Genomic DNA, 144,179 nt, shown 5'->3' on the forward strand with positions numbered 1-144,179 from the left:
ATTAAAAGATAGATCAAAACTTTAATTAACATTTCATGAAAAATTTACACAGATAGCAAATAAGCAAATAATATCATCCTTCACGTCATGTTGTACCAGAAAAGTGCAAATACAACAACAATGGGAAACCGTTACCTTTGTACTAGAATGGCCAAAAGCCAAAACAGTGATAACAACAAATATCAGAGAGAGTATGCGGCCATAGAAACCCTGATTTGTTGCTGGTGTGAATGTAAAATTATATACCACTTTGGAAGATATTTTGACAGATATTCTAAGAAAAGCACTAAGCATGAATTATCGATATGCTCCAGAATCAACAATCTTTGGTACTTATTCAAAGACGCTAAAAATACACGGGCACATAGAGTCATCCGTGGAAGGTGTTTATAGGAGACCCCCTTATAACTGGTGAAACACGGAAGCAGGTCAAGATGTTCTTCACTGAACCGTGACCTATCTCACGTAGAATAGTTCAGGGCTAAAAGGTTATGAACCATAAAAGCCATAGATAAACTCGCATGTGTTCTACTCAGTGGAAGAAGTCTCCATAAAAAGGCTCCATATTGTTGAATCTAATCCAGTGGAATTCTGCAAAGAAAACTCACGGAAACACTGAAAAGACCAGTGTTTGCCATGGCCTGCAGCTGGGGCTTGGATGAATAGAGAAAGCATAAAGGAGTTTTAGGTCCTGAGAACACTCGGAGTGACAACATAATGAATTCACATCAACACACATTTGTCCAGATCTGCTGGACTGGCACACACAGGGCGACCCCTCCTGCGAGCTTCTCACTCTGACAGGGCCAGGATGTATGTCCTCATGCCCTGCAACAAAGGCTCCACTCTGGTAGCAACCCAGGAGACTGCAATTGTGCTGGGCAGGGGCTCCGTGGGGGAATCTTTGTAGCTTTCCTTTATTTTTTTCCTCTGAATTTAAGACTTTAAAAAATTCTTTACAAGTAAAACAGTTGATTGGAAGGAAATGTATTATATAGCAATGATCTACAATGCTAATTGTTCATTCTGCTTGATATTTACCAATCTAAACGCATTTGCAATTATGTTCAGAAGAAATGATCAGTCTCTCTGCAGCAAAATTATGAGCTTTCACACTTTTAAAAAGCATTGTGGTTTGATGAAGGAGGAGCATGGAGAACCAGAACTAATCATCAGCAAGCTGTTTGAATATTTGAAAACAGAAATCAGTGTTTCCAACCTGATTGTGTCTCAAATTCTCCCATGGCAGTTGATGAGCATTGAGTTGCATTTAAAAGATTTTGGTCAGCTTAGGTATGCATGATTTCATCAGACAGATGTGTAATAACAGATAACAGGTTTACTAGGTTTAAATGCTTATTAACGCTTCTAACAGAGTTATTTTTCTTATCCCTTTACTCTTAATTTTGTAATTAATTGTTAAGTAATTTTTAAAACTGCAAAAATGTCCACTCTTTCCAGATAACTATTGTCAGAACCTGCTTTTACCCTGTAGCGAGGGTGAAGATGGCCCTTTTAATAATTTTTGAACATAATTATTCAAGCAATAGAGAATAAAAGTTTGGTTCTCCCTATAATCCTTTAGTTACTAATAATATCTTCTATGAATAAAAGATATGAGGACTGTCTTGCACAAGTTTGCAGTGGAGCTCACTGGAATGGAAGAAATAAACAAGCAAAGATCATTGAAGGGATCACACTACCTAAGTACCCATGAGCCTGGATTTTGAAAGCATGAGACTGTTTAAGATTCAATCAATCCCAGGTACTGGGGTAGGAAGTAGAGAGGAAAACCTGCTCAGTCCCCAAGTACAAGTGGTATTCAGTGTTCAGTCCAGATGAGCCCGAGAGGAGGAGGATGAGAAGGAGCAAGAGAGGAGGGGAGGGGGAGGAGGGATGGGGGAGGGGAGGGACAGGGGGAGGGGGAAGGTGGAGACGGAGGCCAGGTGAAGGAGAAGGAGGAAGTTCCTATAGTGCATACCCAGGGTCCTTAGAGAAATATGACTGGAGAACTGCTTTCAGGAGCAGAATCCAGCAGGGAGGGAGGTTTGCCAAGGAATCCCTTGGCTTGAGGTTCCATAGTTCCAGGAGATTTGGCATCAGCTCACTTCACCCTGCAATGAAACCTCATTTGGGGCCCATAATTATGAGTTTGGATTCCTGGGCTCTAGAGGAGCCTGATGTGTCTGCTTGTTTACAAACACTACCCAGGGACGGCGCTGGGAGCTTTTGGCTGTGCCTGGCTTGGATTCTGGCTTGTCTACTGTAGAATGAGTCAAATATCTGAGTGAGCCCTCTAGATGCCCCCCTAGTCCCCAGTGCACTCCTAGAGGGAGGGGGGGGGGACTTTGGAAAGCTCACGATATTGTGGCAGCGCTAGAGCTAAGTGTGATGCCCCGACCTGAAGAACAGGTCACTGGGCAAGACCCAGTGGGTGGACTCCCTCCCAGCCTTGCCCCACTGAGCCTTGGGCTCCTCCAGGGCACACAGGTGCTTGGAGCCAGCTGAGGCAAAATGAAACTGCTCTTCTTTAAGCCCATTCTCTGTCCCTCCCCTCCCCCAGCCCATCCTCCACATGCAGCTGAAATGTGAGGGTAAATGGAGACAGGATGCTCCCTGGGTCTCAGGGACCACCTTGTTCAGTTGCTTCCCATTGCTCACAAGCCAGTGTGCATCCCACACAGCCAAGCGCTCACCCTTAAAGAGCTCCCTGGGGACCCACTGTCCCCAACTCGGTGGTTTCTAAGCACAACAGCTTCACTTTGCTTCATGTCCTTGTCCCTGGCCCTAGAGCCACCATTTTGCTTGTCTCTCAGCATGGAATGAGGCTGTGTTTTTTTATTCCTTTTAAACATTCCTTGTCTTCTTTTTGTATTTTGCCTGTTTAATTCTGTGCGCTTCCTTTTAAAAGTGACTTTATATTTACAGTGCAACTTTTGAAACCTATTGGTTAACAACAGCCATGAACTGCTTGCATTCATGGTGTGAGACCTCAGGCTGCAGATGCAGGCTGAACACCACCACGCGGGCAGCACAGCCAGTGCACCTTTGACCCAGGAAGCCATCGGTCATCACTCAGTGACCCTTCCCTGCTCCTCTCCAGGACTTTAATACATTGGGTTTTATTAGCGAAGACATCTTTAAAAGTGCAGGACAAACCTCAAAACTATACAGATCAGTGAACTGCCACGAAGGGACCAGGCCACAGAGCCACCTCTCAGGCCAAAAGAGGGGACATTTATGAGGATACCCTGGCCTCTTCCTCTCCATGTCTCCTGCCTTCCCCCCTGGGGTAACCCTGCCTTTCCTTTCTCACCAGTGCCATAGAATCCCACAACAGAAGCTCTGATATCTGTGTTCCTCCAGGAGTGGAACTGCAGGTTCAGAAGACTTGCACTGCAATGCTACCATGTCATCTGTTCATTTAGGCTTCTATGTCTTCATGGGTTAGTTCTGTGCCTGCTTAATCCAGAAGAGAACTCTTAGGCAATCCTGCCTCAGACAGCTGCAACTCTCCCTGAATCCTGCTTATTTTCTTCTCCGCATTGGCAACTGGCTTGCAAGGGTTTCATTTTCTTCCTGGTCATCTTGCTGGCCTGCTGATTGTCTGTCTCCTTCAATGTTGTGTTCTGTGAACATACGCCCTAACTCTCTGGCTTCTTGGCCTGCTGCATCCTGGAAACTCAGCCTGGTGCTAGAAAAACATAAGGCACTCAAAGAATTCTTGAATGAGTACATGTGCTCCGTTTTCAGCCTTGAATTTTAATGTGATATATGTATTTGCAGCTGCTAAGCAAAAGCAGTGTGGTACCTGGTTGCATATGATTTCAGAAAATGAATTCCGCTATCCAATTGTGTAGATTACAAAGTCAATTTCCTTTGCCGGGCAGAAGAAAAATTCCTTTGTTTTTTCTGTCAAAAATGACTGAAATACATTAGTTAGGTCTGTGTTTTCTCCCCTTTTTTCAAATAAGAATGAAAATCCTCCTCTGTTGATTTCTGACTTCATTCCTCAGTTTTCATTTCTCATTGACAGAGAGGATTCTAAACTAAATGGGTTTGCTTTGTATTCCTAGTCTAGAAGGAAGGCTGAGAAACAACATAGAAATAAATAAAAAGTACAAGGAAAGAAGAAACACACACACACACACACACACACACACAGAGAGAGAGAGAGAGAGAGAGAGAGAGAGAGGAAACAATAGGTGTCCAGCATGAGAAACACAGGAACCATAAAGGACGGTGAGAATAGAGGCCATGAGCAGCCTGATCTCTCCCCAGGAGCAAGCACTTAAAATGAAAACCTACTTTTCTCCCCCTTATTGTAATTCTGTGTGTTCATTTACCTCCTGCCTGCAGTCGCAAGCACAGACAGAACCATAAAGTAAGTGATTTAACACAAAGCCACTTTCGTTCCTTCTAAAATGCAAACATAAGGAAAGTGTAATAAACATTTCCTAAATTATGTGTGAATGTGTAAAAAATAGCGTGTAAGTACCTCGGCGTCTGTAGGAAGGTTCTACATATGTTTCCATTCCACAAACTAAAAAGTCTTGATCTACCTTCTTTTAGGAACCCACAAGATTAGTGTAAATAAGGTGACAGGAAATTAGAACAAAGGCTTTATAAAATAAAATAACCCCAAACATGTATATATATATTATATATAACTTCTGGTGAAAGCTTTATTCTACTTTGGTTCATTTTTTTAAAACGTTTTGGTGCATCATACGTCCTTATAGAGCTTTGAAAATAATAGATATGAAAGCTTTTTCTCGTGAATTATAATTAATAAATTTGGACTTGGGCTTCATGGTTGTGATTTTACAAACCCTAGAGGAGAGAAGTTCGTGCAGCTGAAGCTGAGCATCAGTACTGTGATAACAAACAGGTTCCTGTGTGTTGTCCATGGGAGACAGGAAACATTTAACACATTTTTGTCTCATGCAATTATTATGAGAATGTTTGAGTGACATCAAAACATAGAGGACTTTCCCAGGGTCAGGTTTACAAGCAAATGACATAAACAGGAACCAGCTTATGTTTTGCATCCCTCCTTACATTTCCCCAAATCTCAGGTCTCCCATAGAGAAAGGCTAACTGCCTGCATTAGGAGGTGAGTCTTTGGGTGGTAACTGAGTTATGATGACAGAGAGGCTTGAAACCCTCTCTCCTTTCCTTAGCTGAGATCACAACAGGAAGACGACCCTGTGAACCAGGAAGCAGTTCCCCATCAGACTAGTGTGCTGCTGGCACCTTGACCTTAGACTTCCAGCCTGCAGTGCTGTGAGCAATGAAGAGTATGAGGGACACCAGTTCAGGTCCTCTGTCACGGATGGACGATTTCTCCTCCTTGACACCTGGGACCACATGCAGCCTTCCTCATTCTCCACCTCTAAATACTTTAACATCTCAGTTATGTCTTCTTTTGGACAATATTGCAGGTGTGTTGGCCACCTGGTCTCACTTGGAATAAACACTCCACTTTCATAGCAGATAGGTCTTAGAATTTCAGTCTTAATTCTGATGGCCTCTGACATTTTTTGTAAGAGTCAAACTTTGTTACTTAAAATTTTGTGTATTAGGACAATAATACATGGAAATTAAAGATAATTTAGAAACAATGTAAATTGGATTGAAAATAAAAATAAGCACGTATTCCTTACACAAATACAACATTTGAAGACTGTGTAATATTTGAACATATTTTTCCCTTGATCAATTTTACCTTCATAATTATATTTTTTCTTAGACTTTGGATAAAGGTATTGACTCCTATCTGACAAAGAATTTTTTCCACAGAATTTCTTGTTTTGCAATGCAAAATATTCATTTATCCATAATGAGGAATTAATTTAATCAGATATATAAAACATCAAACTTCTAACTTCATTGAAGTATGTATGTTAGATGGAGCTCAATGAAATGATTAAATTTTGAATGTTATTAAGAATGTTGGAAGTCCTGGAAGACAGTCCAAAGATTTTCATCTATATTTCTCGTGTTTTTAACTGCTTGCCCTTCCCCTGTCATTTGTAAGGTTAGATTTTTTATCCTCTTCTTGTTTCACTTAAAATGTGTAGCTTTGATGTGATTTTTCTCATCCAAATATCTTCCCCTTTTGAAATATTTTACAAAAATTCACTTGTCCAAATATAACATTCTCAGATCACCATACTTTTATAACTGGACTGCAATTCTGTACTCGATTTCTGGCATGTAGTTTAGAACAAATACAATCTTGCTTTATAAATTATAAGATTCTCTCCTTTCATATTTGTATACAGTCTTATTTGTTCTTTTTAATTAAAATTGTATCGAGTAGTTTGATTTTCCAAAAATTGTTAAGAACATTCAAAATGCTTATATCAGGATTTTGTTTTTTAAAACCACTGATTTACTTCCATGATTGTTCTGCTGTCTGTAATTGTCTACAATCCACTCCATTCACAAAGAATATTAATCACACGTGTACTTCTGAATCAGTTTCAGGGATAATTTTCTCTTTCTCAATCTTCAATTCTGTGAGCTCCCTGATTACTGTGACATGAAATTCATGATCCAATCACTGCTATTTTTTGTCTAATTGGGAAGCTTTTAAAGCACTGGCCTTTATTTCACACAACTGTCCTGTAGCGGAAGCAGAAAACATGATTTTAATTTGGAAAGAATTTCAAGTCTTACATTTCCTGGCAAATCCTGGTGCCAAGCAAGGCTCCAAGCACAGCGTGGATGGGTGTGAGTGGAATGGTTGGCAAACTCTGCCCATGTTGTCCAGCCTAGGACCACAGGTGACAGCAAAATCAGTAGGTAATTAGACAGCATGATGGATATTAACAAGTAGAAGCCAGCACGAATGACAGCAGGAAATGTTACGGGAAAGCTGGACATTTCTGCTGAAAGTCACAGAGTGACTTTTGAGATGGATGGGAAGAAAGCATCTAGAACATTTTAGGCAGGAAAGCCAAGGCTCGTAAGTCTGTTTAAGGAACAGAAAGAAAAGAAAGCAAGGATCACCACCACGCTTGGAGGAAGTGGGAGAATTTCGGGTGAGGGCAGACCCTGTGGCGACAGGTACACCATTGTGTGAATTTCAGAGGTGTCAGGAGGTTTTCCCAAGTACGGTGGTCCACCTCTGCATTGACTGAAGGTGGCGGGAATCGTGGTGGATTCCCACACTGAAAAGATCACCATAGCTAATGTGCTATTAATAAATATAAGGTATAAAGCGGCGTCACTACAGCCAGAGTTTTGCAGGAGACGATGGTGCATTTGTCCAGGTTGACACTTGAGGGTGAGGTGGGAGGTGACACAATGCAGCTGGTAGACCCTGGGGATGGCCAATGGCGAGTTAGCACATGAAGGGAGGGTCCGAAACCTACACCTGGTAAAACAGCCCATATAAGGCCATCAGTTTGGGAGGATCAGCTCAGATGGGATGAAATCTCAGGCTGAACTGAACAAAAGGAAGGGAAAGAAGCCTGGAGCTGTCCAGCAGGCGGAGGCCCGGGATAAGAGGAAGCAGAACAGGACTAAGGAGCAGTCAGAGGTGAAGAGGGAAACCAGACAGCGAGTTGTCCTGGACCTAAGTGAATGACTTCCTGCTCTGTGCCCTGAAAACTCAGGAGTCCTTCACTGAGGGACAAGTTGGGGGAGAATGCCTGGGCAGAGATTCTCAGCCGTCCCAGATGCAGTGCTGAGAGGGTGTGCAGTTTTCTTAGTGCTCTAGCTTTTCTGGGAAGATGGGAGAGTGAGATTGGGAGAAGAGGTGTTGGAGGCTTCAGAAGAGAAGAGTAAACATCAAGCAGCCTAAGAGTGAGGGACGGACATGGAGACCACTGCGAGCCCAGGGAGGTTGGAAGACTGTATTTTAAACTTCAGTGGGGAGCAGGCAGTGTGTTTTCTGCAGCATGGAATGCTTGGCATTTAGCTGTGTGGGTCTCATCAAAGTCCCAGCTGATGACTGGCATTTGAAGAGAGTGGGGGGGGGGCAGAAGGGGACTGGGGGGGTGAGAGGGGAAGGAGGCAGTCTGGAAAATTGAAAACTAAGACCAGGTAGGAAGAAGCAGAAGCAATAATTTAGCTCTACAATTAAAGAAAAAAATTGATATAACAGTAAAACATAAAATAAATGAGAATCTATAAAACCAAGATGTATATATTTAAGTATCTGAACAAACTCTTTTTTTTTTTTTTTTTTTTTTGTTTTTTGTTTGTTTTTTTCCTTTTTATCGGTACCGGGGATTGAACTCATGACTGCCTGCTTGCAAGGCAGGAGCTTATGCTGCTGAGCTAAATCCCCAGCCCCTAAACAAACTCTTGAAATTATTTTTCATATTATTTCAATTTAATAAAGTATAGATTTCTCTGTGTGGTATTCTGTTTGAGGGTTTTACTTTCTGATAAATATACTACAATTTGAAATAAAATAAAAAGTTGTTTTTTTTTTTCTTTTTTTAAGATGGGTCTATTGCAGTTAACCTAAAATTTCCTTTTCCTTTTTTTTTTTTTTTTTTTTTTTTTCATTTTGAAAGTAGGTAAAATCAAACTAATGTTCCAGAAGTTGAGGAATATTTGCTTTTTTTAAAGGAATGGTTTTAAGGCCTGCCTCTCATCCCGGTTTTGGATGTTTTTCAAAAGCAGTAAGTATTGCCCTTCAGTTTTTACACAGTGCTCAGAGCTGACCCCAGGTGATGGACCAACACAGCCCCAGGAAGGACAGATTGTTGCAAGGCACTTGATCCCCAGGGAATTCGCCCTGGGGAGCGGCTCCTCCTCCCATCTCTGTTCACTGTGGTGCAGTATCCTAAGCTCTGAAGTCTGTGACTGGGCAGTGAAAGTTCCCTGGAAGCTTTGCCTTTGAATGATGCACCTACCTTTCCTTTTCTGCTTCCCTCCCTCCCCTCCACCTCCTCCCTCACTTCCCCCTTCCTCCTTTCCACCTTCTCTCCTTTCATCCTTCCTTCTTTTCCTTCCTTTTTTTCTTCATCTTTGTAGCAAGGAGTCAGTCTTAGAGTCTTGAACATGCTAAGCAAACCCTCTAAAACTGAGCTAAACCCTCTAGGCCTAATTTTAATTTTTTAAAAGATCTAATTTACTTTAGGAAAAATGTATGGATTCCATCGTATCCCTGGATAAGTGTTTCTGGATAGTGAAAAATCCCAAGCTCCTGCGCCTGTGGACCCTAAGAACCCTGTTTTGGCTTCTCAAGAGTGGACAAAGCCCTCACAGGCAGAGAGCAAGTTCACGGCACCCCGCCCTCAGCTCCAGTCTGCCCATGAGTCTCTCTCCAGTGCTTTCTGAGGTCCCCCAGATGGCACTGAGACTTGTGTCACCATACTTCCTGCTCAAAAAGCACATATGCCATCGAATACCACTCCAGACATCTTAGTGAACGTCATCATGAACATCTTTCCTCTAAGAAATTAAATTTCTTAAAACAAAAACAAAACAAAACAAAACAAAACAAAAGCTCACTATGCTCAAGACCACACTGGAGGCCCGTGAACTTGCCTTCTACACGCCGTACGAACCTGATGCTCACTGATGTGACATTGCATTGAGGGTGTTGCACAAGGAGGGAGGTCATGCGTTTCAGGCCAGCTGAGGCTCTCTCCCTGGTTGCCTGCTGTGCTGGGCACATGTTACAGAGTCAATTTCGTAATTGGTCACATATTGGTAGAGAATAATCAGGAGATAAAACTGTCACTTCTGCAGGGACCCACTGGTGTGGTATTTCCATGTATTTTAGCATTCTTTCTATGTTAGGTATATTTTCAGCAATACGCAGCTAGATAAAAACTCTTTATGACCATGTCAAGTGGATAATACATAGAATTAAATCTAAGTAAATGAACATCAATGAATTGTAGGGCACCCAGGTCAATACTGTATCCCCATTTAAAACAGAGAAGTTTTTAACCTCATCTATGTTAGATTATTTCTCCTTAATTTTAAGTCCATTTTAAGTCCAGTCTTCTGTAAAGATGAATAACACCCTAAAAGTAGAGATCTACGTACTTGCCTGAGTAGCCATCAATGCATAAAAATCTGAAACTTATTTGGGCAGGGGGTAAATTATTTATTTACTTCATACCATAACTTTGCTTTTTCAACTTGCTGGAAGACACCCTTCTCCCGCCCCATATTCTGTGTCTTTTATCATCCGGTTCAGAAAAAGTCCCTTTCTGAACACAGTCAGTGGCTTTTTGCTCCAATCACCCATCCTATCTTAGTCTGCAGCGGGGGCAGAAGATTTACTGGGGTGTCCAAGAACACACTATTCCATCTGTAAGCAGCTCAGACTGTGGAAAAGTGAAATTAAGGCCAAATCCACATAATTCTCTGTTTCCAGAGTGCAATAGATGACACTTTGAAACCACAAAGGAGGCACCCACTGTGATTTGCAGGTCTTCCCTGTGGTTACATCTACGGGTGCTGAATCTCCTGTCATTGCAGTGGCCAAAAGGTTCTCTCAGAGTACCGGTATCATATAAAGAAATTTCTGTTTCTTTACTAATTCCAATTAAGCCCTCAAGAGTCTCTGTCTTTTCTAGTTGAAAATTCCTGACGCGATACTGTGACAGCAGCAGTGACTGAGCTGGCCAAGTGAAATGCAGAGACCTCGCGCCCGCTCCATCTCCCCGGTAACACCGTCTCCCGCGGTTCTCAGCATACCGCAATTACTCCTCGTCAGGGACAACACCTCGCTTACTAATGATGCTCAGAGTGGAAGAGTAAGTGGTATTTACTCACAATTTCAATCTATTTTTCCTTGTGTAACACACTCAGGCTGCCAGCCTATTTGAAAAGGGTTTTATCTTTACCTCTGTTGATTTGAGATCCTGCACTAACTTGCTAAGTCCTTAACTTTCCAGAAAATTCTCATTTGTCACCTGGAGTCTTCTCCTTGCTGTGTTGTGATCTTTTGCGCTTGAACAAATGCGTGCACTGCAGTGACCCTCATGTGCTCTGCACAGGCCGCGGGCCTGTTTCTCTCCTAATCACAGACATTTAGCTCCCAGCCACGAATCGCAGCCAGAGAGGGTCTCAATGTTCAGTTATGAGTAGTGGCTTAGTAGAAATTGAGATTAAGTTACTAAATTTTGACAGAAGTGCTGAAGGTGTTTTGCTTACAAGGTCGTTCCGTCTGAGTGCTGGCGCTAAGTGCAGGTTGCAAATGAGAAAAGAGCTGCTCAAGGAAATGTAATTTGAAATCTATCAGATATATGAAGCTGAAAAATAGAATTACACAATGGGATTACAGATCAAGACTGAGCACAAGCATGAAAGGAGGCACCCTTACCTGCTTGCTAAAAAATGGTAAAAATTACTTGTTAAAAATAGGCCTGCATCGTGTAAATTAGCCACAAATAAAATGACACCAGTGGAGCATGTGTATGTGTATACCTGTGTATGTGCGCATGTGTATATACGTGCATGTGTATATGTGTGCATGTGTGTATGTATATGCGTGTACAGATATGTACATATTGAAAGGCTGATTTGTTTCATTGGAATTCTTTGCCACATTTGGAAGTTGCTGATCATCTGTGGGTGAGGATCTGTGACAACTGCAGTGTCAGCTTGAACAAAAGCTCCAAGCAGATCAGTTTAGCAAGGTTTGAGGGTGTCTAAATGATGGACTTAATGAAGAGGGGAGACCTCCCCAGGTTGTGGGCTCACCTACAGACTGTAGCCCTGATGGAATACAAGAGAAAGAGGAGGAAGGCAGCCCTGTGCATCTTCCACGGAGCTCCCATCTCTGCCATCCTGTTTGGACATCTGTCTCTGGGCTTCCTGCTCACACCCAGTTCTGTGTTGGATCCGTTACACTAGCGAACTCTAACTGACACTTCCACTGTCTTGAAGTGAGAGATGAGCTTGTGAAAACTACACATATGTATTAATTTCCTATTCCTAATGTGCCTATGTGAAGATACATCCCTGCCTGTGTTATGCATAGATTAGATGCATAGATCCAGTTGGACGGCCTATTACAGAATCACCTTGTGTTTACCCTCATGGACCCATAAAACTTACTCAGAGAAGGCTCAGTAAGTGAAGTTCATCTCCACTTTTGGTTGGCTCTTGTTTACACGGTTGAGGTCTCCTGGTGTTTGAAGACTTGCGAAGCCCTGTTGTTCCAGGCCCCATAACAGCAGGCATCAGGGAGATTGTGCGTGGGGCACTCTGACTGCGACCTGGAAATTTTCCAGATTGCTTCTGAGGGCAGAGGATGGTATTCAAAGCTGATGAGATGATTGCAGATCTCACACAGCATAGATGTACAAGCCACTGAATTAACTTTTTAACTTCCACATTACAATCATGGCTACATAAAGTAAGTAGGCTAAAGAAAAAAAAATGTGTGAACTATTTTGAGTAGTATGTTTTAATGTCCCACTAAAAATGCAATTAGATATCTGAATGTCTAATTAGATATCTGAATGAAAACGTGGCCATCTATGGTAAAATATGAAGTAAAAGAAAAGGAAATGAAAACACTAAATAAAACCTAACTTACAGACTTTGGGCAGTTTACATTTAGACATGGGGTAGGAGGAGCAAGGCAAAGATATTAAAATTCTAGAGGCGAACATTTTGTCTCCAGCAATCACAAACTCTCTGATCTTGGTGCAGTAGTTTATCCTTTCCTTATCCTCAAAGTGGAATTTTAATGGTACCTACTGTATAGTACATGAGTAAGGAGCACATTATCTGATTTATGCAAAATCCTTCCAAAGTTAGCTGGCACTCACTCCAGACAGCATAATTTGTCATGCCCTTACCTACACCAAGACCACTCCACAAGTTTAGAAATCCAGCCACCAGTGATCACTGGCAGTCCCCACCCTGTAAAACCAGCAGAAAATATTTCAAAGTTCCCTCTGAAGGGGAAATAAATAACAATGATATAAAGTTTACGAAGCATTGATTTATCCTCCCTGTACTCAGAGCCTATTAACAGTTACTGTGGGAGTTTAAAAAGCTTTTATCTTGTAAAATTCTATCATTCTAGGGTGAATTATGCATTTCCAAATCCTTGGAAAAATTGAAGACATTTGGATCTAAAGAAAATAGTCACTGTGTCAACAGTATAATAGCTGACCTTTCTGTACAGGAGAAAAAATTTATACTATGATGATTCAGAATGAACACTGAAAGCATAGATATTTGAAAAGATTAACAACCCTTAAGAAGTCCATTCCAGCTGAGGCTGCTGAACATATTAGAATATGTCAAAGTATGATGAATTCTCTGGGCACCAGAAACAGACGGGGGCGTCCTTCGATTAGCAAGGCAGGGTGTTGGAGTTGTATTTTCATGAAAGGTATTGAGGAAAAATTTATGTTGGTTTTCTTACAGAAAAATTATTAGGTGAATCTAATTTGATTTGGCGCATGGCTAGTTGCTATACTTGGTCAACAGTAGCTCCAAATAGATGGGATACGTAAAGAAGTCTGACACACACCAAGAATTTGTTCTTAATTTTTGTGTCACTATGTATTGTTTAAGACTTGAATAACATGATCTGGTTTGATTCACTGAGATGATGCTATGCTTTATATCTGACTGACTGCCCCTCAAAGCCTCATGTGCTCAAAGTGGCACTTTTCAGAGGGCACGATCCTGAGGGTGTGATAGACATCAGTGGATTCGCCCTTTGATGCGCTGAAAGTTGAAGCCTGGCTAGAGAAGTTGGTGATAGGGTGAGGACTAGCAGGGCCTCCCGCCCTCTCTCCTCCTTTGTCTCTCTACTCTCTGCTGCCCAGTCCTGAACTGCTTTTCCTCTTCGTCACCCCTCTGCCATGCCACGCTGCTTTGAAGCCAGCTGACTACACCCTGAAACTTCTACAAACTATGAACCAACATAAACCTCTCTTCCTTTATGTTGGGAGTGTCAGAAATTGCGTCCTGATAAAAACAAGTCCATTAAGACAGATGACAGTAGCAAAAATGACAAGAGAGGAAATAGTAAAACACTCAGAAGTTATTACTCATTTGTGTTGCTGTTAACAGAACACCCAGATTCAGTGATTTATACAGAAATATCATGCATGTTACATAGCTCTGAAAGATGAAAAATCAAAGAACAATGGATTTAAAAATATTTGAATTTCTGACTTATAGGCACCACTCTGGTGACATAAATTCACTAGCAAGAAAGAGTTCACCTGCCACAGGTCCTAGCACCTACTACCTTTGTGACCAGACAGGTGGACGCAGCCTCATCCAAAATCCAGCCTCCTTGCATCCTGAACAAAGAGCTGAGCAGGAGACACAGATGCAACAAGAAAGACAAACTTGTTAGAGAAAAACACAGTTTTTAGAGCTGGATCCAGGCTAAGGAAACTCACCAGAGTTTGGCCCAGCATAGTCCTCAGGACTCTAGGCTATGTGGTATTTATTTGGCTCCATTCGGAGCCCAGGAGTCCAGGGTGGGCCTTATAGGACTCTGGCCAATTAACTGAAAGTCTGCTCCCTCACATCCAGAAAGGCTATTTTTGACTTTGTGTGCAGTGTCAATCATGATGAGCAGGGTGCTACCTTCTGTCTCTCAGAACCACTTACAGGCCCTGGTCCTGGGACCCAGGTCAGAGTAGAGGGTGTGGAGACAAGCGTGAGGTCACAGCAGGATGTCCATGTGCGAGCAGGACACTGTCTGGGTCTCCATGAGCCCAGGAGCAGCCTGTCTGCTGGGTCTCAGCACTCCCTCGCCATCTGTCTCCCACCTCAGCGTCACCTGGAAGGTTACAGCTTCTGTGTAAGATTTTGGAAACAAAAACTTTCAAATCATAACACTAATACAGATGGCAAAGACTAATGGGGAAGGACAGGGAGACATTGCTGACAGCAGTAACCTTCTCATTCCGAGGCAGCCTATGCCCAGGAACTGGGACCGCCAGCAGCGGCCAGTGAGAACTGTCTCTCACCTTGCTCATCAGCACGTTGGAGAATCGATTCCTGTGAGGGCCCCGCACACAGTCACAAGTCCTGTGGCCACTCAGTGCCTGCCACCTTTAATCCGCAGGAGGTTTCTGCTGTGGGCTGGTGCTGGCACTCACAATGCAGCCTCTTCCTCCGTGTCTGCATTTCGGTTAGCTCTTGTGTTCACCTTGTTTTCAGGTTATGGAAGGAGAAAGAAAACTGATTTACTGCAGCATCTATTTTGCTCCACAGGTGACTCAGGGGTATTCCTGTCACTGTACTTGCAGTTCACTGGTGCTAAGTGGTTGGAAAAGAAATCAAGAAAAGAGGGAAATCATGGAAGAAACAGATGAGGAGGAACTCAAAGTGTGGGAACAACTAAAAACTTATGTTCGGATGCTGAATTTGGAACTTGTCATGGCATCCATGGGCTGGTGCTTGATGGTTTGAATTTTGTCTGTGACACTGTGGAGAAAAAAGAGACAGAGAGAGAGAGAGAGAGACAGAGAGAGAGAGAGAGAGAGAGAGAGAGAGAGAGAGAGAGAGAGGGAGAGACTGAGGACTGACCGTGCTTTGTTCATAATAGTAAACACTCTTGCAACTCTTACAGGAAAAGCTAAGCACTGATAAGCTTACGTGATTAAAGAAGAGAACATTTTAGTTTCCAGGCAGGAACTGTTCAGGTAAAAACTGTTCGTGTTTCCGGAAAATCGCTGTTACCTCTCATGACTGCTAACAACTCTTTAAGTTTCTCTGTTTGTTTGTTTGCTTGTTTGTTTCAGATAAGCTCTTCTGGGAAAAAACACAAAGACAAAGCCCTGGCTTAAGCCAGTGAACACTGCTCAGCTGCTCCTCTAGACCACCATCCACACACTGCACTCATTATGATCTCCTCACAGTGCTGGGCTTGGACCCTGAGGTGCTGCTGTCTGTGGCCTGGAAGCATGATGCTCATGACACTCATGGGTGTTGGGAGGCATCTCTGCTGCGGGTGGTCAACTTTCTGTATTCTTTTATCCCCTTCTTCTGGGTATTGGCTTTGTTCTCACCAAGAAGAAAACCCACTGAATCTTGTTACAAAAGACACAAGAAGGATCAGAATCTGCAATGACAAGCAGAAGAACTATCCAATACACAATCTCACAACATTTGTTGCTTGATTTCTTTTTTTTTAAATTCCATTTTAAAGAGAATAAAACAAAAGAGGGCAGAACAAAGCAAATCAGAACAGAACAATGTAAGCAACACAACACTTCACAATAAGACAACTGGATATTAACAGTAGCAACTCTAATGTGTCTTTCTTTGAAATCATAGATTCACATACAATAGTATTAAACATAACAAAATGGTATAAAATCTCAGAAAAGTGAAAGTTTTACAGGGCATTTAGAACCAAATAACAGAAAACAAACAATGGCTACTATATTACCTCATTTTCCATAAAAAATTTGTTATACTATCATACATACTAAAATCCAATAAGACACAGCATGATAGGACCAATGGAAACAGAAGAACAGAAGCATGGTAAGACTTCAAAGCAAGATGATACTAAATCAGCAATGGCTGCCATAATGTCTTGTTTTCTTCAAAGTACCTGTTCCTACCATCACACATAATGAAATCAAACAAAACAGAATAAAATCATTCCAGCTAATGGATGAAAACTTTGTAAGGCTTCAAAAAAATGTAGTGGGGAACCATGATTACCATAAAATCTTATGTACTCTTACCATTTCTTACACTAAGGACACTACATTTATACATGTGAGTTTGATTTATTTTGCTTATGAGTATGGGCTCAAGTTGCATCCATTTATTTATAAATATCTCAACGTGATCATTCTTTATAGCTGAGTAGTATTCCATTGTATAAAAATACCACATCTTTTTCATCCATTCCTCAGCTGATGGACACTTGGGTTGTTTTCAAAATTTGTCTATTACAAATTGTGCTTCTATAAACATGGGTGCACATATATCACCGTGGTATGATGTTTTCAGTTTATCTGGGAATATGCCTACAAGTGGAATAGCTGGGTTAAATGGAACTTCCAATCCCAGCTTTTTGAGAAATCTCCAGACTGACCTCCACAGTGGTTGCACCAGTCTATGCTCTCACCAACAGTGCAGGAGATTTCCTTTTTCCACACAGCCTCTCCAGCATTGTTGCTGGTAGTTTTCTTGATCCTGGCCCATTCTTTCTGGAGTGAGATGGAATCTCAGTGCTGTTTTAATTTGCATTTCCCTAAAGACTAATGATGCCGAACATTTTTTTCATGTATTTATTTGCCAATTTTATTTCTTCATCTGAGAATTATGTATTCATTTCAGATGCCCATTTATGGATTGGGTCTTTGAATTTTGGGAGTCTGCTTTTTTTAAATTCTTAATATATTCTAGAGAGAAGTCCTTTGTCTGAAGGACAGTTCACTAAGATTTTTTTCCCAGTTTGTGGGTTTTCTTTTCACTATGCTGGATATTTCCTTTGACATGCAGAAACTCTTTAATAAGATATGACCCAAGTTACTGATTCTGGGAAGTATTTCCCATCCAATTTAATTTTTGTTCACGAATTCTCTACCTACCCCTATGTCTTCAAGATTTTTACCTACTTTGTCTTCAAATAGATTTAGTGTTTCTGTTTTAATATTTAGATCTTTGATCCATTTAGACTTTAGTTTAGTACATGGTGATAGGCATAGGTCTAGTTTTAGTTTTCGGCATATGAAGAGCCAATTTTTCCAGAACCATTTATTAAAGAGACTATCTCTTTTCTAGTGAACATGTTTGGCCCTTTTATCAAAGCAAAGGTGACTGAGTGTATTTGTAGTTGTAGTTGGATCTTCTGATCTATTCCACTAATCTTCAGATCTGTTTTTATTCCAGTACCACAATGATTTTATTACAGTAGCTTTATAGTATAACTTCAAATCAGGGATTTGCTATTGTAGGTCTTTTCTGGATCCAGATGAATTTTAGGAGTGATTTCTCTAGATCTGTGAGGTATGTTAGTGGTGTTTTGATTGGGATTGCATTGAATCTATATAACAATTTTGGGAGAATTGTCATTTTCACAATATTTATTCTTCTTATCCATGAACAAGGGATGTCTTTCCATTTTCTGTGGTCCTCTTTGACTTCTTTTATCAGGGCACTATAATTTTCCCTGAATAGATCTTTTGCTTCTTTAGTTACATTGATTCCTAAGTATTTCATTTTTTTGGATGCTATTGTGAAGGGTTTGGTGCTCTTACTTCTCTCACACTGATTTTGTTTTTAGTGTATAGGAATGCTACTGATTTTTGAATATTGACTTTATATCCACCTACAGTACTGAACTTATTTATTATTATATTTAGGAGTCTTTCAATGGAATTTGGGGGGTCTTTTACATAGAGTACCATGTCATCTTCAAATAATGATAATTTATCTTGCTGTTTTCCTATCTTACTCCTTTTATTTCTCTCTCTTATCTAATTGCTTTGGCTAGTATTTCTAGTACTATATTGAATAGGAGCAGTGATAATGGATATCATCATCTTGTGCCTGATTTTAAGGTAAAGGCTTTCAGTTTTTGTCCATTTAATATGATGCTGGCTGTTGATTTGTCATAGATGGGTTTTATCATGTTGAGGTAAAGACAATCTATTCCAATTCTCTGTAAGGTTCTTATCATGAATGAGTGTTGGAACTTATCAAAAGCTTTTTCTGCAGCTATAGAAATGATCATGTGATTCTTATTTTTGGCTCTGTTGACATCATGGATTACATTTATTGATTTGCATATGTTGAACCATCTCTGCGTGCCTGGGGTGAATCCTACTTGGTCATGGTGTATAATCTTCTTGATGATTTGCTGCATCCTCTTTGCCAACATTTTATTGAGAAATTTTCAACTATGTTTATTAGAGAGATTGGCCTGTATGTCTCATTTTTAGTTGGGTCTTTCTCAGGTTTTGATACTACGTAATATTTGCTTCCAGGAATGACTTAGGAAGATTTGCTTCCCTTTCAGTTCATTGAACACTTTGAGGAGTGTCAGCATTAAGTCTTCTTTGTAGTTCTTGTAGAATTCCGCAGTGAATCCCTTGGGCCTTCACTCTTCTTTGTTGATAAGTATTTAATTATATTTCCAATTTCATTAATAGACTTAGCAGTTTTACATCTTCTTGACCCAACTTTGGTATATCATATGTTTCTAACAATCTACCATTTCTTGTGTGTTATTAAACCTCTGAGAGTAGAGGTTTTTGAAATCAGTGTTGATGATCTTCTGTATTTTCACAGTCTGTAGTGATTTCAACCTTTTTATACCTTATTGCATGAATTTATGTTTTTCTTTCCTTTTGAAAATAAAGTTAGCTAGGAATTTATCAATTTTATTTATTCTTTCAAAGAACCCACTCTTTGATTCATTGATTGTTTGTATTGTTTTCTTAATCTCTGCTGCATTAATTTCTGCTCTGATCTTTATAACAACATTTAACAGTAATAGCCATTAATGTTAATGGCCTTCTGCTGACTTTGGGCTTGACTTGCTCTTCTTTTTCTAGATGCTAGAGCCGTGGTATCAGATTGTTTATTTGTGTTCATTCTGTTTTCTTCATATGGGAATTCACTGCAAAAACTTTCCTCTTAGGACTGCTTTCATCATATCCCGCAGATTTTGGTAAGTTGTATTTGTATGTTTGCTTGTAGATACTCTAGTTTTTCTTTAATTTCCTCTGTGGCCCACTGACTGCTCTAGAGTATATTGTTCAATTTCCATGTGTTTCTGGGGGTTTTGCAATTTCTTTTATCATTAATTTTTAGTTTCATGGTGCTATGATCTGATAACATGTATCGGATAATTTCAATTCTTTTGCATTTACTTAAGTATGTTCTGTGGGATACTATATGGTTTATTTTACAGCATATCTCATGTACTACTGAGAAGAATGTATATTCTGATGTTGTTGAATGGAATACTCTGTATATGTCTATCAAGTCCATTTATTCACAGGTGTGATTTAGGTCTGTTATTTCTTTGCTGATTTTTTGTCTGGTTGATCTATCTCTTTGTGTCAATTGTTTGTTAACATTTCCTGTTATAATGGTGGTATTGATTATTTGATGTTTCATTTCTGTTAATACTTACTTTGTATATCTGGGTGCTCTGGAATTTGGTGAATATATATTTAAGATTGTTGTCTCTTGCTCTTGAATTTTCCCATACCTAGTATGTAATGATCTTCTTTATCATTTCGGTTCATTCTTGTTTGAAGTTCACCTTGTCTGCCAACAGAATAACTACCCCTACTTTTTTGTGGGCAGGGCAGGTTCCTGTTGCATGAAATATTGTTTTCCATCCTTTGACTTTCAGTCTATGGGTTTCCTTTTGGGTTAGATGGATTTCTTGTGAACAGCATATGGTTGAATGTTGTTTCTTGATTCATTCTGCAATTCTGTTTATTTTAATTGGTGAATTGAGGCCACTTACATTAATAGTTATAATGGATATATATTGGTTTATTTCTGACATGTTATCTTTCTGCTGTTGTATCTTTACTTTTCCACTCTGTTTCATTTTCTGCCTTGCTTAATAGTGTTTCCCTATGTGTATCTAGAATGTTTTTCAGTCTTCTTTGCAGGGTTGTTTTGGTGATCAAGTTCTTCAGTTGTTATTTGTCATGGAAGTATCTTATTTCTTCATTCATTTTGAAGGACATTTTTTCAGGATACATCAGTCTGAGGTGGAAGTCGTTTTCTTTTAGGATTTGAAATACTTCACTCCATGCTCTTCTTGACTTCATTGTTTGTGTTGAGAAGTCTGCTGTGCTTCTGATATGTTTTCCTTTATAGGCAATCTGTCAATTCCCTTAGCAGATTTAATATTCTGTTCTTATGTTGAATTTTTGGAATATTGATTATTGTATGTCTGGGTGTATTTTTATTTTGATTATGGCTATTTGGAGTTCTATATGCTTCACTAATCCATATGTCAGTTTCCATTCTCATGTCTGGGAAATTTTCAGCTATTACTTTTGTAAATAGCCTCTTGATATCATTTGTGTTGTCACCTTCTTTTTCATTTATCCCTATCAATCTTATGTTGTTTTTCTTTGCATCATTTTGCAAATATTGAATTGTTATTTTTTGATTGCTTGTTATTTTTAAAAGATCTCTCCTTTCCTGTTCACTAGCTGCAATTTTGTCTTCAAGGTCTGAAATTCTATCTTCACTTTCACTGAGGCAGTTTTAACAACTTTCAGTGGAATTTTTTATTTCCTGTATATCTCTTGAATCTGCTTCATGCATTCTGTTTGTTTCTCATATTGTTCATTCAGGATTTCCATCTTTTTGCACTGTTCCTCTAATTTTTTAACTGTGTCTTCTTTAGATGTATTCAGCATTTCTTTCATTAATTTTATCATGTCTTCTTTTACCTAGGACATTATTTCTGATTTGAGTTCTTTTCTAGCTTCCAGGAATTGTTTCTTTATTTCAGCTGATATCATTTCAGGCATCTCAGGAGTATGGCTTATATTTTCTTGTATGTACATGGCTCCTAGGTTCTGTTGGGATAGGTTGAAGGTTTGAGATTGCATTTTGATCTTTCATTTTGTCATTTTCCTATATTTTTACATTGCCAGCAATGTTCCCAAGCGTCTCCCAGATGTTTTGGAAATTACCTAGTGCACCCTTGTCTCCTGAGACTGAATGGAGGTTGCTGATTTTGGCCCAGCCAGGCCCATAGGACCTCCCATGCCACCTCTGATGTTTCAGAAAGATGGGCAGGCTCCTAACTGTTGGGGGCAATGGACCAAAATTCTCCCCAACCTAGAGCTGGTACACTGGAACTCACCTCTTGTGCTCTCAGCTCCACAGATTGAAAGAAGTTCACTAGGTGTGGTTCAGTCAGGCTCATGGGATCTCCCAAGCTTTGTTGCTTGTTTTCTTGATAATGTCCACTATTTCTGAAGGAAGAAGGAATCCCAGGGTTGTTTTATGTTGCATTTCTCTAGTGAGTAGAGATGCCTGAAAATTTTTCATGTATTCTTTTGTTCATTTGTACTTTTGCAGAGAAATATTGATTCAAATTATTTGCTTATTTTTCGACTGGGCATTTTAACTTGGGGGGTTCTAGTTCTTTGAGTGCTTTATAGTTTCTGGATGTTAGCTGTCCCCCTGAGGAATGTCTCAATGTTTAATTTTTCATTCTGTATGTTGTCTCCTCAAGTTGCTAGTTGTCTTTGCTGTGCAGAAGCTTTTGAACTTGATGTGACCCCATTTGTTGATTTTCCATGCTACTCTTGTGCAACTGAGGGCTGTTCAGGAAGTCTTTTCCTATTTCTGCATCTTCAAGAGTTGCACCTGTTTTGTCTTCTACCAGATTGTTCTGTTTTGATATTTAGATTTTTGATCAACTTTTATTTTAGTTTAGCACATGGTGAGAGATGATGAGAGATACAAGTCTAGATTCAAACTGCAAATGGATAGCCAGTTTCTCCAGCAGCATTTATTAAAGAGGAAATCTTTCCCCCAGTGTACATTTTCGACCCCTTTGTCAGGTCAGAGATTTGAGTGTCATTAGGGTTGTTTCTATATCCTCTGTTCTCTTCGATAGATCCACCTGTCTGCTTTTGTGTCAGTACCATGCTAAGTTTAGCCACCAATGTGAAATAAGTGACTGCAATAAAATCTGTGTGGGTAACTCATAATGCTTGGTTTGACAAGTAGGAAATCATGTGAAATTGGGGTGGATGTGACAGTTGCAATGGATTGGCTTGGGGTCTGTCCAGGGGATTAATATTATACCACCCATGGAATGCATGGGTGGGTCTAAAGGTGAGATTTGGGATGTATATAGGGTCTTTTACGACTTCCTTTTTGCTACTGCTCCCATGCTGTTCCTGGCCACCTTGAACAACCATCTTTGCCCTGCCAATGGCCCTTAACTATGCTGTTCCTTCGTTGGAGCCAGGGAACCATGGACTGAATCCCCTGAAATAGTGAGCTAGTAAACCTCTTCTTCTCATGTTGCAGCTGTTTGATGTTGTGTCCCAGCCATGAGAAAACTCAAGTAAAGATACATTACAAGTGGTAAAAAAAAAAAAACATGGACAATTATTACTTGAAACATTAATGTATGACTGAATAATTTTTAAAGTATATGACATGTTCCAGTAACATTCTGTGCATAACAGAATGCTGCGCAGGGGTCCTTTTCTCTGCTGATTACTCCACACAGAAGAGGTGAAGGCTGGATTGCTAGGATTGTGCTTATTAGCACCCCAAAACTTCTGTGCTCTCCAAACGCTCCAGTTCTATGCTGAAGACTCTCAGTACAGTTGTGTAATCTACATTGGGATGAACCAAATGAAATGGTATTTATATGAGTTGTTGTAGGCAGAAAGAAGATGAGTGCACATAGCTTAGTTATCTCTGCCCTGTGGACACTAAGAAGGTAACTTTAAATGATCGTGCTTCCAGATTTGGAGACAGAAATCTAATGGAAACTGCTGCGTTCTGAATGTTTGGATCTCCTTACATCCACATGTCAGAACTCTGCAACTGTGGCTGTGGAATGAAGGTCTGGCCTTTTGAGGTGGTGGCTAGGAGTGGTCCCTTAAAAAATGACCTTGCAGAAGAGACAACAGGCCTTAGTCCCTCTTGTGTGGAGTTATCATAAGAGAAAATGAGCCCTGTAGCCAGTATTCTGGCAAGGGGACCTTGGCAGTAGCCCAGAGCAATCTCTGGTTTGTCTGTTGTCTATTCATTTTTAAAAAGCTTACCTTTTTTGGACATTTGGAATTCTTCATAAATTTCATGAATTAACAGCAAGCTCCCAGAAAAGTTAAGCGTCCAAAGTAGAAAGACAAATTTATGGTTCAGTTTATCAAAGCTATTGTATTTAGCCATTGCATGTATTTGACTTATCCTGCTGCCTGTTCTCCAGCTCCTTTCTGAGTGGGTGGTGTGTTGGGGTTACTCTCAGTGTTTTTAGTCCTTCACTGATGAATGGTGGGACCTGTGGTCTGTCTAGGAATGTTTATGAAATATCTCAAATCTAAGACTACTCCGGCATTGATCTTGGGGAGAAGGCTCGGGCTGGATTTGTATAGAAATAGCCCAAGGAGATTAACCCTCCACTTCAAATGGCAGCCACACTGTTTATGATCTCCTTTACATAATCCCCAGCTCTAAATTCATATATATGGACACGTGGGCATGTTATTTATTTAATTTCTCCCAGGAGTAATCCCAGGGATGGAGCAGTGATTGAAATTCTGTGCAGAATCAAAAGGAATTCCAAGACTTTGAATAACTAAACATACACTTATGTATTCTAATTCATGAGAGTTGCCTGCTCTTTGAACTAAGTATAAAAATCTAGCTTCAGATTTTCCCCCAGAATTCTGAAGGTGTCACTCAATTGTATTGTTTGCTATTTTCCTTTCCTTTCACATGATTTTTTTCCCTGAGGCAAGGTCTCAATGTGCTGTCCTCGAACTCACTGTGATCTTCCTGCTCTACCTCCCGAGAGCTGAGATTCCAGGCTCAGTGTTTTCTTTCATTGTCTGCTAAGCCTGGAATGTCTCTTCATATTTATGAAGTGCTAAGGTCAGTAAACTATGATCCCTAAGCTGAATTTACCTTGCCATATTTTGTGTAAATCTTTCTGTTTTCAGTTTCATAACTTTTGTTGTTATTTTGGGGGGTGATTTTTTTTTTTTTTTTTTTTTTTGGCATACCCAGACACATTCATTTTTCCCATTTTCTATGTCAGATTTCTTGTACAACAGTAAATTTGAGTGGGAGTTGGAAAAGAAACCTTAGACATGAAAATATTTACTTTTTGGATCTTTGTTAAAACTTTGTAAGCCTTGGCATTAGAAAAACTGCCAGCTTTCAAAGTCCTTCCGAGTGGATCTTGCCTATTTTCCAGCAGTTTTCTATATCTCTAGTGGAATTTCTGTCCCTGAGATATGCACACAGAAAGAGAGCTGCCTGCGGAATGTACACTGTGCTTTTAGAAGCACGAAGCCCAGATGCCAAAACTTAGCTCTGGTTGCTAAACTAAAATGTTCTGTTAAAACTTATAAACACCAGTAAGCCCTGCCAGTGGAAAAACCCAAGCAGCCTCTCTTCCTATATTCATGTTGCCCTGCTAATTGACATTTGTATCTGGGAATATCTGATTACTCTATTTCCAGAAAATATGGCTGCTAAGTTCAACTTACACAATTTAGCCTTCATGTGTTTTTTGGGGGAAAGGTGCTTCACTGTGGCCCTTCATTAAAAGTGGGAACATGGAGAGTAACAATGGCACCACTAGTTAATGCTTTTAAAATCTATCTAGTGTTCCATTGGCTCATTCTTCCTTTGTGTTGACCTCAGTACTGGAACCCTAATAACACCTAATCTGGAAGAAGCATCTTAATGAGTGGAACCAAGATCCGTGGATTTTCCTCTCCACATTTATAACCCAGTGTCACCCTGCTTCCCTCTCCACAGTATCTCAGAATCAGTGTTACCTCCAATGTCCACTTCCTCTTTTTAAGCCCTTCTTACAGAGACTTCTTTCTTGTCATATTCTTTTTGCTAAGCCAGCAACAACTTCTCAGCTGAGACTTCTAAAGGGATTTGACTGCCAAATGATGCACTTTGAAAACAAAAATAAGTGGAACTTTCACTAAGAATAAACACTTCAGATTATCTCTGCAATTATGAATTCCCTTCATTTTGCATAAAATTTAAGTCATCTTTATTTGAACCAATTAACCAGTGCTTTCAGTACCATCTGTATTGTGTCAGTTCCTGCAGGCACACAGGAAGTCTGGTTCCTGGAAGTCTGTTTCCTTGGGTCTGGAGCTAGTGAGTCTGGCTTTGGTGCTTGGGGTAAGTTCCTCAAAATGCCAGATCTCAGCATTCCCTCCTGCAATATCAATACCCACTTTATATGATCACTTAGAGTATGAAATGAGATTTAACAGAACCTATTATTTCAAGCCCATATATTGAGCCCAGCACTAGTAAGAACTGAGGATTTGGTATTATTTGATACTGAGGATAATGATGATCATCATGTTGAAATGATAGTTTAATATAATCCCATCCTTACCCACTCTGATGACATGTGTCAGTCTATACTCTGTCTATTGAAGTTTGAGCACATGCAGCAGGACACAGGTGAATGCATCCGTGGTCATGTCTGTCTTTCAGACAAGTGAAGCCACAATGCTCTGATATCAAGGCAGTTAAACGAGCAGTCTTCTTGCAGGTGCTCAAGAATAACCCCAGGAAAATGGCAAGAAGACAGCAGGTGTTCTGTTATCATGGATGAAAAGGGACCATCAGTATCAAACACCCTGGGAACATGCACAGCTAGCAGTAAGCATCCAGTGATAAACGGAAGTGTTTAAAGCTGCAACAAAATTCCAAGTATGTATTTTAAATCATTATTTATTCATAAAACCTGGGTGGTAAAATTATCATCACAATATTTTTCTAAGTACATATTTTAGTACCACAAAGGCAGTAATTATATAGCACAACTGATTTCTATCATTTATTTCCCCCAAAATATTTTTGAACACATATCTGTATTGAAAGAAAATGGTGAGGAAGGGGAGAAGGGACTGGGAAGTGTCAGACTAGGGAAAAATCAGCTTTCAATTGGGATCCAACCTGGTTGAATTTTATGTTCACATCCTGGAGTTCTATGAGGCTCTGTCTTTGCTGGGTTGGGCTCTCAAGGTGACAGGGAATGGCTCCATTATGGCATGTATCACTCACATAGCTAATATTTCCAAACTGTGCTTTGATCATTCACAATCCTAAGACCACAAGTGTCCAGTCTCATACACTTGAGACTATTTCTTAGGTATTTCCACTGCATCGTGGGAGAACATTTAAACTCATCTTCCTCGAGGGCAGTAAGCCTGGCTTCATGTAACCCCACTTCCTATAACATAAATTCTATGTTTTACAACTGCATCTGGATTAGTTTAATGTACCCTTAATAAAGTATATTTGAATCATGCATTAATTTATGTAATTTAAAATTCAAACTATCACATAAAGGTGCTACCATTCTATAACTATGTGTATGTCTGTAAGTAAGAGCAAAGCCATGTGTCTTCTTCACAAAGTACTCACCATGGGTCGTCACAGAGCTGCAGGCCCTTGTCATTAACTAAAAAGTGTAACTGTGTAACTCTTACAGTCATAGACACCTTCATTCTTATTGCCCAGGTACATTAACAATAATACTACTTCAGCAGAGAATAGGTACTGCATTTGTACACATAGAATAAATACATTATGAAACTATACTTTCATTTAAAAGCTGGCTCTTTGCTGGATGTGGTGCTGCATGCCTGTAATCCTAGCTAATCTGAACGGTGAAGCAGGATCACAAGTTTGGGACCAGCCCTGGCAATTTAAGAGGACTCTGTCATAAATTCTTTTTTTTTTTTCTTTTTTTTTTTAAGGTTTTAATGTATGATGTTCTTTATTTACAACTTTATTGGCAAAAAAGAAGAGGGAAAACACAGGGCACTGTAGCTGATCCCGTTGGGTTCATGTTCCATTTTAAATGTCCATCAAGTTGTCCAAAGATACCCAACACTGAATGTGCATGTGCAGTTTCCTTTCTACAGCACAGTGCTCACATCTAGGCAGTCTTTAAACCATATAAATACAAAGGAAAGAAAATCACTCTTTGAAAACTGCATCAAATTAAGGGTCTTTAAGTGTAGACTTACGTTGTTGGTAGTAACACATGCCCAATGGAAACCGAAAGCTGGAAAAGCAGTTACACTTCCTATTGAGAGGACAGGTACAACAATCATTTTCTGCAATGACCTTTATATTTCAATATTTCATGAACTACTATGAACTTACTATGAGATGGAGCCAAAGTCAGAGGAGAAGATGCAGGGAGGGTGAACACTCCTGTGTCAGAGGAGAGCAAACCCTCTAGAATCATGAGAAACGAACATCCTGTTGATTCTAGGTGAAAAATGAGTGCAGTCAATTTCAGCTCCAGCGGAGCCGACTCATCTCTTCCTTGACGAGTCTGGTGTCATTCTTCTAGATCGATTGTGTTCAGCTCTTCTTCCAGTTCACCCAGATCCTCCCCGGTGAAAAGGTTCTGGTCCACAGGACCGGCTCGAGGGCTCCGTTTTCTGGTCCGCCCACTTCACTGCCCTCCTCCAAGTCACTGCCTTCTCCATTTTCAGCTCCACCTCCAGAAGCTTCGCTGAGTTTGTTTTCGTCCTTATCTGGAGCGTATGTGCTGAATCTTTCGAGACTGGCTACAGTAACGCCTGTCTCATCTACATGTCTTGGATGTACAGGCTTAGGTCTGTCTTTTACGCTCATGGAATCATCAACCTCGTCGGCCTCCTCGTCGTGGTCACTGACCAGTTCAGGGCGGAATCCAAACACCTCTCGGCCACTGATCACCAGCGCCTTTCCCGCTTTGAAGTCAGCTTTCCTTCTTTCCATGTCTTGTTCAAGTTTGTCAATCTTTTCTCGTCTTTTCCGTTTCTTCCACGCAAGAAAAGACTCTAGAGTGATTTTGGTAACATTCGGGCCCAGAGCAGAACGCTTTCTTTCAATGAGATCTTTTAACGAAATTTCATCTACTTTCTCTTCTTTCTTTTTATCTTTTTTCAACACAAATCCAGGAGGAAGTGCATGCCGATACATACAATTATCACCCCCTCCAGGGCACACCCAAAACCAGCCATACTTGTTATTTTCAATAGCTTCAAGGAATGCTTGCAGACTATTTGAGTTTTTGTTTTTTTCTTTCCTGCCTCACCGTGCTTCTTGTTCACTACCTCTTCGAGCTGTTTCTCATCCCAATTATCCATTGTATCTTTTTCAAGTTCTTCATCTCTTGCATCAATGTAAACACTTCGTTTTTCACATTTTCTCTCCAAAGTCAGGTCGTGGGAAAACTTGCACTTGTCACCCTTCCTGCACTGGCCCTGCTTGAAGAAGGCACACACCACGGACTTGGGGTCTGCACCTTTACTTATTTTTTGAGCTGCGACAACAGGTTTGAGGAGCTCATTTAGCTCCTGCAATTCTTTCTTCTTGTCATCTTTCTTCAATTTCTTTTCAGCTTCACTTTGTGCTACCTGACATGGATTTTGTTGACCAAATTTAACTTGATGAGTGACAGCCTTGATAAACTTCTGTTGCTTTGCTCCTTTCTTGTTCTTTAGACCAAAAGTTTTGTCCTCAATAATCTTCTCCTTCTTTTTTGCTCCGCCTTTTTGCTGCCCCCCGCCTGAGCCTGTTTCTTGGGGGGCACTGCGGAGAGAGGTGGCACCGGCCAGACTTGAGGACAGGTGGATGCTGAAGGGAAATTTGGCACCTCAACAGGAAGAAGATGGGACCCTCTGTCATAAATTCAGAAAAAAGTCTGGGTCCACAGCTGTGTGATAGGGCACCTGTCTAACATGGGTGGCACCCTGAATTCAATCCCCAACAACACCCAAAAAAAGTAACAAAATAAAAACAAAGACCTTATTTTTTAGGTAAGAGGATAAAAAAGATAAAAGAAATTTATTAAGACATAATGTGATGGAGACGAACACAGGGAAACCAATCAGTTCCCGAAGTTGGTGGAATAGTTTTGTGTGGTTACAATTACAGAACAAAGGGAATGGGTAGAAGGACCCTCTCCCCCTGAGCCTAGGCATCCGAGAGTTGTGGACTGAGTAGCTGTGATATGACAGAAATAGAAATCCCATTATATTTCTAAGTTAATATCTTCAGCACAGTGCAGTTATCACTATAATTATCCAGGCTATACTTAGCAGTTTTATATCATTTTTAATTTGATCATTTTCTAAATTAAAAGTTGATACATTTTTTCCAAGTAAGCAGAATGAAATCTTTAAAACCGTTTCTAGCTATACTTTAAAAATCTCATTAAATATTTTGTTTGACTAATGCTCTTTCATCGTACAATGAGATACAGTATATTTTATATTGTACCTCGTTGCATGTGGTTGGTACACCCACCTGACACACTTTAAATGTTTTTAATGCCCCTTCCATTTGCATAAAATCTTACCTTATACAGGAATTGTTTCTGATTGGGCGTGGTGAGAGGACAGCCCTGGAGAGTCAGTGTCACTGTGAGGAGAAAGGTTACAGTTCCCAAATGAAAGGAATGTATTCCTGCCCAGCCAGTAGGGCATGGAGGAGATGCGACACTGCACAGGAGAGATGGGAGCTGGGGAAACTGGATATGAGAGTGCATCGTGGCTTCTCCAGAAAAATAAATATGTGTTGCTTTTGATATTCTTATAGATTTAAAACTTATATTTACATTTCTTATCTTTTTACATACAGGCTGTTTTAGTCAGGTGTTGTGCAGAGAATAATTAGAGTCAGGGCACAGAATTTATAATATTGTTTTATGATGGTCACCCAGAGTTAAATACAAACAAGTGTAGGAAATCTGTCTACCACACTCAGAATATTCAGCCAAGGGCTTGGATCCCACAGCAGTGTCCTGTATGAGTCCAGATAAGACCTAGAGCTGATGACAATGCCTCCCACAAATCCAACTGCATGTCTAGAGCCCATGAGAAGGACTCACACCAGTCTGTTTTATGAATCCACACTGAGAAGGACCAAAGGTCAGCAGTGGAAGCTAGAAAGTCTATACCAGCAGGGTAAAAGGGGCTGTGCTGGTAGGCTGAGGGTTCTATACTGTGGCCAAGAAGTCAGGCTCAAAATAAGAACCAGGGCTGCTCTGAAAAGTACCACAGCCACCCACAGGAACACAGAGGTCCGGAGCTCCTCTCTTGACGATGGTTGAACTCACACTATGGAAGCTAGCCATGATGAACTCCAGGAGAAACAACAGCTCAGAACAGCAACACTTAAAGAGAAATCACAATGCCCAGGTCTTCTTCTCCACATCTCTATTTATGTTGGCAAATTTCTTCAGGCAGAACATCCATGCTCAGCACCATGCTGAGTTAGTCCAGCGGTGTTAAGTTGACCATCAGTTGTTAATCCATAAAACAATTAGACAAGACCTAATAATCTTCTTGATACACAGGTGGTTTAGGAAATGTTAACCCTGTATCTTTATGTGATAAAAGGGTTCTCACAGACCTCCATATAGGAGGGACAGAAAAGAGGGCTGTGCATTTATTTTTACAGAGCACTGGCTGAATATGAGGGTTTCTATATGGATCACGTCGGTACATCTTATTTGAGTGTTATGTTTATAAAAAGAACAGTTCAGAATGGGCTTGAGGTCATTGTTATCTATTTCTGCTTATACATCCTTTGAAATAGTAAGTTAACACAAAAACTCTTCTGGTTCAGTTGCCTGTTTGTCAATGGATCTGTTGATTTTTTTAACCCTCTTTATCGGACCCCAACAATTAGACAAGGACTCTGAAAACAATTCTAAGATCCTAAGTATAAAATGATCTATTTAAAATTAATAAATTACAGTCATAATAACTATTGCAAACACATTTTCTATAGAAAAAACTTGTTTACAGATTTATTATGTAAGATTTATCTTAATATCTTAATAAATTTAACAAGCCTTTGTGGATTTTTGGAAATTTTTCTCTAATACACTGTTTAAAACAATGTAAATTAGTGATAACCAGAAAATCAAATTTCAAACTCTCTTTTATTTTATGAGTTTTAAACATCTGTAAACTTTTCTCAATGCACAATGTTTACTCTTTTAAACAGCTACTGGTATTTGTTTTTAAGAACATAATTTAGGCTTGATATATATGTATATATATCTTTATAAATGTGTTAAAATATAATCTAGGTGAAACTGAAAATTGTGAAAATCAGTATTTCTATGACAATGAAGTCAGGCAGATCTTATTACATTCATGAGATAATTGAATTTGAACCTTTAAACAATCGAGAGTATGGTAAACACGTGGATGCATATTTCAAATTGGTGCCAAGTTCCAAGAAGTAAGTAGATGTAAACATTTGGAGAGAGGTCACCAGACAAAGATAATGTTATATTGGCAGAACAAAATTCAAAAATGTGTCATGGTCAATAAGAAAATACATAAACTATTCACTTATATATTTTGGAGAAAACCTTGCTTCACACAAACAACTTTCACCCTATTCTATCCAGAAAATGAGAGGCTTTTTGCTGGAAGTAGAATGATTCTCAATTCTACAAACCCCACACCAAGCAGTCACTTTCCTAGTGAGAGGCTGGTGAGGGGACCAGACCGAGAAGCACCCCGTGATTCTGGGTTTAGGTTAGACCTGTGTCTGGTGTCTGACTAGCAGCATCTTTGTTTCTGGCTTGTCAGCTTCCCCAGGGCACAGGTGGGACAGCAGAGTGATAGGATGCAGAGCGGCCAGGATGAACTTTCCCCAGCTGGGATGGCCTGCGGTGCCCACTGTGCTGTGCACACTGATTCAGGGAGCTCACACGGATCCCTTCTGACCCTGCAGCCAGAGCCAGGCCAACTGCTTGGTTTCCACAGTGGAAATTGTTGGACTTTTTGGAGGTAACAGCACATGTCACTTCGGGTCTCCCTTTTAAAAGTGTGGCCTCCTCCCTCCAACGCTAACCCACAGTTAGTGCACAGAGGTTCATCAAATGCCACCCTGAGCACTCCTCCCAGTACAGGATACCAAGGCATCTGGCCTGGCACAGGGCTGTGCTGGGGTGAGGCCTCTGCCCTGCCTCCAGGGAGCAGGGACTGTTCCTGAGACAGCTGGTTTCCAGTCCTTCCTGAGAGCCACTGAGTTTTGATGAGTTCTGTTTTTACTCCCGTTTTAACTTGTATGCTATGGCTTCCACGTTCCTTCCATGTCCACAGAGGGTGAGTCTCATTTGCTGGTGGCCAGTGTCTGTGAAGAGCTTCAGAGATGAGCTCCAGGGGGCTTCTGTCTGGCCATACCATGAGTGGACAGCACAGCACTGCTGTGTCCCTGAACAGACACTGCACTCCGCTTGGTCACTGCAGCACCAGCTTCCAACTCCTTTGTCCTGTGCTCTAGTCATGCATCTTACTGAGGATGTTTCTGACGTGATGAGGGTGCTCTTGTGTTTTATCTACACAATAGAATATAATTCAGCCATAAAAGTCATAAAATCCTGTCCACTATAGCAGCATGAGTGCAACTGAAAGAAGCTTCACATTATGTGAAGTGACATAGGTCAGATCCACAAAGACGATGTTTCCCGACCTCATGGATGGAAGCCAAGAAAGGTGATCATAGAGGAGAGAGAAGAGGGGTTACTGCACATGGAGAGTGGGTGTGGGAGAGTGTACAGCTACCAAGGCATAGCGAGCTGGGCGGAATCAGTCCTCACGCTCAGTAACACAGGAGGATGATTCACAAGAGCTTAATGTAAGACTTGCAAATACTAGCAGCAGGAGTCAGTAGGCTCCAAACACAAAGAAAGGTTGAACCTTGACTGAGAGGGAAAGGCTAACACTGATTTGATCATTATGCACTGCGCACATACACTGTGTTACTGCATCATAAAGTACAAACAAGTACAGCTAGTACCTCAATTCAAAATGAATTAAGCAAAACAAATACATGTGCATCATCTGAGCATCTTTGGCCTATCTCACTTACCTGGATTCCCAGAAATCCTCAGAGTCCACAGTGCCTGGCATGGAGACCAGGAAAGCATAGATTAAGGAAATGTGTATCTCCTGAAGTTTGACTTGCGGGCTCAGTTAATGACACGGTCTAGGCTCACATCAGAGCCATGAGATCTTGAGTTCAAAATGGGTAAGAGTGTCACTGTACCCTTAGGGTTGCTTATATTACTTAGTGTCTGGAGGTGGGCCAGACAAGGAGGACACCTGTGCTGAGCTGTCTACAGCATCCTCAGGGTAGACACCCAGGAACCACATTGTCTGCAGACAACATGGGCACAGTGTTGTCACTGCAAGTCCACACCTTACCCACAGGTTCTCTCTCAGTGCAGTTTTGCCTGTGGGGTACAAACATACAATAGCACGTGTGCACCATCATCCATTGCGTAAGTGCTCATGCATGCTGTTGTCAGATATATAATTGCCTGTGTGCATTACGGTGTTACACAGCAGTTTCACCACTCTAAAACCTTCAGTGCACGCCTCTTCATTCACAAAGAACCATTTTCTAAAATATATCCACTAAATGAAGCAACAGGTTTTAAAGCCACATTCACATATAAACATATATGAACATTCACGATGTGTATATTTAAAAATTTATTACATTAAAGAGACGTTCCATCAAATTCCCATCAAGATGTCCCCCTCACTCTGAACACACTCAACCCATAGCCCTTCCCTCTTTCTGAAGCAGCTCTGGAGTCCTCTTTCACAGAGGTCTTTAACTGTAGTGTCCTGGAACCGTCATTGTTCTGAATTTATTCAAACCATTTCTTTTCACGGTCATTTTGGCTTCAGGGAAGAGTCAGAAGTCACACAGTGTCAGATCCAGCAAATAAGGTGGATAAGCACACAGCATGGTGTCTTTATGAGCTGCTTTTTCAGTGGGAGGCACTGGCAGGAGCATTCACTCCATTTCTGATCACACTTCATCAAGACATCAGGAAAGTACACTTGCAGAGCTGCTTTGGAAAGTGAGGACAAGCCCGGACACTGTGTCTGCAGTGAGAGCGAAGATGGTGAGTGGATAAAGGTCTCTGTGCCTCTTACTGTAACAAATTCCTAAAACATAAACATTCACGCCATGTTCTGATCACACCTGCTATGAATGGCATTGTTAACCTTTTACTTTCAAAAATGCACATTTCTAGAGAGGAAAAAACAAAGTGTTTCAAATGGTGGTCACATTCCTATTTCAATCTATCTCCAGAGGTTAATGCTGCACACAGATTTCTTTTTGGTCAACATTTTTTTTTACTTCCCTTATTTTATTTCTCAAGGGAGGAAATTAAGAATTGCTATGAGGTGAGGGTATGATAACTAGTTTTAAATGTAGTAATCATTTGACAACATTTATACATTTCAAAATAAAATGTTGTAAAACTTATACGTATAGGACTTTGTCAATTACATTCACATATAACTCGTATGACCCAAAATAAATTATCTAGATTAGTACATCATTCTTTTTGTTTTTCAAAACTAAGAAATCAGAAAAAATCCATAATAAAATTATTGGCTAAACTATATAGTAACACATGCATATTTTACAGAATACTAAACAGAAAATATTACATTTGAAGTGTTAAGCCGGGCGTTTCAGAGAGGTAATTTCAGATGGTAAATACCAGGAGGGAAACTCACGTTTAAGAACCAGGGTGTTTCTCTATACCGTGTCCTGTTCTCAGCACTTCACAGCAGGACATCAGAGTGTACATGGCTGCGTCTTCCATGTCAGTGGACGCAGAGGTCAGCTCATGCACTCTCAGCACCAGGTCCACTCGGGGTGTGCATCGTCACTCCCTGCACTAGTTTTTTAATCAGAATCCAAGAGGAACTGCATCACTTTGGTGCCTCTTGCGTGATAACACATTCAGGTACCAATTCCTGTGGCCACAGACCGCTGGGTCAGGTAAGAGCTTCTCTCGCAGGACCTTAGCAACAATCACTCAACTTGCTCACCTTGACCAGTGCCCAGTTTCTGTTCCTGAGGGGGCTGCAAACCCTGGGGATGCTGAGGTATCTGTGCCTCCATGTGGAAGCTTATTTTGAATCTTAGTCCGTAATTCCTAAGCCATAGCCCTTGATGAAAACAACTTTAATTTTTAGGTTTACGTTTAAATCCAAGGAAAACACCAACAAGCAGATGCAACTTGTGCCACCATGAAGGCCAGAACAAATAAAATCTCTCTGTCTCAGTGAAAATGTATTTGACAGTTTTAATGTAAGAACTGGACAGATTTTGATAGAGTTTTCTGCTGTCTCCTCTTCTCTGAGATTGCTTTTATTTGTATTAAACATTCATTTCCCCCTTGTTCCTCTGTATTTTAATGCATTTCTTTATCTGTAAAGCGCAAGCTTGTAATGACCGAAAGCAATGTAACTCCTGTAATTTCCAGTTTCCCTGAGGTATGTTGTCAAGGCTGAGATTTATTAAAGGACAATAAGGTAGATTTTAGACTGAAAACAAAAATTTTGTATGAGAAGTTTTCTGTCCTTACCTGCAAAAGTACACTAACATGTTTTGAGAACAAAATTATGTATTGTGGATCAAATAAATGATAGAGTATGAAATATTATAAATCAGAATTGATGCATGTGTTATTAGAAAGCATTTCACTTATAAATTTATATGACGAGTAAATGACCTACTCTCTGGCCAATTTTGCATCAGTCCTGTGCGGGGGAGTTAACTGACCTTCATTTCTACCAATGAGCTTGGCTTTTCCCACCACAAACCCTCCGTGCTTCGTCCTTTTGTCTCGTTACTGATTTCCTTTTTCCTGCCACTTAGAAATACTTTCTTCATCTTCATGTGTGATGTAAACTATTGGTTCTCTGACTCATCCTTCCCTACTTTCATCTGCTATGCACATCCTTCTTCATAACTTGCTGATTTGTTAGATCACCTAATCAACGAAGGTTTTCTTATCTTGATTGTAAGCTGTGTGCTTTCTACACACAATTTTTCCCTCAGAATCCAAAGGTCAACAAACTTTAAAATGGGTGAATAGATGATAAAGCATCCATCATTGCTAGGTCTCTGTAATTTGATGCAGGTAGACTTACAGTTCCTGCTTAGGTATTTGGCCAGCTTTTTAAAATCTGTGAATAGCATGCCAGAGATTGAAACTGGACTCAGGCCTATCACCATGCACTAAACTAAAGTCAAAATGGATCAAGGACCTAAACATTAAAATGGTAAAACTAAACCTACTGGAGGACAAGTTAGATAGAAGAAATCTTGGAGACCTAGGAGTAGGCAGAGAATTCATGAACAAAACACAAACTACATAGAAACACTTTGAAGACAGTAACTTGGATCCCATATTATTGAAAGAGTTTTGCACTTCAAAATAAATCACCAACAGAGTGAAAAGAAAGCCCACAGAATGGGAAAGAATTTTAGCAGGCAACCTCTCAGACAAAGGACTTATATCCAGAACATATTGAAAAACACCAAGCCTCCCACAATCAAAGATCCTCTCCAGAAATGGGCATCTGAGATGAACACACATTTCTCAGATGAAGATATCCAAATGGAAAATAAATAAATGAAGAAATGTTTACCATCACTGGTCATTCAAGACATACAAATTAAAACAGCATTGAGATTTCATCTCACTCCAGAAAGAATAGCTACCATCAAGAAATCAACTGATAACAAATGTTGGGGAGGCTGCAGGGAAAAAGGAGCACTGCTCCACTGTTGGTGGGAGTGTAGACTGGTGCAGCCACTGTGGAAATCAATATGGAGATTTCTCAGAAGACTAGGATTGGAAATGCCATTCAACCCAGCTAGTCCCCACCTGGGTATTTTCCCAGAAAAACTGAAAAGTTCATGTCACAATGACATATGTGCACCCATGTTCATAATAGCTCAATTTGTAATAGCTAAATCTTGGAAACAACCAAAATGCTCATCAACCACAGAGTGGACAAAAAAGATGTGGTGTTTTTATACAATGGGATATTTTTCATCTATAAAAAAGGATGATCTTGAGTTTATAGGTAAGTGGAGGCAACTTGAAACTATCCTCATAAGTGAAATAAATAAGAATCATATTTATAAATATCCCATTGTGTCTCTAGTGTATAACTGCTGCCAAAATGTATTCTTGTTATTGTAAAAAGAGAGGGAAAGCAAGTGCTCTAAAGGATATAACTGCATGAATGTTTCAGTGTGTAGGGTTGATAACCATATTACTAAGTTTTGTTAGATCGTACAACAAAACGGTTTGCTCTCTCACTGTTTGTCCACTTTTTATGTTTTAATTTTATAACTTGAACCACTATTTCTAAGAGGACAATATGTAATTTGTCAATTAGTGATTTCTTAGTGTTTATTTTTTTTAAAATTCTGTATTATTTCTACCCTTTTTTCTATTTTGCATTTTTTCCCTTTAAATAAAAAAAAAAAATCTGTGAATAGGCCTCATACTGAACACCTCTATCTCCCTGATTTCCTTATACTTTTGAAAATTAGGACAAGAAGACACTTAAAGTATAGGAACAACAGTTGCATGTCAAAGCTATTTTTTAAACTATTACTTTGTATTTGGATTTGCATTGAAAATGACCCCTCAAAGCCTCAAGTGCTCATAGGCGGGGCTTTTGGAAGGTAACCGAACATGCGGAACACTTCCTGGCCTGCTGCTGGGAGGTGGCATCCAGGTGGGAAAAGTTGGCCCTTGGAGACAGAACCAGGAAGGACAAATCTCCCCACAGCTATGTGATTTGTTCTCTGCTCCCTGGCAGTGATGCAAGCAGCTCTCCTCCCCCAGGCCGTTCCATGATGCTGTTTCTAACTTACAGCCCTTTTAGCATGAGCTGAAACTTCCGAAATGTGAATCAAAGTAAATCTCTCCTTTCTTAAATGGTAGGTATCAAGTATTGGGTTCCAGCCAGGGGACAGTGACTAAGATACCTTCCTTCCTAATGTCCTATAAATTTGTTGAGTTCAGAGGCATTGCCACAAAATAATGATCTTCTGTGATCCTCTTCCAAGCCTACCTCAAGGTGCATGACAGAACCTCTTTTTAGTTGTGGTCCCATGCAGTGGCCCATCCACTTCCTTCTGAGTCCAGGTAAGATGGCCCTGGACCATGTGCTGCCTGTACCATGGGAGCACAGAGACCCACATGTCCCTAATAGCAGGCACATAGCTTCTTCCACAAAAGGAGCCTGGCTCCCACAGCACTTCCCATTCCATGAGGTTTGGCTGACCAAGATCTCAGGAGCCTGGATTGCAGGGGGCTGAATGGTCTACTGGGATCACACAGCACTTCCCCCAAACTCACTGTCTCCGGGCTTTTCTGGCACAGTGCTTTCCTGCGCTCAGATTGCTGAGAACCAAAGGCCTCAGGAGCTCTTTGGGGATTTCTTTGGAGGCTCCCACTGAGGGAGGAGTTCTTTGTGTATAAACATGCAAACACTGGCTAGCTTCTTGATATCCTGTTGGAATTCACATGAAAATGTGGCATAAGAAATTCCTTTTAAATGACCTTTGACACTCATTTTTGTGTACAACTGTATACACAAACATATACACAAAAAATTAGAATTTTTATGTTTTGAAGCTTAGGTGCAGCATGATTCTGTCATTTTTTAGAAAAGAAGTATAATCTTGAGAAGTGCTTTGAAATTATTTAAATTTTGATCAATGAAAAGTAATTATTTTTACTCATAGTTTTGGATTTAAGGAATCTTAAATCTTTTAGCTACACTAAGAGGGGAAACAGCTACAGAATTCATGTAAAAAGGCCTTTATAGAAGTGTTCTTAGTCTAAAAGAAAGGGTCACCTTCCAAAATATGAAGAGGAAGTCTGCTCCATCATCCCTAAATTTTTAAACATATATAAATTCAATATCTTATTTTCAACTATATTATCAAAGGAATAATAAATAATAGCTCTTTTTAAAAATTCCATAATAACTTGAAGGAATCTGGACTATTAAGTGCTTTTAAACTATCAGTAGCTGAGGATATAGCTCGAGGCCTGGAATACAGCTCAGCCGCAAAAGTGCCCGCCTGTGGCAAGTGCAAGGTTATGAGGTTGATCCTGGATACAAAAAAAGCCCCCCCAAATTATTGGCCGTTGAGAACTGTGACCTCTGGTTACCTGTATTCTGGAAAGCACATGGTAAATGCTCTGTTCATTAAGCCAGATTAATCCCATCAGATTTCAAGATGATGAAAGACATTCTGAATTTTGACAAAAGAGTATTTCCATGAATGTCCTCATTAGGTGTAGTCACTGTGAATGAAATCAAAAAACAAAAACAAAAACAAGATAAGTGGACCATTTTTCACTCCTCCTCCCTATTTATGAGTCTTCTTTTGAGAAATGTTTATTCATGTCCTAAGGTCATTTAAAAATGATCTGATCATTTATTCTCTTTCTTGCAAGGTGCTTGAGTTCTTTAGGAATTTTGAATATTAACAGTTTGCTTTGTATAGTTTTAAATTTTTCTCCCTTTCTTCGTTACTTTGCTGACTGTCTCTTTTGCTGTGTATGGTTATTCTAGTTTGGCAAAGTCTGCCTGGAATACTTTTACTTTTGCTGCATGTCTGTTGATGTTGTATCCAAAAATATCATTGCTCAGATCAAGGTAATATTACTTGTTCCCATGGTTTTCTTGGGAACTCATAAGATTTAAGGTTCAAAGGTTAAATTTTAATTCATACCCACTTGATTTTTGTGTATGACACGATTTAAGATGCTGTTTTCATTCTGCTGTACACACATATACAGTGTCCTAAACATCATTTATTGCTCAACAGCACTAATCAGCAGGAAAATACAAATCAGATCCACAAGGATGTATCACTTCCTACCTGTTAAGATGGCTAACAACAAAGAGAACTCAAGTGTTGGTGGAGAGATGGAGAATAGAGCACCCTTGTTAACTGTTGGTGGAAGTGTGAAATGCTTCAGTGGTTATGGAAAACATCTAGAAGTTCCTCAAAGTCTGAAATGTAGAGCTGCCCTATGAGTTGGAAACTTCACAGCTGCGTATGGAGGTAGAGGGAATGGATCAGGCTGTGGTCCAGATGCCAGCCAGCCCTTCCCTTTTTAATGCAGAGCTGCTCACAAAGCTGTGATGTGCAATTGTTTTAAGTCTGTCCTGAGATGGCAATAAATGACACACAGAGCGGCGAGCGCTGCATGTGCCGGCACAGATGTAGAATTTCATCGTCAAACTCACAAAAGCAGAGGGTAGAAAGGGGTGGGCAGGGTTCGGAGGGCAAATGCAGGGGGGATGTTGCTCCAAGGCACAGGATCTGTTTATGCAGGATGAATGCGCTCCAGAGAGCTGACGCACAGCAAGATGACGCAACCAAGATGCCACACTCCATGCCTGCCATGCAGTATAGATCTTAAATGCTTCCTATAGCCCACTCGATTAATTACCTGAAGGATGCACAAGCATGGTAATTAGCCTGGTGATGGTATTCATTTCACAATGCATAAGAACATCAAAAGGTCACCTGTATACTTCAAACCAGTTCAGTCTTCATCAGTTATATCTTATTGAAGTTGAAAAAGTCTGTTAAAAAAAGGATATTCAAGTTTATTTTCATTACTTTGCTTCTCTCCCTTGAACAATTTGGCCTATGAATAGTATCTATGTTTTTCAAGGTAGAATATTGGGAACAAATCTGTAATTAATATCACCATTACCAGCCCTCTAGAGGTCTTGCAATGGAATCAAGACTGGTCCTTTCAAACTATAAAAAGTGACTCAAAATTCTGCCAGAATTGTTTGAGTGCTCAGCATTATTCCATAAGCAAAACACCCGGGATTGGTAGGGATAGATAATGGTGGAGACACCTGTGTCTGCATAGTGAGCGGGGAGCTGCCTGCTGCTTCCAGGGTGGGGAACAGACAGCAAAGCACCTGGCTCCATAAGGAGCAGGATGTGAATGGTTGTCTTTACTACCCTGATTTCATTTTCCAAAATATGGATAAAGACACAGTTATTCTCTTGGATGATTGCTATCAGAGAAAAGTGATAAATCTCAAACATTTATCAGGGTATTTAAGATATTTTATCTGTTTTTTCTCCATCTATGCCTCTCTTTCTGTCCCTGTCATTCTTTCTCTTCACCTCTGCTCAGATGAGATCCTAATGAGGATCCACACAAGCATGAGAAGCTGTGTTCCCTGACTAACATAAAAAGAAAGGATTCTCATTCTTTTCTCAGATCTATAATTCATTCGTATTTCTGAGCATATCCAGAATATATAGCGAAAAGATAGCAAATCAGAATCAAGCATACAGAGCAGAAGAAAATAAAACTGCCCAGTGTTTATGTTTAGTTGCATATTCATGTAACGAGACACAGTTTTCAAGTTTTCTGTAGTCATTGGCCTCTTCATTCTCCCATACTTCAAAACTCAACTAACAGGAAAATATGGTAAGGTAAGCTGTCATCAAAGCCAGATTTTCCCATGCATGACACTGATTAGTTTGAGAGAAATACAATGGAGTGGAGATGACAATTTCAGACTTGCTTGTGATTGGAAAGTAAGGACCAAAGACAACCTCTGGAGAGGACTGGGTCTCTGGTGTTTAAGCCTCGTGGTTTACGGAATGTGTGGATTTTGTTCCAGAAATCTGTTAGGGCCATGAGGGAGGGCAGACTTTGCACCATCGCATGGAATTAGTTGATGTGTTTCCACCCACAATCATGGACAGCTCATTCTAAGACAGGACCGGATGGGTAGTAGATAGCCTGGTTCGTGGGGCCCTGAGGACAGGACTCAAGAGAGATGTTGCAGTGAAGGAACGATGCAATGAGCTCTATTCATCAAGACCTCAGCACAAGCCACCCAGCCTTCTTCCCAGCCATGTGTCCCTCTGAGTGCTCTAACATCTTGATTCCCACACACTGTCACCTATGCACATGTAGCAGGAGCTGAGAGTTTCTGGAGAGGGTCAGGGTTGAGCAGGACTCGGGCACCGCTGACAGGCAATGCTGACACATCTGCAGTGCAATGTGAATGCAATGTGAATCCTCTCTGGGTCAAGGAAACCAGGACTAAATGCAGCTCTGGGAAAGCCGGGATTCAAGAGCTGCACTGACCCCAGCCATCAAACAGTTTAGGAAACCTGGCAAATGCAGCATTGCTTTGAATTAAAAGGGATCAGTGAGCTTTTATTTTGGTAGTAAGTTTGGAAGAGTCCCATTGACTTGTATTGCTAAAACTTGAGAAATGTATGAATAAAAGAAAAATATTTTGACACACTGCATTATCAGAGGATCATTTATAATCATATTTAATTCTTTACCTTTTTTTTTAAAAATTAGTACAATAACAGTAGAGAGTGCACCGTGGTGGTTTAGCACCACATATTTTTGTAAAAGTCAGACTTGAACACAGTTTTTAGCAAATTAAGGAATTTTAATGACTAGGAGATCTTTTAAAAAGCAATTATTTGTGTCTAAAGATTATCATCCTTATTTCATCTAGACAATAGAGTAGACAACTAATTTTCACCAAGCGTTTTTAAATGTTAGGTGCTAAAAGATATAAATTGAAGCAAGAAATTATTGGAGTAAAGACATGAAAAATGATATGAACTAGTTTCTCCAAACAAGTTACACATTTTAGTGTCAGAACTCAGAAAAAAGAATTCAAGACTCACCTTGGGGAAATAGTAAAAACATATAGACATTACTTCAATGTAAATGTTTGATAAAATTAATTGGATTCTGGAAATAATAACTATGATAAAACAATATAGTTCTCATGGTAGTGTTATACTTTATATATCAAATATGCCTCAGATTTAAGTAGCAGTGTAGTCAATGTATCCATTTAATGCATGGATTTTAGGTCAACAACCTCCATGTCTTGATCTCAGGGAAGGAACCACCATTCGTGGTAGTTTGCATAATTCAGAAAGTTTGTGTAATGATTAAAATTTCCCTCAAGAACCTCCCCAAATCTTTCTTATCTCCAAATTCTAATATATTCTCTGTAATGAGATATTTTAATGATCTCTTCCTCATATCTTCTCAATTTTCAAATCCTTTTGGTTCTTTAAAATCTGTCATTAGCTATATCTCCTGAAGCCACTATCCCTCCGTGCCTCAGTCATCTGGATCCTTTCCCCAAATCCTTACTCTGTCACTGGCTCAAGTGTGCAATGGTCTTACATACATCTGGGAACACACATACAGCTGTGGCTATCTATTAAGCTTCCATTATTTTTGAGATAAAGACAGAGACTACAGGGTCCCACATGATCTCAATTCTAATGAATTTTTTATTTGCTTGACCTCATATTTTTCCCCCAACCATTTCAACTTCCCTTCTCTTGAGTCTATAAGCTTTCCTCCATGCTAAGCCCTGTCCTCATCAATCTCTTCAAAGGCCTGGGATGGGACGGCTCTGTTGTCTCCAGGTCATATATGTTTATTTTGTGACTATGTTTAAGCAGAAAGATGATTATTATAGTTTCATGTAAATTCTATTTGTAATATAATGTTACAATAACCATAATAGACAAAAGCAACATGAGTGGGTAATATGCTATTTAATCATGGTATCGAAATATATGTATGTATCATTTTGATAAAACAAGTGAGAAATTTGTTTTGTCTGGCTTAATTTATAAGAATAACTTGATAGGGACTTTTCACTGGTCATGGATTTATTTACTAAATTACTGAAAGATTCATTGTCAAAAAAAAGATTTACGAAGCATGTAAAATAAAAAAGCAATTAAATTGATTAGTCTAATTTATCACTGAAATATATCATTAAAATAGCAGTTCAGTAGTAAATGAACTTCAGGTATACATAATGAATAGAGTTGTACCATATGAAAATATTGGAAAATTGTTAATTTTTGTTAAATTACATGAAAACATCAATAAAGATAATATAAAGAGACTTAAATACCACACTGATTTTTTTTTTTTTTTGTCTTCATGAAAAGGTGGTTAATTCGTACAATTGGTGCTAGAAACATCTAGCACAACATAGTGTCTAGGAAAATACAGATGGGCCAACGATTAACCTCAAAGAGCTTTTGAAAGTTATTCTTAAAAAGTTTGAGGCTGAAAGAAATTTCTAAAATTATCATCTGCAAAAACAAACCATTATTCTCTCTGAGTAAGACTGTGTCATCCTGCCTTTGCTCTGCAGACATCTGAACTATGTCCCTGCTGTATGAAGAGGTTCCAAAGGCACAGCCACCAAAGTTTGTCTTAGTCACTTCCCCACCATGCAGGGACTCAGCACGGGTACAGCTTACGGAGAAGCAATTCTCTGGGCTCACAATTTCAGTCCATGCTTGGCTGGCTCCAATACAGGAACGGCATGGCGGAGGGTCCTGGTGGAGGGAAAGGTGCTCACTTCATGGCAGCCAGGAAGTAGAGAAACAAAGAAGGATGCAGAGAGGGTGTTTCACCCTTCCAAGTCACACCTGGTGACCTGGAGGCCACCCTCTAACAGCAGGGCACTGATGAATGTAAGACTCCCAGAATCCTGTGTTTCCTGAAGCCCCACCTCTGAACATCTGAGACTTTCTGAGGATACTCTAGATCTAAATCATGGCACAGAACAATCAGCAAAGACTGCATACCATATTATCACAACTATATGAGATTCTGGAGAGAGTAGAACTATGGAGACAGTAGAAAGATCTGAGTCTGCTAGAGAAAGAAATGGTAAATACACGTACATAGGAATCGTAGGGCAGTAAATCTATACCATATGGAACTGGAGTCTTAGATAATATGCAGAAAATTTTGTCACAGTCTGCAGAATGCCACATACCAAGCAAAAACCCTCAAGTAATCTCTGAATTTTGAGTAGTAATAATGTGTCCATGGTGGCTCAGCTCGAATCTAAAAGGGCTCTAAAAGTACCCATGAGAAAATATACTTCCCTAAGCATAAAACAAGTTCTTTTTAAATACTGACATATGATGGCCAATTTGTGAAGATAATGTTGTTATTTGAAAGCCACACAACAGGGCTTAGACCTCGGTGAATTTCAGCTCCCTGGTCTAGTGAGTCCCTCTCCTGTCATCCAGGGAAATGGTTTGAGAGCTGCATGAGATGAGTGACCCTACCTTGGGGTCCTTAAAGTAGAAGGATTGAAAAAGAAAAATAAACCTCAGAAATGGACTAAACCCTCCACCAGCTGGAACTCCCACTGTCTGATATTTATACAATGAGATTTTATAATATTGAATTTATGATATTACTCTTCTATAGTATCAACATATGTCCACCGTGACTCAGTCACTCCTATATTCTTCCTAAGTATGCAAGTTTTAGAATCTGTTTGTGTACTCCTCAAGTAATTTTAAGAAATCATGGTAGTACAGATGTTCTCCGAAGTTGCCCACAGTACTTAGGGCTGGAATTTATTTAGTTGTTGAATTTCAAAACAGTGGAGACAAAAATCAGAGATAAAACTGTAATCAGGAAAAAAGTTTATTGAATTCTCTGTTTAATATTAGTCAGTAGTAAGCAAAATATTCCAAGTAGTTTTTTCTGTTCTTTATGTTTATATTTAAGTATGAACATATTTGGAGAAAGAAAAGGTAAAACAGTTTGCTCTTAAACCATTTATATTCACTTCTGCATAAACACATAATTTTCAAATGCATATTGAAACAGATTAATTTATTTGATGAAATTGTCTTCAACCTGATTGTTTATTCACTGGAGTTAACTGACAGGTGGGGCAACATGAAATCAACTTTGCACCAACATTACTAAACTATGTATTTTTAAATATGATTTGGTGACATAAATATAGCATACAAGGATCAATATTGATAATAACTATTTCAGCTCATATAATTTAAACATGAATAAAACATAAAAACATGAGTTAAGTGGTCTCAGATCTTTTATTCAGTCATTTATTTATTTATTTTTGGTACTGGGGATCAAACTCACCACTTGGCCCTCGCCAGGTTCAGGCTTAAGCCACTGAGCCAAACCCCTGGCCCTTCAGCGTTTTTCATTTACAATGAAATTTCACAAAATAATTTCATTGATGAGCTCACCTGTAATTATTCCTAACACTGAACAGGAGTTGTAATAATGTCTAAAAATGTGATCAAACTAACAGCCTTAAAGTCTTACCACGTTTTGTATTATCAAAAATAAAAGATATTATTTTTCTTCTGAGTCTATTAAATGCATTTACATTTCATTCTGGTAAAACGTAATTTAAATCAAGTCAAGATTACTAGTTATGTTCTACATTTTCGTACACTTTTATCCTAATGGTTCCACAGTTGGGAAAGGGAAAAAATAAGGAATTACTCTTGCCTTATGACAGCTAAAGTCATGATGACCACAAACAAATGGCCTGATCAGATGTATAAATGCTAGTCAGATAAAAATGGCAGAATGAATCCTGAGTCAAGAACATCCTACAACAATGTCAGCAGTCTCACAAAGTGTAAAAGAAGCTGGGAGAGGAATCTGGATGTAGCCAATCTTCGCTTTAGGGCAAGGGGTGGCTCTGGTGAACACAGCACACAGGACACATGTTCCCGCCACGGTGTCCACTTGGACTCATTCACACTGAATGTCGAATGATGCTGTGATAAAGAAAGAAATTATAAATGCTCCAACCACTGGAATAAGCCTAGTTTCCTTTTAAAAAAAACCATGACGAATATAAGCACAAGTCAGAGAAAGTAGAAGACAAAGAATGAAAGGATGGAAAACTTCTTAACATAAGATTAATCTCTAAAAAGATGTTGCTAGAAGTCACAGCACTGAAAAATCAGTCTCCAGCACTGAGTAACAATTGAATATTTCAGAACCAAATTGCTTTTTAAAAGGCGAAGGTGACACCTTCTTCACCACACCTTCAACTGGGACAACTTCCCGCTTTCCCGCAGATCAGAATAACCGTGAAAAATAAAACATTTTTCAGGGATTCAGAACATCAAAGCAGCACGACAAAGTTAGTAAAGACAGTTAGCGATGAGGACCCGAGAGCTGCTTCAGGAAGAGACCAGGAGGATGGGGTGAGGGTGTCCAAGGTGAGGGGAGGCTTTTAAACTCATGGCAAGCTATCCTTTATCGAATACATTTTTAAAACTATAAGCAGGCACCATATTTTTGGATCACACTTCACTCATTAACTATACTATGAATTTTACATGCAGCCTAAGTTAATTCACCTTTGCTCAAGAAAGGGAGGATCAATAGGGAGCTGCGATTTGGGTAGACCCTGTTCTCTCTGTTACACGTGCTTACATCCTGCTTGCTTTTTCAAACATTTCCCTTTCTGTTTCTGCTTTGAACTATGATTTTGACCTTTCACTCAGCCTTTATGTTCACCTTCCTCAAAGCAATTTGGTTCTGAAATATCCAGTTATTACTGAATGCCGGAGACTGTGGTTTTCAGTGCTGTGATTTCTAGCAACATCTTTTTAGAGATTAATAAAATTTGAAGAAGTTTTCCATCCTTTAATTCTGCCTCTAATTTATGTTTGTATTATTCATAGTTATCTTAAAGAAAGATTGTCCTTATCCCAATATTTGGAACACTTACATTTTCTTTCTTCTTGGTTTGACTTTTTAGAAAAGCAGCCTTGTACTTTGGCACACGAGTACCCTGGTGGTTGAGAAGAATAGAAAATAAGATGAAAACGAAAGGACGCAGCATGTGGGGTTGGTTTTCCAGGGAGACCCAGTCTGAGTAGATACAGGTCCTGGATCCCATGGCCCGAGACTGAGCTCAGTCCCTCCGGCTGGGCTGTCCTGTCAGGTTTGGGCTCCTGCGAGGTTGCCCTGCCCCGTGGATTATTTCTTTATGTTGTAGGCTGAGTGTATTATGTACTTCCTGGTGTTTCCTGGGTTACAATTTTGGATCCCCAGTGAATTAAACGGTAGAAAATTCAGATTACCATTCAGACTATAATTTTTGGAGCTTTTTGTTATTATGACTGTTAATATTTAGTTGTTAGTGTTATTATTGTTCATTTGAATGTCTCGGCCCATCCAATTTTAAAAGATCTCAGGGTGGTGTTTACTGTGTGTTAAAATTATTCATGACTTCAGTATCCTTTATGAATATTGAGAATAATAGTATAATGTTAGAAACATGCCTAAAGAATGGAACAATGTAATTATGAAGTTTGTGTAAAATGGTATATAAAGCTCATTTAAAAATATTATAAATATTATTGTTTCTGTGAATATGATAAATACATAGAAATGTAACCATTTTCGTAGCTACTTGTCAAATAATTAGAACAAAATTAAAATAATTACTTTAATGCACAAATAATGTATAATAAAAATGTATCATGGAGCCAATCAACTATAAAGATGAACAATCATAAAATTTAGCAAATTAAAATTAGGAAGACAGCAGCACATAGTTGTACTGAGTTCCAGTGCTAGGGCATAATTCTCCTAAATTAGATTTTGTTTTTAAATGAGAATAAATGGAAATTAAGAATTGCAAAAAAATAAAAAACAACTAAAGAACAAGAGAATAAAGCATTTAATATATTGAAATGGTTATATGAGTACTTTAGCAAAGATTTGTAATACATTAAATAAATTTAGGAGGCTGCCACAAGTATTGTTTGAAGGGCAGAAGTAAACTATTAAACCACCATGAGGCTTTACAAATGAAGCAATGTAGAACATCCAGAAACTGATTACAGAGTAGTTGAATAACAGAATAATTAGACCAAATCAGAGAGAATAATGACCTGGCTGCAGGTTTAATAATTTGTATACAATATCAAGAAACATGAATGTCAGCTTTAATTTGTACATGGAATAAAATTATCCATCAAGAGCATGGGACAAATAAGGTCACTTTCAGATCAGACAAGAAGCTCAGTAATAAGAAAGTCTATTTTTAATTCTCCTTGAGGAAGAAAGTTCTGAGAGTTACACTGAGAGAGAAGAAAATGACCCAGAATAATCGTTCAGAGTTGTAAACAATGACAGCAAAACAAATAAATGGAATACAAGTGAATTCAGGAAAATCTAGGAAACAAACACTAATGAAAGTAATTGGAAGTAAATGAAATTAGAAAACAAACTTCATCTGGAATTATGGAAAATTAACCAAAGATAACAAGTTACTTATTTACTCTTTTTATATAATAGTTTCAATACAATAAATATGAATCAAAACCCAAAGAAGCCCAAGCCAAACACAGAACGCGTGTGTCCAGTGAGTCCCAACATCAGGACGCAGTGACGAGGTCCAGGCCCGCGGGCCCTGGCAGCACACCCACCCCTCTCCATCCTGCCCTCCAGTCATTTCCTCTGACTGCTGTGCCCACACCAACTGCTGGCCTCGCTCATACTTGGACCTGCCAGGCTCGGCTTTGCCACCGCAATGTGAGTGCTCTGAAATGCCCTGATGCCTGCTTGTCAGAGAAATTCTCGCTGATCTCCCGAAATACATGGTCACCTCAGTAGCAAATGCTCAAGTAACTTACTGTGCTGAGTCATTTTTCTTTCTTCTTATTGATTTGTCAAGCCACAGCACTGAGCCTTTGTGAGGCTGGCGGGAACACAGGGCATCAAACTGGCGACCTCCCATTCATGATGTGGGCACAGAGACCACTGAGCCAGAAGCCCAGACTTCTTCTTTTTTTTTTTTTTTTTTTTTTTTTTTGTCTTTTTCCTTTTTATCGGTACCGGGGATCGAACTCACGACTGCCTGCTTGCAAAGCAGGTGCTTATGCCGCTGAGCTAAATCCCCAGCCCCCCAGACTTCTTCTTATTGGTTTGTAAGAAATTCTTTATCGGAGAGAATGGCCATTTGTCTTGTTTTTGTACCAGGGATCAAACTCACACCCTCACGCTTGCCAGACAGCTGCTCATGCTGCTGAGTTAAATCCCCAGCTCCCATTAGCAAATTAAACATGATTAATCCCCTGTTTGTATCATAATTTCTAAATTTTTTTCTTTCCTATAGGTACATTTCAAATTAGTAGTCTTTTTATTTTGGTAGTAATTTTTATTCAGAAAACTTCACTCCTTTGATGTTCATAAAAATACTTCTGTAAGACGCATTCTTTTATTTTCATATTGAAATAAACATTATCCGCTGGATGGTTTTTTGGGTGACGTTTTACGTCGTGCTTAACTTACACTTTCTCCAGTGGACCAGCATTTATTCTCCTAGTTCTCTTCCCACCGAATTCTGTTCTGCATGAACCAATCGCCCATGCCTTAGTGCACCCCTCGGTGCTCTCTCATGCTTTTTGTCTATTGATTGGCTCATAAGCGATTGAACAAAGTCGACAGCTTTCTGTATTGTTGTCTCTGTACTAGAGAATGAGCTCAGGGACCTCTGCACGGTGCTACAACGTTTCAGTCACGTTTGCTTTTGTTGTTGTTGTTTGCTTGTTTTCCAGGACATCGCTAGGTCACTTCGTTGTCCAGGATCGTCTCAGAACTTGCAGTCATCCTTCTTTGTTTCTGAAGGTGCTGAGAATACAGGCATTTACCACCATATTCCACTCAAAGTCTAGCTTTTATGAACAACTGTGTATTCTAGAGAGGAGTCCTTCAGAAGTAACGCTTAAAATGTTTTAGCTCTTCTGAATCCAATAACTCTAACTGCATTTTTTCAATTGAGAATATTAAAGATGTAGCCTTTTGATTTGGGGAAGATAGACACAGCAGATCAGCATATGATATATTACATGAAAATGGATAAAGACATCTTAAGTCCTAAAGAGAAAATGTTATACAAGTTAAATGCTTATAAAATCAATCTATTAGATATAATATAGAACGAAAGATACAAGTCCAGGAAATTATAAAACATATCTTTCTTGTATGACATACAGATCTCTAAAACCTTAAAAATAATTAATTTACGAAAGCAATGATTGTGTGGTAAAAATAAGAAAGGCAGATACACACGTCACTGAGGGAAATGCAATGGATAAAATTGGCAAATAAACAAATTAACGAACCGCGATGAAAGGTAGAATACTAATTCTCATATATTAAGAAAGAAGTGATACAGGGTTCAAGCATCAGAAACAAGAGAAAGAGCTGATCTTCCCGGCAATTATACACAGAGTGGTCTTCTGAAGGAAATAGCGCTTGTGCTGTGTTAAGTATTGAACTGCCAGTAAGGAGTCCTGAGAAGCTCTCACTGTTCCGATTACAGTTATTATTTACATAGTTTGTGGTCTTTGTACATCAGAGAAATTTCTGAAAAGTGGTAGAAATGAAAATAGGAGGAGAACAGTTTTCTGTATTTTAAGTAAACATGAAAGTAAAATTCAGGACAAACTCAGTACAGATGTTATTTCAAAAATAGAAGAAAGACAATGTAGGGGCAAGTAACATAGGTCAATTTATTCTCTTCAGTGGACTGTTAATTAAATGGACAGAAGGATCCCAGTGTAATAAGTGCTTTATGAGAAAGACAGACTCTGTGATTTATTTTGTCTTAATTAAGCATAAATCTGCTATGATGAAGTGCTATACAGGAAATATTTGTGTACTTCTAAATTCATATGTTACACACATTCAATGATGCAAAGGTATTTGTAAGTGGACCATTGAAAGGTGATGAAGTCATGAGATTGAAGTCTCCATGAGTTGAATTAGTGTCTGTATAAAGGTCTCGGAGAACTCCTTTGCCCCAAGAGCCCTACAGAAAAAAATGGTGAGTATCTATGAACCTGAAAATTGTCAGCTGCCATACCCCAAATCTGCTGATGAATCTCTCAGCCTTGACCTTGAACTTCTCCCCTCTTCCAGCTGCAAGGAATGGCTGTCAGTCATTTACAAACAGATACTCTGTCCTATCCTCTTCGAGCAACCCAAAACTTTTGATAGTGTTAACTTTCCGAACACCTACTCTGCTCCATCAGTGTTTCTCTGTAATTTCATACACAGTCTGCTTGAACAGTTTCACAGGAAAAGTCAAATATTCAGCCAGAAAATATAAATCTACAAATTTATATGTCTAGCAAAGATACTACATAGTTAAAAAGTGAAATAAACTCATATCTTTTATTCCAGATTTTATTTCTTTCCCTTGCAGGTGTGTGGATTCATGATGGTAAGCATTTTAGAAATATTCTCCGAGTGACTTATTGTTATGAGAGCTTAGTGAGTCCCACAGTACCACACTGAGCTTGTAGCAACAAGAAAATTAAAATCCAACTGAACAAGCATTCAAAATTCTTAGTTCTATTTTCTCTTCATATAAATTAGAGCAAGCTAAGTTTGGGAGCCTTTACTCTCAACTATACCAAGGCACGGCTCTCTACCCACCTCACCAGTGCTGGGTGCTACATCTTATAAGTTACATAAAATATTTGACATAGCCAATGTAATACTGGGCTCACCAACTTAGCTTTAATGTTAAAGTCAGGGAGATAATCTATTATTAATAATAATTCAGAGGTCAAATAAAAATAAATACTCACTAGGGATCTAAGAAAGAATTTCCACTATTAGTATCTGCATCAGTCTACAAATTTCTAATTTGCATAAAGCCAGGCTAAAAGGAGTTTTCATGAAGAAATTTATCTACTTGTCACTGAAGTGATGATTTCTTGGGTGAAGTGAACTCCACTGAATAGTGTGAATCAGCTACAATTGTTTAGAAACTCTCCTGCTCTTGCTTGGGGGAACATAATGCCCCATGAAAGCCTTGCCCTGGGTTGTTCGTGTGGCCCTCCTTAGCTCTGTCTCTAGAGAAAGCTTTGGAAAGATTTGTGATTGGATAAAGTTATAAATAATATTCACATTGAGTGCAATATTATTCACAAAGCAAATAAAGTATCAACACATCACGAGCATTAACCTCCTAAAGATTATGTTAAGTTAAAGAAGCCACACCCTGTATAGCCCTCACCATCTTGCTTTGACTGACTTTCCTCTATTCTGCTTTGCTTGATAATACCAAGTTCGAAACTGTGAAGACAATAAGATTCATTATGACGCCCATTCCAGTTGACTATTATCTTCTTTTAAAGTCCTGTAATGTCTCCAATGTTTTGGTTTTACTCTTTACTGTTTTGTTCAATTTTATTATAACTGATGATATAGGCAATTCTTTTTAAGATAGCGAGAGGCAGTATGGTAACCATTGTTGATCACCTAGTATTTTGTTTTTACATTATCTATTATGTCCATCCTTTTGATCTGACTAACTCTGTTCTGTTATGTCACATTTGGTTTTACTCTCTCCAAAAAAAAGTAATAAGAACTGTGGGAGTGATAAAACCCAAAATGTGTAATTGCCCTTGTACAAAAGAAAGGAAAAGAAAGTGCTCTAAAGAATATAACTACATATATATTTAAGTGTATAAGATAGATAACCATATTACTGAGTTTTGTTGGGTCAATGAACAAAACTGTCTCCAGTCTCACTGTTTGAAAGTCCACTTTATATGCTTTAATTTTGTAACTTGAAAAACTATTTCTAAGATAACAATATGTAATCTATTAACTAGTGATTTCCTACAGTTTATGTTTCTTGAAATTCTGTATAACTTGTACCCTATTTCTATTTTTTTCTTTTTCTCCTTAAATAAAAAAAAAAAAAAAAACAGAGAAGCCATACTCAAAAGGAAGTATATTTTATAATCCAATCAATTTGAAATATCGCAAGTAGGTGAGATTTCTTTTTGTTAAGAGCCATGATAGCATCTTTTTTTCTCTTATTTTTTTTTTTTTTTTGGGTGGGGGGTTTGAGACAGGGCTGGCCATGTCTCCCAGGCTGGCCTCAAACTCATTGTGTGGCCCAGACTGGCCTTGAAATTATGGCCATCTTCCTGCCTCAGCCTCCCAAGTTCTGGGATTACAGGCATGCCACCACATCTGACCTAGGTGAGTCTAAAAGAAAGACAGAAGATCTGTGTTCACGGGGTCTGGAGGGAGCCCTGAGGAAAGGGAACTAACTGATCACAGGCTAAGGGTTTTCCACTAAGGATGATGAAAATATTTTGAAATTAGGCAGAACTGGAGGTGGCAAAATGCTGTGAATAAGCTAAATGTCAAAGATTCATTCAGCCTAAAACAGATATTTTCCTTTAAGGTGTTTTGTACAGCCTTGGGCCACTTACAATCAGGCACTCATTTTGGATTAGCAGTCATTACGAAGTCTGCTTTCCTGAGTGTTTCCCCCAAACTGTCTCTGTCCTTTCAATCTCCTAATAGAGATATCTCAGCTTGGAAGGTAAAGCTTATCAATTCCTTCTTTCATGTGTGTATCCAAGACGTCTTTGCAGTTTTCTCCTCATGCTTATGAGCTTTAAGTGTTGCTTTTACATTTCTTTTCAGATCCACATTGAAAAGGTTTGTGAAGTGTATGCTGTCTGTGTTTGGAAGCCTTTTTAACCTCCACTTATTAGTATATTTGTTTTTATTAACAGGTAATAACAGTACGTGTCTCTGGGTCACAGTGTGTTATTTCAACACACGTATACAACATGCAGAGTAAATACTATTTCTCTCTCTCTTTTAGTCATTTTCTTATGCTTGGAAACTTTGATCTCCACTCTTCTGTTCTTTATAAAATATGTGAGAAGTTGCTAAACCAGTAATTGCTACAGCATGGTGCAGACAGCACACACCAAGTCTTCCTCTCAGTCTCAGTGAGCAAGGTCGTCCTCCCCCTCAGTCTTCCAGATTCAGACGGACTTTATTGGAGCTTCTGTAGAAGGGAAAATCACACTGTTTCCTCTGGTTGGTTTCACTTAATGACATTCTCCGGGTCCATCCATTTCCCTATAACTAGCCGGATTTCACTCCTTCTGTGGCTGAAAGTGCTCCATCGTGGACATGTGCCACCATCTCCGCTCATCTGTGGACAGACACTCGAGGATGAGTCCAGATCCTGCTTGCTGCGAATTCTCCTGCCGTGCAGGCAGCAGCAGGTTTTCCTTTGATGTGTTAATATTATTCTCTTTTGTCTTCCTTCAGCTGAAAATGGAGAGGCAGATCTCAGCAGGGCTATTTTAATTTCAGTTATGCAGATTCATCATGTGAATAACCCAGAGACATGTTCCCTCCTATAGGTCTTTAGGAAAACAGAAATCGAACTATTGAGATGCCCTCTTCACCAATTGGAATGATCAAAACCTTTTGCCATAAAATCTTGTTTTTATTCCAATGACTTCAAAACATTTGCCTGCACCTGGGAGCTGAGAGCTCCTTTATTCAGAATTGCAAGATCTTGGAAGCAATGAACAGCCCCTTCTGTAGGTTAATGAATAAATAGCCACAGGCCTTCAGATAGTGGGATACTACTCAGTGTTACAAAGAAAAAGCTCAGACCATGGATAAAAATAAATAAATAATTTTTAAAAACTTGCAGGAAATTTAAATGCACACAACTAAGGAAAGAAAAAGTACACACAACTAATGAAAGGATGACCTACGGTATGATTGCAGTATAAAATATTCTTAAAAAGGCAAAACTGTGGGGACAGTAAAAATACCAGGGGGTGAGGACCAGGAGTGTTGGTTGGTAGAGCACATAGGGATGTATGTCAAGGTCGGGAAGCTTCTGTGCGACAGGATGCTAGACAAACCTGGGATATAAACATCTACAAAGTGAGAAGTGAGTTTCTCCAAGACCTGGGTAGAGATGTGTCTAGACAGGTGACAGGGGTGACAGATGCATCACTATGGAGGCAATGTTGGTACCACGGGGAGCGATGTTTGAGAAATCTGTACTTTCCACTCAATTTTGATATCAACTAAAACTGCTGTGAAAAGCATATTGTCTACAAAAGAAAGACATAATTGAGTTTTATGCATGTGAATCTCACCTCAACTAAAATATGTATGTGTGCACCTGTGTGTGTGCATATGTGTGCATGTGTGTGTTTCAGTTGATTTAGTGTGGCTCCTGATGATTCTAGTAGTACAGCATGTGTTAAGAAACATCGCCAATATTACAGGAGCATAAAATATAAAATACCTTTCTTATGGAGGAACCTTGGCATTTCTAACTTCACCACTCTTATTTTGGCCACATTTAAGTAAGCCCCAAATCCTCTGATTTATAGCAAAGTATAAGGCAAATGATCGGAACCATCCAATAATTCCTGAGGACTAGTGCGCTCCCAGTCTGTTTTCGGCTAGTCACTCTGTGAGCAGGCTGCCAGCTCTTACCGGCTATGTGAGAACAGGGTACTCCAGGACTCCTGAATGTCTCTGGTTACTGCTGGCTGTGTTGGTTAGCACTGTCACAGCACAGTCTGGACCAATACCTCCCCCTGCTCCCTGTGACATCATGTCCCTTAGAGAAGGGAGGACTCTTCTGAGCACTTTCTGCATAGCTGACAGTTGCCCCCATGATGGGGCTTAAGGGCAAGTTGCCACTGCAGAGTTCTGTCTCACTGAGCATGCTTTAAGGGCAGAGAATGGAAAGGTTTGGAAGGTAAGTGCAGGGATATTCACAGTACTAGAGGTGCAGTTGCAGGATTCAGATGCACAAGGCTTCCCGCAGTCACCTTCGGGTCACAGAGGGAAGCTCTCCAGAAGTGAGGAGCTAACAACCTCCTGAACTTTCTAAGACATAGGGTAGGGGTACATTTGAAGAACACTGGTTTAGTTAGAAAACACTCTTGCTAAGGTTGTGTGGTTCTTTGTATGTCTGGTTTCGAAGACCACTAGAGAGAGAAGTAAAATTTGAGGACAGTAACAAAAGCTGTATCTGAATGTAAGTAAGTACCAGTGACATAATGAATATAAAGGAAATGTCCAGAAACATGAAGGATTAACAGAAAGGAAAGAACCATCTGTCTAAGGACATCAGGCAGAGGAGCAATGGGTCCCCCGGGGAAATGGCTCTCTCTGGGTTCATATCCCGGGACTATTTCCCAGTCTGAGATACTGGTCAATGTGAGATCAGTAAGGGTACCAGCTCTAGATTGCTGTCCATGACATGATGCATGTATGGCACTGGAAGTACAAAGGACAAAGTGCGCATCAACTGAATCTCCTAGGAAGGTTGTCATGGAGATGGAGAGGAAGGTTGTTGCAGTCTGATTCAGGGAAAGGCTCTCAGGGCACGTGAATAGGGATTTTACCCACCATGTGCCCAAATTCATCCAGAATGGAACATGATTCCTGGAGTGGGGCACTTCATGGATGACAGGGGCTTGGAGCTGGTCAGCAGGACCTGAAGAAAGAAGAGAAGTTTTGGACAGGATTCCTTCCTAATCCATTCAGAAGCACTTCCTCTGCAGAAACAGAGTATTCTACCTCTGCATGTGAATCACACCTTTGATGAATGAATCCGTCCTGCAGAGTCAGATGTCCTCTGTTCAATTACCTCCCTTGAGGACACGTGGGTCAATTACTTCTCCTTCTCCATTAATATCCACATTCAACAAAAAGCATTTCTTGGAATTTAACAAGAAATATTTTCAGCAAGTTTAAGAGTTTCACAGAGAGCCATTGATTAACCACCCATTCTGAGGTGGTTAATCCAATACAGCAAGCGTGTGCTTTCTGGAAGGAACAAAGAAAAGCCCAAGAAAGGTCCCTTGGCTGCCATGTATGAACAGGGGGGATCCTCAGGGCAGTCGGGGAGGAAGTGGGAAGTGCTTGGCATTCTGCTGGGTTTGATGATGGTTCTCCTAACATGAGTACTTAGTGAAGGCCAGTTTCAGGCTCTTGTGTCCAGAAGCTCAGGATTGATTGGACAGATTGTTTGGGGAGACAAGCCCCCAGGGAAAGATGGAAGGTGTCCTTTGTTCTCTAAGGAATCCTCATCCCCATGTATGGGGAGCCCAGAGCTGAAGACCTGACCCTGTTCCCCTTGCTACACTCTAATTGCTGTCATCTGTAACCAGCACAGAGTCACCTCACACACCGCTCTCTGCTCTTTCTTGACGGGCTGCATATGCTCACTTAGTCTGCGATTCTGGAAGAGTGCGTGAGTTACTCAGGTCAGGTCACAGACCACAAGCAACCTAAGTTTTTCCAGCACAGTGCTAAACTGTGCTTCTCCAGGAGACTATCACTGGGTTAGTAATGGAAACCATTAAAACCAGGCAGCAAAGTTATTCAAAGAGAAGCAAGATAAATGTTTTGTCTTTTTATCATGAGGATTTGTTATTTCACATTTCCCCCTTCTCTGTCCACGGAGTGTATTATCCTCAGAGAGCTTTTGATTTGTTTTCCCTGTTTAATACCACAGAGCAGTTCCACCGCTGACTTTGCTTTACACTCATGTTTATAAATTGGTACTAATAAAGGAGCTGAGGCTTCATTCATTAGGTCCTTTTGTTTTTAATTTTATCCCAAACCTTATCACATGCCAGAGTGCGTGGTACAAATCCACAGAACAAATTGCACTAGTTAATATTTAGGTTAAAGATATGTTTCTGGATGAAATTTGTGACCAAGAGAGTACTCCACAAATATTATTTTTTAAAACGTTTATTTGCATTTCCTAAACACGACAGAAATGCTAGATAGAAATGTCTAACGCCTCTTAGCTCGGCACTGGACTCCTGCCTCTGGAGAAGTCACTGAAGGGGTGGGCTGAAAGGCTGTGACCTCACTGGGGCCACAGGTGCCCAAGAGTAAGGAAAGCAGAGCAAAGCTGGACCTCAGTTCCTGTCCTTCTTATTGTAAACCTGGGTCAGAGCTCTCCTCGGCCCATGCAGGGACGCGCTGGTCATTGGACCCCTTGTCCATCCAGGACCTGGCTGAGCAGGGTCCATGCCCTGCATTTACAGGACGTCATCTCCTTCGGGACTGAGGACCCCAAGATGAGAGGTACACAGGGTCGCGGAGCTACACCCAGAGGCTCCAGGCTCCATCCCGAGCCTGGGATCACCTGGATTGCAGGGAAGGTGGCCTGACCCCATGCCTCCACACGTGCGCACACACACACACACGCATACACACACACACACACACACACACACACACACACGCGTACACACACACATGTGTGCGCACACACATAAACACACACCCACACGGGATCCTTTCCTGGGACCGGAGCCCCCCTCAGCCACCAGGACTCCCCAGAGTGTTGGCACAGGCGCTGTAAAGACCAACCCCCAGCCCCGCAAAGCGGCCTCTCCCGCAGACCCTGAGCCCCTGCAAGTGCAGAAGCCCCAAGCTTTCCTGTCATCTGTTTCCCTGTTCAAGATGTTTCCTATAGCACGTGCTTCGTTTTCATTTCCGCTTCCCCAGCGCGAGGGCCCTCGCGGACTAGGGACCCGGGGAAGTTGGTCCAGCTGTCTGGCCTTTGCTCCGGGTGCAGGACGCAGCCTCTCCTTCTATGCTCTGCGCACCGCAGGCGTCAGGGGCTGCTCTTGCTCCCCGGGGGTGCGCTGACTCTGCTGAGGCCCTGGGTAGGGTGAAGCCCCGCGGTTTACCAGCACCTGTGAGGAGCGGTCAGAGAGCGCCTGGCTCCTGCTCCTCGGCTCCTTCTTTCCAGAACTAGTGGACATGGGTTCGAGGGGGAACGTGGGCTCCAGTCCTGGGGAGCCGCTCACAGGTGCACTGATGCCTCGCTTCAGAGCGGCAGCCAGTGCAGAGGCCGTGGCCAGTGGTCAGTGGTCAGTGGTAGCGGTCAGCAGTCAGCCCAGACAGTGGAGCCGAGTACCCGCGTCCCTCTGCCTGCCACCATTCCTCCTGCATGGTGGAAACCGGGGTGCAGAAGGGGCCCGGGGTCCCCACAAGCATCCCCCACGAAAGGGGGGCACTGTGACACGCTGAACAGTAGCCACCGTCATTCTCTATTTTGTTAAGAAGTTTTGTGTTTGATAGATGAGTTTTTGTATATTTCTTTTATTACCATCAACAAACTACATTAAAGGAATTAAATAGGTGGAATTGTGGATTCGTTTTTTATTTTTTTCTTCCTCCTTCTGTCCTTCCCTCTTCTTTCTTCCTCCTTTCTTCTATTGTTTTTTTTCCTCCTCCCTCCCTTCGTTGTTCTTTTCTTCTCATGAAAAGAGATTTTGGATCAATGGTGACAACTTGATGACTAACATTGGTTAAAATTATACATCAGTTTGAAGAATACATCTAGAAATATCAGTATCCCAGAATAACTGTACGCATAAAATTCCAGGTAGGTCTGAACTACACAAGGAAAATATACGTGCAACATCTTGATTTACTTTTAAGTTTTTAAACTTTTAATTACCATCCAGTACAGATGCCCATTTTAGGGTGAGCTGTGCTATTTTAATGTGGGTTTACTGGGCACAGAATAATTTGGTTCATATGCAAAACCACGAAAATGGCTGGAGACGGTGAACGTTCATTTAAGTAGAATAGGCCATGTGCAGAAAGTCAAGTGCCACATGGTTGCTCATAAATGGAAGTGAAACACCTTGTGAGTGAGGAGCCGTGAGTGATGCAGGCTAGGAAGGAGAGGAGACGAGCTGTGTGCTTCACATTTTCTCCCTAGGAGACAGCCTGGCTGTCACTGCAGACCTGGCCACCTGCCCGGGCTTCTTCCCCACACCCGTCCCTCACATGCAGAACCGCTGTCCACCTCCCCAGAGCTCCTAGGAGGTGTCCCATGGGTGTTTAGTATAAGAGTCTCAACACCCAATCACCACCCTCCTAAAAAGTGCAAATAATGTGAACGCTGGGAAGCAACTCCTACTCTTCAAGAGCTCAAAAACAGAGTTTTTTTTTTTTTTTTTTCTTTCAAGTGATTCATAAGGACAGCAGCATCGCTGTGGCATAGGAAAAATTCTCATCCTGGGGGTGATCCCTGTAGGCCCCACCTTCAGCTGGGCTTCCTGCAGGAGGGGCACTGAGCTACACTTCAGTGTGTGGGCCCCACAGGCCAGGCTTTCCTCCGCTGCTGTGATTTGCTGCCAGGCCAAAATGGAGCCAAAGCTTGGGGTGAATAGTAGAAAACAGTCTGAGAGTAAATGTGCCTGTAAACCTTTGCTTTTTGGTTGGGTCAATCTGACCATAAATCCCATATTTCTGGCTATTTCCAGGAGACCTTGAGTCATGAATGAGCCCAGGCCAGTGAGGAGAGGTGTCCCACCAAGGGGGCTCTTCCTCCTTTAATGTAACTCAAGTAGTGTCCTTTGCTTTGGGGACTGACCTTCAAGCTGACTCCCAGAGAGAAGGACAACTCACAACTCGGTGACAGGACACCAGGTGTGTGGCAGTGGCGATGCTGCCCGCTTGGGACTGATTTCCTGTTCCCAGAGTGGTTTGGCAAAGCCTCCACTCTCTCCTGAATGAGGCAGCTATGCTGCGGGGTAGAGCCCATGGGCTCTTGTGACAAGAAGGAAGAGCTTTCTTGGGCTTAATCCGCACATTGACCAAGGAGAGCTAGCAGATATTCCTCATTCCGAGTCCAAGCCAGGTCCAGAGCTTGGCTGAGGAATCACGCAGTGATCTTGCCCAGTTCCTTCTCCTGGAACGTGTGGCCTCTGGGATGACCATAGCAGAAGAAAGGTTAGTTGAGAAGCTCATACTCATGCCTTTATGCTTTCCTTTGGAATCAGTTAGTTCCTTCTGAGGAATGCTGACTGAATTAATACACTTTTGCAGTTCATGATGATCACATTCACTGCAGAGAACCGGTGCACATACATAATAAATTTCAGTTCCAGTTCCGTGCAGAGTGAGTGGTGTGTCAGTGATTGATAAAATCTTTGTCATGTAGGTAAATATTTTTGCTCCCTTCTTCCTAAACAGAGTACTTGAAATCTGTGTTAACTTTCTGGTAACAAGTTATTCTCAAATCTAACAGCGTAAAGTAATAGACAGTTGTCATCTCAGTGCCCCGGATCCAGAAGTCCGGGAGGAGTTTGGGGAAGTCTGATTCTGGGTCTGTAGTGGGGACAGTTTCAGGATGCTTTTCCAGGGCTGCCTTCGGGATGATCCCCGGACACCCTCACCCTGTGAGGTGCACACAGAAGACTCCCAGCCCTTCCAGGTGGACTTCTCCAGGGCTGTGCGAATGCCCTCATGACGTGGCTGGGATCCTCCAGAGGAAGAGGGAAATGAGGAGACATAATCCCTGCTGTGACCAAGTTTAGGAACAGCATCCATCACTCCCCGAAAACTATTTGCCAGAGGTAAATCACAAAGTCTAGCCAGGTCTCAAAAGGAAGAGAATTAAGCTCCACCTTTTGAAGAGAAGCCTATCAAAGAAGTTGTTGACACTCAAATCATTAGCGAGAAACCCTACCCAGAGAAAGGGTCGCTTTGAAAGGTTAATGTAATCTGTGCACACAACTGTAAGTTTGATGACTTCAAGGGGTGTGAAGATAATGGTTTCAATCCTTTAAAGAAACTAAGAGTTTTCTGAAATCTCTTACCTCATCCAAACATGCAATAAGCAAGATTGGAAAAGCAAAAGACTAGGAATTCTGAAGTTTCCCTAGAAAAAGTCATTCAAGGTCCGCTTACCTTTTAAGTGAAGAGGGTATAAACTATACCAGATTTGGGACATTTCCTTTGCCTTCATTTTCTTTTCTTTTCTTTTTTCTTTTAAAGAGGATAAGATTAAACATAACAAAACAGATCATAAGGAAACAATTTTAAGAAACACAGATTTCAAAGCAAGTGCATGGAGATCTTCACTGTCTATGTTCTTGTCTCTAGATTTCTTCCAAATACTTGTCCCCATCTTCACACACATTGAATACGTACTGAACATTATAGAACTAATCTAATCATAACTGGATGATGAAGGCATTTTAGGTCTTCAAGACCTGACATTGGGGAAGTCAATGATGACTGCCATAATGTCCCTCATTCTCTTCGAAGTAGCTGTCCTTATTTTTACATATGCTTAAATTGAACATGAGACAAGACTAATATCACTCTGAACAGTGAATAATAGTATTGCTAGATTTTATATCATAAATGCTACAGAATTAGCACTGGGTATCTTAGTGTCTCTTCTTCAGAGCATCTGTTCATTACACTGTGCATTATATAATCTGTTCCCATAAACTGTTTAGAAATTCTCCCCATGTATGAGTCTCTACATGTATATCTATCCTTTCTGTATTACAGGGAAAAACAGATCAAAACAAGACAATAAAACAAATTCCTCGAAAAACATGAAATGAAAAAGACATGTAAAACCACAATACTAGGTGATCTACAGTAGTTACTATGCTTTCTCTTGTTATTTTCAATAGAATTGTCCGCATCATCAGACATAATATAATTGAACATAGCATTACATAGCTATTTTAATAAAAACACAACTTTGGAGACATTGTAGAACTTCAAAAGCAGTTAGTAATCAAATTGGAATGGGTATCTTATTATATCTTCTCATCTTCAGAGTAGTTGCCTCTACTCTTAGACTTGATACTATCAAGCATACCAAGTTCAAATAAAATCAGTCAAGGCAAAACAGTAGCCTAACAAACCAGCTTCAAATAAGATCAGTCATAGTAAGACAATGTAAGTAATACAGGGGTTCAGTTAAAGTTAGTAGGAAATTAAAGACAGTTACCATGGTATAGCCTGCTGTTTTTGGGATAGCTATCTGTGCCCTCAAATCTAGTATGAGTAAACATACTGGAACAAAATAAAACTAAACATAGCGATAAAACTACTGTGGCTTTTAAATCCCGATACACTGTTAACAATATCCTATGCCTTCTTTATTAGGCAATTCCTCAACTTTTCCTTTCTCATGGTGCTTTGTATATTTTGGGTCCCACTAGCTCCTTTAATCTTTAGATTAAGGGGTCAGCTCGTTATCTGAGTGGTGCTGAACTTTTTTACCCCTGAGCTTGATCTTGAACTCTACTCCTTTACTTGCTAAAGCCACAAGTTTTTTCTTCCTTATAGCTGAGTAGTTCTTCACTGCACAAAAGTGTCATGACTTTCCAACCTATCTGCGGCTGCTGGACGACTTGTCCCTATTTCTCCCTGGTTCCCTGTTACATACAGCATCGTTTTCTCATTTTTGACTTTCAGCTTATTAACCCTCTTTCAGGTTGAGTATATTTCCTATTCAGAGCATCTCAATGGATCCTGCCTCCTAATCTACTCTGCCCGTGTTTCTTTTTGTTGATATATCAAGTCTATCTATATTAGAGATTATAGCCCACCTACTCTGCCTCATCTCTGCTATTCTATTTTTCTGCTATTATTTTCCCATTTGTCTCCTTCATTCCACTGTCCTCCTTGTTCATTGAGGCCTCTCTGCCACTGTTGCTGGAATCCTGGTATTCTCTCTCTCTCTCTCTCTCTCTCTCTCTCTCTCTCTCTCTCTCTCTCTCTCTCTCTCTCTCTCTCTCTCTCTCTCTGGAATGTCCTTCAGTATTTTTTGTAGGGTTGGATTGGTGGTGATGAACTCCCACAGTTTCTCCTTGTCCTGGAAACATCTTATTTCTCCATTAATTTTGCCTTCATTTTCTGTGGCTCCACTTTCCATTGTTACCTTGGCTGCATCTGGAAACGGCATCCACACATAGATTTTCCTCGAGGGCTTTAAACCTTCCACCACTTACCTTCTGGTTACAGATTTCAGACCCCAAGGTCATCGGTAAACCCAAAACTTCTTGTTCAAGGGTCACCATTCCATTCTTTGAAAGTCTGAGTTGCTAAAGTCTGAGCTGCTAAAACAAAACACAGTGAGCTTTTCAAAGAAGTAACTATTTGCCTCTAGTCAATTTCACATGCTAAGAATTCATAGTTGTCAAAGTTTCTTTGCTATTTCCTTTTACATACGCTTTTGATCCATAGCCATTTTCTCTTAAATTAATGTAGAAATCTTAATTTTCATGTAATCAAGAATATCAAGTAGAAAGTCAAAAGTCAAACTGTGATGACAATCATTACAGGATATATATATATATATATATATATATATATATATATATGCCTTCATTTTCCTCTATAACCTAAACTTACACAGGGACTAATTTTCCTTAAGCTTGTCAGAAGCTTATTTGTGGCATTGAATTTATTGGTTTTTTTCATTATAAAAAAACTGACTTTGTGTACTTTTTCTTGAATCTTTCATTATGTTTGTGTCATGCTCATCTTTGTGTGATACACCTTGCAATAATAATCCTGACCCAAACTATGTGCTATAAAATGTTGGCTGATTAATTGCTCTATTTTTCCCTATTTCTACACACAATTCAGCGTAACCAACACATTATTCTTGTCCCAGATTACTATAAGAGTTTTAATTCGTTAAAACATTTTGGTGTCACAGTATAGACATTTGGAATTGTGCTTATCATACAAGATAAGCCAGATTAACACAAAATTGGTTTCGGCCATCTTCAGCTGCCTTTAAAAATACTAAACTGTGTCTCTACAGAAAATACACAAATAGCCAACAAAGGTGGTTAGTATCGCCACTTATTATGGAAATACAATAAAAACAAGTAAAGATGCCATTTCATTTTTACAGGGATGGCGACACTGAAAACTAATAATACTCTGAAGTCTTACAGTGTTGGTGAAACGTGGAGGATTGGGATCTTTGTATCTCATTCTTGCTGGTTGCAAGGTAAAAAGGTTTGTTTTCAATGGAAAATGGCAGCTGTTCTTCAGGGAATGAGATAGAGAATTTCCCTACAGTGCAGGAATCCTATGCTTTGTATATACACGAAAGAACCGAAAACAAAGACTCAAATAAATGCACATGTGCAAATTGTCAGAGGAGAAACATCAAATAGTCACAAGGTGTAAACAATACACAATCCTATTAACAAGTAGGAAGAAAATGTTCAAACCAGAAGGGGGTCAAGGAAGGCAGGAAGTGGGAAGGAAAGAAATGACAAGAAAAAGAAGAGAGTAGGAGAAAGAACAGAAACAAAAACAAAAAACAGTATTAAATTTAAAAATCTACGTACTCTTCGAGGATCTACTGGTTCACAGATGTGTGAACGTAAATTAAATTTAAAATATTAATTTCTGTAACTCAAATCTACCTTTGCAAAACTGGCTGTGTCTTTGGTAAATACCTGGTGTTTACCCACATTTGTGCGGTACAGCAGGCTATTTCATTCATGTGTCCATCGGAGAGCAGGCAGATCACGGGGATCAGCGTGTCTTCCATCTCCCTGTCTGATCGCTCTTTTATTGTGAGTGCATTTGAACTCCTCTTCTATTCTGAGATACACATTTCATCACTGTTAATTCTACCTCCCAAGCTCTGCCATAGAGCACCAGCGATGATTCCCTTCCAGATCGATCACTACTCTCCCCCATCCTCACCTCCTCCCCATCCTCACATCCCCCTTGTCTCTGCTGACCACTGCTGAAGGATACTTAATGTCAACATGAGTATATTGTAATTCTAACAAAGTCTGTAGCATTGTATCATGCAATGGCTAAAATATTGTTTTATTTAATATAATGATAACATCCAAACTTGGAGCTGGGAATTTAGCTCAGTGACTCAAGTGGTTGCTTGGTAAACAGGGGGTTTGCGAGTTTGATCCCTGGTACCAAAAGCAAAACAAAATTTCTAAAAAATGAACAAACAAAAGAAAGTCATCCAAACTCCAAAATAGTTTTTTTTTTTTTTTTTTTTGTATTTACAAATTTAAATTCACTTGCACCCTGTTTCACCTCTAGATAGTCATATTAAAGAATTTTGGTCTTGATGTGCCCTAAAAGCAATACTAAATAGAAACTATGGGTTCCACAAATGGAAAGGGCATGAAAAAGAAAGCTTATCTATAGGATCACATTCTCCGTTGCCAGTACCAGTACGCTTCCTTCTTTCTACTGGATTATCAAGGGCAGCTGGAGAATGGTGAATAACCTTACACAGTGGAAGCGGAAGCTGTGACTCCTCATGCGGGGCTTCTTTTCGGTGATAATTATATGTTGCAGAGAGACAGTCAGCTTGCAGATGCATATCAGCACTTTAATGCCACTCTGAATCACAGAACTTAGGGACTGACTGAGTTAACCACCCAAGAAATTCAATAAACCATCATAAATAAATTTTAGTCCTTATATCATTCATCATGTGAAAAATATGCAAACCAAAGTAGATTCTGTAGTCACTGCTGAAAAGGGTGTATTGCGATAGCTTCTCAGATATATTTCTCTAAGGGAATTTCATAGCATAATGAGCATTTCCATCTCAGAAGCAGCGAACTTGATGAATTCTGGCAATCAGAACCATGTATTAATTAATACAATTACTTGGCCAGATGGTGAGAAATATCAGATGAGGTTCAAGAGTGAGCGACTGAGATTCAGTGTACTCACAGCAGCTGCCAAATATGAAATGGACTCTGGGAGGAGCATAACATCTGAGGAGCAATGGAATCTTGGCGCGGGTGTGTTTGTACGTACGAGCCTCTGTGAGAAACAAGCGTACAGCTGTGGCAGAGCGAGCTTCAGCCTGTGAGAAAAACAGTGAAATGGGCACGGTGGCCCCACAGCTTCGGGGTGCAGCCTAATGTCCCCAAGACTTGCCCCAAACTAGAGAGAGTCCTGAACCTTACCGTTTCTCCTAGAGATACCCCTGATAAAGTTTAACTTACAAACCATGTGCAGTAAGTGGTTAACAATAATCAACAATAAAATAGAAGAATTGCAACAATATCATCATAAATGTTATATGTGTGTGGTCTCTGTTCTCCCCCACCTCTCTCTTCTTCTCTTTTTCTCCCCTCTCTGGCTCACTCACTAAACCCACCTTTCTGTTACCATGAAGTACCATAAAGTTTGGACCCCAGTCAACCACTGGCAACAGGAACAACAGTCAAGGCACAATCTTGGATAAGTGGTAACCCTTTTGTTTGTTACGCTAGTTAGACAAGTTAATCCCATACCAGCATCATAGTTCCATTGCAGTGTAAACGCCATGAATACACGTGAGTATCCTGTGGAAAATAGATTTACCACGAAGCTATATGCTAACCACAGCATATCATTTCATTTTCTCATGTAAAATACTCTGCCAAGGTAAGTGTGTAAATATGCAAGTGTTAATGAACTAAAATCAGTAAATGTAATTTATATGTCCACACTGTGATCATAATGATTTTCCCTAAAGATGGATTCTAAAAAATCATCTTCATGAAACTTCTTCACACAGTAAAAGATGCATAACTGCAAGGAAACTTACCACTCTTCCCAATATCCTTTTCATAAAGGTATGTATCACACTGCACACTCATGAAATAGTTCACAGCTTAGAAAATGCCTATCTGTGATGTGAGAATGAAAGATAAGCAGGAAAAGCTTATACTATGGATGCAAGGCACCAGACACATGTTTTGGCCAAATATTGAATGGTAGACTATGAAGAGCTGTATCTTTTGAAGTTGACAATTATTTTTTAATTTTATTTTAAAGAGGATAACATTAAACAGAAAAGAGGGTACCATTAAACGTAAAACAGTTCATAAGAAAACAATGTGAGAGACACAGATTTCAAAGCAAGACAACAGGAGATCTTCACTGTCTATCACATTGTCTCCTGTTTACTTCCAAATAGTTGTCCATATCTTCACACACAGTGAATTCACACACACACACAAAAATAGTATAAATCTGATCAGAACAGGATAATGAAGGCATTTTAGGTCTTCAAGACCAGAAAATAGGGAAGTCAACAAAGGCTGCCATATGTCTTTATTCTCTTCAAAACAGCTGTCCATACCTTCACGTATGTTGAAATTAAACAAAACAAAACAGACTAAAATCCTTCTGAACGAAGAATAATAGTATTGCTGGATTTCACAGCATGACACTACAGGATCAGCACTGGGTACCTTAGTGTCTCTTTTTCTTCAAAGTAGCTGTTCATTTCATCGCGCATTATATTAACGATTCTCATAAACTTTTTAGAGGTTCTATGCATGCATGAGTCTCTATATGCATACTTATCCTTTCTGTATTAGAAGGAGAAACAAAACAAAACAAGACAACACAAAACAATAAAAAGGAATATAATCAAAAATGAAATTCTGGTTTAGGAAAATAAAGTCGAAATTTTGCCCAAAGTTGTTAGTATTATATTGGCATTACTACACTGCAGGAAAGCCGAAATTTCCCTGTTGTCTCTCGCAGTAGGTGTGGAAGACCACTTGGACTTCTTCCCCTGAACAAAACAGCAGTTACCCCCACTTTGGCTAACCCTGGTCCTAACTTTAGGTACTGATGTACAGAGCAGGCTGGACCATTTCCTCTTCCCTTCAATGGGCTCTAAGCAGTGTAAACAGGGCTAGCGGAGGTGCTGATGTGTGATCTTTGAAGCTCAAGGACAGTGGACAGTCACCATGTCTCTGTCCCAGTGTCTCCCTAAGCACGGGTGAGCCCAGCGGGAGGCAGAGCCACCACCAGGGATGTCCACTGGGTTTGGGCTTTGGGATAAGAGGCTGTGACTTCCTATGGTGGAAATGGTTTTCCCATCAGAGCTGAAGCTCTGACCCCTGACATTACCTGCTTCCTCAGCTGTGCTATGAGATTGCTCTTTCTGCATTTCCTTCTCTGCAGGCTGCAGAGTGATCTCAGGTCTCCTTCTTAGCCCTGCCCACAGGACTCGTGTCTCCCACCATTCTCACAGACACGCATCCTCCAGCAACTCCTTTTTTGACTAATACATAACATCTGGTTAGGCCCTGTGTCAAGGCCTTTGTTCTGATGAGCCTTAATCATGGCCAGCCTTGGGACCTCTTGGCCACCAATAATTATAAATATGTCTTAGTGTGTTTATTCTCACCATGGGTTGCCCTGGAAGTGGTAGATTGAAATCAGCTCATTAGAATTAAAAAACTTTTTCAGTGAATCACAAATCAAAACTTCCTTGACTGAGATGTGGATAAAAAAGGGATCTCTCTAGTGGGAGCAATAACTTATCAATACTGTCAGTTTTTCTATGCCCCTAGGAAAATAAATTGACTTTTATTTTCACCTCAAGTTTTTGGAAGACAGAGAGATTTTTTAGTGAGTTTGGCAGGTGGGTATTATTCTGCTGGTCAAGGGACCACTAAGTTATTAAGCTTCCTGTCCACATTCCTGAAACCTCGGGAAGTAAGGCTTTATTTGTTCTTCAAATTCTTCCAGATTTAAAGATCTGGTTGATGAAAATGAAAGAATGTATTGAAATCAATTTTAAAAAACCTGAACTGTACTTATTTCTGAAAGATGCTTGTTGAGTACTTTCAAAAATAAATTTGATATCACTTATACTTTGATTACTGATGCTCTTCTTGCTGCTTAGGAGCCTTTAAGAATAACTTAATCACACATAAGGCTTAGAATTCTGGCACAGATCTGTGTAATAGAATTCGGTAATACACTGTCAGTTTGGTTCCATTGTCCCACTTTTTAAACAACTGAGAGACCAGCTGCATACCTATCTTAAATGTGCCCTTCCAAGGTGTGCAACAAGCTGGGCATGGCGGCCATGCCTGTTACGCTGACCCTCCGGGAGGCTAAGGCAGAGGTACTGGGAGTTCAAACCCAGGCTGGGTGACATGGAAGGCCTGGTCTTGGAATAAAAACATAAACAGTGGCTGGTGATACAGCTTAATATGAAGACCCTGACTCAATACTCAGAAGGACCAAAAGAGGAAACAAAACTTGTAAAATATGTACAGAATGTTTTTGGGGTATGTTTAGGAATTTTTTTTTTTTTTTTTTTATTTAAGAGGAAAAAGAGAAAAACACAAAACAAAACAAAGCAGTGTAAGGTTACATATAATACAGAACTACAAAAAAAGCATAACAGTAAGAAATCACCTGTATGTTTAGGAATTTTTGGAGTTCTCACTAATATCCAATACTGGAAGAGTTTGCAACCCAGGAAGAAGGCCAGAATCCTTTGCCCACTGTCCTTTGGTCACCTTTCCTGGCTGGCTCGCACAGGGACTGCTTACCTCTCTGTGAACTTGCCTCTTCTGCACATTCACGCCTGTGGAAGCAAGGCTGCCTGGGATTTGGTGAATGGCTTCTCCCTCTGAGGGTCACCTTTGTGAGATCCCTTCACCTTGTAACATTTCTTGGGCCTTCATTTTGTTTCTTTGTTGGAAAAATAATCCATCCTACAGGCTTACCATGTTTTGATTATCATTTTATTGACCGTCATTTAGGGTATTCCCACTTTTGGATAGCAGTAATGATCCTGAAATGTTCATGCCTGTCTATGTATTTGTGTGGGAGTATGTTTTTAACTTGCTGTTCAGTTGTGGGAACACAAGTATGCAGAGTTACTCTGTTCTGAATTTTTCGTAGAATTGCCAAAATATTTTAACAAGTAGATGCAAAGCTTACATTCTCACTAGGAAGGTACAAAGGTTTTAACTTCTCCACATCTTTCAACATTTCTCATCACTGCCTGACTTTTGGAGCAGAGGAATCAGCTATAACCCTCTTAGGAGCTGTGGATTGATACTGTGGTTTGGTTTTCTATAATAGGCAATGACTTTGTGTATTTTCATGAGGTTATTGTTCATTTCTATATCTTCTCTGGAGAAGCATCTGTTCAGATTCTTTCTCCATTTTGTAACTGGGCTGTTGTCATTTAATTATTGAAACATGAATCCTTCATTTCAGACACAAATTCTTTATTAAATAATACCTATGAATTTTCAATATTTACTCATAAATCATGAGTTATCTTTCACTTTTTACATGGTGTCTGCTGAAACATAAATAATTTTGAAAAAGATGCATTTTTTTTTCTTTTCTCACTTTTGCTTTCAGAAATCATCACTTCATCCAAGGTCACAAAAACATAAGCTGACATCTTATTTTATGAGTTTCATGACATCCTTTCTAAATTTCAGTATACATCGTATTTTTTTTTTAATGTCATGACATGTAGGCATCACACGTAACTATTTTGCATGTGGATATCCAGAGTTTTCAGTATCTTTTTTTTTATTTTTTTGGAAAAACATAAGGTCCCCTTTTCAATGAATTTTCTTGGAATCTTTGTCTAAAACTAATTGACCATAACAGCAGGATTTACTTGGGGAGTCTCAGCTCTCTGCTGTGCAGTATGTCTATAGAACCTTTCACTTCAACAGACTTTCATTCCACATTCCAAAACGGGGGTACAGCAAACTCAAGTTCTGAAACAGAAGATTGGAGTCCGTCAGAGGGGTTCTTCCTTTTGAGGATATTTTATCTCTTCTCTTTTCTTTGCATCTCGTATAAATTTGAGAATTCACTTCCCCACAGAAGAAGCACACACAGCAATTGGTAGAACTGTGCCAACACTGGTTATTTGCGGGGTTCCACCATCTCATCAGGGCTTTCTAGCCCATGTCAGAGAGATCTTTCAATTTGTCTGGGTCTTCTATTTTTTTTTTCAAAATTATGTTGTCTGTTTTTAAAATGCAAGTATTGTAATTATTTTATTAAGCATATCACTCAAATTTGTGTAGTTTTCAATTAATCTTTTATTATTCAGGTTTTTAAGATAAAGAAAAGCAATTCAGGTCTTTCATATTGGTCCTGAGTTATGAAACTTTACTGAAGAATTTTAATTTTAACATTTTTGCAGATACTTCAGGATTTTTTACTTGCATACTTAAGTCATCTACACACACGGATGTTACGCTGGCTTCTTCCTTTCTGGTCTTGGTGTCGTTCTTCCTTTTTTCCCCTCAACGTTTGAGGTTAAGCCCAGCACCTATAAATGCTAGCTAACCTTCCTGTACGTAACCACCAGCCCCTCCTTTATGCTTTTCTTTCCTCTTTAATCTTCTTTTTATTTTCTCTTTTTAATTTTTAAATTTTAAACAGAAAAAAATTAGGAAGCAACAGTAAAACATTTTCAAAACAGGCTAGTAGAAGAATAATAATCAACACGTTGTGTATTGTTATATGCACAGTAGTTGTTCTGAGTACAGGTATAGAAATGAAACGTTGTCTAGAAAATTACTGGCACAAAATTTTTCCCTCAGTGAACCAAGAGAAACGAAACATATAAACATTTTAATTGTCTTGCATTCATATATATAATATATATCCTTTTCCCGTATTTCCTTTCCCCTTTCTCCCATCAGTTTTTCTTTTCTTTTCTTTTGAGCAATTTCTTCTTTATTCACAATATCACACATTTTGGATCTTGTTTACTCTTTCAGATTCTCATACTAGTGAGACAATATGATGTTTACACACATAGGTCTTATTTATGTCACTTATGAGTATGGTCTCTGGTTGCATCCATTTACTTATAAAAGTATCATTTATCTTTTCATGGATGAGTAGTATTGCATTATACAAAAAAATCTTTTTTTTTATACATTCCTCGATTGATGGGCATTTAGGTTGTTTCCAAGATTCAGCTATTGCAAATTATGCAGCTATAAACATAGGTGCACATGTGTCACTATTATGATATTTTTAATTCTTCTGGAAAGATACTCAGAAGGAGGATGGCTGGGTTGAGTGGGACCTCCAATCCTAGTTCTTTGAGGAATCTCCACCATGATTTCCACAGTGATTTCACTCCTGCCAACAGTGGAGACAGGGTCTTTTTCTCCCTAGCCACCCCAGCATTTGTAATTGGTTGTTTTCCAGATGATAGACATTCTTTCCAGGGTGAAGTGGAATCTCAGTTTTTAAATTTGTACTTCTTGAATGACAATGATTTTGAACATTTTTTCATGTATTGATTTGCCAATTGCATTTCTTCATCTGAGAAGTTGCATTCATCTCAGATGCCCAGTTTTGGATGAGGTCTTTGAACTTTGGAGGCGCATATCTAGGCACAGCAGGCCATAATTTTGCATTGCTTGGTGGGTTGTCTTTTCACTTGGTTGATTTATTTTCTCTTTTTGTGAGGTTTTCTACTTTTTAAGGTCATTCTAGCTAAAAGTAGGTCATTTTGCGAACATTTTTCTGTTTAACCTTTATTTTATTGATTCTTTGGTGCTGTTGTATTTCCTTTCTTCTGTATATTTCTATAATTTTTTGTCTTGATTGACTTACATCAACCCTTCCCATCCCCAGCCTTAAGCTGGTGTGTTAATTGGTTTGGACTCTTTCTTCTTTCCCAGTATGAGATTTGATGTCTTTATGTTTCTTTTAAATCCTCGATTTTTTAACTCTCACTCTCTCTCATATGTTTATCATGTGTTTTCTTTTAATCTATCTAAAATCATGATATTATCCTTGTGATTCACTTACAGTCCATTGTTTGCCTCCATATGAACATTCCCAAGTCTCTTTCCCATTGGGATGCATGCCTTCCCTCTGTGGGGTTTACACCGTTGGTACACTTTACTTCTCCCTAAGGGGATGGGGATTTAATGCACCATGGCCTGGCCAGGGGACTGTGGTGAGGAATTTCCCATCTGCCCCAGAGAGGAAATTGTACCGGAGTCTACAGTTTTGTACATGTGCTGCCCAAGTGAGCTAGTGCTCCATGATTGTGAAGCCATTGCTTCATGAAGTTATCTTTCAAAGTACACAGGAGAAAATGTAAACACAAAAATGCATGGAAACAGTCTCTCAAATTTATGCAACTAGTTGATGTAATTGTGCTATTTTTTGTTTATGTGGATTTGAAATATTTTTGGGATGCTTTTATTCAATCTGAAGGATATGCCTCCATTTTTCTTGCATGAATGATCTGCTATTTGAAACTTTTCTTAATTTTTATCTTAGAATTCCTAAATATATCTTTGTTTTTTAAAAGTAGTTTTTTTTTTTCAGGTATTGGATTCTCAGTTAGGAATCGGGCTTTCTTTCTTTCTTTCCTTCTTTCTTTCCTTCCAACCATCCATCCAGCCAGCCATTTTCCATCATCTTTCCTTCTTTGCTTCTTTTATTGTTCTGTCTTAACTTTTTCATTTTTAAATTATACATATGTATATGGTATATGTGAGGTTATATCATTTTAATGCAATGTGGAATGATTAAATCAATATAATGTACATGAATCTCCTTAAATACTTTTGTGATCAGAACGTTTAAAAATTATTTTCCATTATATTTAGGTGAAGGAATTCAATTTTTAGCTGTATTTACTGTGCTATGCAAATTTTCTCACAGAAAGAAATATAAATCACTTAGTCCTGGCACTGAGGCTTTGCCCCTTTTGTTGACCATCACCCCATTCTTCACCCTCCAGTCTTCACTAATTACCTTTCTTTCTTAGATGTTCTATAGTTTTAGGTCCCACTTACAAATGAGAAGATGCTGCATTTGTTCTCCTCTGCTTGATGTGTTTCACACAGCGTAATGTCCTACAGTTCCTTCCTTGTTGACAGGAATGAGGGAATCTCCTCTTGCCCTGGCTGTATAGTTTAGCACCACAGATTCCTTATCTTCTTAGCCCTTGATAAGCCCCCAGGGGAAGCCCAACAGTGGTGACTGCAAGCACTACTGAAGCAGAGGAGTCCAGGTGTGTCTTTGATAAAATGGCTTCACTCCTTCAGGGACCCCTTGTTCTCCATCATCTCAACATGAGGCAGTCCAGCTGGGCATCCTTCCCTTAACCCTGTGAGACTGAAGCTAACTTGAGCAGCCAGCACCAGCAATGAGCTGCACCAGGCTTGGTGTCAGAAGACGCCTCCTTTCCATGTGCAGCAGAAGGGCTGCAGCCTGGAGGTCTTTTCTGCGCACCCTCATGGTGAGCCAGTGCCGAGGGGCATCAGGCCTGCTCAGGTCTTTATTGTCCGTCACAAAGCCCTGGCCAACTGTGCTCCTCTAGAGTCCCAAAAATATATCAGCTGTTTCCAAGCAGCCATATAAAGCCTTGCTTTCCATGAATCCATTTATTTGTTTATTTATCCATATGTATCTATTTATCCATTCACTGGTTCACTTTCTGCTGCCCCTGTAGCACAGGTGGAAATCTGTTTGCAATGGATGGAGTTCTGCATCAACGAAGGAAGGGAAGATCTGCAGGAGAGGGTTCCTAGGAATCTTACAACTAGGTCTCAGAACGACTGCTCTCTGGAAACCATGTGCCGAGGAGCTCCAAGTCCGGTGCAGTCTATGCAGCAGCTGCAGGTCTGTTTTCTGAGTTTGTGAAGGATCTCATGATTGGAAACACTGACCTAAAGTAAGAATTCCTGTGTTTATCAAGATTCAGATATTTTGCTTGAATAAGTTCTTTCCTGAATATCACAGAGCTTTGGTTATTTTCAGTTATGAACAAAAGTTGCTTGTCTCTTTGCTTCTGTGGAGGAATGGAAATTCAGAAGTCAGGGCTCAGCTATCCGATTCTTGCTCCATGAAATGTTCAGCCTGTGAACTGTGCTGTTCATGAGAAAGCGAAGTTCACAGGGATCTTCCCTTGTTACCTTTCGCATCTTTCCTTCTCTCTCCATTTCCCCGCATACCCAGCATCCTGGTTCAGTTCAGTGTCTACTGGTCTCACATCAGGGCATCTGTAAATGTCTTTCTCCTTCCTGGAAAACATACCTTCCACACACTGATGCGGATACCAATTTTGAGAGCCCTACTGCAATCACACTATTCAGATTCATAAAGTTGTTCTCGTGTTTGATTTCCCAAGAAGCCTACTCTTATTCCTTGTAACTATGGCCCCAATGTCATCATAACATAAAGTTAATTCACGTAATTATGTGTAGCATGGAGTTTCTCTCCTGGAATGAAATAACATGTGGCTGAGTTCCAGCTTTATGATTTTGTTTTTTGTTTATTCATCTGTATCCACAGGTTTACAATAGTGCCTAACACCAGAAGAAATAGTCAATGCTTATTAAATTAAGTCATAAAAATTAATGGATTCTTTGTCCCTTCATTGTCTGAATACTTAACCAATTCCCATATTTTGGAGTAAAAATACCAATAAATTCACCGCTGAGTCCTTGTGTTTTTTTAATGGTCACTTAAAAGATGGTCACACCTTGTCTTGTGAGCATCACTATACAGTCCCTCACTGTTTTCTGTTCAGTGTTACTCAAAAGGAAATTTTTCTCTAAGATTCATAATTTATATTTCAAATATCCATTCTCTTTAACAATGAGAAATGAGAAAGTCTCTAAAGCATCTTGATGAGTTTCTGTTAACATAAAATTATAGAAAATTGTAATCTGAAGTACTGAAAAAAGTTCATTGTTGAGAAGTTTAAGCAAAAACACTTGATTCTTTTCCCTAACAGGTTATTCTTTTCTTCTTATATTTCTCACCATATTTCAATAAAGAATAATTTATAATGGCCTCCATGGATGGATACAAAGTTCTGTGTGAAAGTATCTACATAGCAAAGTCAACACTGAAATCTGATGTTGCTGGAAAATGAAACACTTTTTTCTAAAACATGTTGCTAAAGTAGAATCCAATGCTAGTATTTATGCACACTTCTTAAATTTTGTTTTGTGTTACTTTTGTGTATATCTGTCATGGTTTTTGTCTGGATGTCCCTCTAAAACTTTATGCAGTTGGAGGGGTGGGCTCTTTGGAGATGGTTGAATCCAGAGTTAGTGATTGGTTCATTGTCTAGTACTGGGATTGGAGCAGGGAATGCTACACCCACCCTAGGTCAAGAAGCCTGCTTACAGTGTAAGAAAAGAAAAGAGGCTTGCTCTTCCCACTTGTCTCCTGATGTTTTTGCTGTCTTCCACCATCATAAACTGTCGACCCTCTGCCATATCACCCTGCTCTGGCATTAGTTGAATATAGACTAAAACCTCTGTGAACTATGAGATAAATAAACCATTCTTCCCTTAATTTTGGGCATTGAGTATTTTGTCTCAGCAACAATACAAAGTAACCAACACAATCTAACTATTCTATAAACAATATATATTAATGCTTCAGTTTACAAATGCTTCCCTTCATGAACAATTTGGTTTTCAACCAAAATCATGGCAAAATCAGGCTTCTTTTCACAAACTGCACTGGGTGACGAATGAGACCATGGCATCTTCTCCAGAGTCATGGAATCAATTAATTTGGTGAAGCAGTTGTGAATAATTTAATTTCCAATTTCTTATCTTGTATTACTATGTTTGTAAACATTATTTGTTTTGAGGCTATTATAATATTCTTCAATACCTACCTAATATTATGAGAAGAAAAGGGTTAGCAGCTTGGGAATAATTCTTGCTTCTCTACAACTGGGAAAGACAGAGCAGAGGTGATAGGCTGTATCTTCTCCCAACCATGTTGATGACAGTCTGGTAAAGATACAAAGAGTATTTGGAAGTCAATTTTTCCTAGGCATCTCATTATTGGAATCTGAGGCAGGGTTAATCTGAAGCTCACTAATAAAGATACTCATTGCTATGCAGACCTGATCTATCCTTCCTCTTTGGGTTTTGTGTTTCCTTGTTTCCTAGACAGGATTAGTGCAGCTTGATAGCAGGTAAGAATGCAGATTCTTATTAGTCCAATTTGACCATCTCATCCATTATGTTGTCTCCCAGTCTCGCAATATGTATATTGACTTCAATCTGTTTTCCTAATGAATTCTTTGAAAAACTTCACTCTTTGTTAATTCTTAAAGCATTTCCTCTTTTAGTAAATGTGCTTTTGTACTTCAATCAACTAAAAATGTGTTTACAAAAAGAAATGCACTCAAGAAGAAGTTTTGTTGATTTACAGTAAAATTAAATATTCATAAAACAGCAATGCCTTTTTATCATGCACATTTTGCTAGGTAGATATCATAAAACCTATCATGACCTCATCACTGATTAAACAGAAGTGTGACATCTCCAGAAACAACTTTAAATGACGTAAGCATTAAAAAGACAATGGTCATACTTACTAACTTAGAATATATTCACAACTGTGGCCTTTTTTTCTCTCTTAGAAAAAGCCAACAGAACTATGTACACAGAATTTACTAAAATACATAGTGAAAAACATAGCATCATGTTTCATGATACCTGAAACCCAGAAGTAACCCAAATTCACAAAATTCAAATTATTAGATTGAATTTTCTTTTTCTTTGTTTGTGTTTTTGTTTCTTACAGTACTGGTGATAGAACCCAGGAATGTTCTGAGCACAACTCCCAGCTCATTTTTAATACATTTTCTATTTTGATGCAAAATCTCACTAATTTGCCCAAGCTGACCTTGCCATTCTTTTGCCTCAGCTTCCTGCATTCCTGGGATTCAGATATGCACCACTGGACAGTCTGTGCACCTCCTGGATGGCCTATCGTGTAATAAAAACTAAATGTTACTCAAGTCAAAATGGACTAGAATCTATATTAGCAACAAAATGAAGGAAACTCATGAATATTCAAAGTGCAGTAAAAGTCACAAACGTTTAACTTTTTACGATTATTACAACAAAAGACAAATTGTTTCTCTGCTCCCTCATTTTATACTTATGTATCACCTTGTTTCTGTCACTTTCTGAAGTTCTGAAATCTCCTTTTATGCACTGCCCCAGCTGCCTTTATGTCCTTATTTGATTAAAGTCATTTACCGTCCCTGCTCCTACTAACTTTGGGGAAATGCCATGTCTTTGTTACTTTTCTCAAGGCTGAGACAAGATATTTGATATCCAAAGTGAAGCTAGAAAAGGTTTATCGCAGCTCACAGCTTGCGGAGGTTTCAGCTCATGGCTGCTGACTCCAAGGCAGAACGGCAGAGGGCGTAACAGAGGAGACACAGTCCACAGCAGAGCAGGCAGAGGAGACGGTGACAGGCAGCACGCGGCAAAGCTGTGCAGAAGCCGCAGTGGCCTGCTCTCCCTGCTTTCCGCCATGTGCACTCTTGGGGTGGGCGGCGCTGACACTCAGGGGTCCTGCCCGTTACCTGCACTCAGAACTGTGCCAGCCAGTCAGCGGACTGATATATTAATTACAACCCTTGATTCTAGCATCGCCCACGCATCCCCACCTCACACACCCTAGATGTAGCCACCTCTGAAAACCCCACCTATGACCACATGAGGCTTCAGAGGGGCGTGCAGACACAGGACACAGCACCAGAAACCACAGTGTGGGAGACGCGGTGAGTAAGGTGGGTGAGGATGCTCTCATATTCTGACAATCCTTCCTCCCTGCTGGAGGACCCTCAGCAGCAGGGTTCATCGTTTCTTTATATCACACATTGCAATGATGTTCAGGGGTGAGGGCTTCCAGAGCTGCTCCAGAATGGGACAAAAATGATCAGATACATGTGTCCAAAGTGAAAAGGAGGATTTCTGAGGAAGATTCATAGCAGTGAGTCTTTTATTGTAACATTTTTAATTTAAATTTTTACCATATATTTTCATCATAATGCATAATATTGAGAAAATAGATCATATGCAATGTACTATGTTGTCTATGATTCCATGTATGTAAATTTCAATATTTTCACCTTTCAATATTTTCAATATTTTCTACTTGTGCAGTCAAGAGAGGAAAAATTATGGGAAGGAATTTGAAGGAGGAATTTTGAATGACTAATAGTTTTTTGGTTTAAACTCCATACCCAAAACAATTTTGTCAAATATCTAATTAGATTTACATAAGGGTGCTTCTCCCTATCTCAGTGTCTGGTAGAAGAAGAGAAAAATGAAAATGGCTACTTTTATGCAGAGAAAGGGCTTTGAAAGATTTTGCAAGAATGGCTGTAAAGATAAACTTGGGTGTTGGGAGCCACAGCAGTGCTAGGTCACCTTGCACGACGGTCATACGGCCTGTAGAAAAGAGCAAAGCCTGAGCTAGATTACCCCTCCCATCGAGTGTGCCGAGATGGCGCCTGCTTTCTGCTCCCTGATTGTTATCACTGAAAAAACAATCTGCTCTGTAGAATAATTTACCTAGCGACCATTGACGCTAGCCAATCAGCTTGCATCACCCGCTTCGGCTTGATTGGATGATGTGCCTGCATATAAGCGAGTGCCTCTCCCGCTCGGGGGAAGAAGCACGAAAGGAGCCGCGGGGAGCAGACCGGTAGAGGCTTCGGCCGGGAAGAATCCCGGGGCAGACTGTGCGGAGAAGGAAAATAAAGAGAGCCTAGCCACTGCCAGATCTTGTCGTGTGTTCTTCCTGCCGGCCGGGAGCGACTCCGACACTTGGGGTCATGCTCTGGCGAAAGATTTTGGTGGCAAAAACATGAAGGATCTTTCAGATCAGCAGAGGGGCTGTGCCTGATGAGCCCGATTTTAAGCAAGAGTCAGTTCACCTGCAGGCCCAGACTGTGAATGAAGACTTCAGCAGCAGAGTCCCTGGTGTAAAGGAAGATCAGGGTGTGCTTGGATGGAAGAGTAAAATAAACAAATAAGTTATTGAAAATGAAGTAACCGTGGAAGTGAGAGGCACTCAAATGTATTCTCAAAACCCCGACAGAAAGCAGTGGTTATTGATGGGATGTATGCTGAGGACCATGTATGCTTTCCGTGTGACCCTCACATATGTAGTGATGCTCAGTGCTCAGCTCGTGCCACTGGCTTTAGCTTCCAGCTGGAGGCTGATTCCTCAGACCTGGGCTTTGCACAGCTGTGAATTGAGCAATCTTTGTACAAGCATCTAAGGCAGGAAGTCACATAGGGTGCTCAGCAATTGCACAACAAAAGTCTTGTGGCTCTCGCTCTGTTTCTGGTGTCCATGGGATACTGTGCTGGGACAGTGTGTGGTTTGTAAGTAATAATATAGAAGTGCCTGCAGACCCCTGGGCTTGGAGCAGGATGAAGAAATAAGACTTCAGGGAGACTTAGCTTGTGCTCCTTGGTCACACTGCTCTGTGGGTGCACAGGGAGAGACCCACCCGAGAGCTTGGCTTCATTTTTATTTTCGTTACTCTTCCTGAGTGAAATACTCTCTGCAGCAAACTGCCAGGTCCCTGGCTAGAGTCCCACTTATCTTGGATGTAGACAATGGTTCTGTAAGTTACTGCTGGCAGAGGGTTCAGAACAAAGAACAAGTTCTCAGGTGTTTCTGAGACTGGAGGGGAGGCCATAGCAATGGATCTCTTCTCTTCCTTCCAGATAAGTGACAAGTTTGTGTATAATATCCAAGAAGCTGCAGAATGACCAACACCAGAGGCCTGCAGACAGCAGCATTTGTAAAGCAACAGCAAGAGTAATGGGGAGAACAGGATTCGAGTAAGATTACAAAGTGCAATTGATCACAGCGATGGGGCTTCCAGGGTTTTCAATTCCATTTAGCTGCAAGAACAAGGTCTTCAGGGACAGAGCAATCTGCCAGAGGATGGTGTGCAGTGCAGATAAGGGTGATGCAAGATCCAATCTGTTTGGAGATACACAATGCACTTAAAATACGTTATATACTAACGGTTTGTTAAGGAAGCTGAACGGAAGACTCACATATGTGGGAGGCAGCATCCCCCAGTGCTCAGTCACTGCCTAAACTTTTCTGTTGCCCTGGAATAGTGGGTTCCAGCTCCAATGAAATATGACGCACATTTAATGTAGCTTTCCCTTCTCCAGTTTCTCAGTTTTTCTTCCACTACCAGCAATTCGATAATTTTTAAAAAATCAAATTCTACAAGAAAACACAAGCTCTCTCTTTCTCTACTCTCTCCCTACCCCCTTTTTTCTATTTCTGATTAAATATATGTGGCAATGGCTGTGAATTTGCATGGACTCCATAGACACCAGGCAGAGGAAGAGCTGTCCAGGACTGGCAGCCTGCTCCACGATAACCATGAGATGCTCCTGGGATAGAGCATGCCGTGTTCTGTGCCCCGATCTCTCCCTGCAAAATGAAGACCTTGATCTTGAGGAAAGCTCAATGTCTTTTTACTCTCAAGTTTTATTGATTTTTCAATTTATTGTCTACCCACTTAGTATTCAGATAAACCATACACCTATCTGAGACAGAAGAAAAGGCCAGTCTTCAGTAATTCAAGCTTAGCTGCAATATTTATCAGGATACTTACTAGAATATAGCTTTTAATTTCTAAAAGAGGAAAACCAGCCTTTGATCAACACTGGGAGGGTGAGCACCAAACTGTAACCTTTTCTCTGTCTCACAACAGAAACAAAGATTTACACAATTTTTAACCAGGTAAATGGAATGCAAAATATGCCAAGGGTATGGAATTTAGTTATACAAGAAAAAAAAATTTACCAGAATCTAAAGTACTCATTAATCATGAGAGAAATTTTTATTTTTTTTTCTCAAAGCGTATTTTAGTTTTAATTCAACATTAGGGATCATATATCACATGTAATTAGTGCACAGGAATGTTTGCTGTCTGACCTCAAGGGTGTGGAGATCTGGATTTCCCAACAAGCCTGCAAGGCTTCTCTCTAATCTCCGCCTGGCAATGGATGGAGAGAGCCCTGTGTCTTTTGAGAAGGATAATTTTTCAAGCTCCTGCTTATGGTGATGAATGTCTGTGGATTCCAGATAAAGTGCACCTTTTCAAACACAGGATGTGATGTTCTTGCCCTGTAGGCACAGAGGGAAATCAGAGGTTCTGAACACACCCCTGGCGCCCCCATGTACACCTGGAAGGTTCCTAGGGACTTTAGGCTGCTTCACTTGGGATTCATGAAGGAGCATACTAGGTTTGGTGGAAAAGTATTAATCCTCCCACTGGAAAGCGTTTCCTGCGGATGGAGCCCTTTCCTGGACGCAGAGCAGGATGAGAATGTGAGGGACAGGAGACACAGCTGCACTGGGCCCTGGACACTACCTCAGCCTCTCTTCAGGCCAGGCTTTCCCACTGCTCTGGCCTCAACAACGGACTCTGCCAGAGTCTGGAGCCATTGTTGTCACAGACTCCTGGCCCTGGACTCCCCCGCTACCCCCGGCTGGCTGCTGTCCTCCCAGGAGGTCCTGTGGGATGGTCCCCTCAAACACAACAGAAACCCCAATCTTTTCCTTCTCCCCACATCTGAGAAGGATGCCTTCCTTTTTCTGGAGTTGTATTTCATGACTTGGCCTCAGATTTTCCCTCCCTGCACTTATGAAGGCTGCACAGCCCAGGCTGACCTCTGTCTCTCTTTCTAGTTCCACCTTCTCCCGTTCGCTTTTCCAGAGTCACCCTCATGCATTCAGCCAGCCATCCTGGGCAAGACCGTCACATGGTGGACTCGGCGGAAGGTCTTGGCTGAGAAACTGGTCATCACAAAATCCAAGTTCTACAAGTCAAGCAGTGAACATAAATGCTTGAAGATAAATAGGAGGGAAATGTTTTTCTTTAGATTAGGTAAAAGATGTTCATATAAATAGGCAAATAAGCAATTTGCAATAGATCTTTCTTCTCAAATGGCATGCATTTCGAAGTAAATTGCACAAAAACAAATGTATTAAAGTTTTATATATTAAGTATCAAAAGCAAAGGCTAAATAAGAATTCTTATCAATTACATGTTCTTGTTTGTGATGTATAAGGTAATTTTTCATTCAATCAGGCCAGTTGTTGGTTGACTTATTAATTCTATAAAATGATGAAACAGTAAGGTACAGACAAAGACAGTGATAAACTCTCAAAATTCCTTAGATGCCTTTAGCTCTATACCAGATTTCTGTTCTATTATTCCAAACACATGAGTAAATGGCAATGCAGTTTCTCATGTAATGTTCAAATAACACTGCGTTAAGCATTTATATTGCTATTTTAACCAAACTCTGTTTCGCCAAGGTCAGCTTTAATCAGGGTCTGCCTTCAAACCTGTTTTCAGTCTAAACTCCATGTGCACCATATATGCAAAAGCAGAAAGGAGAACAGTCTTGTATTTCATCCCCCAAACTCTCAGGCAAGGCATGGTCACCTTGGTTCTACAGTGTGTTTCCATGTGTCCCATGCAGCTGACCATGGGAATGAAGGGCTTGGACTGTGTCATTCCCAGCCTCTCTCCAGCCCCTGGCTAACACTCAGTGTACAGCGCATTGTCAGTAGTGCTGACAGGTGAATAGTCAGTAAGTGCTGAATTGAAGTAGTGATGTCACTCACTTTCACAGCCACTGCTCAGGGCTACCCCAGAGCCTCTGCACCCTTGCTTCTGCGTTAACTGCTAACTGCTGTATTGTATCCTCAGAGTAGAGAACACATCAGGATTGATCTAAGTGTGAGTTCACAGCAGGGCAATGTCCACAGCAAGGGGAAGACAGGTGACATGCTTAGGTGGCAAAGGAATTTAGGATTGTGAAGCAGAGGCATACACAGGTATACAAATCAATGTAGAGTTCACAGTGGTGTTAGCATTCCACATGAAAGTGATTGGAAAAATTTTCTAAGGGAGTGATTGGTGTGTTGTGGTCTTGTTTCCCTTCTGTGGGGATCACATGGAAAAGGAGCACTAACCACACAGAGATGTGGCAGACACCAGGATCAATCCAAGCAAAGATGTGCTATTTCTTAATATGACCAGAAGGTGACAGCACCCTACAAAGACCATCACCTGGCACTTTCTCATTCCCTGCTTTGAGCAATATATGGTGAATACAATCTGAATTGTGGGAGTTGTTTGTTTATGAGGAGAAGAAATACCATACACACTGCTGGAAGAGTTAAAGAGTTGTTGTCTGTCTGGGCTTCATGTTGCCGAGAAAACAGCACTGGATCTGCCTGTATGTTGGTTCCTTGTTACACAGGTACCTTTACAGATTTTCATAACACGTTACTAAGATAGGGGTTCCCTCATTAAGTGGATAGTTAGCTATTGCACCTCAAGTTATTGGAATGGTTCTGTCTTGATAACCTACACCAACAGCGGAATCAGTCTCTGGGACATGGCCAGTGACTTATGATCCAAGTGAGAATCATGTGCAGCTGAATATTAAACTCATTTCCGCTGCAGATTTTATTCTTGATAGGGAGATGCATCCTGGGTAAAACACTGATGTTATTGTAGAATAAACTGATCAACAGTAACAACCAGAATGGACCTAAGGTGACCAAAGAGGATGAGGGATTACTCATGGTTGTCGCAAAGCTTACTAAGATTTAGAACTGAAAGCTTCTCCTCCAAGAAGACACTCAACTCTGGTTGACTTGGGAAGTTTTTGGCTATAGGGCAAAACACAGCATGCTAAGCAGCGACTGGAAGAAGGAGTTCTAAGAAACTCCTGGCCCTACAGGGCACTGAGGTGTACTGCAGCAGCCCAGGGCAGGCGTGACATAGAATGGTTCTGCTCAATTGCTGTGCACACACCTGGAAGTGGAACTGTTGGCTCCTACACTAATTCTGTGCTTTACATTAAGAACAACTGCCAACCTACTTTTCATATTGGGCAAAATCATTGCATATTCTTAGAAACCTGATTCCATTTCTCTATGGCCTGAGTGATACCTGTTAATTTCCAGCTTTTGTTTTGCTTTATTTTGTTTTGTTTGACATAGTCATCTTGATGGGCAAGAAGTGGATGTGCATTGTGGGTTTCGCTTGCATTTCTGTAGGGATTGCAGAGTGTCCCCTTGAAATGTTGAAAACTTCGGTGTAAAGATGGTGGTTCAAAATTCGTGACTTTGTAAACATAATTAATGGCACTGAATGGCATTGCTTTAGTGTGGCTAAGATGGTAAATTTGGTGGGTTATTATTTTGTCACAATAAAATTGGTATTTCTAGAGGGAGACAACGGAAAAGAGGATGTAAAATGATTAAGAAATTATAAAATATTTTCAAGGATCTCAGAGGCCTGGCACACTGTCATGGAACTTTCTGGATTAAGAAGAAAGTAACATCACTCAAAAGCAAGACCACTTAGACAGAGATAAACTACAGGAAAGAAACAATTCAAATTCACAGTGAGGCGTTTTCACTACAGAACTATGATGCCTGCAACAATTGCAAGGATTTTATAAACCAATAAATAGTGTCCTATGGAGTTCAGATTGTGCATTTACTTAGATTATCCTTACTGTCCTTTGTATCTGTAACTCTCAGTATTTTCCCAAGAAAGACTACATTCTGTAAAAATTGTAAGGAGAATAGTCTGTGAAATTCCTATGTAGGGAATTAGTTTTTTCCACTTAAGTTTCTGAAAGCAATTTTCCCCTCTACGAATAAAGACAAAAGTTAATGAAGAGTCTCTCCCTGCTCTACATGCTTTCCTGGGAAATCAAGGGCAACAAATGAACTTTGAGGAAGAAAACACAGTGGGATGATGTAATAACAACTCCTGAAACCTGCCCTTTGGCAAGTGATAATAAATTTTACTAATACAAAATCTTGACATTTGAAAGTGATAAAATTGAAAGTGATATACTTTGTTCACATTTTTATCACAAACGTAAAACTACCATCTATTGATTTCCATTATGTGCCCCCAGTCAGGGCTTCAGGGATATGTAACTGTGTTTTCATTCCTTGCAGAGGCAACGTCAGTGGTAAATCTGCTCTTTATCATATTGCCAGTATGTGAAGGAAAAAAAGTGAATTTTTTAATGTTCTAAATTAAATTTATCCTAAATTATAGTAAAATTTCTTCTCCATTCCATGCTGAGTCTGTGACCAGATATCCTGGATTTACTTGTATGATTCTGTGTGATTCATACACTAAAAAGAGTAGCCCCTTTTCTAGAGATTGATGAGCAATGGAATATGTGTGTCTGGCTGAGATTTTGTTCCTGAGTTACTATAATTAGAAATAGATTACCCGTTGGCCTATCAAATATCATTGCTGAAGGAGCCAGGAAGGAAGAGGCTGACTAAAACTTCAGGATGAAAATTTTGTAAGAATACGGTGACCATCAAGGTATAGATCTGAGAAACTGCAGTTTCCAGCAGGAGAATAACTACACACAGTCATCGAGCACTTGTGATAGAGTAAAAAAAAAAAGGAAAATAAAATTTCAAGATTAGAAACAAACATTTACAATATTTCCATAACAATCTAACATTTATCACATGTTAAAATGGTAACATTTTATATTTTAGGTGAGCATTGGATTGAAATTAACTTCAATTTTTCTTCTTTCTTTTAATGTAGCTATTATAAAACTCACAATATATTCACATTTTGTTTCAACTAGCTTGTAGCAAAAGATTCTCCCTCCAGTAAAGATACTTCAGTTTGTTAGTTGCCCAGGTAATTGTTCCTGTTGCAGTTCCTGGTGTTCCTGTTTCTTAGCAATAACTGGACACTGTGATGCATATTGATCACTAGGATAGGATACATAAGAAGCAGACAGTGACAGTCAAGTACTCTGCCTTGGTACTTCCCCTTGAGAACCCTATAAAAAACCTCCCTCCCTGGGCCTTCAGGGCCTGATATTTTGAAAGACAATTGATTTCCTGTCAATGCCTTTAAGGTAAAATGAATTTGCCTCCAAATCCCGGATGTCTTTTTGGTATTTCTGTTTGCCATTGCATTTGGTGCACTGGCAAGGAAACCTAACTGTGTCGATCTCTTTGATCACCAGTTGTGGCTCTCATGGGACCTGGAAGGTGAATCATCAAGATTTCTCAAGTCCTGTCAGAGGTCTGGATGAAGATTCCTGGCTTCCTGCTCAAGTAACTCATATTGAACTCCAAAAGGTGGGGGAGAGAAACACCCTGTTTATCTGTCTGCCTTACTGCCTGATTCAGATATGACCCCAGGGGGAACACTAGTTAGACTGTTTGTCAGTCCTACCCAGCTCAAACAGAAAGAGAGCTTTTACCCCTCTTTAGCCAGGACCACCTTCAAAAGGAAAGAGTTGGATGTCTAATCTCTGAGTGTGTGTCAAACAAACATGTAAGTTGAACAGGCAGCATAAGCAAAAGGCTGCTCTATCTGTGCACCAAGACTGGGAAACACTGGTGGCAGTGGCTGATTGAACTTTCGCCTGTGGTTTTGTGGCAAACAACATATGGTATAATGGAGATTTTGTGCCTTCCCTGGCTATGTCATGCCTATCTTCCCACAAGAGGCATGGCCAGGTGGGCATCTGAATGGTCTTTCTCTGAGGAGCACTCACCCTTTTTCTATTATGTCATTGTTCAAGGGTACACAACTCATATATAGGAAGTCAGAGACAGGAATGAATTAGTCAAAACCCACAGTCCCTAACTACAGAAAAAGGGGCTTTTATGGAGTTAAAAATTAAACCAAAACATTCACTTTGTTTCAAGGAAGAAAAAAGTTAAAAAGAGGCCCATTCTCCCTGAGAATTCTACTTTGGTACCCTCATGGGCTGCCGTAGTTGCTGCCAAAACCTAAAGCTTCACTTGATGCTTCTGACTCACTGACTTCAGCCAATTGAGCAGGTTACAACTAGCCATTTTTGCATTCACCAACAAAAGTTCTCTCTCTAGAGCCTTCTGTTTCTATCCTGGTCGAATGGCAGCTTCCAAGATGACTGTCAGCAACTCATTCTGAGTTGCACATTTTGACTGAGGAAAAATTGGACTTTCAGTCCTGATGAATGAATTGCCATGGACTTTCCAAATATTGCTCACCTAAAAACAACCCAGTTGAACACTTTTTAAAAGCATCAAAAAGCCTATCAACCACTGCTACTTAGAAACATGATTTAAAATATAAAGCGACCTGATGTCCATACGAAAATCCAGTCTGATAGATGACCATGTCCTTTGGCGATGAAGGATAATGTATAGAAACACAAAGAAACCTTACTACTAAGACCCACCTCAACCTGAACCTTCCCTTGTCCTCTTGTGTCTGGATGAATAATACAGACCAAACTCTATCAAATTGGACTTTCAAGAGACCATGGCCATTACAAAGTCAAGGATAAATCTGTGGCTTTATTAGTAGACAATGGAACAGAACTCTCAGCCTTCAGAGTTCTTTCCATCAGAAAAAGCTACCATCACTAAGGAAACTGGGATTCTTCCCTCTCATCCCTTCTGCCAGGCACAAATTTATAGCCTGAGAGGACATCTCACCAAACGTGAATTCTTGTCACCAAGCCAGTCAACTTTCCTGTCATTTAACTCTACCCTTTTAATTCTGTTTCCCAAGAAGGACACAATGCCTGCATTAGCTGAGTCAAAGAGCGGCAATCCTGAAATTCTGAAAATTTTTCTCCCGGATGTACGAGCCAAAGACTCGCTCTTGGGCCTGACCATCAAACATGCTGCCTCACCATGAATCCCACTGCTATCAGATGTCACAGGAAGTACAAACAGGGGCCTGGTCACACATAGCCCTGATAGACTGCTAATTGTCTTGGGCAAGATCTTTGTGCTATCAACATCATAGTCATCACCTTGCATTCTGTGGTTCCCAACCCCTACACCTCTTTTGGAATATTACTCAAGGCTACAAGGGTTTGGGGATTCTTCCACCATTTTCAGAGAGGCCCTACCAACAGATTTAGCTATGGGGCAGCCTGTTTCTCTGTCCCTTACAGCTTTATCATGGTTCCCTGAGAAAGAAAAAAATAAGGCTTAAAAACCAAACACGTTTATAAATTTTCAAGAAATATATTTCTGTTTCCTATAAATCCAGTTCAGTATTTCTGAGCTGCCATAATTCTCCTCCATATATTTTGCCTATGATTTCTGCCACCCAGTCTGCTGGTACACCTGGCTGGCCTTAAAGAATTCCTTCTTTTGCCTTTAGTTGGCACCTGTTGGCCAGCACCTCTTTGCAAAGACACAAATTCTGGACTCAAAATTCAATTGACCTGTACTACTAGAGGCTCCTACTAGACCTACTAGAGGCTCCAAGCCTTGTTTATCCTCCTTTGGGAAGCCCACACATCTGACCTCACTAGATTCTCAGCACAAAATATCACTGCATTTCTGATTAATGACACCCAAGCTGCCTGCTGAAGAGACAAAAAAGCTCCATTACTATATCTGGCAGAAATTTGTCACAAGAAATAAAAACCCCACAAATTTCTTGGAGCGGTTGGCTTCTGTAGAATCTGGATTCTTCAATATACAAAACCAGCGATTCTTACTCAGACTGTCAGCCTCTGGGAGTTCCCAGTGGCCTAGCTGTGCAAATACTTGGTTCTAGTCTCTCAAGGCTGCCTCCTCACTTTGTTTCACACTCTAATCGGCACTGTCCTTCTGATCAAGAAAACTAACAAGAATACCTTAGGATGAGACCTGTTGTCCAAGTGCCACATGCTGTACTGGACCTAAAAACAAAGACCCTGAGAGAAGCTGAGTCCACCGTGTTTACAAATAGAAGTAAATCTGTTAGAATGGAGTCTGACAGCCTGGCTGTGCTGTGGCCACCAGGAACAAAAAAGTTATTTTGACCAAAGCTCTCTTGCTACTGCTTTCTGCTATTTGGAAACCTGCCACCAAAGACATCAAACCTGCACTTCTAAATCCTTTCCAGGGGTCTGATTGACTGAAACATCCACGTCAGCCAAAAGCACTTTACCCAGTACTCCTAGAGGAGTCATTTTAATCAGAGACAGGCCTTCCCCCACTGTATGTTCTGCCAACTCAGGCCACATCACTAGCACCTGTACACCTGCATCCAGCTCATGTTTCAAGATCTGTATCACTAGCCCGGTCTCCTCTCATTAAAAGATATATGGATAAACTTAGTATTTGTCTACCCCTATTGGACTGACCCAAAGCATTTCGTACCCACACTAAAGAGACAATAATGGTTTGTAGAGTCCTGTTATGAGAAATCATAAGAATTCTAAAAGAGTTCAGGAACAACTTGCAACCAGTTCCATGAAAATTTAGCTAAAAAACCAGCTATATGTGTAGATTTTTACTCCCCACATATATCCCAGGTACATATCAATTAGCTGAAGAGCTCCTAAAGTTTCAGAAATCCAGCCTTAGCTCCACCATTACAGAGTTCACCTAGCCAGCTCCTTCAGGGCTCGCTCTGAAGGCACCAGGCACTCACAGCCCTGCTCTAGTCCATGAACAGCTAGTACCTGAGGACACTATTCACAGGATTGATCCATATCTATGCTTCTGGCCCAGTCCTGGCTAGCTGGGGCTTTTGCCTCAAACTCTATAAATGGTTGTCCCAAGAGAATAGAATAAGCAAACATTTGGCCAAGATTTGGTGAACTGACACATTGAACACTATCCTTGATAATTCCTTCACTATCATTCCAGAGTAATAACAAGTCATGACCACTAAATAAAAATTATCTATCTTCCAAAAAGCAACTTAGGGAAGACAACCTTGTGACTCTTGGCTGTGTCTCATCCTAAGACCAGTGACAATCCTAATATTACAGCTTTTATTTGGGCCTTGTCTCAGAAGACCACATGTAGTACGCCTAGCAAAGATTTGCCAGGGAAACTAAAAGAGGAAAGAAATGTAGTAGATGTCCAGGTTTGACTCAGACTTTCAATCTTCCTGCCTCAGTCTCCCAGGGCTTGTAGGCCTTTACCATCATGCCCAGCATATGTGAACTTCTATAAAAGTCTGCCATGACTTTGCTCTCTTTCCTAGTTTATGTCCTGACTGCATTCAGTCATCATATAATTTGCCGTCAATAGTGGCCCTCTTGAGAGGCAGGTGGTACACTGCCTAGTGATGGAAAGCAGTGGTACTCTGGAAAATATACAGTGGCCCCTGCAGGGTGCGCTCGTGGGTCTTTGCTCCCACTCTGGGCAGCCTCCTTGGTCCTGGGCTGTGCTCTGCTGCTCCAGGCCCCAACCACGCTCTCCTGTCCACAAGGCCTGTGCTGCTCACCCTCTCTGCATGGCTGACTTTTGCTCTTCAAGCTCTCAGAGACCAGTGATTCCCTTAGTCTCTTCTTTCCTGTGCTCTATTATACACACAACTCTTTCTCCCCCAGACGGTAGAGGAGGTTCTCGCCTGTTCAGCATTCATCTTCCCATCTTCCTGTGGGCATCACAAGAACAGAAGCAACAGTGGTGCTAGTTAGTGCCAGCATCCACACAGCTCAGGGAATGTGCTAAAGAAAAGAGAACAAAGGAAAAGCCTAAGAGGCCCTTATGAGCTGAGGAGCCCCTGGGGCTCCTCTCTTCCTGGAGTTCAGAGTAATTCCTGCATGCTCACATTCTTGTACCAAATGATGATCATAAAGCTTCAGATCTGTGTATCTTAAAACTATTTTCACTTGGTACTGTGCCTCCAAAAAACCTTTCAAGTAGTCAATTTTACACTGATGCTAGTTGTTAATTCTTGTTTTTTTAAGATAATGGGATTGGTCCTCTATGAATTTTGTCCAAAATAATGATTATACAAGCACTGAGAAGGAATGAATTCTGAAGCTGTAAATATCCCAGGTATTATAGTTAAAATAAGACCAGAAAATCAGAAAATTCACAAATACGACATAAGCACATGGGCTGTGGCTCAGAACTGCCTGCCCAGTTCATGTGTGGAGTCCCTTTTCTCCTATGAGCAGCACAGAGTTCTCAGACAGAGGCTCAGGATCAGTCAATGCATTTTCTTCTAAAGTGAGTAATAAAGTGATTCACACAACCACACATTCACTGCTCATTCGTATTTCCCACTGAGTTGAAGCAAGAGAATGTAGCATTCAAGATGAGGCTTGCCGATCTTAGACTTCTCTGCCAAGTAGACTTCTTTGTAAACTGGGTTTTCATGTTGACAACAGAACCCAAAGACTAGGTGAGACAAACTGGATCATAGGTGAGACACAGGCTGTGTGTGACTTTATTCAGAACCCAAATAAGTTTTTTATCATACAGGAATTATTTTGGGCTGTACTAAACATTCTTAGGCTTTAACATTTCCTGGAAGAGCTAAAGAAGATATATGTGTTCCCTAACAACTGAGTCATATCAATTAAACAAATAATCACCTCCTAATGTTCATGCTTTAAAAGGGAAAAGATCTTTCTGACCCTTCTCGAAGAATGAGCTTCAAGTTACAATGCAGTAATTATCCTTTTCCTAAGAGGTGTATTTTAAAAGCTAAGTATATTTTGGAGCTAGTGAGTATAGAATCTTTTTCTTGCTATGCACAAAATAGTAAAAGGATGGTCAAGCATGTGACTAATTATAGTAGATTCAAAACTGTAATGTTACAGCCAAATATATTATTTTTCTTCTGTTTTAACAAAATCGGAAAAATACTGATCAGAAAAAAAGATCTGTTACTTTAGAAGTGATTCTTACACTGTCCTGCCTTTATTATTTATCAACATATTGGTTCTGTAAAAAGAAGGGAACACACCATATATATATATATATATATATAAGTTTAGTTATCTATCGTATATAGATAGGTAGATAGATAAGACTATATATATATGATATATTTAGTCTTATATATGATATAAGATACTCTATATATATGACAGAAAAGACTGTATATATATATATATACTACTAATCTATGTTAGCTCATCAAACAGAATAGTTTGTGCTTTCACTGAATATTTAATCACTATTTTCATGTCTATATCTTGTAATCTGAACAACTACTTTGGAGATACCAACCCAATATATATTAACCAGTGTTAATCTGCTATTACTTTGTTTTGAATTTCTGTATCATTATTTTAATTCTTTTTTTCATTAAAAAACAAAGTGGGGGCTGGGGATTTAGCTCAGCAGCATAAGTGCCTGCCTTGCATGCAGGCAGTTATAATTTCGATCCCTGGTACCAATAAAAAGGAAAAAGACAACAAAATAAAATAAAATAAAAAAACAAAGTGCATTGGATGGGTATAATGGACATTTATTAGTGTTTACTGTGGGTCTCATACTCTCCTCAAATCTTTTATACCTGTAATCTTTAAATGTTCCTATAGAGTAATTATATAGTTACACCTATATGTATGTGACAAACGTGGTGTAATAGTTGTTGATACATTGTATCAACTTGAGAAGTTTAGAAGATTAACTAAGTGACTTAGCGGTTCTACATCTAAGGCTGGCGAGGACGCACCCTAGGGTAGATAATCTGTCTACTATTAAGGAAGGAAAAGAGAGTCTCTCTCTGTCCTTTGGCTCTTGTTGCTTTTTGCTCTCTTCTGCTGCCATGAATTGTTGCTATTCTGCCATGCACCACTCTGCCTTGAAGTCAATTGATTATGGACTGAAACCTCCACAAACTGCGAGGGAAATAAACTTTTCTTTCTTTAACTTTGGGTGTTGGTTATTTTGTCTCCTCCAAGAAAAAAAGTAACTAAACGTATAGGATTAAGTAACTGGAACTCAACCAAAATATTTGTGTAAACGTTTACTCAAGATTCAATGATTCAGATAGGCATCTCCCTATTCACATGGCATAGTGCATTGAAATCAGGGATCTTGTGTGTTGAGGATCTACAGTCTCTGGAGTGCAGAGTTATTTCTTTCATTGAAAAAATCCAGAAAATACTCATTTTCCTTCCGAGATTAACTACTGTTCTCATTGGGCTCCTAATACCTGCCTTGAAGCTGCCCCATACCCGGAGCTGATTGGACATACAGAAAGCAAGAGTTCAGAATTCTGCTTCAGGTATCATTTTGCAGTAACTGCCTCTGGTTACCGTAGGAAGATAAAGGAACCCAGTGCTCTCACCACTCACTCTCATAGTTGCTTGTTGTTATCACAGAGGCAGAGTCTTCACTGTGAAATACATTCATGCAACAACCATCTGCAGTATAAGAGGCATACTAATAGCAAAATCCAAAGACCTGGCACCTACCAGGATGTGGGGCCAAACTCTGTATGCAAACCAAGCCTATGTGCACAATCTTCCCTTTCTGCTGTCCCCACCATGCTTGAAGGGAGTTACAAAGTTCTGGATGGCGGCGTGACTCCTGCGAAATGCTCCCAATGGCACTGCTCCTGACATGCTCCTGCCCTAGTATTCATGCTGATTCACTGTCCAAGTCTTTTCCACTCATCACTGAGTGGGTGAATAACCACCTTTCAGGAAGCAGGAAAATCGATGGCATAATATTTTACTTGTACACTTGAATTCAAAAGGAAATGCAAGAGACACAGAGCAAATGTTATTTTGAAATTTGCCTGGGAAATTTCATAGTACATACCATCAAGATTTCTGCCTCCATAAATCCAGCATAGGTTTTCCTGTAATGTTAGAATATCTCATTGTTTTGCAGCCAAATATCTGAAGGTCTGAGGTTGTTTTATATGAAAAAAAGTTTACCATTAGTCATACTGATGCTGGTGAGAAATGCAGATCACCCATGGCCAGTGGAAACTGGAATCAGCAAAGGAAACATCAATTTTTCCTTATTGCAGGAAAAAAAAATTTGAGATGAGTTAAATTTAGCACTGTTTAATTCAGGGAAAGATGTTATGAACTTGGGCAACATTTGTGACTGAAAATGTTTCAGAATGTTCTGATCTTTAACCCACAATTTGGAAAGCCAGGCTCATACCTAGCACAAATAGGAAATGTTGTATAAAAGTCTAATTTGGGTGGTTCCGGGTTGACCTATTGGATGCTTTGATGATTGAGACTATGTTGCTTGGTGGCAAAGGTAAGCTCAATTGGGCTACAGTTTATTTATGGATGTAACTAGATTAGAGTTCATGAGAAACAAAAGTGTCCCAAGGCCAAATTCTATTATTCAAGAATGTGACAACTGAATTTGACAGCAAATTAAGCTGAATATGAATCTTGACAAGCAGGGAAGGTCACGAAAGACCAGGACACAGAGGCGACTGAGGCGGCAGCAGCTTCCCACTGGCCAGCTGCTCTGCCCACCTGAGAGAAGTGTTCAGTGGGGCCGGGGCTGAGTGGTTCCCTCTTATTTGCATTAACCTTATGCAGAAGTTCCAAAGCTGTTAAGCACCAAATCTCCCCCTTTCCAGCCAAATGCCTTGGCTGGAGGTCATTGCATGCCTGCCAGGCCTCATCTCTAGGGCCTGTATGCGTGATATTGATTTTCCCTTAGCATCTCTTGTTTCTACTCTTGAAGTCACCCCTAATTGTCTGTCAAAGAATATAAAGCATCACAGTTTGAGAGGTTGAAGCAAGATGATCACAAGTTTGAGTCCAACATGGGAAACTTAGAGAGATTGTGTCTCAAAATATAAAGTAGAACATGACTGGGCAAGTAACTCAACATGAAGAGACCTGTGCTATAATTGATTGACTGCATCAACTTGAGAAGTTTAAAAGTTTAAGCAACTCAGCAGCTCTATATCCTAAAGTGTTGAGGACTCCTCATGGAGGGGATAGCCTGTTTATACTATGAAGACAAAAAGAAGCTTGTTCATCCATCTTTTTGGCTCTTGTTAACTTTTCTCTGTTCTATTATCATGAATGGCTGCCCCTCTGCATACTACACTGTTTGGAGACAGCTGATTATTGACTGAAACTTCTACAAACTGTGAGCTAAAAAAAACCCCTTTTGCTACTTAATTTAAACATCAGGTATTTTGTCTCAGCAACAAGAAAAAGTAACTTGTACAGAAATTGGTACCAAGAGTGGGATCATTGTTATGACTAAACCTGAACACGTTCAAAAGCCTTTGGGAGTGGCTTGTGGAAAGAGTTTGGAAGGGTTCGGAGATGTTGTCTGAAGGAGTAAAGTTGGAATGCCTTAAACTATTCTGGTTGGAGATTCTGGTCAGCACTCAGAAGACCAGAAGACTGATAGAAATCCTGCCAGGAAAGGCCAGGCTTGGGAGGTTTCTGCTGGGAAGGAATGCATTGGGTGCTGGACTCCAGATTATATTTTATGGCTTCCAAAGAGTTTGCCCACATTTTGCTCATGGCCAGAGACTTTGCATGAGACTAAGATTAAGGGTGGTAGACTAAGCAGGCAGATGAAATATCAACGCATTTGAACATTGAGGCTGTAGCATGGCTGCTCTTGGGGATTTTAGACAGATCTATGTTGAGAAACAAGAGCAGAGACCCTAGAATTATGATTTAAAACATTGTATTTTGGCCAGAAAGGAATCTCCAGTAAAGCTGTGGACTGCAAACATAGAGCAGAGGAGATCAAGTTTGTTCAAAAGAAGCAGAAGAACACAAAAGATTGCCTGAGGGATCACAAGAAGCAGCAAGTCTCTACCATTTGCAGCTTCGCAACTGCAAAAATGAAAGACAGCTTTGAGGAAAAAGCCACAGAGCACCATATTCCAGAATGGTGTCAGCATAGAGACTTTGTTCCTCAGAAATGGGTTCAGACTGTCAGTGATCCAGACACTCAATATAGCCAAGGGAAAGAAAAGCCTGGCTACTGTTGTTGTACCTTGCAGCAGACCTTGATGTCATTCATGTGACATTGGCTTTAGGTGCATGCAGAATGCAAGATTTATGCAGAATCCGTAATCCATAAGAATTTATGCAAGAATTTATGCAGAAGAATTCCATCCCAATTTCAGAAGTCCTGGGATGCCAGGCAGTGTGTCCCTGAGAAGGCAATGTATGAAACTGTGAGGGTGAAGCCTGTGATGCAGTGGAGACTTCAGAACTTTGGAAAAATCAGGAATGTGGATGGTCTAAGGAAAACTGCATGGAGCCATCAAAGCAAGAGAAGCCCTGGGAGCTACTACAAGCAGAAGTGCTGTAGGGCAGAATCATTCAAGCCCTTGGGAGATCACAACTTATTATAGATTGCCTCAAATTCTGCACATAAAACTTCAGGACTTAATTGCCCTGCTGGGTTGTGCATTTGCTTTGGTTCATTCCTTTGTACCCCCTTATTGGTAACTTTTGGGATAGAAATGTTTATCTTGTGCCAATTTATGTTGGAAGTGGTTAATTTTTCATTTGCACTGGTGCTTGCAGCTAAGAGTCTATCTCTGAGGAGACTTGGGATTTGAACTTTTCAGCAGTGCTAAAGCTGTGAAGACTGACAGCTCTTAGAGATATACTAAATGCCTTTTGCATAAAGGGATATGCATATGTCTTTGGGGGGCAGGGGCCGAATATTATGGTTCTAACATAGTATAGTATTGATGGACTTAATACTGGTTCTTAAAAATTGTTAATCTTATCTAATAATTTTCAAGATTTGATATGATAAGAAGAAGCAAGTCTTTGCATCTGGAAACCTGTTTAAATAAATGTGCCAATGTTTAATGTCTGGTTGCAAGTTGACAACAAGCAAATTGTTATGGTTGATACATTGTATCAATTAAATATGTCTAGAAGTTTAACTAAATGACTTAGCAATTATACAGTTTAGGGTATAGAGGACCCACCCTGGAGGTGGGGACCTGTAGTCTATACTATAAAGAGAGGAAACAAATTTACTCCTCCTTTTTGATTTTGTTGTTTTTGCTGTCTTCCACTGCCATGAATGACTGCTCTTCTGCCACACTGCCCGATCTTGGATCCAACTGATACAGACTGAATGCTCCACAAAGTGTTAGCTAAATGAAACCTTTCCCTCTTTCATTTGGGCATTAGGTATTTTGTTTCGGCAATGACAAAAAGGTCACACCCTGGGCGCAACCCAAGAAAGAGAATATATAGCATATATGAATTGTATTTTGTTAAATATTGATGTTTACTTCAAATAGCTTTTGAAGATGTAGTGGCAGAGGTCTAAAGCATGCCCTCTCTGGACTGTGGTGCTCACAGCGTGCAGACGGATACCTGGATCACTGAGCAGAGAGATGGGCCAGCTCTGGCAGCTGCACAGTGCCTGAGATGTAGGGCTGCAAGTTGCAGTCCTGGCTGCATTAACTACAAAATAACGCAGGTGATGACATGGACCAAAGGAACAATTCTGTATTTGCTGAAAGTACCATGTTCTGACCCCATGTCCCATGCTTAGTGTGAGGCATAGATATGCTCTGTGTGGTCCAACTTAAACTCAGCACGGTTCTCCCTCCTGTACAGTTCCAACCAGCCCACAGGCACTGTCATCAGGTTCTACTTAGGGGGATTTCTTAGTGTGGTAGGTGGATTAATGCCTTTACTTCCTCCTCCTTCCAGGCCATTCTATTTTGATTCCTATAAAGAATTCTAAATTTTGTTTAATTTCATTTAGCATAACATGTTGCAGGTTCATTCATGGTACAATTCCCTTTGGTTTTAGGGCTCAATAGTATTGAACTGTACACACCCACACACTTAGACACATATATTTTCTTACCTATGCCTCTTAGGTTAGAGTCATCTTGACCACTATGAATAAATGCTGAAATGAACACAGGAATGTACAGATCTTTTTGACATTCTGATTTTATTTCTTTAGGATCCATATCCAGAAGTAGAACAACCAGATCATAAAATAGTTTTCTTTCTGATTTTTTTTTGATGAACTCCTGTAGTGTTTTTCACAACAGTGCACTGGGTTTCTCCTTCTCTCCAAACTCTCAGCAATATTTACCTTTGTCTTTCTAGTCAGAGTCATTCGAATGGGTTTGCAATGATACCTTAATGAGGTTTTTGATTCAATGGATGACTTAGCAGTTGTGAAACCATATCATGTGCCTTTAGTCTGTGCATGCCTTATGAGACCCCATGCAGGTATCCAGCCTGGCATTTTGATTCCAGAGCTGAGTAGTGCCATCTGAGGGTCCACAGTGTGTTGACCTGCTTCCTATACTCTTCTGCAGTGCCACAGTGGACTCTGAGCTCCCGGAGGTTTCTGCACTCCTCAGTTCTCCCACAGAGCTCCCCTGGTTGCTCCAGCAGGAAGTGATTGTCCATTTAAGCTTTGGGGGTGCTGGTTTAGGTCTCCTAGTCTGCCTTTTTGGAGCTCAGCTCTCCACTAAATGAAGACATTTGATCAACCAATTAATTTCGGGATATATCCATGCATCGTGTTTGACCACTTCCATCTGCACATTTTGATATGAGAACTCTTAGCCACTTATGATTATTGGGTACCAGGAGTACAGATAATTCTCAATGAGGTGTATTGAGAATAAAAATTGTACAACAGATTTCAGCATACTGGCTGGAACAAACACACACATTCTACTAACATTTAATGTGTATTTTTGAAAAAGCACACTTTAAAGCTGGAGAAAGAGACCAAGAACTAGAAGACAGAACAACAACAAGAAAAAAATACTGAGAATAAACCACAGGGACAGAAAAGGAGCAAAAATCAAGCAAAGTAAAGGAACATAAAAGAAACAGGTTAAGAAACATAAAAATTGAGAGAGAAAAATCTCAGAATTAAAGCTATATAAAATTTTAATTATCCAAGTACAAATTTTTAATTGTTTGCATTAAATTTTTAATTATTTTTCAAAAAGAACTTGTGATAACCAAAAATAACTAGAAAAAAACCTAAAGAAACCAAACATGAAATTATCTTGAAGAGAACAGCAGTTAAGAGTGACTGCTTATTTTTCATAGGAAATATTGCAAATAGGAAGACAGAGTAGTATAAAATTCTGAAAGTGTCAATATATTAATCTGTGTCTATTGAAACTGTTCTACATAACGAGGATGAAGCATGACAGCCTTCGGCATCCATCAGGAAAGGACACAGGGATGTCACTACAGATTTCTCAGCTACCAAAATGATTAGGAAAAGGCATAAATGCACCCAGAGAAGAAAGTTGAGATGACTTCATTCAGTAGGAAAATAAAAACTTTGTCAAAGTAGCATGAAAACCATCTAAAAACCTAATGAAAATAATTTAGTATGTTTGTCAGAATAGTTTACAATTCATAAAAAACTTCATTTAAAAACTCCCTAAGTCAATTCTACAAAATGTTTAAGGAAATAATTGCAGTATTACAAGGAGACTCTCAAGAAATGGAACAATTTAGGTTGACCTTCGGATTGAAGCAATGTGATAGTAATAACTGCTAAAAAAATTCTACATTTCCATCCTTATGCACAGAGCAAAATTCCCAGTCTCTTCAATCTGTGCCCCTGTTATTTTTGATTGCAAGCTTAACATTAATGGTACAATTAACGCCTTGGAGCCGAAGAAAGATGGGTCATCCTACATGTGTGACTGTCCTCTAATCACATGTGTCCTTAAAGGTGGTAATTACTCAGTGTTTATTTGCATCACTGAATTCCTGGCTCATTTGTTACTGCAGCAATGGAAAACTAATATGACACAGAGTTACTAGATTTATAACCACAATGAGTTTGCTGATCAGATCAAAGGGCCAGGAGATTATTTCAAATAAATGCTGCTGAACATATACACAGAAAAAAAAAAGAAATGAAAACATGTACCTATTTTTACATGACATGCATGCTAATTCCAGTGACAATGCTAATTTATGTTTGAAAGAAAACTTGTATCTGTTATCTAAAAGGTACTAGGGAATATCACTTCTTAAAAGATAAAATCTGTTATAAAAAATGCAAAATCTCTTACCACAAAGAAAAAGATCAACTAACTGGAGTACTTTAAGAATTTCTCCTTGTTAAGAGGGAGCAAAAAGAAAAGACATCACCTGAAGAAAATAATGGTAACAAAAGAGACAAAGGGCTAATAAAGTTCTACTAATCAACAATGAAATAGAACCAGACTCAACAGGAAAAGAAAGCAGATCTCACCAGAAAATTCATACTCAAAAACGTACCATGTGGATCAATAGCTATTTGACAAGGTTCAGTCTCAGCTATAATCAGGAAAATCTTAGTAAGTCAAATCACATTGAGTTGTTAATTTATACTCTCTAGAAAGCCCAAGTACATGATACAGCAGCCCCACACTTACAGAGAAAAATTTTTTTTCACATACTTCTGGAAAGAATGTAAGTTTATGACTTGTGATCAAAGAAAACAGTGAAAGTTTACTTTTAAAAACATGTTACAGAAAAGACACATTACCATTAATTAAGAAACACTTATCCCAGCATTCTTGCCATTTTCCGAAGCAGTTCTGGAAGTCTTCTTTCATTAGTGTCTTTAATTGCATTGTCCTGGCTTTTTCACAATCTTGAATGGATGCAAACTGTTTCTCTTTCATGGTCATTTTGATGTGAGGAAAGAGCAAGAATTCACCAGTGTCATATCCAGTAAATGGAGAGACAAGAACTCAGCATCCTGCCGAGGATTTAGTGTAGTGGCATAAGCTCCTGCCTGGCAACATGAGGTCATGAGTTCAATTCCTAGGACAAGGGAAAAAAGGAGCGCAGCGTTCTACTTTGCACGTCTGTTGTGACCATGTGGACTGGATGGCACTTGGCTACACTCCATATATATGATCATTTAGGGACACCAAAGAATTATTATCATAGACTCCAGGTGTTGATTACGTCCATGCATTGGCCAGGAGTGGTTAAAAAATGATCCCTGGGGTACTGTAACATTCTCTTCTGCTTTAACCTTACAGAAGTGTTTGCATTTTGATAAACATTTAAGTTGTACATTTTTGCTTCATACATTTGTCTGCAGATATGTAGTATTTTATAATTAAACAACAAAAATAGAAAAGTTGATCAACAAGACCTACAAATAAATGATGCAAATCACAAACTATCAATCAAAGATTTATATTAATTTCCTTGGAACTGAATGGTGTGATAGCAATTACAAACTAATGTGACGGGTGTTTCATTTCAAAATTGTTTGCTGAAGAACCTTGTCTTAGTGACTTTCTCGTTTCTGTAATGCAGTCCTCACACCCACAAACTGAAAGGAGGAGAGGTTTATTTGGGTTCAGGGTTTCAGTCCAAGATCAGCGGGCTCCAAGGAAGGAGAGTGCAGGAAGGGTCTGGGGGAGGAGAGGGGCTCATGTCATGGTAGCCAGAAATCAGAGGGAAGGCAGAGCCAAGACCGGGGTACACCCCTCCAGGTGATTCCCCCAGTGACCTGTCGCTTCCCACAAGGCCCCATCTAGCAGCAGCACAAGCAGCTGCTGAGCTCACAGTGGAGGATTCACCATGAATATTATACCCCACGTTCCAACCACGTTCTAAACACAAGATGCCGGGGCCATTTGAGATCCAAACTATCACAGGGATTCAGTTGTAACTGAAACTTTGCCCACTGAGGAGGGTATAGTGGGTGTCAAGAATATTCCCTTCAAAAGAATATCGCAGATCTAAACCACATGATCATGGAAAGATTTTAGACAGATCAAATCCAGCAAAAATTTCCCAGCCTCGAGTCCAGTTACAAGAAATCAAGGTTGTATGTTCCACAAAATATGATGCATTCTCAACTTGTACAAAGAGAAACAGAGACAGGTAAATGAGATGGACTTTACTTACCAGAGCTCCAGATGCTGTTAATGATTTACACTACTGTGTATCCAGTATGTCAAACATGCTGAATTCTGTCTTACCCATATTGATACTTTACATAAGACTGATATGAGAACAAGTAAAACTTTTGATACTTTCAAAAGACACAATCACAAAGATGATATGTGGACCCCATTGGTTTCTTATTCACAAGTCACAAATCGAGACAGCATCTATCACAGGAAACAGGCAAGTGCTCTTGCTGGGCACAAGACCTGAATAAAAGGTGGAGAAGAGAAAAAGCCTGAGTTTGTTAGCTAACACATGGCTACTCCTGGCTCCTTTTTTGGTCAGAGCTGAAGCAGAGGCACTTCTTTGTTTTACTACTCCACACTGGAGTCTCCTGCTTCTGGAGATGTGCTCTGAGATCTGTCCCCTTAAATCTTCAGGGCTTGTTTGGAGTTTACAGCAATGCACCCCACTGTCTCCAGGAGTGGCTGAGACAGGTCCTTTTTCCTGCAGCGGTGCATGGAGGCAGCTTCTTTGCCAATCCCATGCCTTCACTGAGGATTATCTGTGTTTCCCATTTGTCACTCGGAAAGTGTAGAGTGGTATTTATGCTTTGATTCTGCAAATCTGTGATGGATGTGATGTCTGCGCACCTCCCAGGTAACTTGGCTCACATTCTGAAGATGGCCTGTTCTTTTTCTGGCCTAGGTTACTGTGGGGCACACTCAGTTCTCCACACTGGCATGCTGGAGTTGTTTTTATACACAGGATAATGTAGGTTGCCATTGTTGCACATGTTAAAATTTATCCTGTGATGTGTGAAATACTTTTTTTCATTTGAATTATGCAATCTAGGTGCATCAAGAAGTATTTAAATATTTTTAAAACTTAGCAATAAATTATTATTAATTTTTCTGTGTTTTCTTTAAAACAATATGCTTCTATCCCCTGGTCAACAGTACATTGCTGGAAATTCTTTGCAACATGGTTTTTTAATTTCACCTAGGTGAGAGGAGGAGGAAGAGGAGGAGGAGAAGGGAAGCAGGAGAAGAATCCTTTACAGGAGGAGAAAATAAGACAGACGAATTGAGTACCTCACGTCTCCATAAATGCTGAATTCTCTGGGACTTTTTCCCACCTCATGGATCCAAGACTGGAAGTGAAGAAATCTAGCCAGCGATGCTAGGATACAAAGCACAGAGCCTCATCTCTGCACTAAAGGAGAGTGGGAAGCTGGTCCAGGAGTGCAGAACTGCTCTAGAGAAAGTAGACTTTCACATGCCATGCACCCCAGCTGTTCTCTCTGGGCTGCAGGAAGCACCCCTGCTCTCCTTCCAGGACAGAGTCAGGGCAGGAGCAGCACGATCTGGGGTGCAGAGCCACACAGAAACCGCACACACTCACCGCACTTTTGGCAAAGACCTGGTCACCCTGCTGCAGCAGAGTCAGAGGCCCAGGGGAGCCAGCATCTCCTGCCACCTGGGAAAAGGTCCCCAGCATGGAGAGCTTCCTGTAATGCGGCATATGCAGGACAGAAATCTGCCCTCAGGACACACACATGTACACACACCTGCACACAGGCGTACACACATATGAGAGCACCCACACTCAGATATGCATTCCTGAAGTAGCATTTCCACCACGTTTTATTCCTTTCATTGATGTTTTTATCTCACATTTAGGCTCCAGTCCAGCTTTTACATGAATTACAGATCTGATGCAGGTCTTTGGGAAATTGCTATTGATTGCCCAGTTGAACGTGATTTTCCAGAGAAGATACTGTGATCAGCTCAGGCTTGCTGCTTTCTGTTACCTTCTTCCTTGGATGAGAACAGAAGCTCTCACACACCGGGGTCTCGATGATCTTGATGACCTTTTCCATTTCTTTGTCACGCGGTACCACTTTCCCTGCCCCACAGATGGAGCAGAGCTTCGCTGCTTCTTCCTTTTTAAAACCGCTTGCTTATGGCCTGCCCATTCCTTAGCACCAAAGCACCATTACTCTTTCTAACTTAATTCTAATTGTCATTCTTTAAAAACTACACGAGTAGCTTTTCCTTTAAGCAGTGTGCTTGACAGTCTCAGGATGTACATTAAGCTATGTAGGCCTTCTAATGATGAGACTCACACTCTATTTTCTTTACAATTTATAGAAGGAAAAATGTAGTGAACTTTTAAGATTACAGTCTGAAGTAACTTTCTCTAAAACTTTTATTTCTAAGGAGTTATTTTGCTCTGACCCACAGTATCATAGAAATTTATTCTCATATCTACTATTAAGCTGATTACCTAGAAAAACTATAATTTTTTTAATTGTTCATCTTCTTGGGATCATAGAGTCATATACAGACAGTCTATGCTGCAGTAGACAGGGTTTTACCATTTACATCTGGACCTGTGTAGGAATGTGGTACTCCATCACACAAGCATTTCCTTTTCATTTATTTATGCAAAAATCCATACAAGAACTTTCTCAAACACTTTACTAATTTATTATGAAAAAAACATGCAAAACCAAAGACAATCTCTCTCTCTCTCTCTCTCTCTCTCTCTCTTCCTATGGACTCTGAGGACTAAGAAAACATTTCAGGACTGTGCATATATGCGTAGAGAGATGAAAAGTGACAGTGGTGTGTGGAAGGGAATTCGCAGAGCAGGGAATGGCCTAATGGTCCATGTGGTCCTGTCTTACAACAAAGGTGGGTGACAGAGGACAGATGTGTCATTCAGCTCTCTGTTACAGTGACAGAGCACCTGCTGTACAAGCTAAAGTAGAAAAGGTGCATGTGGTTTATGGTTTCAGGGATTCAGTCCATGGCCTGCTGGTTCCGTTTCTGTGAGCCTGAGGGGAAACAGGAGCATGGCGGTAGAAAGCCATCAAGGAGGTAAACTGTCCACCTCATGTCATCCAGAAGGAACAAGAGAAGGAAACATGCAAAGAAGAATGAGCAGGAAGTGATATGCTTCCCAAATCACCCCTCATGGTCGGTCTCTCCATTGGGGCTAACCTCCTAAATTTCTGTGACTTCCACTAATGAAAGTCGACCTTTCTGATTTAGTATATTCCTGGTTTCTCAACACATGATGCTTTCTGTGAACATTTTTTTTTCTAGTAATATTTCAAATTTAAAGTATAACACATGCCACGTCAATGCAGGAATCAGCCCTGAAGATTGTCAGATGAGAATTCTATTAAGTCAAAATTCCAGAGGCAGGGAGATCTCTGAAGTAAAGGAATGCATTGAACTATCATAAATGCCAGTTAGACAAATTGGGCAGTTCCTGGAAAGAATTCCCTAAGCCACCAGCTGCATGACGAGGTAGGAGTTGTAAGCAGAATGCAGAACGCCTTTGGTCACCTTCCTGCGACTGGTGTGAGAGCACAGACCTACACAGAGGAATGCGGAATGGTATTTTTAATTTGTTTGACTTGATGTTCTCAGCTTAATTACTTCTCTTACTAATCTTCTCTGCTGCTCTGTCCTTACTGAATGTTTGCTTAACCCATGCTGCAGGAAGACCGGAGTCTCCTCAGTCCCTGGGTGGTAAGAGGAGCATCTGGCCTGGCCATCCTGCTCTGTGATGTTGAAGGGGTTCAGCGAGTGGCAGCTGGGCAGAGAGATGACGGGTCCCACAGGTCCTGCTGGACAGGGTGGTCAGCTGTGTCCTTCGGCTTCTACTCATGGGACATGGTGCCACAGGGGGGCTGAGAGGGACAACGTCAGGGTCTTCCACTAGGAATGAGAAAGAGAGAAAGGAGACCCCTTGGGAGCAGTTACAGTTATCCAGGCCAGGGAGAAGTTTAGGAAAACGGACTCTTAAAAATATTACACAGCCAGGTGTGGTGGTGCATACTTACTATCCAAGCACTCTGGGAGGTTGAGGCAGAAGGATCACAAGTTCAAGCTCTTAGTGACTTTTCAAGACGTGGTCTCAAAATAAAACAAACAATAAAAATGTCTGTGACTGTAACTCATTGCAAAGGCCCCGATTTGATCCCCAGCACTGAAAAAAATTAAACACAACAAACAGAACGTAATAGCCCATTTCTGTGGGCTGATATGCTTAGACAAGTATTTTTTAAAGTAAGATATTCCTTTTATTTTTTTCTCACTTCTTTTCATTCCCAGTCAGAAGCACAAATCAAAAGCAAGAAGACGAGAGACACAGGCAAAAAATAATAGGAAAATTGCACCCATGCTTGACTGCAATTACCGTCTGGAGCCTCGGAGATCACTCACTGGGGACAGACTTGACCGGCGGATTAGAAGTCAGGGTTTCAAAGATGAAAATGCTCATAATCATGTCTCCTCCTGGGAGGTTTTTGATCGCTGTGTCGCAGCTGGTTCTGCAGACAGGTGTGGAGCAGCGCTTTCAAGTGCACAGCGGCTGCAGCTCCCACGTCGGAGACCCACCCAGGAGCCTGAAAGGGAGTGGGTGGCTTGGACCTTCGCCTCCAGAAACACAGCTCACAGGGCCGCCTGATGGCCCTGGTGGCTCCCTGCAGGCCCGAGTCCTGCCTGGTCTCTCTGTGGCTTTGAGGCTGGGCAGTGGGCGTTGCTTCTCCCCCTTGGCCACTGAGCTCCTGTTTCAGTGTGTCTGCTTGGCACACCCTGGGGCGTGCACTGCACCAACAGTGAAGAGGTGGCACATTTCATTTCCCAGCACCACTAGGAGCTCGTTAGATCAGGCTCTACTTCAAGGTTTACGATGTCCTGCCGCAGGGAATGGCATTTTCCTCCTGGATGCGAATTTCAGTTTCCAGGTCTTCACTTACGGTTCTGTCGGCTTCCTTGCTGTCTGTGTACCAGTGCTGGCAGACACTCTGAAGCTGGGAGCTCCGCAGATACCCCACCCTTCCGGCACCTCTGCCTTCCCCGCCCAGCCACCTGCCAGCTATTGCTACAGGGTTGGAAAGTTATTTTACTATTCACTGATTTTGATTGATTTGTACAATGCGTGGCAGGCATAATTAGTTCATTACATGTGCCCAGAAGACGCCACTCAAATCAGGGTGACTCAGGTCTCCAACCTTCTTGTTACTTTTGCTCACAGCTGCTGAGCTCCTCTCTTGCAGTTTCCATGATGTGTACAACAGGCTACACTGACCGGTTAGGGTGACCCACTGAGTGGGCTTGAGTGTGCTGTAAATCAATGTATTCTGTTTTCAGATGGTTCTGGGCATTGGACGGGATTCTTATTTTTCCTAATTCAGCACCCTGGTGTCACCTGCAGTAATCAGGCATTTAGTGTGTCTGGATATATCAGGGCTCTGCCACTTTGAGTAGTTAAATGGTTCTTTAGACATGAACTGAAGAGGCCTCACAAACTGTTCCTTGGGCACTGCATTCCTCATGCTGGAAGAGTGCTGGGAGGTGGCTTCCGCCAGCTAATTCTGGGGCTCTTCCTGCTCTAAGGGTGGAGCAGCCCAGCCTTACTGACAGTCCTGCAGGACCCTGCTTTATGGAGCTGAGGTGACTTGGAACCGGCCCTTGGACCAGCCAGCAGCCCTGTCCTTCGGGGTCGGGGCAGACCTGGTGCAGAGTCTCCGTAGCTGTGGTGCTGGGCGTGGACAGATCCTGTGCAGTGGTCAGGAAGTGAGGCTCTGGCCTGGTTTTATTTTGCTCCTTCTCAGTGCATGACAATTCAGTAAAGTCTGATTTGTCAAGCACTCCTCAGAATATATTCATATTGATATGTAAAATGAAGAACAAGTGCATACACAACAGTCGCCTGCAGAGAACTATTGCATATTTAACTTTATTCTACAGAATGTGAAATATAATGTTCCTATGCCATGCCCATACCCACTTTTCCAAAATTGGTCTGTTTTGGCAATGTATTTTGTATTTATTATCTGTTGCAGTTTCATTTTGCATACCTTTTATTAAATAACTGGGAATCAATTCTGTATATTCTTATGACCAAAAAATACTATGCATGGCTACCCAGGTGAGGAAAGCAGGGAAGCCCCTCACCCTGGGGACACAGAGGAGCTCCCGCTCCTGTTCCAGCCCTGACTTTACTGTCCCAGCCTCCCCTCTAGGAGCTGCCCATCTGCAGCCCCAGTGGTCATGCTCCTTCACCCCACTCCTGTCACCAACATCTCACCGTTCAACTTCCGGGTCCCCAGTAAATTTCAAAAGAGAAAACATCTGAGCCCTTTATTTCAGTAAAAAGTTCAGGCTTGCTGGTCAAACACCCAGCACAGTTAACCCTCACACAGACACCACTGTCCCATATATTTAAGGAGGAAAGAAAGAGGGACAGGGAGGAAGGAAGGAGGGAGGGAGAGAAGGGAGAAAGGAAGAAAGGCAGGAAGGAAAGGTGGAGGAAAGAAGGAAGGAAGAGCAGACAAAAAAATCAAAACTAATAAAAAGAAGGCAGCTTGCTGGAGCCCAGGACCTGTTCAACAGTAAGAAAGTCTCACTATTAACCTTTCAAACCTATCGCAGTACTAAACCCAAGTTTCTGTGATCCTTAACCTGTCAACTTACTCAAATCCTCGGGCCTTTGAGACACTCCCATCACACAGTCTGTGGGTCCGTCTTCTTGCTTCTCTTTCTCTTTTCTGAACCATGGGATTTGTCCTCTGGGGTCTCATTCTCAGTGGGTTTCAGAACCTTCGCTATAGCTCCTCCAGCTGTCATCCCTGATCATCTACAGCAGAAGGTCCATCCGTCACCTGTAGTCAGGGGACTCAGAGATGCTGTCTTACTCGGTCAGGACTTCCCTGAGTTCTGCAGGCCTGTGTGGAAGGGTTATCTGGTTTACTTCAACAAAACCAAGCAATAACTCTTAATTTCAAAGTCTCCCTTGCTAACCCTAACCCTAACCTTAATCAGTCAACTGGAAATGAAATATGTCCTTTACACTCCTATGTAGTTTTGTAACTGGTAAATCAATGTACTGTGCATTTATACTTTATAGTATAAAATTTTGCAATACAGATATATCGAGTAACAGCTCAGTCAAGATACTTCTTACATTTTTTATCTGTATGAGTTCATGTTTGCAGACCATCATGATTCTTCTCATCCTGGTGAGGGGACCACGTACATGTTAATGTACATGTTAATGCCTGCGTTAACTCAGGGATTTGCCATTTTTCATCCTATTTGTAGTTTTAAGCATACAGCACACTGCTTCTTACTGAAGCCTTCTTACTGAAGGGAACTGCATGTGACAGTTCCCTTAACCCCATTCTTCCTGTGAGGCTGCAGCCTTCCATCGGCACCCTCCAGTCCCCTACTGGCCTGGCCCTCCCAGCCTGAGAATCCTCATTCAGAAACAGAGCATGGGTGAGGACTTGGTTTACAGAAAATGGACAGAAACAAGAGCAAGACCACGGGTCTACCAGCACAAGCTTTGACCCAGAAGGAAGAGGAAATGGAGAGCGCCTTTGTCTTGAAGAGGAGACAGCCTAGAAGGTTCTAATGGCCCACTAGAGAGCAAGACTAACCCACCCGGGACTGCAAGCCCAGCTAGAACCTGGTCCTCTGTTCTCTGGTCATGTTATTTTTGAGACTTCTTTCTGTTGGGACATTTCTTCTTGGTACAGATGTGGATTAGAAGTGCTCTGCCTTTAGGGGAACAGGACAGCTCCTGCCATCGCTGAGCACTTGGTCCTTGATCAGTAGTCGGGGGCTCAGGATTGACAAGGAGGACTGGGGAGACACCTTCCCCAGTGTGGAGCAAGCCAGACCTCCCTGTCCTTGGCTCTGTGAGGGTTCCTATCCCGCTTCCATTCTACTCTTAACTGTTGTCACCACAGACTGTCCGAGGGAGTCCCCCAAAGCGATAAGACTCACCCTGCCCTGCTGAGTGGACCTTGGTCCATACTGGAAGAACTTCAGGATGCATGGTGTGAAGCTCAGGCAGGCTTAGCAGGCAGAGCCTGCAGGGAGAGAGGGAAAGGACACAGCCTGAGTAACGTGGGGCTCCTTCTGAAAGAGGGGTTCAGACTGGCCAGCTTCTGGCAGTCAGTGGGGGTGGGCCAAGGGGTGGCTGCTCATCATCTTGGTTCTGGACTCACAGAGTGGGAGGAACCGCTGAGCAGCAGATCGGATTCTCTGAGATGATCGTCTCAGCTGGACACGGGCCACCTCAGTCCCCATCATGGGTCTTGCCCTTGTTTGGGGAAGGTGAGCCCACTGTGGGTTTTTTAGGAGGCTCTGGTCCTCCCGAAACCTGAAGTGACTGCAGGACTGGCGACTCCTAAGTGTCACTCCAAGGGATCTGGAATGGGATGCTGAAAATACTGGCCCCGGTGCCTTCTCCAGCCTGAGGAGCAGTGGAGCTGCTCTCATCCTGATGTCCTCAGACCTCAAGCGGGTGAGAGAGACTGGGCAAACTTAGGGCTGTGCACTTTGGAACACAGCCTCTTCCTAAGTGACCAGAGTCCTGTGTGCAAAGCTGAGCAGGGAGCTCAGCACTTTCAGGTCATAAGAGAGAAAAGAAGTTTAGTCTCTCTGTCCCCTTTCTGCCTGCCTTTACTTCTATATGACCTCAATGTGAATTCCACCTTTGTAAATTCCTCCCAGGATTGGTGGAGAATCTCTGGAATCTGCTTTTCTGTGCCACGTTTACTTAGTGTATGGTCGTGAACCCAGGTTCATGCAAATCTTCACAAATGACAGGGGCTGTATACCTCCTTGGAAAGGGATCTTACAAGATTCGCCAATGGCAATGTACTGTCTGCACACAGTTCCGAGGTAATCCTGAGGCATGCCCCACTCTGCAGCCTCAGTGATCTGGTGAAAATGAGCTGTGATTGTAACAACACCAGTACTCTGTTTTTAAAACTCACTGGCCATTTACAGCACTACTAAAAAGGATGTAAGTGACGTGTGTGCGTGGCTGCTGTGCCCTGCAGTCGGCCTGCCTTTCCACCTGCACCTGACACCAGGGTCTGATCTGCATGACATCCCTCACCCTTGGCTCTCCCAGCCTGTGTGCACGCCTTCAGCAGACTCTGCTCATAATCCGCACTCCTCTGCCCAGTGCGTACAGCTCCTGTCTCTCCTCAGCTCTGCTTCTGCCTCAGAGCTCAGGCTCTCGAGCTCTGCGGGATGACACCTGCTCTGTGCTCCTCCAGCGACGGACGCTGCTCATTGCACAGTGCTTGCAGGTGCTGGTGCCTGGTATTCACTGGCCTTCAGTTTTCAAGTTGAGTGTTTTTTTTTTTTTTTAATTTTATTTAAAAGGAAAAAGAGAAAAACAGAACAAAACAAAGTGGTGTAAGGGTACACGTAATACAGAACTACAAAAAAAAAAAAAAAAAAAGACAGTAAGAAATCACCAGTTAATAGATTACACATTATCATCTTAGAAATAGTTGCTCAAATCACAGTATCAAAGAATACAAAGTGGACATTCAAACATTGAGTCTGCAAACAGTTGTGTTCAATGATCCAACCAAAAACATTAATATAGTCAGCTATTTAACACCCCTAAACACACTTGCTGTTGTATCCTTTAGAGCTCTTTTTTTCCCTCTCTTTTTTACAACAAAATTTACACATTTTGGGTTTTATTACTCCTTAGTGTGTTTTTAAGACCCATTTTATTAGGAAATAATTTCACTGCTACAGAACCTGGGCAAATTGGAAACACTGCCAGCATTTCCTGCTGATCATTTACCAACGCTACCTGGAGTTCCCACATCTGCAGTCCTGTCCCCACGGGGCCACACCAATGTCACCAGGGACAGGACCCTGAGCCTCCACGCAGTACTCTCCACTAACCTGACGAATTCTACCAGTCAATTCTTTGTATTTTCCTCCTTCTCCTGCACAGGATCAAGTACTGCCACATATTTGTCATGCATTTCTAATCTCCATTGTGTCCTTTTTCTCTCCTTTTATCTCTTTCCTTTTCTCCCTATCAAATTTCTCTCCTCCACTTCGGCTGCCTTCCATTCCTCCCTGCATTCCTTCCTTCTTATCTTACTTTGTCCTCCCTTGTTGTTTTCTTTCTAAATGGTTAATGATATTGGGATACTGAAACATACAGTGCCTCCTTTTCAATAAGCATAGCTTATGTTACATTATCTCATATTATCTTTCAAATCAATTCAGATTATGGATGCCTAATCAAAGTAGCAGGCACTATGTAAAAGTGATATTAAGCTCACCAATGTATTTAAATATTGTGTTTTTATGTTAAACAGATGCTCATCCCTTAAAATCTTAAGTGCATAAACAGTATCGCTGGCTATAGGGTGAATGTCAGACCTTGATCTCTAGACTGTGATCAGCTTCCTGATTGAATTTTTAACCTCTTTCATAGCAACTCTGTCCCTCTTCCCCCTCCCCAGAGTGGCTTTTGCATTCCTGACCACTCTTCCGCAAGCTCCTTCTGTGTGTGGCACACGTAGAGGATTCCTGTGGCTGGAGTCATAGAGTGCCTGGGGCCAGCCCTGCACCTATGTGGCAGGGTGACCCTCTGTGCAGGCTGAGTCTCCCTGAGCTCTGGTCACAGAGGACATTGTCTGCATTACTCAGTGAACAGAAGGTGACTCAGTCTGTCTCTACTCAAGTGATTCCACTGTGAACACGAAAGCATGGATGTCCCTCCAAGGTGCTCATTGGTCACTCTGGACAAAACACAGAGGTAGCAGTGTCCAATGCTGTGCATTTTCCAGTTTTTGAAAAACCATTGCGATGTTTTCCGGAGTGACTGAGCCATTTTCTATTCCAACAGGAGTGCACAGCTTCCTCCTTTCCATCTGCACCAAACTCATTGTACAGTGTTATGAGTTCTGTATTTATATCACTAATTCACTCTGAATTGATTTTTCCATATGATGTGAGGTAAGGAGTCAATTTTATTGTTATTTGTGGAGATACACACCATTGCAAATGGCATTTGTTAAAGATATCATCAAAATATATATGAAAGGTACATATGTGCTGGCCGTGGTGATGCATACCTGTAATCTTAGCACTCACGAGGAAGGTGGGAGAGGCACCAGGAGTTCAAGGACAACCTAGAGTGAAGAATGAGACCGCCTCGATAGGTAGATAGATAGATAGATAGATAGATAGATAGATAGATAGATAGCAAACACTGGTGTAGTTGATAACTGATTTGCATTGGCATTTCCCTGAACCAGCATGGCTGTGAACTTCTCCTCATGTACCTGTTGACTGTTTGTATTTCTTAGAGCAATAGCTACCCAAATCCTTTTCCCTAATCTTAATGAAGCATTAACTATCTATGAATCTAGCTACTACCTATTAAACTGAAATAGCGTAACATATATTTTTGATAGAAATTCTTTTTAGAGAAATGGTACAATGGTTGATACATTATGTCAACTCGAGAAGTCTAGAAGCTTAACTAACTAACTCAGTAGTTCTGTGTCCTGTGGTGTAAAGGACTGTGCCCTTAACTCTCTAGGATGTCTACTGTGTCAACTGGAGAAGCTTAGAAATTTAGCTAAGCGACTCAGCAGGGAGCCAGGGTCCTCACTGTGTAAACATCCTCAGCCTGTGTAGGAGGAGGGTAGGGAGATGGTGCGGGTGTTACACCCACCCAAGCCGCGTAGCCTGCTTACAATACAAGGGAGGGAAAGAGGCTTGCTCCCTGCCTCCCTTTGCTCTTGGTTTTGCTGTCTTCTGTGGCCTTGAAGTGTTGCCCCTGTGCCATGTCACCTTCCATGGAGCCAGCTGATTACAGACTGAAACCTCCACCAACTGCGAGTTAAACAAACCTTTCCTTTCTTCAATTTCAGGTATCAGTTACTTTGTCTAAGTGACAGGAGAAAAGTGACCAAGACACTTTGTAAATATTTTCTCATATTTTCTAGATAGTCACTTTAGCCTGTGAATTAATGTTTTCTCCTTCCTGCTGAGGATTTGACACAGAGCCTGTGTAGTGAGCTACATGCCCAGCATTTGGTTCTTTAATTCATAGATAGAGTCTAGCTAATTGTAGAGTTGCAGGCTTGCTCTTGTCTCCTCTGGCCTCACCTTCCAGGCACTAGCGTCTGGGTGTCCATGTCCAGCACCGCCCCTGACTTGTTAATCTTGTCTTTCGCACACAGAAGCATTTTAGCTTGATGTAACTCGATGTCAGCACTCCGCCTTTGGCTGCAGCTTTATTAAGGATTTCCCAGTGTTCCCTGCTAGAAATGCTGTAGCTTCAGGTTTTCACATCATGCAGTCACTTTTAGGGAATTTTGGTTTTTTTTGTTTTTTTTTTTGTTTGTTTGTTTTTTTTATTTAAGAGGAAAAAGGGAAAAACACAAAACAAACCAAAGCGGTGTAAGGGTACACGTCATACAGAACTACAAAAAACAAAACAAAACAAAACAAAACAAACAAAAAAAAAACCATAACAGTAAGAAATCACCTGTTAGTAGATTACATATTATCATCTTGAAAATAGTTCCGCAAATCACAGTATCAAAGAATACAAGGTGGACATTCAAACAGGGAGACTGCAAACAGCTGTGTTCAATGATCCAAAAACATTGATAAAGTCAGCTATTTAACACCCCCAAACACACTTGCTGTTATATCCGTTAGAGCTCTTTTTCTTTTTTTTTTCCCTCTCTTTTTTACAACAAAATTTACACATTTTGGATTTTATTACTCCTTAGTGCTTATTACTTTTTTTTTTGGGGGGGGGGGGGAAGAATACAGTCAAATAAGGCAAAACAAAGCTGTCAGTCAATACCAAGGATAGACATAGCACATGGTGTAGAACAGAGTACAAGTTTATCAACAATGGTTATCAACGTTGTCCCCTGTTTCCTTAAAAAGAATTGTCTATCTCACCAGATATCATAAAGTTGGACAAAACAGTAGAGAACAAGACCAATACAACTTAGGCATTGTAAACATTACAGGACTTCCAAAGAAGACAATAGTCAAACCAGAATGGGTATCTTAGTGAATCTTATTGTCTTCAAAGTAGTTGCCTATGTCTTCAAAATTGATACTATCATATAGAATGGAACAGAGTCTAATCAGTCAAAACAAGATCGTGGGAGTACTACAGGACTTCAAAACAAGTTAATAGGAAATCAAAAAGAGTTACTATTTATATATCCTAAGTTTTTGAATTTTTTCTTTAATTAAGACAAACATAAGAAATGACTAAATAATTTTTTAAAACAATAAGGGGGAGATTCAGATAAAACAGGACATAACAATATAACAATAGAGGTCACAGCATGACTGTTTCAACAACCTAGTACTTCACCATCATATAACCTGACTTAATAGTAGTTACCATAGTGTCTTTTTCCTTGAAATATTTGGATAAAACTTCATATACTCTAGCTTCAAATATTTTCATATCAAGAAGCCCAGAATAAAGCCTTTCTAATTAATGAGTGAAAACTTTATAAGGCTCCAAGGCCACCTAATGGGGAATCATGATTACCACATATTTTTATATATTTGAATCATTACTTACATTAGGGAAACTATTCGGTATTCACACATGCGAGATTGATTTATTTCACTTATGAGTATGGTCTCAAGCTGCGCCCATTTATTGATAAATATCTCAATGTGATCCTTCTTTATAGCTGAATAATACTCCATTGTATAGAAATACCACAACTTTTTTATCCATTCCTCAGTTGATGGACACGTTGTTTCCAAGATCTGGTGATTACAAATTGTGCTGCTATAAACATAGGTGCACATATATCACTGTGGTATGATGCTTTCAGTTCTTCTGGGAATATGCCTAGAAGTGGAATAGCTGGAATAAATGGGATTTCCAGTGCCAACTTTTTGAGAAATCTCCAGACAGATCTCCACAAAGGCTGTACCAGTCTACACTCCCACCAGCAGTGCAGGAGAGTTCCTTTTTCCCCACAGCCTCTCCACATTTGTTGTCGGTTTTCTTGATCCTGGCCATTCTTTCAGGAGTGAGATGGTATCTCAGTGTGGTTTTAATTTGCATTTCTCTAATGACCAATGATGATGAGCATTTTTTCATCTATTTATTTGCCATTTGCATTTCTTCATCTGAGAATTGCGTATTCATCTCAGATGCCCATTTTTGGATTGGATCTTTGAATTTTGGAGGTCTGAGTTTCTTTAATTCTTTATATGTTTTAGACAAGAGGCCCTTGTCTGAGAGAGAGTTCACTACAATCTTTTCCCAGTTTGTGGGTTTTCTTTTCACTATGCTGGAGATTTCTTTTGACATGCAGAAACTTTTTAATAAGAAGTGGTCCCAGTTATTGATTCTGGGAAGTATTTCCCGTGCGGTTTGAGTCCTGTTCATGAATTCTTTACCTACTCCTATGTCTCCAAGGTTCCTACCTAATTTGTCTTCCAATAGATTTAGTGTTTCTGTTTTAATATTCAGATCTTTGACCCATTTAGATTTTAATTTAGTACATGGTGATAGACATGGGTCTAGCTTTAGTTTTCGGCAAATGGAGAGCCAGTTTTTCCAGCACCATTTATTAAAGAGACTGTGGTTCTTCCAGTGAACCTGCTTGGCTCCTTTATCAAAGATAAGGTGGTTGAGTGTGTTCGTAGATGTGGTTGTATCTTCTAATCTATTCCACTGATCTTCGGCTCTATTTTGATTCCAATACCATGTTGATTTTACTACTGTTGCTTTGTAGGATAACTTCAAGTCAGGGATTGTGATGCCTCCTGCTTTGTCTTTGCTGCTTAGAATTGCCTTTGCGATTCTAGGTCTCTTCTGGTTCCAGATGAAATTTAGGAGTGATTTCTCTAGATCTATAAGGTATGTTGATGGTATTTCTATTGGGATTGCATTGAATCTGTATAACAGTTTTGGGAGAATGGCCATTTTCACAATGTTTGTTCTTCCTATCCATGAGCAAGGGATGTCTTTCCATTTTCTGAGATCATCTTCAATTTCCTTTTTCAGTGTATTATAATTTTCACTGTATAAGTCTTTCACTTCTTTCGTAAGAGTAATTCCTAAATATTTCATTTTTTTGCTTGCTAATGTGAATAGTCCAGTTTCTCTTATTTCCCTCTCTGTAATTTTGTTGTTCGTGTATAGGAATGCTATTGATTTCTGAGTATTGATTTTGTATCCAGCCACATTACTGAATTTATTTATTGTATCTAAGAGTATTTCAATGGAGTTTAGGGGGTCTTCTATGTAGAGTATCATGTCATCTGCAAACAATGATAATTTAACTTCTTCTTTTCCTATCTTTACCCCTTTTATTTCTCTTTCTTGCCTAATTGCTCTGGCTAGTACTTCCAGTACTATATTAAATAGGAGTGGTGATAAAGGACATCCTTGTCTTGTACCCGATTTTAAAGTAAAGGCTTTCAATTTTTGGCCATTTAGTATGATGCTGGCTGTTGGTTTGTCATAAATGGCCTTTATTATATTGAGGTAAAGACCATTTATTCCAATTTTCTGTAAAGTTCTTATCATGAATAAGTGTTGGACCTTATCGAAGGCTTTTTCTGCATCTATAGAGATGATCATGTGATTCTTATTTTTGGCTTTATTGATATGGTGGATTACATTTATTGATTTGCGTATGTTGAACCATCCTTGCATTCCTGGGATGAATCCCACTTGGTCATGGTGTATAATCTTCTTGATGATTTGCTGGATCCTATTTGCCAATATTTTATTGAGGATTTTTGCATCTGTGTTCATTAGGGAGATCGGTCTATAGTTCTCTTTTATAGTTGGGTCTTTCTCAGGTTTTGGTACTAGAGTAATATTTGCTTCCAGGAATGACTTAGGAAGGATTGCTTCCCTTTCAATTTCATTGAATAGTTTGAGGAGTGTCAGCATTAGGTCTTCTTTATATTTCTTGTAGAATTCTGCAGTGAATCCATCTGGGCCTGGGCTCTTCTTGGCGGGCAAGGACCCGATTACATTCTCAATTTCATTAGCAGAGATTGGGTTATTCAACAGTTTTATATCCTCTTGATCTAGCTTTGGTACTTCATATGCTTATAAGAATCTGACTATTTCTTCTGTGTTATCAAGCTTTTGAGAGTAGAGGTTTTCGAAATAGGTGTTGATGATCCTCTGTATTTCTATTGGGTCTGTAGTGATTTCTCCTTTTTCATTTCTTATTGCATGAATTTGAGCTTTTTCTTTCCTTTTTTTAATAAGGTTGGCTAGGGGCTTATCGATTTTATTTATTCTTTCAAAGAACCAACTCTTTGATTCGTTGATTCTTTGGATTGTTTTCTTAGTCTCTATTGCATTGATTTCTGCTCTGATTTTTATAATTTCCTCTCTTCTTTTGGCTTTGGGCTTGACTTGCTCTTCTTTTTCTAGCTGTTTGAGGTGTAGCATCAAGTTATTTATTTGTATTCGTTCTGTTTTCCTGATGTGGGAACTCAGTGCAATAAATTTTCCTCTCAGAACGGCTTTCATTGCATCCCACAGATTCCGGTAAGTTGTATCTGCATTTTCATTTTCTTTTAGGTATTGTTTAATTTCTTCTTTAATTTCTTCTGTGACCCACTGATTACTCAAGAGTGTGTTATTTAGTTTCTATGTGTTTGCGGAATTTTTGCAGTATCCTTTGTCATTAATTTCTAATTTCAGAGCGCTATGATCTGATAATATGCAAGGGATGATTTCAACTCTTTTGCATTTGCTTAAATATGTTCTGTGAGCTAATATATGGTCTATTTTAGAAAATGATCCATGTACTGCTGAGAAGAATGTGTATTCTGATGTTGTTGGGTGGAACATTCTGTATATGTCTATCAAACCCATTTGTTCACAGGTGTGATTCAGTTCTGTTATTTCTTTGCTCATTTTCTGTCTGGTTGATCTGTCCCTTGGTGTCAGTGGTGTATTAAGGTCTCCTGTTACAATTGTGTTACTCATAATTTGAGTTTTCATTTCTGTTAATAATTGTTTTATATAACTGGGTGCTCTGGAGTTTGGTGCGTATATATTTAAGATAGTTATCTCTTCCTCTTGGAGTTTTCCCCTTACGAGTATGTAGTGACCTTCTTTGTCCTTTATGGTCATTGTTGGTTTAAAGTTCATGTTGTCTGCAAACATAATGGCTACTCCTGCCTTTTTTTGGATTCCTGCTGCATGAAGAATTGTTTTCCATCCTTTGACTTTCAGTCTGTGAGTATCTTTCTGGGTTAGATGGGTTTCCTGTAAACAGCATATGGTTGGATTTTGTTTCTTGATCCATTCTGCTAGTCTGTTTCTTTTGATTGGTGCATTGAGACCATTTACATTAATGGTTATTACTGTTAAATGCTGGTTAATTGTAGGAATGTTATCTCTCTGCTGTTGCATCTTTATCTTTCTGTTCTGTTTAATTATTTGCTTTGCTTAGTGCTTTTTTCCTTTGTGTATCTAAACTGTCTTTCAATATTTTTTGCAGGGTTGGTTTGGTGTTCATGAAGTTCTTCAGCTGTTCTTTGTCATGGAAGTATCGTATTGCACCATCTATTTTGAATGATAGTTTTGCAGGATATATCAGTCTTGGTTGGAAATCATTTTGCTTTAGGATCTGGAATACTTCACTCCATGCTCTTCTTGACTTTATCGTTTGTGCTGAGAAGTCTGCTGTGATTCTGATAGGTTTTCCTTTATAAGTGATTTGTCTTTTCTCTCTGACAGCTTTTAATAATCTATTCTTGTGTTGGATTTCTGGGATGGTGATTATTATATGTCTGGGTGTAGTTTTATTTTGGTTATGACTGTTTGGAGTTCTATATGCTTCAGTGATCCTGATGTCAGTTTCTGATCTCATGCTTGGGAAATTTTCAGCTATTACTTCTCTAAATATCCTCCTGACATCCTTCATGTTGTCTCCCTCTCTTTCATTAATCCTTATCATTCTTATGTTATTCTTCTTTGCATCGTCTTGCAGTTGTTGAATTGTTGTTTCCTGATTCCTTGTTATTTTCAAAAGATCTTTCCTTTCCTGTTCACTAGCTGCAATCCTGTCTTCAAGGTCTGAAATTCTATCTTCACTTTCTTTAAGGCGGTTTTTACAACTTTCAGTGGAGTTTTTTATTTCCTGTATATCTCTGTGCATCTGCATTATGTATTCTGTTTGTTTCTTATATTGCTCGTCTAGGGATTCTATCTGTTTGTTTAGTTCCTCCAATTTTTTATCTGTATTTTCTTTAGATATATTTAGAATCTCTTTCATTTCTTTTATCATTTCTTCTTTTATCTGGGAGATTATTTCGAGTTTGAATTTCTTTAAAGCTTCCTGGAGTTGCTTGTCAATTTCAGTGGCTATTGTGTCCGATATATGAGGTGGATAGGATATATTTTCTTCTATATACATCGCTCCTAGGGTTTCTTGAGATGGGCTGGAGGTTTGAGGTTGTAATTTGGTCTTTCGTTTTGTCATTTTCCTATATTTCTGTGTTTCAAGTGTTATTTGAAAACTTCCTCAGGATCTGTTGAAAATCCCCTTCTATGTTTGGAGCTACTGAGACTCTGGCACTGCGCTACCCCAAGCCATTGGGCCTACAGAACCAGTGGCCCTCCTCTGCCTGCTCAGAACTCTGCAGTTCCAGACAAGCTGGGCCTCAGGGACACTGTGCGCCCACCTGCCCCTTGGAAGCTCCACAGTTCTTCAATCGCACCCGGGTTAGGGTACTCACCACAGGCCGCAGTGCTTCAGGAACCTGTGGACCCTCCCTGGTGGCAGAGATTTCCACAGTCCTCCAGACACATGGAGAGGCCGATGCAGGCACCCCAAATCTGCCCAGCTCCTCCTCTGCAGACCAATGGCCAGGCGCGGCAGCTAAACAGGCTGGGCTAGGCTGGTAGTGTGGGCCAGCCCACCTATCGGGAGCTCAGCAGGTCTCCAAGTGAAGCTGGAATGGGGAGGCTGATGTGGAAGCCTCAAACCCACCTCTCCCCTTCACTGCACCTGGAAGCCTGGGGGAACTCCAGCAGTCTGGGCGGAGATATCCAGAGTCCTCCAGACACGCAGAGAGGCCAGTGAGGGCGCCCCAGATCTGCCCAGCTCCTCCTCTCGGGAATTTTGCATATAGCGAAAGAGAAGGACCCAGCTTCATTCTCCAGCATGAGGATCTATGGTTCTCCCAGCATCATTTTTTAAAAATAGCATCTTTTCTCTTGTGCGCTTGTACACAGTTAGCAAGATGTAAGCACGCAGCATCATTTCTAGGTGTCTACTCTGTTCCATTGGTCCATATGCCTGTGCACTTGCCAGTAGTTATTCTGTTTCAGTTATGACACCTTTGCAGTATGTTTAGAAGCCTGGAAGCATGTTGCCTCCAGCCTTGCTCTTTCTCAAAATTATTTCAGCTATCTGAAGTCCTTGGTGGCTCCTTGTAAATTTGAGGATTTTTTTTTTTCTATTTTAGTAATATAGAAATGTCATTGAGGTTTTGCTAAGCAATCCTTTGCATTTGTGGACTAGCTGGAGTGTTTTGGACATTTTAATAATATTGTCTCCAGTCAATAAACATAGGCTATCTTTTGCTATTTTTTCTGTTTCTTTTAATTTCTTTCTTTAAAGTTTTGGAATTATCAGAGAGGAACTATATTACTTTTTATGTTAGTTTACTGGTGATTGTTTTTCTTTTCAATGCTGCCACATAAATGAGATTGTTTTCATGATTTCATTTGAGAAAACAGACTGATTTTGTGGATTCTTTTCTAGAAGATTTTATAGTTTTATTAAGTTGACAGGTTCATTTTTGCAACTTTACCAAAGTGTTTATTAAGAATAAAAGAGGATATTATAGTAGATTCTCTAGTTTTCTGCTTATATGATCATATCATCTGCAAAGATAATTTTATGTTTTCTTTTCTAATTCAGATGAGAATAGTTTCTTTGTCTTGTCTACAGTACTCTTTTGAGAAGCATGTTGGAGAGTACACACCCACACGTTTTTCTGGTCTAACAGGCAAGCTTTCAGATTTCAACATTGAGCACAGTGCTTTTTGCAGATTTTTTTTATAGCACCTTATGATTTTAGTTGCAGTTGATCCCCCCCTCCACTGGGAATTGAACTCACAATGGTGCATTTTCCAGGCAGGCACTTGTGCCGTTGAACTAAATCCCCAGCCCGGCCTTATGATTTTAAACTCATTTCTTTCTGTTTCTAGATTGTTGAGAGTTTTTATTGTAAATGGTTATTAAATTCTGTGAAGTGCTTTTTTGAAGTCTATAAGGTGACCATGTAGTCTTAATCTCTTCTACAAAGTGATATAGTACATTATTTGATATTCGTAGGTTAAACTAAACTTGTATCCAATAGTCAAATCCTATTAGTTCACTACCAATAATTCTTTTAACCTATAGTGCAATCGGATTTGCTAGCATTTTGTTGAGAATGTTTGTATTTCTGTATTCATCACAGATGTTGACCTGCTGTTTACTTATAGAGACTTTGTCTTTGGTATCAAGGCTACTCTCGCCACATTAAATTAATTTGGAATTTTTTCTGAGTCTTCAAACTTCTGAAAAAGTTTGAGAAGGATGTAAAGTAATTCTTATTTAAGCTTTTTCATAGAATTCCCCAGGAAATTCATTTAGTTTCGGCGTTTCTTTGCTGGAAAGAATTTCACAACAGATTCAACCTCCTCACCGTAATAGTTAAAAGTCTGTTCACATTTTCTATTACTTCATGTTTTAGTCTTGGTGTATTTTATACTCTAGGAATTTGCCCATGTTTCTAAATTGTAAAAGTTGTGGAATTTTCATGGTATTTTCTTAGTATTCCTTTTTATTTCTGTAACATCTTTCGTAATGTGTCATCTTTTCACTGGTGATTCTGAAATTCCTTTCTTTTTATTTTATTCTAGAAGATTAGATGAGTCTAGAGAATGTTAGTCAACTTTATCTTTTAAAAATCACTTGTTAATTTTACTAATTTTTGCCTTTTTTTCTAAACTCTGTTTCCACTCTGGTTTTTATTAATTCTTATGTTCAGCTAACTTTTGAGTTAATTTATTTTATTTTTCTAGTACCTTAGAGTAGAGCTATGCTATTTGGGAGTGTGTTTAACATGAACATTTCTTGCTATTAACTTCCTTCTTATTGCTGCTTGTGATCAATTTAATACATTTTAATATGTTGTTTACATTTTCATTTATCTCAATATTTTCTAATTTCTCTTTTGATTATTTATTTTATTTATTGACTGTGTTGCTTGATTTCCATATATTTGAGAATTTTTCAGTTTATCTTATGCTACTGATTTCTAGTTAAGTTAATTTGAAGCTTGAAAGATACTCAAGATGATTTTGCTTTTCTCAGATGTGTTGAGATCCTTCTGTCACCTAACATGGGAAGCCCTTGCTTTGGGGTGATGTTGGTTGACCTGTGGCAGCTGCCTGGATGTCCAGAATGGATTCTGGATGTTTCCCTTTAGTGGTCACTGTGACTCTGGGGATGGAGCCGGGAAGTGCAGGCTGCCAGGCCTGGTGAACAGGGAGGACAAGGACGTGTTGCGATCTTTTACAGCCCTGCCTTTCTGCTGGATGCTACTGGGCACCAGCATTCACTGTATTTTTTATGATGCCTCATAAAGACAAAATTACAGTACTTCATGCTCTCAAGTCTGTTCTAAAATGCTTTCCGGATTTTTCTTCCAGTTTAAAGTCCTACTTGTATTATTTGTTGACAGATTTATTGGGAAACTATCCCAGATTGTTCAAGGGAGATTGATGGCAATGTGTCTTTTCCTGCAACGATTTTTATTTAAACATTTATTACATATTGGGCCCACACTTCCTAGAATGCTCATCTTTGTTTTCTGCAATATTTAAATTTTATTTTGTCTAATATAAGAATGGACTGCCTTGTGTTCTCTTTGGTATATCACACATGCATGATGCTTTTCCCTTCTCTTTGCTCTCAGCATCGGTGTGTATTTAAATCTGCATCTTCTAAGCAGCACAGACTTGAATCCTATTTTTCTACCCACTCAGTGGCTGTCTTGCTTTTGACTGAGGAGTTTAATTGAATACAGTTAAAGTAATTACCGGTAGGGAAGACACCACTATTGCATTGTGTCAGCGGCTCCTCTGTGGCTGTTATCGCATTCCCCTTTTCCTGTCCTGCTGTCCTCTTTGATTGTTGTTGATTATTTTGTATTGCTTTCTCCAGCTTCTCTCTCCTTGTCTTCTGTGCCTCCCCTACGGAAGTTGCCTCTGTGGTCTTAGGGTTTACCCAACTTGCAGTGGGTTTTAAACTGCTAACTTTAGCAGGCACAAAAAGCTCTACGCCTCTGGACACCCACACCTTCTTTACGTTGTGGAAGCTTGGGTTTCCATTGTTTTACATTTTGCACACATTAACACATTTTACAGCTGTTCATTTCAAAGCATTTACTTTTCCACACTTACGCTCGAACTGAAAGTCTTTTGCTAACCACTGTTTCAGTATTCCATGCTCCCAAATCTGTTCTAACATGCCCTTTATTTTTTTCTTTCAGTTTAAAGTCCTACTTTTGTTATTTTTTGACAGATCTAGTGGGAACTATCCAGATTTTGTTGACTTGTAGAAGTCTTATTTCTCTTTTCTTTTAGAAGGATGATTTTGCAGGCCAGGGTATTCTAGGCTGGTAGCTGTTTCTCTTTGTGCTGTTGTTTTGTTTTTCACATGGGCCATGTCATCCTGCTCATTTCTGTGCAGCTCACTTTCTGCTGATCAAAATGCCGATGGTGTTATGGGAGGTCCTTTGTATATGACAAGGCACTATTTACTTTGTTTCCAAAACCCTTGTTTTTAACTCTGATGATTGGCTTATGTGTTTCAGAGTATCTCTCTCTGGTTTATGCTGTGGAGATGCGCTGTACTTCAAGGCTCCTGATGGACACTAGCTTCTGCAGACTTCAGAAGTTTCTAGTCATTGCTTCTTTGAATGAGCCCTATGAAATGTTCTTCTTCCTTTTTTGGTGACTCCAATAATGAATACTTGGGAATGTCCCATAAACCCTTTAAGCTTTCTTCAGTCTTTTTTGTTCTTTTTTCTTTGTCAATTTCAATAACTTTTCTTCAGTTTTGCTCAACCATATCTTTTAACTTGATTTAGTTTCCTATATAGCTCCTGAATCGAATTTTTCAGTTTTTAAATTGTATTATTCAGTTTTGTGTCTTCTGCTAAGTCCTTTAAAATGTATTTTTTTACTCCTTGTTAGGTTCAATGTTTTTCTGTTTTCTGAACCTCATTGAGCACCTTGGTAGAGAGATATTTTGAATTCTCTGTAAACTGAATAATACATCTCCATTTCACAGAAATACTTTTCAAAGATTTTGCGAGGCTAATTTCTCTGTTTCTTCATTTTCTTTGACTCTTGGTGTTGGCATGTCTACCTGAGACAAACCAGTTACCTCTTTAGTCTGCAGAGACTGTCATTATAGAGTGAAGTCCCCACTACCTAGCCCGCCGTCTACTCTGAGGACCCATGAAGGGTGCACATTGCCAAACCCACCAGCTCTGTTCACAGAACTCCTTGGCCAACAAGAGACACCGCTCCTCCGTCCCTCGGAGATGGTGCAGACAGAGGAAGTCCTTGCAGAGACCCTGGAAAGGCTGGTTCACGGGACACACGGCCCAGTCTTCCCCACTTAGACAGAAGCTGTAATCTGTACTTTTTCTTCTTTACCTGTATGTTCTGCACTAAGCTGGTGAAGGGGTTGTGGCTAGCACAGAGTAATAGTTTCGGCTGCAGGTTTTGATCTCAGTGGGTCTCTAGCTTCCATGGACTCTAGTGTCTCAGGAAACCCAGAGACAAGCAGCCTGAGGCCTGCATTCCAGTCTTCCTCTCCTCTTCCCAAGGGGAAAATTGAGCATGAGGTCCCCTCCTCACTCACTATGAAAGCAGTGGGGCGCTGGGGCTTTGATCTCAGTGGTCAGTGTCTGGTCCCAGCAGTCCTTAGCCAGGCAAGGCAAACTACATAGAAACCGGTATCTTGGGAAACCCTCAACAAAATAAGAGCTGCAGGGAAGTTGTCTAGTACTTTCTTCCCATGTCCAGGAGAAGCCGGAAGCACACGGTGCTGCTCTGCAATGAGTGTTGCCAGGGTGCATCTTCCCTGTGGAGCTTCCCACCTGATTTCGGGGTAGGTGCTTCCACGCTCATCCGTGATGCAGGGTCTGCTCACCCAGGTTTTGAATTCCTCATAAACACAGTGATCTGCGTGTTGAAAAATTGTTATGTTCGCAGAGGTACGGAGGTCAGGGCATGCTCTTCTGGCATATTCCTGATTCAAATCATCAAAATAATTTTAGGTCCCTAAGAGTGAAAGATAGAACCATTTTTATTCACTGTTATACTCCCCCACGTGGACTTAAAGATTGCTGCTTAGAAGTCCTCAGTGAATCAACAAGTCAGTGACCTAAGGCATCTGTGGCATCCACCCCACAGCTACAGTAATGGTCATGAACACTGATGATCTTGTGTTTTCCTCCAGGTTCTTTCCTGATGCATAGTGACCTGAGAGAACCTCCCTGGACCATTTCCTCTACGAGGAAAAACCATGGTCACTCTCACATGATAATCATCACCTGTGAAATTGTGAGCTCTGAAATTCTGAGAGTGTAAATAGTCACACTGTGTTACTTTACTCAAATTAATCTTGTAATCTCTGCCTTTTTCTACTTTCATATTTCTAGTGGAGAAAGAGGAAGCTTGTTTTATGCAGTACCAAATTAGAAAGAAAAGGTGAGGTAAAAAGCACGACTCTTAGCTCAGGGTTAATACCCTTACACATGATGTCTTAAAGGTGAGAAACTCAGACCTTTAAATTCTGTCCATGGAGTCAGAGCAGGCACAAGGCAGAGGTCCTTAGGGGTGGAAGATGTCAATGTTTTTGACAGAGTTGAAGCAAGCAAGCGACCGAGGAAGGAGTGCAGATATATTTACAGGGCTTGGTAGAAAATAATACCTTCCGATCATGTCTGGGTCCTGTGTCCCCAGCTGCGAAGTAAACTGTTACAATGGACCATAATCATGAGAAACCATTTCTTCATTTTATCAAAAAACCTATTCCCCAAGTGTTTGCGAACACAAATATGCATATCATGTTAGACATGTCATACAAATTTCAGTTACCACACCTTACCTTATTAAATTTATCAGCATATTTTCATATACTTGTGTATGATTAAATACAAATTCCTGAGGAGTGTTTATGTTGAAAACAGTTCTTTTTTGGGGAATTGCTATTTTTAAAATTCTATTCATTATAAAATAATAGTATCATGGGAAATTTTGTTTTAAACGTTTATGTATGTCTTTGAAAATCTTAAAGATTGAGTAATTATGAAAGGTTATAAAAATTCTCTAGTGATCTGAAGAAACTGCCCTAACACTCTCTAAAGTATCTGCAGTGAATTGTATTAGTATTTTTCAAAGATAAAGTCCTATCTCTTCCAAAATCTTTCGCCACTAATTAATGAAATGTTTTCAGTTTTTTTCCAGTCCAATAAATAAATTATAACTTCCAGTGGGCTAACTTTGATATAGCTGATACATATTACATTAAAGGTTTCCTTTTAAAGTTGACATTCTGAATTATTGTCTATTACTAATTAATTAATTAATTAACTTTAAAAATTTTTATTAGTAAACAACTTTAACAATATGCTTGTATATTTTAAAAAATTATCATTTGTTTTCAGCTTTGTCCTTGCTTATTTATTGATTGAAAGTTTTAATCTGCTTGACTTTTATCTCAGCTTGAGTCTTTTTGCCAGTGCTTACTTTATAGAACTAATTATGTCTGGTACAACCCAGGGGATGTAGATTATAAAGACAAATTAAATGAAGCCGTCCCTACTTATGGGGAGAAACTAGCTGAGATGATGAGAATTAAACCAGACATCCTTTGCTAGAAAGAATGTGGACAAAGTGACAATTTAAAATCCTAAGATGACAGCCTACCAGGACATCACGAGAATCACTTGATGTGTTTTCTCATAGGGGAAATCCTGGAGCAGCACTGTCAGGAGATACTCTGGGTGTCCCAACAGGTGAGAAGACTGAAAATAAAGGAACTGTTTCCCAAATGTACTCAATATACAGACAGGAGATCATTATGTTTGGTATAATTCAAGGTATAATCCTTATCTTCACCTGCCACTTTCATTGACTACCTTCATGTCAACTCATAAATTAAATCTATTTAAGTTATTTTTAAATTTAATACTCATGAAATGTAGTTGACGTATTCTACATTTTAATCTATTTATACTTCTACATCTAATTGGATATCTTTCATCTATTAACTACTATAAATAATTCCGGCAAAGACATAGGTTTATAAATATAAGGGATGAACTTTAAAATACATAACACGTGTGCTTAGCAGCTTTCACCTGCCTTTCATGAAAAAGAAACTAGGTCCTAGAGATGAAACCCAGCTCCTGCACACAGAGATACATCCCCATGGCTGTTTATTTTTTCAATTTATTCATCAGCAATTATTTTATTTTTAAAACATTTTCCAATTCATTTAAAAACTCAAATAAATGCACCAATGTACAGAAACATAACAGTTGTCATAATAAAATGGAAAGTGTGAGTTGCCCTAGATGGTTTGCTTTTAGTTTTGTTTTTTTTTTTTAATTTCTTCATTTATGTTGCATGATGATTACATTCAATGGAGAACTGGTATATATAGAGTACTTTAAAAAATAAAACAATTTTATTAAACCAGAACGCAGCATCACAGAATTTACAAAGCTGAAATGTAAGAGGAAATAGACCCCAACACACTGACAGTGTTCTACAACCACAACTACAGTCAAACTCGGCTCATTTTTGCCATCCCAAATCAAAACATTCTACCTATTGTCATCACCTCCCAAGCCTGCCCCCCTAAATCCAGGTAACCACTGAGCTGCTCTTCATCTCCCACAGATTTTCACACACACACACACACACACACACACATATATATATATAGCAAACTTTTTTACTTGCATTCCCCTGGCCTTGATTTCAACTTTCTCTACTTCCTGAGTAGCTGAAATTATAGCCACTCAACATTGTGGCCAGCTTTTTCTTAAATGTAGTTTATCTGTTTAAATAGCATATAAGACACAAAAATCAATACGCAAAATCAATAGGCAACACCCAGAGAAGAATGGTTAGCAAATGCTGTTGAGGACATGTTATGATGAACCAAGTATGACACAGCAGAGGAAAACCCGCCAAGTGTCAGGGTCAGTGCTGTACACAGTCACCACACTGACCTCACATGACAATTTTATGCAATAAGAGATCAGCATCACTTCTCTGGCTGTTACCCTAAGCTACAACCCTGAAACAATCATGAGAAGACATCAGAAAGATACAGTGTCATGGATGTTCACCAAAATCCGTGGCCAGCACACTTCTAAGGTGCTCAGGGAACATCCAACAAGTAGAGGCTGAGTATCCATCACGGTGTAACACATTCTAGGGCCAAGGAAAAATAAACAAGTCTTGATGTCCTAGAACAGAGAAACACTGCTAGTCAGAAGCTGCTGAAATAATAAAGCCAGCATTGTACCAATGTTAAATCATTAGGTAAGGTGAATATGCAGTGTTTGCTTAAGGTGCAAGACTTTCTTTGCTTTTAGCTTTAGAAAGAGCACTCACCAGAAGAGATTGGACAGAAACCCATTATTGTGGGTTCCAACTTTCCCAAACTTCTTACCTCCCCTCTTGTTAGTTAACTGTTCCAAATAACTAGACAAACAATGAGGACTCAGTGTCAACAATGAACAAAACTCGTACTGATGCCCATCAATTGATGCCCATCAAATGACCTAATTTCATTTTCCTAAAGCAGAAATGGAAATGTAGGCTATCCTCGGAGGATTTTATTGTCAACAAAATCAGAGCAGTTAACAGTTATGAAATGATGGACAGGCTCAATGAGATTCCAAGTTCAAATAATGGGTAACAAAGGTGCAGCATTTTCCACAGTTATTTGGCGAGCAAGGTCTTGGTTTGCTGCTCAGCTGGCCTTGAATTCAGCGAGTGCTTCTCCCACTTACCTGCAATTACAGGTGCTCAGCAAGATGCCCAGTTTTATAGCAGAGATCTAAAATGCAACATGGACTTATTGAAAGCTTTCAAGATAAAGTGTGTTGTATTTAGGAGTTGTGCAGAGAACAATTAGAATCAGGACATGGAGTTTATAATATTGTTTTATGATGGTCACCGAGAGTTAACACAAGAAACTTCAGAAAATCTATCGGCAACACCAAAGACATAAAATATTTAGTCAAGGGCCTAAATCCCACAGCAATGTCCCACACAGTCCAGATGAAAACCCAGAGCTATTGATAACACCTCCCACAGGTCCATCTGGTGGTCCAGAGTCCACAAGAAGGAATCACACCAGTCTCTTTTATGGATCTGTGCCAGGAAAGCCCAAAGGTCAGTGGTGAAAGCTAGACAGTCCATGCCAGTGGGGTGACGGAGCTGTGCTGGTGGGAGGAGGGTTCTGTGCTGGAGCTGAGAAGTCACACTCACAACAAAGACCAGGGCTGTCCTGAAAGGCACCACAGCCATCCTCACCGACACCGAGGCCCCCAGGTCCTCCGACAATAAGCACAGTCAGGTACATGTCAGGAAGCCTGCGTAATGAGTTCATCCTGGAGACCAAGTGGCACACGTGGCTCTGGATCCCCTCCAGAGCCAGGAAGCAATGCTCGATGTGAGTACCAGAGCTTCTCCAGGAGAACCAAACAGCTCAAACAGCAACTCATAGAAGAACCCACAATGCCTCAGTGACTCAATACCTCAACACCGCCCTTCTCCTTCTCCATGTCTCTATTTATGCTGGCAACTTTCCTCAGGTGGAGCATCTTTGTTCAGTGCCATGCTGCTTTAATCCAGCTGGCATTAAGTTGACCACAAGTTCTTAATCCATAACAAAGTGAAAAATTAAAATTTCAAAAAAAAAAAAATGAGACTCACCTTTACCCTAAAATCTGAGATCACGTGGAGGAAATGATTTGTTGATACTATAATAGCATCATATAGGACACAAAAGTGATTTGAGATAAACTATGCCTCTTAATTTTTCTAAAATCTCCTAATGTGTTAATTTTGTATTATCATTATTACTAATGAAGAAATTAAGTGCTAGACAAATTCTGTGCAATTCAAGGTAACATAGTTAAATAGTGTAAGATTTGAGGCAAAAATCCATAGGCTGAAACTAACAATTTCTACTTCTACAAAACAATTACTTCTCAGTAGGAAATTTATCCACAGTATCACTTTTAAGTTCAATAGCACCTCTATAATTATCTACTTTTAAATACCTAAAAAACTATAAATACGCAAGCAGTGTGATAGAGCAGATTTCAGTAATGACTGGTCAGTTCCAGGCTCTGGAAAATGCTTTGCCAGCAGTGATTAGAGCTGGGTACGGGATTCATGCACCTTGGCATCAGAATTCCCAGAAACAACGTTTTCAAAATGAAATAGCCCTATTTTTATACAAATATTGGCAATATGTGCCTGCTTCTCCTTCACCTCAATTAGACTTTTGCTAGTGATTCCAGGTTAAATAAAGATAAACCAGCATGTTGCCAATTTAAAAAATAAATGGTAAGCTAAATGTGTCATTTTGCTAAAATGTGTGCATGCACACACCTCACCATCTGTACATTTCCCTGAGGAAAACACACGATTGAAGAAAGCCCGAGTTCTACCTTTGTCCATCTTAACAGCCAAATTGGATCAACTATGCAGGCTCTGTGAGTGATTGTGTAAGAATTGCTTATGACAGCCAAAAACACCAATTAGGCCTCCTGAGATCTGTTTAGTGGCCACCAAGCAAGAACAGGAGAAAGACAGGACCAGAGCTGGGCTCAGCCTCCACCAGGAGAGAGAGAGGGGTCCTGACTGTTACCCTCAGGATGGGTAAGAGCTGCTCCCGATGGTAATAAAAGCAATGACTGAAAAATGAAATTGTGATAATTACTTGAAGCAAAGTAATTTTTACACGTTTGTTTTTAAAAACTGTGTTCTTTGTCCTGTTTGGCTTTTGCCTGGGGACAGATGACAGATGTGCTGTGTTTCTGCTTGATACTTAGGCTAGGAAGGCCCGTGCCTCCGCAAAACCTCGCTCAGCTCACACAGAGCTCGGGCAGAGGAGCGGGCGAGCTTCCAAGTGCATGCAGCCTTCCTGACCGCGATGGTGCAGGGTGCACAAACAGGCAGGACCCCGTTTCCTCTGTGCTGCCTTTCCCACACCGGCTCCCCTTGGCACAGTTACTGTGCTGCGTGTTCCCAGTGCTCACTGAGGTCTGCTTTCCCACAATGCCCGGTATTTCACTTGTTACAATGCAGTTTTCTCCTTTCATTTTAAAAGCTTTGATTCTCCAAATGCGCACCTTCTCAGAAGAAGACTTCATGTGTATCCTTAACAACTTGGGTCTTCAATTAATCAGCAATTCAGCAAAACCTCTGGAGAGACAAGAAAGCCGGAGGAGGAGTGTGCATACCCGTGAAGGAGAGAAAAAATCTGACGGGTACAGGAATTTAAAATGATTGCTTCTCTTTTAAATAAGACTGGGTTGTAAAACAGCTTTGAGCACAAAGATATAAAAAGATTCAATAAAATAGTCCCTAAAAATTGTCTATGAAAAAGATTTAGGCTTCTGATTTGCAAAAATTATGTAGCTCCTCCATGTCCCATCCTGCCTTTTAAAGTTTGATTTTTGATTGTAACTATGTAGAAGTAATAATCTTCAAAGACGTACCCACAACTAGTGTATGTGTTATTTATTCATATTTGCTTTTTGGAAAAATCTTATAGCTACTTTATTTTTTTTCTTTATCATTGTACTACAGAAATCAGCCTGGTCAGGGCACCCCAAAAGAATTCGTGAGCAGGCTCTTTCTATCAGCGCAGTGATCCCAGAAACAAAGCTGTTGGAACCACAGGAACAGGAACGTGGTCACTGCTTTTCCTTCCATCTCGCTGGTCCTCAGCAGACTTCTTTATTATTTTTAGGGGGTGTGGTGCTGTCTGAGTTACGTCCTTGCACATTTTGCTTATTTTCCCACTAGTTCACTTTATTTCTTCAGTAGACGAGCCTTAAATTAACAGTATTTAAACTTTTTGATGTACCTTGTGTTTTAAAAAGTTTTGCATTTATCACCAAACATATTGCAACATTCACAGGAGTAAAACATGGAAAATTATGCAGAAAATGCTATGTTTTAGCAGGATATTGGACACTGGATGAGTTTACCACATAGAAATGGGAAACAGGTGGAATATGTTCATATTCACAGCTTATTTTATAAAATATATCTTGTGTACATCTTTATACTTGTACAGCAAGTGTGAGTACATACAATGTATGTGTAAGCACAGTAAAATAGAACGTATAAAACATACCTGTCCATTTCATAGACAAGTTTAGAAATATAGGAGTAAAAGCCACACTGTAAAAGTCACTCTATTACCAAGAGTGCACACAGGCTTCCTAAGGAACAGTTGTTTGTCTATTGAAAACCTGGATATGCGTCCCTGCGAAGGTGGCTGGGAGTGGTACTGTCCGATACCGGCAGGTAAGGGGGCAGGTACCCGTGCAGGGAGACCCCGCTTTACTGCGCAAGGAAGCAAGAAAGTCCAGAACCAGCCACGACAGCTATGACGATGTGAGAGCCACACAGACCGTGCCTGAGCGCCGATGAGAGACTCCGTGGGATGCAGGATCAGAACCACAGCCTGGATGGATGCCCTCCCCGTGCTCCTCCCTACGCTGCGGTCCTCCCTGCTTTTCAAAAGTCCTTTCTTCAGCATCTCTCGCGACCCAGTTCCAGCCCAGCCAAGCATTTACACTGTAGGCTCCACTCACAGTGGGGAGGTGGGAGCCAGAGCTGCTGTTCAGTAAAGAATCCAGCACAGGATCACCTCCTTCTTTCTCAGACTCTGCCGGAAGTGTGTGGTGCACACACAGACTCTCTCACAATACACTCACACTCTCACACTCACACTCACATACACAGACACACACATGCACACCACACACATACACACGCACAAATAGAGAAATGACTTAACCCAACAGTGTATCCAAGTGCCTGAGATAAGAGAGGTAAGGGGTTGGACATCATGGTCAGAAATACTACTTTTTTAAAAACCTGAAGCTCCTGTCCATTCCATAATTTCTGAGAGCTGGGTTTGAAGAGGAGGAAACACAATAAAGACCAAGGCGAGATTCTGACTTCGTAGCCAGCCTCTCACAGGGACAAGTAAAAAGGCAGACCTTCAGTAGTGAGCACATTTCCCACATCGCTCAGACTCCTCTCAGGAGCAAATATTTAATCAAATGTGTTTTATGCTTCATCCTTTTTTATAACTTTCAAATCTCTGTTAATGATTTCCCTCTGTCAGGGCAACGGAAAGGAAGATTAATCATTTCACTTTCTTCGTGCGTCAAAGCATCGATCCAGAGTTCAATCAAAACCTGAAATTAGCTACTAAATTAAAACATCTCTTGATTTTCCACCTTTCTCATGGAAATTGGTTGCAACTATTAATGAGATTTTTCATTGTGATTCCTCTCTTCATCACTTTAAAAATGTCTAATAAAACTTGCATGGACCTACACACACAGGAAAGAACAGAAAACAGGTAATTCCTTACCAATGAACTTGAACACATCATTCACGTCTTTCTAGTCTATGTGCGCGTGTAGATAGCAAACTCTTTCCCTTAAATATCCAGATACACTACTATGGCACTGTCGTAAAGTTTTTTCCGCTTCACTAAGAGTTGTATATGAATGTAATTAAGTTACAAAATTCAATTTCATTAACATTTTCTAAAGCAATCTGTGCTACCTTTTGAGAAAATAAAAGCATTTGCAAATTCAGTCACCAATGCATAAAGAGCTGTTTGGAATATTTCAGCAAATGATATCATTGAAGATCACAAATACAAAATAATTCCAAACAGCGTCATCATGGGGTTCCCCTCCCAAGCAGATTTCCTGTCCTGTCCTCTAGGAAAGGCTCTGTGCCCCTGGGGTCCCAGCACCATTACAGGAGACAGGTCATTCAGATCTACTGCTTGAAAGCCTTGGTTGGGAAGCTCCAAACTAATTACACCGAAAGGAACTTCAAAGGCACCTTGGCGCTTGCTAATGGACAGTTCCCTCCCTGAAGATGTCAGCATGCACAGAGCTGCAGATACTTTCAAACAACTCTTTCATGTTAAGGAACTCAGTCCTACTGAGCAATTCTCACATCAGATGTTTCTCTTCTCCTGCACCATACTTTTTCTAGATCAAACTGCCTGATTTTCAAGGCTAATGTCATCGCCTTCTCACTGTGCAGGCTGAGCTGGCATTTGCACCTCTGAGCCTCAGAACCCCACCAGGAAGAACTTAGCCCATGGAGGCTGTGAGTCTTAGCTGAGGCAGTGCGGTGAAGTCAATCACCCCCAGCGTATTCACCAAGCGCAGCAGACATGCGTTTCTTACTGTATCCTCTCGCTTAGCCTTCTTCAGCTTATAGCCGAAGGATGTGTATTGTTTGCATCATAGTGGCCCTGAGAAGGAAACACTTACTTGGCTGAGGACACTGCAGGGTCCAGACTCCGTGAGCATATGTCCTTGGCCTTGGCCCCTCAGTGCTGGGCTCCTCATCTGGCTTCACCAATCAGAAGAGCTTCCACAGCCCCAGAGACAAACTCCTTCATGCATGGAATGTTACCGGAGCCAGAAGGAGTAAGTGGAGACAATAAAACTTCCTTATTGTCTCTCTCTCTATCTTTCATGTGGGAGAGAAAATGTTCCCAGAAATCCTCTCTCTCCTGGCTGAAATGGAACTACAGACACCACTAGCTACAGAGGGTTTTAGAAAACCATTTACATGCACCTTCCCAATCCTTTGCCCTAAGTGGGCATATTAAAAAAGGAAAAACTGAGATGAGATTGGCAGATGCATAATCTTGCAGCAGTGTTCACAATTTTGAGTCAATAACTTCAATTTTTCTTCTGTAATCATTCATTCTCCAGCTTCATCCTCCTGCTTTCTATTGCCTGCATGGCAGGTAATGCAGGGTTAGTGTTTCTGCAGGGCTTTCTTCTGATATTTCGAACCCAGGTGAAGTAGCCAATGTGGGCATCACATGTGATTAGGATGCAGAGTAAGCTGCTCTGTAAAACAAAACCAGAGGCCAGCAGGTCCTTCTCAGTGGCTGTAGGCCAGGAACACTGACTGTCCTGCACAGGTTTCAGGTCATGGTGATATTTTCAGTGAGCTTTCTGCTGAAGAATGCTGTAGTCTGGTAATGAGTAGGAAATTCCCAGAAACGATAAAATCCATCTGTGCATTTATTCACATGGAGTCAGGAACAATGGACAACCGTGGAGCTGGGGTATGAACTCCATTGTGCACCAGGAAATGATTATTTTCATGATACTTCAAGATGCTGTTCACACAAGAAATAATTCCTCACATATCTATTTTGTGTAAGATATTAACACTCAGTAGGGTGGGACAAAAACCTGTTGGAATCAAATAATTTATAATATTTTCATCACTGGTTAAGGAGTAAAAAGAGCAATAACTTCTCTTTAAAAGATATATTTTTATAAAGTTCTCTATTTTGGCATGTGGAGTGTCTCTGTGTGTAAAAAGTAATAATTATTTTTTTGCAGCTAAATATTTCAAGTGATCCTAAATCAGAGGGGTTTTATTTGGGGGTGGGGCATTGGATTTATTTTTCTGATAGACATTTCCTTTTAGAGTATCTGTTTGCTGAGTTTATTGGAAAATCAATAAAATTAAAAGTTGACAATGACAATTTTAGGAAGAGCAAAATGGTGCATATGATGCTGCTGGACCTGATACTGCACCAGACACATGGTTGTTTGTTTGTTTGTTTGCTTGTTTGTTTTTCTTTTTTTTTTCTTTTTTGTCTTTTTTCAGACAGCCTTCAATTCCCTTGGTAGCCCAGGCTGGTATCAACTCACAGTGGTCTTTCTGCCCCAGCCTCCCAAGTGCTGGCATTATAGGCATGAGCCACCATGCTCGGTAGACACTATTTCCTAAACCCAAGAATATTAATAACTTAAGCAAAGACTGCAGTAGCACAGTTTAGTGGGTGCAGAGGCCAAAAGAACCCTTTGGGGCTGTAGGCTGTCTCTTTCTCCTGAGACACAGTATTGCACAGACAGCAGTTGAGGTTCTAGGGTTTTGCTGTGAAATAACACATCTTGAAGTCTTACAGATGTGACGTGCTTTCACAAAGAAAGAAGATCTGCAATGCCTTTGTAAAATGCCTACAGTGGATTCTACGATGTAGAAACCAGAAAGGGGCCACAGTGAAAAAAGAGGATTGGGACAGTTACATTAGGCAGGTAGACTGAGAATTCTAGAAACAGGCCGAGATACTTCTGCCATATGTGGTGGCCCAACCCACACTTAATTTACGCTGTATTTTTGCATGCTGGGTTGTAGAAGACTTAAAATACACATCCATGTTTTATTTCCTACATGTCTGGGCACCTTTTCAGAGATACTGCAGTTGTGTGATTCCATGATAGGCTGCTTGACCTGCAAAGAGTCACATCCAGTGCACACCTACTCGCTTGCGCAGCACACCCATCCTGAGACAAAACAGTCGTGGAAGCCTGCAGCCACGCCTCCCACCTCTGACTGGCTCTGAGTTTCTTCATCACTCTGCATCTGGGATCTTACTAATGTACAATGGGGCCACACAGGCTCCATCACCCCAAACAAAGGAGCTAGCGCTTAGTGTAATTCTCAGATGTTTAAGTAGAAAATGGAATTTGGCAATTATTAGCAATTTTGCTCTCCTTCTTCTTCTTCTTCTTCTTCTTCTTCTTCTTCTTCTTCTTCTTCTTCTTCTTCTTCTTCTTCTTCTTCTTCTTCTTCTTCTTCTTCTTCTTTCTCCTCCTCCTCCTCGTCCTTTTCCTCTTCCTCTTCTTCTTCCTCTTCCTCTTTTTCCTCTGCTTCCTTCTAACATGACAAAAGTGTGTATTATCTCAAGATATGAGAATGTCATTGTTTTGAATAAAAGTTTCCTGTGAGAAAGGTTTAAAAAGCATTGTAGTCAAGTGTAGTAGCACATGCCTATAATCCTAGCACTTGGGAGGCTGAAGGAGGAGGATCATTGAAAGTTTGTGGCCAGCCTAGGCTACAAAGTGAGTTCAAGGCCAGCCTGAACTACATAGTGAGACCCTGCCTCAAAAACAAAAAACAGACAAACAAAAAATGCATTATGAAACAGAGTCCAAGTATTATGTGGGGCCTGCTTTGCCTCCGATTGTTTTAGCTGCTGAGTGGTTGACTGAAGTGTCTGCAGACCACATCCAAGGCGATTACCGAAAAAAGACCCACTGCACTGGACAGCACTTTGCTCAAAGGCTTGTGTGAGATCCTGCCTATGAGGACCTCCGGCTGGCAGCACGATTACATGGATATGCATTCACATTACCCAGAAAAATAACATTCATTGACATCCTCTAGCCCTGAGTCTTCAGGAGAGGAAGAGACTACTGATCAAAGCACAAAACATAATCTGGTTCAAATTCAGACTTTCACCATGACACAGAATGATTGTGATGACCACAACAGCACCACAGCAGGTGTTTCAGACAAACAAAATCATAGCTGGCAGCGATCAATGTGGAAAACAAGCTTCTTTGCTTTCTGTCGGGGGAGGAAGAATCCGTGACAGCAGAAGAGACAAAGGGGAAGAAGAAGAAACAAACTACTGCAGGGGGAAGGCTCAGGGCAGGTGTGACAGGCTTTCATTATGCCCTGGGGACACAGCCGGGTGACTCACTTCTCAGTGCTCCTGGCTGCACCCAGGAGAACCACAGACGCACGCGATGCACGTGATGCCCGTACCCAAAAGCAGCTTTCCACTAAGACGTTTCACTGCAGCTCAAACAGACTCAATATGGATCAAGGCCCTGAAAACACATGTGATTGCTCTTCTGAGGCTACAGCTGAATTTTTGTTTCTAGATGCGAACTTTGGCTACTCATTGTGGAATGACTGGGACAACATGACTTTATTGTGTAAGCTGAACTTCAGAACCTGTGTGTATGCAAAATGAAACTGAATATACTGATGGCTCTTTCAGCTCTTCAGCCTTCAAGAGCAAATCGTGTGAAGACTAGTATCTCTACGTTTTGCCAAAAATATTGTTAGTAAAGAATATCCTGCTGACAAAAAGAAACATTATCATCTTGGCTATGTGCACATAATAGATTATATTCAAATTAGTTCCCTTTGTTGGGAAACCTTAAGGCATAATTGTGAATTGTAAGCCAAAACTAGAGGAATGATAGGAATGAAAGCCGTGGAAAATTTATATCTTAGATTTCTTGTGATTTATTTACATCTAGCATGTGTGTTACATGTGTATACCTGTGGCATTAGTTCATATAAAGTTCATGTGTGTGCTTAATGTGTTCTGGCTGTGACATGCTATTCATCATACAAAGCACGCCCTGGCCTTCATATGTAGATAACTCTCAACGTTATTTGAGTTGTCCACAGATTTTGCTACGTACTAATGAAACCACTGTGGCTTCCCACCTCTTCCCTTTTATAGACCGGATGATGCCTAAATGGAATTTTTCCCTGCCAACTTTTATCCCTGGGAACTGGATGCTCCTTTGGAGACTGATGCTGAATGAAGTAAATCAACCACACAAATATCTCATGGCTTCTCTTATGTGAAAAACCCAGATCATAAAAATAGAGCAAATGCAAAGACAGATAACAGGAAGCAGGGAGGCAGAGCTTTCTCAAATGAGAAGGGAGAGAAGGGAAGGGAGGGAAGAGAAAGGGAGGGTAAGGTTGGGGGAGGAGCGCATATGTTTTAGGCACATGGACCAACTCCATGTGAGCAGTGTGTAGCACAAGCACACACTGATGAAAAAAGATAAAATGAATGGGAATTGTGCAATTCTGTAGAAAAAATATGCACAACAGAAATGCTCTGAAAGGGATTTAGAATGGAAATGTGGATCTATGTGTGGGCACTGATTAGAAAACAAATTTGTGCTAGTATGCATAATGATCCCATTTTCAAAAAAATTTTATAGCCAGGAAAACTGTATCTTAATAGAAAGATAGTCAAATTCTAACAAGGAAAATGCTTTCAGAACATAATTCCATTAATGTTTTTCCCTCAAAAGTATTAAATATTTTATATCATTTAATGGTTTATATATTTCTAAACATGATTGTTTTGTATCAGAAATGCATGCCAGAATTTATGGAAGATTTATATTAATCTTTTATGATAAATTAAGAATATTGTAGTGTGCATATCATATTACAGATCCAACTCCTATAGTGTAATTGTATATTGTAATTTCACAGCAATGTATCAGATTACAATGCAATATTCTCATGGAAACAAAAAAAAAAGGTCCTTGTTTGAGTATTTACGGCTTGGTGGAACTTTCTAACTTGATCAGATTTTAGAGAACTTGTCCAAAAAATGCATAAAAACCATGAACGCTTACATCTCCAACAATTATTTACTAAGAAATATCATTTTAACAAAGCAAATTCTAAATAAATTTTCTTGATGCCGCTTGTGAAGATGGTCAGGAAGAGTAAAGAAGCTTCAAGACTCTAAAAAGCATAAAATATTTAGATACAAATAAAATTTACTCCAATTAATCTTCGAGTGATAATACCCCAGTGCAATTTGACTTGGGATAACATGGCCACAATTAAAGAAAAACATAAAGCAAAGTGTTCAGAGACCAGATTTGATAGAATTTATTCATCAATAAATTCATCAGTCCTCTAAAGGGATTCAGAAGAAACTAGTGGAAATCTGTGAACAGCGCAGACACCACAGCCCTCCCTGAGCTTGCTGCAGTGTTTTGCAGAGGGAAACCCTCAGGTGTGTTTGCTGCACACTGACATTTTCAGTCACCTGCCTGGTGTGTGCTGAGTGGCCTTGGGTACTTCCCGGACCCTGCAGACAACTGGGCAGCTCTGACAATGGTAAAACAGGGGCATGTGCTCAGAAATCTTCCTTGGAGACCAAGGCTCCTGCCTTGCTACCTTGGGGGTCCTCAGCAAAGGTGATAATGGTCACATGTGCATTGAGAAAAAGAAGCTGGATCCATGGTAAACGAGTGTGATGATCTACGCCGCCCAGTGTTACCACATGGGTCACGACTCCGTAAAATCCATAGGGTGAAGTTCTCACTGCTGATTCCATGGATTCTGACAGCAAGTGGACCTGGGCATCTGCATCAGTCACTGAAATAAACCCGTCAGGGTGTGACCCACCCAGACAGGGGGAGAGGAGTTGTAAGAAGAGGAAATGGGGGGTAGACACAGCCAGCAGGAAGGACAGCAATGGGAAAGCCTTCTGTCAGCCATGGGGACGCTCTCACAGGACACCGCCGTGCCCTGCTGACGCTACCTCTGACTTCCACCTTCCGGACTGCGCAAAGTGCAACCCCAGTCTCTACCTCACGCGGGCACCCAGGGTGAACCTTAACCCCAACCATCTGTTACTGCGGGTTTTGGTGTGAGTATCAGGGTGCAGCTGGGGCGTGCGTCAATGATAGGTGTGGTGTAGAATTTGGTAAAGGCAGTTGTGGAAGGAGTTTTAATTGCATACAGTAATTACATACATTGTCTTGAAGGGACGGCTGGAAAACTATAGAGGAAAGCTTCTTCTAGTGACATCTCCTAAAACAGTGGGAAGCAAGCGCAGGCTTGCACACCTTACACCACTCCTCCAGCTTCCATATTGCAGTACTGACTTGGTGGAATGCTTGAGGACTGGGGTTGTACTCTTCTTCTTCTTGAAGAAGAGAGTCAATAGCACATATGTGTGCAGGTATGCAAGGGCAGATGTATTAAGTGGGCTCCCAGGATCGCAGGCAGAGTCCCCCAGGCTGTCGGCACACTGGAAGGGAGGTGACCAAAGAGCTGCTCAGCCTGAGGAA

General features: G+C 40.4%; 1 protein-coding gene and 1 long non-coding RNA gene across 2 annotated transcripts; both read right to left on the reverse strand.

The window, feature by feature from the left end:
• Positions 1 to 27,389: 27,389 nt before the first annotated feature.
• On the reverse strand, positions 27,390 to 60,015 carry LOC100726727 (zinc finger CCCH domain-containing protein 15-like). Its single transcript, XM_013148203.2, is given in 8 exon segments — positions 27,390 to 28,095; positions 28,098 to 28,703; positions 28,706 to 29,200; positions 29,203 to 29,336; positions 56,809 to 56,946; positions 57,635 to 57,722; positions 57,876 to 57,945; positions 59,857 to 60,015. Coding segments are annotated over 8 exon segments (1,779 nt in total). The 3' UTR covers positions 27,390 to 28,006.
• A 47,666-nt stretch (positions 60,016 to 107,681) lies between these two features.
• On the reverse strand, positions 107,682 to 109,077 carry LOC134472386 (uncharacterized). The gene is made up of 3 exons (XR_010042191.1): positions 108,522 to 109,077; positions 108,140 to 108,212; positions 107,682 to 108,014 (listed from the first exon to the last, which is right to left on the reverse strand). It is a non-coding gene; the product is annotated as an uncharacterized LOC134472386 (long non-coding RNA).
• Between the last annotated feature and the right edge of the window lie 35,102 nt (positions 109,078 to 144,179).

This window comes from Cavia porcellus, unplaced genomic scaffold (assembly GCF_034190915.1).
Source record: "Cavia porcellus strain 051 isolate PalLab524CR breed Dunkin Hartley unplaced genomic scaffold, mCavPor4.1 scaffold_23, whole genome shotgun sequence".
Taxonomy (NCBI): domain Eukaryota; kingdom Metazoa; phylum Chordata; class Mammalia; order Rodentia; family Caviidae; genus Cavia; species Cavia porcellus.